Source organism: Seriola aureovittata, chromosome 7 (genome assembly GCF_021018895.1).
Source record: "Seriola aureovittata isolate HTS-2021-v1 ecotype China chromosome 7, ASM2101889v1, whole genome shotgun sequence".
Classification (NCBI taxonomy): domain Eukaryota; kingdom Metazoa; phylum Chordata; class Actinopteri; order Carangiformes; family Carangidae; genus Seriola; species Seriola aureovittata.
In genome coordinates this window covers 8845315-8955637 of record NC_079370.1, presented here as the reverse complement: position 1 = coordinate 8955637, position 110323 = coordinate 8845315, and the positions used below count along the sequence as shown (strand labels likewise).

The 110323-nt window shown below is 37.7% G+C and overlaps 7 protein-coding genes across 13 annotated transcripts; 2 read left to right on the top strand and 5 right to left on the bottom strand.

Annotated features, from left to right (window-relative positions):
* The first annotated feature begins 2451 nt into the window (after nt 1-2451).
* Nucleotides 2452-16263, top strand: LOC130171757 (glycoprotein endo-alpha-1,2-mannosidase-like protein). The gene is made up of 4 exons (XM_056379879.1): nt 2452-3753; nt 5998-6107; nt 12851-12927; nt 14034-16263. Exons 1-4 carry the CDS (start codon nt 3243-3245, stop codon nt 14668-14670), a joined length of 1335 nt encoding a protein of 444 aa, XP_056235854.1. The 5' UTR covers nt 2452-3242; the 3' UTR covers nt 14671-16263.
* A 171-nt stretch (nt 16264-16434) lies between these two features.
* yrdc (yrdC N(6)-threonylcarbamoyltransferase domain containing) lies at nt 16435-20220 on the bottom strand. Its single transcript, XM_056379883.1, has 6 exons — nt 19957-20220; nt 19405-19600; nt 18419-18533; nt 18187-18306; nt 17936-18066; nt 16435-17293 (listed from the first exon to the last, which is right to left on the bottom strand). The coding sequence occupies exons 1-6, from the start codon at nt 20126-20128 to the stop codon at nt 17227-17229; spliced, it is 801 nt and encodes a 266-aa protein (XP_056235858.1). The 5' UTR covers nt 20129-20220; the 3' UTR covers nt 16435-17226.
* A 14560-nt stretch (nt 20221-34780) lies between these two features.
* mtf1 (metal-regulatory transcription factor 1) lies at nt 34781-50235 on the bottom strand. The gene is made up of 11 exons (XM_056381369.1): nt 50164-50235; nt 47998-48529; nt 44561-44799; nt 43042-43173; nt 42533-42606; nt 41559-41692; nt 40981-41058; nt 40653-40755; nt 39906-40573; nt 39415-39484; nt 34781-38391 (listed from the first exon to the last, which is right to left on the bottom strand). The coding sequence occupies exons 2-11, from the start codon at nt 48463-48465 to the stop codon at nt 37910-37912; spliced, it is 2448 nt and encodes an 815-aa protein (XP_056237344.1). The 5' UTR covers nt 48466-48529; nt 50164-50235; the 3' UTR covers nt 34781-37909.
* Nucleotides 50236-50513: 278 nt separating this feature from the next.
* Nucleotides 50514-70434, bottom strand: inpp5b (inositol polyphosphate-5-phosphatase B). 5 transcript variants are annotated; one of them, XM_056381406.1, is made up of 23 exons: nt 70161-70434; nt 69344-69424; nt 68925-69022; nt 68745-68774; nt 68517-68627; nt 67333-67476; nt 62258-62348; nt 60708-60878; nt 58685-58786; nt 58305-58419; nt 56995-57111; nt 56083-56270; nt 55702-55813; nt 55491-55600; nt 54217-54352; nt 53819-53929; nt 53402-53567; nt 52885-53120; nt 52600-52707; nt 51987-52071; nt 51593-51720; nt 51372-51483; nt 50514-50956 (listed from the first exon to the last, which is right to left on the bottom strand). In XM_056381406.1, exons 1-23 carry the CDS (start codon nt 70214-70216, stop codon nt 50847-50849), a joined length of 2718 nt encoding a protein of 905 aa, XP_056237381.1. In that variant the 5' UTR covers nt 70217-70434; the 3' UTR covers nt 50514-50846. The 5 variants fall into 5 exon arrangements, with proteins under 5 accessions (XP_056237381.1, XP_056237377.1, XP_056237378.1 ...); XM_056381402.1 differs by lacking the exon at nt 70161-70434 and having other exon boundaries at nt 69344-69483; XM_056381403.1 differs by lacking the exons at nt 68745-68774; nt 70161-70434 and having other exon boundaries at nt 69344-69483.
* Nucleotides 70435-71786: 1352 nt separating this feature from the next.
* On the bottom strand, nt 71787-83945 carry LOC130171625 (mucin-5AC-like). 3 transcript variants are annotated; one of them, XM_056379687.1, is made up of 10 exons: nt 83823-83945; nt 79545-79791; nt 77988-78085; nt 74793-76169; nt 74603-74658; nt 74408-74503; nt 73977-74133; nt 73681-73775; nt 73329-73430; nt 71787-72941 (listed from the first exon to the last, which is right to left on the bottom strand). In XM_056379687.1, the coding sequence occupies exons 3-10, from the start codon at nt 78016-78018 to the stop codon at nt 72702-72704; spliced, it is 2154 nt and encodes a 717-aa protein (XP_056235662.1). In that variant the 5' UTR covers nt 78019-78085; nt 79545-79791; nt 83823-83945; the 3' UTR covers nt 71787-72701. The 3 variants fall into 3 exon arrangements, with proteins under 3 accessions (XP_056235662.1, XP_056235664.1, XP_056235663.1); XM_056379689.1 differs by having other exon boundaries at nt 77988-78057; XM_056379688.1 differs by having other exon boundaries at nt 79698-79791.
* LOC130171627 (uncharacterized) lies at nt 83892-86823 on the top strand. The gene is made up of 8 exons (XM_056379690.1): nt 83892-84012; nt 84261-84371; nt 84485-84569; nt 84854-85038; nt 85123-85219; nt 85306-85453; nt 85719-85958; nt 86579-86823. Exons 2-8 carry the CDS (start codon nt 84297-84299, stop codon nt 86634-86636), a joined length of 888 nt encoding a protein of 295 aa, XP_056235665.1. The 5' UTR covers nt 83892-84012; nt 84261-84296; the 3' UTR covers nt 86637-86823.
* A 2478-nt stretch (nt 86824-89301) lies between these two features.
* Nucleotides 89302-96475, bottom strand: LOC130172903 (ribonuclease ZC3H12A). Its single transcript, XM_056381876.1, has 6 exons — nt 96366-96475; nt 94672-95125; nt 93901-94040; nt 91634-91868; nt 91361-91467; nt 89302-91197 (listed from the first exon to the last, which is right to left on the bottom strand). The coding sequence occupies exons 2-6, from the start codon at nt 95040-95042 to the stop codon at nt 90173-90175; spliced, it is 1878 nt and encodes a 625-aa protein (XP_056237851.1). The 5' UTR covers nt 95043-95125; nt 96366-96475; the 3' UTR covers nt 89302-90172.
* Between the last annotated feature and the right edge of the window lie 13848 nt (nt 96476-110323).

The window sequence follows — 110323 nt, the reverse complement described above, 5'->3', positions numbered from 1 at the left end:
CAAAGAAAGGTTTGTAATGGTAATCCAGATGAAACATGGAGGGGGAAGGGTTTTCTCTTTTTTTTTTTTCTTTCTTTGAACGCAGTAGAGCAACGGCTAAACTGAGTCAAACTGAGCTGATGAGTTAGAGCTATAGGAGAAAATGAAAGCAGACCAAAGTTTACGGTTAAAACACACACACACACACACACACACACACACACACACACACACACACACACACACACACACACAAACAAAACAAGGTGGCAGCGTGGAAACAAGCCAGGCTGGTCAAACGAATTCACGGATCAATAGTGATTGATCACATCATGTTAAGATGTTGACTGGTGTCCTTGTGGGATGATGGATGAATCAAAGACAGAGGAAAGTGATCCGCTAACCGAGCCCACAGTGAAATATCTAATACACTAATAAATCTGAAATAACAAAAAAAGCTAGATTTTTTTTATAGCCAACGCAAATTATTAATAATTACTTATAAACATGGTAGCATAAATTACTTAATGCAGAGGTAGGCTAATTCATTGTTAAAAAAAAAAAAAGCTAAAGTGTAATTGTAAAATACATATAGATACACACCGATTTAATTTGAAATTGATCTTAAGAATTAAGTAGTTTTTGTGAATGAGGTTGCAGCTCCACCTCTGTGCACCTACAAACCGCCTGATGGATGTTGCAGAGGTGACCTGTCGATTTCATCACAACTACGACGACGACCCCTTGTGGACCCGCAAAACTCTTGGTGTAGCCTATATGTGGTCGCAAACGTTACATAACTGACTTACAGTTAAATATACCCGATTATATAAATAAGAACAGCACAGATCAGAGAAGGATATGCCCCGTACCAGTGATTTCATTACATAAAAAAACTTGTAATCAGTTTGCTTATAAACAGGTTTCTTGGCCGGGGAAGGATTGTAATATAATCTACGACCAGCTGAAATGGCAGATATGCAAGATAAGACACGGGGGAAATTAAAATAAGTGTATGAGAAACGTTTTTTCTGTCAAGCTGAATACACCCGTAACGCAACATTTGAACTAATTTAAGCACGTATTAACTTCCTTGGTTTTTACCTTGTTTGGTTTATGGATAATTTTGACTTCATAATAGCTAATAATTATTATTTAAATTTGACTGGAAAACGACATTTTATTATGAGACACCGAGATGGGAGATGGTAAGACAACCCCTTTCCCTGTGGTATTAAAATTATTTACATGGACTGCAATAATATTATATAATACTATAATTTATTATCTATGACCTACTCCAAGACGTTGAAAAAATCCTTTGGAAAAACCTGACATACATTAATAAGTTTAACGAATAAATCTGATGGAAGAAAGAAAGAAGTTACAATGAATGACCTTGATCCTCAAACACAGCATCTACTTTACAATGGCGCAAAATGTTTTTCCATGGACTGACATTTTAGCTCCTCCCACTCTTTTCACTTTAATATTGTCAGAATTTCACTGTATAACTTTGGCAACTTCTAAATCTTTTCACAATCTTATTTAAAAAAAGAAATCGGTTGCTATTATGGCCTGCTTCATGTACCCACTTTCCTTCGGCTGACAGCACCCTCACAGTCAGTTTAACTGTAATGACAGGCTACAGGTTGTTGGACAAATGTCTGAAAAAAAGTCAGTTATTTTGGATTAGACAACAAATAACTTCAATCCCAGGTTGCATGGAGGTGTCTGCCCATCGGTCAGTGCTCAGACTAAACTGCTTAGTAGACAAGGGAAACAATCTAATGAAGTGTCAGCAAGTCAGATCATCTCCAGTGGAGGGGTCAGTACCTCCCAAGTGCTGCCATATTATCTTGGCCGGAAGCCAAGGCGTTTGGATCTCACTCAGCTGGACAAGGTGCAATAAGCTAATGGACTGCAAAGATGGCTGTCTTTACTGAACGCTCTATTACATTCACAATTTAGTCCAACAACTGTTTTCAACGTTTTTTTTCTTATTTTATGAGAGTGGAAACAAACAATAGCCTAAGATGTGGTTCTATTCACATGTTCTCCAATAAACCTCTTATTTAATTCAACGGTGGAAATATTGAATAGGCTTAAATTATAAAGTGCTCCTTATGAATATAATTAAAAAGTCGTAGAGAGAAATTCGCAATTGGCTGGTTTCCAGCACGGGAAAATGATAATAGGCCTATTAATAATAAATAATTTTCCCACAAGTTCCCCCGCTCTCTCCGTCCATTAAACTGCACGTTACTACATCTAGACATCTAGGATGCCATCATTTCCGGTAGCACCTGAAAGCAGCATGGTAAAGTTGCCGTATGTTCTATAAAATGACCACTAGATGTCAGTATATCTCTGAACTCACAGCATAGGGCAAACGTGAGAGTCAGGCGATCAAACACTGGAGTTTAAACTTTACAAAATATTCTGACACTTATTCTGTGCCTCCAGCGAAGAGATCAGACTCGGGCTCTGTGATTAGTCACGGTGATGTCGCTCATGACATAATGACAAGATTATAGGCCTAAAGCCTGGAATCTTGATCAATTATTCTTGCTGATCTGCAGCATTTCTGATTTTTTTTTTCCTTTCCTTACACGTTATATTTTTGTCTGCGCAAGTATCTGCATCCACAGGGAAAGCAGAGATCATAGGAGTCCCGCCTCTTTGAGATCCAAAATGCACTGTGTAAAGGACCAACCAACCAACCAACCAACCAACCAACCAACCACTGAGGCTGGAAAATCCCTCTGACATTACCGGAGAGCATCACACTGCATCTCGACGCCGGTCATCTGCTCAGTGTAAGGGGGATGGATCTTCTCCTGGGCGGGACAGGGTCAGACAGCTTGGAAGCGTTAAGAGAGTTCAGAGAGTTTACAGTGTGGAGAACCGTGTAAAGCGTCAACATCACCGGGATTAGTCGTTAGACTACTGGTAGGCTACAGCGTTGAGAACGAAATTTCCAGCAGTTCTTCCAGGAGCAGGAGGAGACGTGAACAGACAGACCTCACAACTCAGCAGAATGCAAAACATGAAGCTGCAGATTAAAGTTGTAAATCCCACAGCGAACTGCTTCAAGTAGTGTGCTGCGACTGGACTGGAATCATGTAGCGTCTGTGAAGAGCAGCTCGCAGATTGTGAGGTGAACTCTCGGTGCGGGGAAAACAGTAACGGACAAACAAGAGGTTTATTTGTGCTCCTCGTCCCGTTCAAGCAGTTTGCAGCTTCTGCCACTCCAGCCTAACATGGCCCGGCTACGAAGGAAAGCGTGCATAGCTCTGTTTCTTTTTACGTTGTTCATCTTTGGAACCTTGATGGGACTGAGGACCCTGAAGCCCAGTGACGGTTTCTCGGACCTGGCTCCGGGTTTAGTGCTCCTGCCGATGATAGCGGGGAAGATGGACCGGCGCTCCGTGTCCCGTGATGCCACCGCGTCCCCAGGTCAAGCCCGCCCAGCTGGCAGCAACACCAAAGTAGTCTTGTCCAACTCCGGCCCTGAGGGCACCATCTTTTATGATGTTCATATCTTTTACTACACCTGGTATGGCACCCCACATATGGACGGCAAGTACATTCACTGGGACCACATCTTGGTGCCACACTGGGACCCCAAAATTGCGTCCAGCTACCCGAGAGGGAGACACATGCCGCCTGAGGACATCGGCTCCAGTTTCTACCCCGAACTCAATCCGTACAGCTCCAGGGACCCGGACGTGTTGGAGTCCCATATGGAACAGATCGGAGCATCTGCAGCAGGTACAGTTCAGAGATGCATGGGGCAATCAAAATTTTCTTGGAGAGAGAAGAGCTGAGTGTTGTGTTTTTTTTCCTGCTCAGCAGCTGCACAGAAATCTTGCTTCTATAAGCGCAAAACTGCCTCCTTTTCGCTTGAGGGGCAGTAAACATTTTCAGCACCACACATCCACTGGACAGCTCCCCACTTGCTCAACTGAAAGTCCCCAAATATCTGCTGCTGCGCTTTCCCCCTGCAGCACAGAAGAAACTCCACAACTTTGGAAGCCTCAGTTAACTAGAGATCAACTTTTAGGTCAAAATTATCACAATTTCAAAACTTAGACAGGCAACTTTAGAGTGTGTTTCACTCAAGTGAACTTTTCCACACAGCATGTCCCCTAGAGCTGAGTAATACAGTTGAAATCAATATCAGGGTATATTTATTTTAAACCTGATCTTAATAACTCTTAACAAATGTTAAAAACTATAATAACTGTTTTAGAATCATTACTTAAATCACCAGAAATACTGTAGGCAAAACAATAACACAATATGGTCATATCATTAGGGTATGATATGTTTTGACTGAGAGTCAGTAAATGGTAATATTTTTGTAGTATTCAGATAAACAACAAGATGTTTGACAAACAGACTTAATAATAATAGTAAAAATAATACTAGAGCTTTAAAATCTCCAAGGGGAATGAATTCATCTTAATATAAAGACCATGTGTTAAGGTTAAGTTGGAGTGTGTGCTTTAGTTACAAGAAAGGGAAAAGAAGCAGTGTAAGGTGTTTAATTATCACTCAGCCCTAATCATCTCCATTCCAGGCTTAGATCTGTTTTTTGGGATGTCTCATGAAATATTAATAGGTACAGTATGTTGTTAGTCTTTTCAAAAACTTGTATGACTTTCGTAAAAAAACAGTAGTCTGGTGTCAAGTAACAGCCTTGTGTGTCCAGCCATCAGCAGCCAACACATGATAGGCCCTGATGTTTCTGTTCTGCGGCTCAGTAGGTTATTGTACACCATCCGGAATGATGACCCGACCATCCAACCCTCTGAAACCTCACCGCACTGACAGATGGATCACGGGTGGACAGACTCACAATGCTTCGTTAAAACACTCCATTTAATTAGGCAGCACAGCCAGCCCAAGTGTAAATTGTTCTTTTGGCTTGATGACTGATCCCCTAAAACTTCAGAGGCCCGTAAATAAACAAACAGCAGTGGCCATATTCTTTATACACACCAGACATAGTTGAGTATTGTAATCTAATAGTTCCCACAGCTCCGCAGCAAGCAGACATGAGTTTAATGAATTAGCTCTGAGTGCACATCCAATGTGCCGGATCCTCTCTGGTGCAACCACTGTGGCCAATATGACACCATTTCTCAGCCTGCATCAGAGCATGAACAAGCATTTCTCTACTGCAATTTATGAGCTGTCACAAACTCTACCTATGCAGAGAGATTGCCACTAAAACAAGACATAATAAATAGTCTTAAAATGACAGATGCTTATTCATCAATCGGGTGCAGGATATGGACGATGGGCAGATAGGCATTCAGATAAAACCTATCAATTCTCCTTTAGACAGCCACGGATGAATTACTGAACCGAAATACAAAAAGACAAAAATGACTACAAAGAGACGCAAAACAACCACAAAGTGATGCATAATGACCCTGATCAGAAGCAAAAAACGATTACAAAGAGACTGAAAATCTCCACAAAGAGATGCATAATGTAGTTTATAGTCATTAATAGTTGTTTTTCCTATGTAGTAGGGGTCAGGGGCCTTTTGCATATCTGTGTACAAGGGCATATTGTCTCATCATCCATCCAGCATCTTTCCACAAACCTTACCACCATCTGTCAGAGTCCTGTAAAATAAGAACAGTAATTACCCTAATGAATTATCAGGGTAGAAATTTTAGTGCTTTTTAATAAAAGCACAACTTAATTCAGTGGTCTCAAATGGGTCTGTAAAACTGTGTGAAGGGCTGCATGAAAATGTCACTGTAGATTAATGAAAGCAAAGGTTTTTCACCACCCTTTCCCCCCACAGGATTGTCAGCATTTCTTGCAATCAACATGAAATCCATACACCATTCCAACAATGCATAAGTTAACATTTTTAGAGGTTCATATGCATTTTGGACATAGGTTCACAGCAGATAATGGCACTCTCTGAGGTATTAGCCAATGCCTTTAGTCCTGAATACATGATCAGACTTGTGTGTTTCTGTGTGTCTCCAGGGGTTCTGGTCCTGTCCTGGTATCCTCCTGGTCTGGCTGATGACAACGGGGAACCTGCTGAGGATTTGGTACCAGCTGTACTGGATGCTGCATATAGACACAACCTGAAGGTAAAAAGGCATCAGCACATTGTGTGTGTGTGTGTGTGTGTGTGTGTGTGTGTGTGTGTGTGTGTTGTGTGTGTGTGTGTGTGTGTGTGTGTGTGTGTGTGTGTTTGCGTGTGTGTGAAAGACCTGACACAAAGCCAGGAAAGAGTCCATGGCTCCAAAACAGAGCAATGAATCAAATCTATTCTGAGGCATGATATTCAGCTCAGTTTTCACAGCATACACCAAGTAGTCCCAGGAAAATGATTGTTGATTTGTCCATTTTAAATCAACAACTGTTGATGGAGTTGTTGGTTTTCCACCAGGTGATATAGGCTTTGCAGTAGGCATTTAAAGCACATTCCCCTCTATTCTGTTGATTTAATTTGGTAAATTCCAGTGAACCAGCCCTTTTTGCAAGCAAGACCTGGACAAGACAACAGCATAAAAGGTTCCAGACAATAAATGTCCAAAAACTTAGTGGTAGTTTTGTTTTAGATTGAGTCCAGGCTATTGACTGTAATCAAAAGGGTTGAAGAATAGTAACCATTATTTTCAGGCTTGTGTGAAAAAGTGGGGGATGTCTGGTAATAGGTTATGTACAGTTAACCAACTGAAAGTATGCCTTTCACACACTACAAACTAGACTAAACTGCAGAAAGGCTACAACTGACACAGCCAATGCACTATATTGTATTTAAATAGCCTAATGTGTAAAACTTCCAGCTTGTAGAAGTCAAATGTCATTTCATGGAGAGATGCCCATTACTTTATTTCTGAATGGTTGCTAGAGGTTCAATGAGTAAATATGATTGTCTGTCTATTATCTTTCCATCCATTCACCTTACTAGTAGCACAGTGACACAATGCTATGGATTACTGATGCTTCACAGAGGTGAGCAGCGAGTTTAACACCGCTCAGGATAGTAATCTCAAACCAGCTATTGTGCTGTGATGAGTTATACTGTGATGCTGCAGTTTCCTTTTGCCACTGGAGAGTAAGATTGAGAGCTGCCGAAGCTCGACTTGTTTTGCCGTTTCTCCTGTAAGGCTGTCTCTGCTACTCAGGCATTTGACTCCGGATGTTTGCCACTGCAGTGACATCCCCAGCATTAGAGTGAAAAACAGGTCAAAGAGCTGCTTCTGCTGCTGGAGCAGTTGTTCAGTGAGGACTCAATGAGCTTGGGAGCACATCAGCAGGGTGGAGAGGTGGGGGAGTAGCAAAACCACATGACCATTTGCCAATTAGGTCGGAAAATGGTGCGATGGAGAAAATAACTGCCGCCCATGTTGGCCCCTCTGTCTCCTGTCACTATATTGTGGGCTTATTAAACTTTTACGGGAAACCCTTTCTTGTAATACGATACAATTCGTATCAGATGCTCAGATAGAGAGACAAAGTAAGATTATGACTCTGTCTTTGATGACATAGCTGTTTTTGATCGACATGGTGATCAGAGTTTGAGGTTCTTTTGTTAAGACTTCCGCTTTAAAATTTCTCTGAACTGAGAGTTGAAGAGAGATACATCATGTGTTCATGTGCTGATCAAAAGCTGCTCGGGGGGCATTCTTTCCGTATGACTGAATTAGAAATGTCAAATAAGAGAGACTGGCTTGTAAGAGTTTTCTTATGTCGAAGCAGGTACCATTAATAATGCACCAACGGCATTTGCACAACACACTACATATTTAAGTAAAGAAAAATCAGACAGATGACATGCTAGGGGGGCAGGTACAAGATAAAACCTTTACTGGTCCATGCTGAAAAGGAAAAACAAAGTACAAAGCATCAGCATTACTGTAAGGTTTTGTTAGAGTTATTATAATTTTTGGAGCTGAAACAAAAAGCTGGTGAATTGAGCAAAGAATAATCTGCAACTTCATTATCGATTGTGTCAATGAAAAAATGCCAAATATGCTCTTGTTCCGGCCTCTTAGATATAAGGAATTACTGTTTTTCTTCGTCATATATTATTGTAAATTGAATATTTTGGGGTTTTGGACTGTTGATGGAACAACACAAAATGTTTTAAGAGATCACTTGGGAAATTGCAATGGGTGATAATGAAAATAATATAGTTGCAGCCCTAATGATGTTCATCGGAAATAAAATAGTAAACTGAGGCCATAGCATTGAGAATTTTTTTGCTTTTTGAGTCCTTATTTACTTGACATAACATATTTGAGACATGATACAAAGTTTGTCAAATTGTGAAAAAGATCAGTACAGAATAAGCTTCATATATGCTAACATCAGCAGGTTACAAATGTAACTGTATTTATAGAAGCGCATTGAAGTATTGTATACGATTAAAATAACTCAAAACCTACACAGAAACAAGTTGTATTTACATGTTGCTAAAGTTATCATCAAGGTTAATTGTATATAAAGTAACAGAAAGGGTCTTCATTATTACACAGCTTGTTATCATTCCAGAGTTTGTATCCTGATGTGAAGATAAAGATAATTTACTTTCCAGCAGCAATGTGACACATATTGACCTCATCCTCTCCATAAACAAGTCTGATGAGAGGCAGTAGGTTTGTTAGGCATGCCTGTCAGATTTGATATCACATTTGTTTATTCTGCCGTTTGGCTGCAGGGAAAGATATAATGTATCTCCGTGAGGGCACGACAAGAACGATGGGATTAGATATGCAACGCTGAGCTGATGAGGTTTTACACATAATGCTGTCAGGATAGAAGCTAATAGACTGAATTTAATGCCGTGCTTTATTGTCATCAGTGACCCAGCTAGCATGACATTTTCATAAAAAGCGTGGAGGAAGCGTGTGTGTGAAAACAGACTGTGACATGCTTTGTATAAATCCACTGAACATTTTTAGTATATCATTGAAATAAGGAACTGCTCATCTTTGTGTTTTATAAAAGCATTTAGAAGATCACACTCAGAGAGCAGAGAAAGCTCTAGAATAAAATTGCATGCACAGCAGCATGTTGAGTGCAGGGTTTCTAAGCATCCTCTTCCAGTTCTCCTTGTTTTTGATGAACTCCTCCCACTCCCTCTGCACAGAAGGACATTTATCTTTGAAGTGCTTCTTCTTGCATAATTTCAGAAAAACGCTGACAAGGTAAAGAACTTTGGCTCTGATCATTTGGAACTACTAATGCTGATTTTTTTTTTTTTTTTTTTTTTTAAGCAACAACATTAGATAATGTCTTTGCTCTTTTCGACTGAAAGGCAGGCTAAAAGGAGGGAGGGAAGCCCAAGTGGAGAAGGACAACGACAGATGGTCCCACAGGAGCAGTGCCAGCAGCCAAAAATGTATCAGATCTGAATTCAGGAAACACACATATCTGTTTGTGGTAGCAAAGTGGCTACCAGCTAATCTGAAAGCCGCTTAAGAAAATATGTGAGCAGTTTTGCTTTGAAACATCAGGCCTGTGGAAAGTCTAGTGCACAAATTATACAGAGATAAGACAAAGAAAGAAAGCCCAGGGAAATTGAAGTCTCAGGAGAACTCTGCTTGTCTAAAACACACAAAACTTTTATTCTGTGAAAGAGGGAGAGGATACCTTTCTGTGTGTGCTTTGGTCTCCATCTGTTATCTCCACCCTTTCTTGTCCTGTGGTGATTTGTCTCCTAACTGAGGACGAGGACGACAAGGAGCCAAGCGCTCTGGTTGACAGAGCAATCAAAGGCAGCATATGAATTAGCCTTTACCATGGTTTTATGTACCTTCATGAGGCATGAATATGGCATTAACCTTTCCATGATTTATGGCCAGATTAAGCTATTAGAGGCCCCTGGACATACATTTGCTGATGGGTGTCTGGTGACCCCAGATGTATTGAGGAAAATCAGACTCTGAACACAATATGATTCAGAGCTGCAAATTTGTTTTTTATTATGGATTAATGGTTTTGAATGAAAAATGCCTGTTAGAAATCTAGGTGGAAATGTATTGAAATTTTGTGTTTTACAGTCCAAACATGATATTTTCAGTTTGATATATATATATATTCAGAGGGTTATGAAACATGTGGTCTGTGTTTAGTTATGAGAGAGATTTAAATCAAATTCACTTGTGCTCCAAGATCAAGATCCTCTTACTATTTCTCTGCAAGACATTATGACCTACAAGTTAACATTTAAGTTTTATATGTTGGGTAGGATTAGCTAGTTGCCCCTAATCACATCAGATTGGATAAGGACAGTTATGTATATATACCTGAGTTTAAGATGAGTCATTAAAAATATTTTAGAGCTTGTAACAGAACAAGTAACACAGGCAAACAAAATTAGAACAAAGAAAATCTAGATTTTGATACAGCGCTCCTACAGTTTACTGAAACCTAAGTGACATGCTTTTGTGCCTAGTACAGATGCAGGTGAATGGAAACTAGAACAGAGCTAAAAACAAATCCTGGCTATCCCACAACACACTGCTAAAAACACACTGATCCCTCTTTGTGTAACACCACAAAAGAAAGCGATGTACTTTTTCTTATTATATAAGTTGAGCAGCATTTCAGCAGCACCCACACACAGCTCGTGTATTGTGTATGGCTGTTGGGTTGGAGAGCAGATCACATGGAGCCTCCACAGCAGTGCTGCTGTTGCTCGACCTCAGCTTGAAGAGGAGCTGAAATAGTCCTTCTGCCCAGGGGAGGGTGGGGGCGGTTTGGTGGGGACAGGGTGGAGGGGTGGGGGTCGGAAGCTGGGTGCAGGAGGGAAGGGGCAGAGGGGAAGTGTGCATCATGGGTCCCATGACTCAGTTTGCCTCTGAACAATCTGCACCCTGAGGGGCTGTAAAAGTTGAATCTAGTAAGTAGGCCATGTAGTTGCATGTACACAGGGGAATATGGCCCATGGGTGCCCAATGATGGCATCAGCCACACTTTCTTGTTTCCAGATGCACCGAGTAGCTACATTCAGTCTTTTTGTGACCTTACATTGGGATGTGCGTTCAATGGCTTTGACCACAGAGTGAAACTGACAATCTCGAATAAAGAATTCCTCAGTTTTGTTGAAATTAATCTAATTGTTGTTAAGGTCTGGACCTCTATCTTTGTGACGGCTCACATCCCTTCTTTAGAGCTTTCTGCATGACATGGCACTAAATTCCAATCTGCTCAGCATAAATCATGCTGGGGTCGTTCCAGGCTCATGCTGTCAGTGTTTATGAGGTATTAAAATGCGTTGACTCTTGTCTCATTTACTTCTAAATTACCACAGAGTAATGGGCCAGTGTGTTTACAAAAATGAGCAGAGTTTTCTAGTAGCCTGCACTCTGCTGCAGTGAACAGGAGAGCATCACAGCCCCCCCCACATCTGTCGATGATTATTACGTGGCGTCATATCATCTAATACCCCACAGCTTTTTAAAATAGGTTCATGTTTGATCTCACTTTACTGGGCAAGAAGTCCAGAGAGTTATGGCTTCATAAACATTGATTTCAGACCGCCAGGATCTTCCTTCCTCTATCTTTTATTAAAATTGATATTTTGGAAGCAAAATGCATCTGACACCATCAAAATGTACATTTTCTTGCTCATAAAAGCACTTAGCATCTTCGTTACTGGCGTAAGTGATTCTGTTTTCTTGCTTCCAGCTGACAGTTTATCTATAGACAGTTTAAAACAATTTGCAAGGCTACAGTCTATTCCAAACATCACTTAATGCATCGGTACACTTATGGCCAATAAATTAGATTAGGTGGATTAAGTTAGAAGTTAGATTATAGTAAAATACTGTGTTGCCAACAGACCTTTTTCCACAGCTTCCAGTCACTAAACCATTTTAACTGATGATTGGTATGTAATTACAACAGCTAACAAAGATTAAATGCTGTGAACAAAAGCAGCTTTTTCATTAAGATCTTTTGCTAGATAATGGTTGTTTATTTTAAGTAAAAATACTGGACTAGATGCAGGCTTAACACTAGGTTTATATCTGGAATAAGTCATGAGTTATACACTGTAGGCTCAGTCAACCATGTGTCAGTTCAGCTGATGACATCTTGCATTCATTTAGTTGCTGTTGGCCTCCATCATCTTAAAAAGCCATTTTCCCTCACATTGTTCCCCATGGTTGTCCACTGCTGGAGAAGAAAAGTGTTTCCCTTTGATCATGCATTATTCAAAGTCAGTGAATTCTCTGGCCATGCCTTTAACTTTTTGTGTACATGTCACTTTAGGTCCCTTGTTCCTCTGCTGCTTTTGTTCATCATTTGCAAATACCCATTTTAGAGCCATTATCTGAGTGTTACAACAGTCTCTTGAGAGGTACCACTCTGGGTGAAAAACCTCTTCTACAGTGTGACAGAATTTGTCAGGAAACTGAAACAGAGGGAAAACATGGTTCTTTACACTCGCATGGATCTGGGTAAGATAGTGTGGTTGTACCAAGTCAGTGTTGCCCTCTTTTATTCAGAAGTTTTTAGAAGACTGTAAACGAATATAGTCCATAACATAGCAGTAGGTTAGAGAAAGCAGATGCCATGCTATGCTTTCGGGCCACACCATGTCAAAATGGTGCATGATTAACTTCTTTTGTTTTGCAGAATTGAAATGGTAGAACTACTTCTATTTTTTTTAACGGTATAATCATCTATAACAACCTTTGACTATAATATTCATTTTATTTTTCCCTGAGAAACTGACTGTTGATTCATGGTCAATACTTGCTAAGGTCATCTGTAAGTGCTGATTGTGGCACCTTTTTTTTTTTTTTTTTAATTAACAGGTAATAGGATGAATGGAAGCCAACAAGTCATGTGTCTTTTTGCATGTTTTTCCCAGGTTGCATTTCACATCCAACCATACAGAGGACGCAATGACCAGAGCGTGCATGACAACATCAAGTATATCATTGACAGGTAGGCACTCTGCACCTCTCCATCACTGTGTCAACTCAAATAGAAAGCCATTAAGATTTCATGCATAACTGAAAGAACAGTAGTCACAAAACTGAAATACTTTAAGTAAGAATTTCTGATTATATAAGGCCAGTTTCATGACTTATGAATGAGTTTTTGAAGCAAATGCTTTTTCCTCAACCTTTAGTAGTGGGGTTGCTCTGAAAAGGAGCAACTGTCAAGTACATACAAACTCAAAAGTCCACCCCTCAAAGATAATTCCCCCAAAAGATTTAAACAAGAAACAACAAGCAAATCTTAATATTTTGTCTCGATAGTGATGATAATAGCATGTGGCATGACTGGTCTGCCAGACACTTCCAGAGCAAGATTATATAATTATGTACTGTTCAATGCCAATTATATACTATTCCTCTCTATACTATTTTTACTAGGACACATCATTTGGTCATAATTTTCCCATGACCACGTTTGTTCATGACAGGGTATCCTGAAATGTTATATTTGCTGTGGACATTCATGGAACATGGTAGGATAAATCTTAATGTTTTTGGTGACCCTGTAAACATCCTTCCAAACCGCTTTAATGTATAGTTTCCACTTTTGTATTATTTAAAGTTTTTACACTCATCTTACTACACAATGTCTTGACAGCATCACATTAAATATATTCTTTATTGTAAGGTAGATATTAAGTGAAGCTGTGCCATTTCATTGAACGTTAATATTCTACATTTCTCGCATTATTTTATACACATTTCCTTGAAATTTTCCCAAGCAAATTTGGCATCTTCATGAACTTTTGGCTCTCCACCAGAATTTAAAATAAAGTTCTGTGGGTGTGAACAATATTTGACTGCAGGGCATGTGTTTGTAATGACTGACCCATGCTGGCCAATCGCCTCTTCAGGGGTCTAAGTGCCAAGATTCGTGCTCCCCAGAGGATAAACCCTTTCCATGTTCAATTGATTTTAATGACTCAAACTCCACCAAACTCAGAAACTAACTTTTCGATTAAAGCCTGCAAAATGATCATTTTCCTGTAAAGAACAGTGCAGCCTCTTGACTTGTTTCAGCACTAACTAACTGTATCGTTGTCTTTAAAGGTACGGTGACCATGGAGCCTTCTACAAGTTCACCTCAAGCACAGGGAAGAGTCTCCCACTGTTTTACATCTACGACTCCTACCTAACTCCCCCAGAGTCCTGGTCTGAATTTTTGACTCCCACCGGTTCCCACAGTGTGCGTGGCTCAGCTTATGACTCCATCTTCATTGCCCTGATCGTGGAGGAGCGCCACAAGCACGACATCCTTGCAGGTGGCTTTGATGGCATGTACACTTATTTTGCCTCCAATGGCTTCTCCTTCGGCTCTTCTCACCAGAATTGGAAGGCCATCAAAGCGTTTTGTGACGGCAACAATCTCCTCTTCATCCCCAGCGTGGGACCTGGTTACATCGACACCAGCATTCGGCCGTGGAACAACCACAACACGCGCAACCGAGTGAACGGCCGTTACTACGAGACGGCCCTGCAGGCGGCGCTCAATGTGAGGCCAGAGATTGTCACTATCACGTCCTTTAATGAATGGCACGAGGGGACGCAGATAGAGAGGGCAATGCCTAAAAAAACTGTGACACGTGTATACTTGGACTATCAGCCACATGGACCTGATCACTACTTGGAGCTGACCCGCCGCTGGGCAGAGGAATTCAACAAAGAGAAAGAGCAATGGCTTATGTGAGCTTTGCTCAAATGAACTTGAAACAGGATGCTCTAGTTGATGTTTGTGTACACATGAAAGAACAACAGAATAGGGAGTGAATGTAGAGACTGATCAGTATAGATGTGAGCGCATAAGGACTTTCTTTTACCTTTTAACTATACTGGATGTTAGAGTTGCTGCAAGTGTGTGTGTGCAAATTTGTGCTCACATGCTAATCTGAACAGGACATTCTTAATTGAACTTTCAGGTAAAGCCGCAATAAAGAGTCAGTCTGGGGAATTTTCTCCAACTTTTATTGACAGCCCAGACCTCTAAAATGCTCTGTAGGTCTGTCACTCATCACTGACTGCGACTTATTTCACAATTAGCTCAAACACTCCCACTATCAGAAAAACTACTGCCTGACATATTCATAAATACTACGTGTCACCATGTGAAGTCCTCATATATAACTCATTACAATAGCAATAGTGGCACTTTTATGGTTTTTCATTAAACAGAATGAGACACAAATGTTGATCTTCCCTTTGCTCAGGTTCAGAGAGCTCATTAATATGGTGATGACATAGTGTTTTTAAAACCAGTACATGAGGGTTAAGCAAGTGAAGCAAGTGAAGAGTGGTTTTATTGCAGATGTCATACAAAAATCTTCAACATGAGTCCTATAAAATTAAAGGAATAGTTCAGCATTTTGGGAAATATTGATGAGAAGATTGTTTAAATATGAAGCTACAGGCAGCAGCCGCTTGGCTTAGCTTAGCATAAAGCCAACAACTAGCCTGGTTTTGTTTAATGGTAATAACATCCACCCTTTAAACATTATATCTTGTTTGTTAAATCAATACAAAAACATAAATCTAGAAAGGACAAGTTGCAGTTTTACAAGGTGTTATGTGCTGGACTACTTCTTGGCCAAGTGCAGTGACTTTATGGAGTCTCTGCTAGTTACCTGACAAAACTTAAATCAACTTATCTCTCAGCACAAAAGCAAATACATTTATTTCCCAATATGTCAACCTATTGCTTTAAAAGTTTTATTTCAGTTTTCAGTTCTCTGTCTTATTTGTTTTATATATATTGTACAATATTTAATAAGGTTTCATATAATTTCAGATTGTTGTAATTCTGTCAAAAAGGCTGCACCACTGAAAACCATCTTGAAGAAACTCCAAGAAATGTATATTAGCTGGTGAGTAAAATTAAATGTCCTTTTGAATATTTGTAGCATGAAGATTACCACTGCTACTCTTCACTATGCTAACCAACAAAGGTGTTCAGTATTAGAGTAAGTCAGTCAGGCCATTGGAGGGCAGTTACACTAAATTTTGCCTTAAACTTATATTATTATTATATTATATTCAGACCTACTTGAATTAATCAGAATTTTGGTGTAATTACCTGTATGGAAAAAAAAGCCATGTTCATTGTGGGCACACATTACCTTCTTTCACTTAAGTTAAATCAATAGAATCAGAAGTTGAAAGTTTTGAGGCTGGGGCTCAATGTTTTGGATAAAAACCTATCACTTACTGGGGCACTCTGTTGTATGGATGTGTGTGTGATTTAGAGTTGATGAAATCCTGCTGTCTATTAAAAGTAAAAGTACTTTCAGACAGGCATCTTTGAGAATAATTTGTCTTTGGTTGATATTTTTTTATTTTTTAAACACAATCTGAGTCTTGATTTCACGTGCCATTAATAATCAACAATGAGTAATCCAGACACCTAAAAATACCGAAAGCATGTGTCAAATGGCCTCATATTCATAATGAAGAGCGATACTGAAAAAAAAAACACCTTTTATTGTGGCTGTGCCAAGCTTATACATTCCATCAAAACAAATTTACATCAGATCAGTATTTCATAGTATGCATCCACTTGGTCTGTGTGTGAACGAACATGACTCTTAAGTATTACAGTATCTTCTAACTTGTACATGTAGTTTAAGCTACAACATAAAACAGAGTTATTGTAACTGAAGCTGGGGACCAACTGTAGTAAGAGCCTCGCACAGTTCAAACTGACAAAATAAATACAGGGGATTCATAATTTAATAAAAACTGTTCTGAACTCATAAAAATTTCATGCGTAGTCAATGAACTCCTATCCTTTTATGTTATCAGAAAGATTTATTCAGGTCTTATATGGGGGGCCTATGACGCATAACCCTCATCAAAATAGTATGTCAAAATATTAACTGAAACCACTGTATTCTTAGTTAAACTGCTTTGAAAATTCAAAAAATGTTTTTTGTTTATAATTGCAAAAAAAAAAAAAAAACTTTTACAATTACAATACTCAGTTTAAAATCCCACATAATCCCAGGATAGTACACACAAAGTAAGGCAGAAAATATGTTCATCAAAAGAAAAAAGTAACATCAGACCTTAAAGCAGCAGCCAGAACAATACCAGTGGTTTAAGACCTGAATTGTTCATGATGTTTAGTCTTTCCTGAGAAACACTAAATTCTTCTGTGTGAACATCAAAAGGATTCATCTTTTCTGACCAAGCCCCAAGGTCAAAGCTATTTGTGCGTCTCAGCATGTGTTGTGGAGTGTGGAGAGCTCAAAGGTCATTTTCCCGAGTCCTCTGACAGTCCATATTTGCGCTCCAGCACATCAACCGTAGAAGAGAGGGCACTGAAAACAGAATTACAGTCATTTCTCAATTAATGTACCAAGTCTCCTTCAGGTTAAGTGTGGGAAGGTTGGCGGGAGGTGAAGTTCAGTCACAAAGTAGAGTTTAAACACAATACAATCAACTTGACTCCATATGGCATTTTATCACCATTGTCCCTCTTTGTGGTGACAGTTTGGTAAGATTGTGGAAGAGCATCGCAAATACGTCTGTGTGTAGTAGACTGCAGCAGTGTTTTAGTTCACTAATTAATGCAAAACACCCCTGATTACTTTCTGTGGTCAGTATTTAAATATTCTGTCTGCACAGGCTTGCTCACATTTTGTTTACTAGCTTCCAGGAGACTCATAATCATAGCAGGTGCTGCAGCTGGCTCATCCTCCCAGTGGTGGAGTATGTTGTCATGACACTGTTGCCTCAGTAGAAAGCACAGCAGTAAACCAAAACACTGGCAGGTGCACAATGCAGGTGGAGCTTTCTAAGAAATTAGCCTGTGCCCGATTTTGGTGCATATATTTTCTTCCAGAGTTGTTAAGTAAACAGGAACAGGTCACAAAATTATCATTATTATCATTTAAATAATTTTGAGATTTTTAACTGCAGGAGATGAAAGCCAACTGGTCCCAGTAACAGCATTAACTTACCAGCCTGGCCTGATGATGTTGTATTTACCAAATTGGGATAAGTCGACCACCGTTGAACCTGCACGGCTCTGGTCTCCTATTGGTCCGCCATCCACCACTACTGCTAGGTTAGGCCAGAGTTCTTGGAACTCCTTCAGAATAAAAAAAAAAAACAAAACAAACAGCAGCATTAAAGATAAAGAAGCAAGAAAAAAAAGAAAAAACATCATTCTTACATTAATTAAGATGCTGGGAAACATTTTTCCTCTTACATGTACTTTCACAGTGCTGGTGTATGAGCTGATGTTGGCGCTGGTAAGTGCCAGTGGCTCCCCACACATCTGGCAAAGGCGCCTCATGAAGGCATGGTCTGGGATACGTACACCTACAAGCTGAGGGACACAAGGACATGAAAACAACAGATTATTGACATTTATTAACAAATCACTTGGAATCATTTGGTGTTTTATTTTCAGTAATGTCTCCTAAAAGGAGTGAACTTACTGAGGTAAAGGGGTTGAGATCTGTGTTCAGCGTTTCAGACCTTTCAAACACCAGAGTGACGGGACCAGGCAGCAGGTCACCTAACAGCTCTTTCTTCACCTTCACCTTGCAGTACCTGACCACATGAACAAAAACAAGCCAAGTTGAGCTGTACTTTTAAAGTCAGTGATGCTGTAAATTGTGAGCTGTAAAATTCCACTTCAGATGGTATTACACTGTTCAAAGCATTGTCAGTCTAAAGATGTTCTATATTTAGCCTTGAGCTGAAATTATTAAATGATTAGTCAGTGTGTGGGTTTGTCAATGAAAAGAAAAGCAAACTGTTCTGATAACCAATAATCATTTTATATTTCTAGCAAAAATATCAAACATGCTACCTGTTCCAGCTTCTCATTTATGACGATTTGCTGCTTTTCTTTTTGTTATGTGATTAACTGGAAATCCTTGGGTTTTGGACTGAAACCACCACTTATAAACCAAGAAATTAACTGAAAAACAATCTTAATCACATTCATCAATAATGAAAGTAATTGTTAGCTGCAACCAAAATTCAGTCCAGAGTGATGATGCTCAGTTTTTTCCATCAGTCTGCCATGTGTCTTCTGATTTAGTGATGTATCTATCTAGCAAATTAAGTTATGAATAAAGGGGTATTTCTGTTATAGCAGGTGTGCTTGTTGCTTGAAATGTAAACCGTGTCTTGTTGGTGTGGAGATGTTATCTCTGCCTCTTATACGTGTGACTCCGCTGTGTATGAGTAACATATTGTGTGTGCAAAATAGTAGGTCTAGAAAGAAATCACACTTCTGAGGGACTGACACCAACACAAGTTACAGTTACAAGTTGCCACTGATGTTTTAAATTGCACAGAAGTCTGCATTAAAACTGTAACTCTTAGAAATATTACTGTTCACGCTCCGCCAAACAACAAAATGGGCCACGATCAGTGTTCCTCTCATTCTAATGGTAAAACAGCAGAAACTTACTTATAAATATCCTGGACTTCTCCTACACAGATGGCCAGTGGTTTGTGTCCATTTCGACCTTTGATGTTGTAGGTTTTTCTGATGGCTTCAGAGTTTTGGGCCAGACATGCCAGGCCGTAGATTGTGTCTGTGGGCACAGCAACAACATGGCCCTCCTTCAGGGCCTTCACCGTGCAACGCAGGATTTCAGCACCATCTGCAGTTCAAAAACAGGGAGGGTCAATGGGGCATCATCCACTGCAAAAGCTCCAATGACAACAAAACACAGGGCAAAAACATCTCAAGGAATGAGGGGCGCACATAGAGTAAAAGCTTTTCCTAAGCTGCAGGAACTGATGTTTTCACAATCACAGAAAGGATTTCACCTTTTAAAAACAAACCGGGGAAGGTCCATATCATTGACAACAGGAAAATCAGGAGTCTGATGCAACACACTGTGACGTTTACTGACACCTTATGTCAATCTGTCTTCAGCCGCTGAAACCTCTCGGAGACATTCACCTGTTTGGAAAACAAACAAGTCTACAGCAACCCACGTGTACTTCAGCTCACCTGTTTGGCCCTCCTGGTTAACAGTCGGCCCGTTGGAGGTCGGCGGCAGTAAACGCAGCACTTTGGTTTTGAGCTCTTTGCACATTTCTGCTCCGACTCGGCGAGCCGCGGCGGATCTGTGAGCTCCTCTTGATTTGAGTAATTCAACAGCGATGTTACAAACTGACTTCATAAAACCAAAGCTACAACCACGGACTTTTCGATTCACAGCCGAGGAGCATGTTGTCGCCAGATGACATCACAGAAAAGTCTTCCGGGTTACGCCCCCAAACTATGACGACACGTTTCTTAAAGGGCAATGTCAGGGAAATTTTACTTAAAATGAAGAAACACCATTAGATAAGAAACTTAATTACAAAAAAACCCCCAGACAAATTCATTTTACAATTTAACAAGTAGTCCATAAATGAATATATTTGAAACTGTCTCATAAAGAAAATTTGAAAAATAAATAAATTACGTGTCCCTGCATGAAGTACAATTCTTCTGCAGTTCCTCACGTTATATAATGAAAATGAAAATGTCAGCTTAGGGGGTATAATCTAATTTCATTGTCCTTCTTGTGCTAAGTGCAAATGTATGTTGACGTTTGTGAATTGTTCATTGTTGTTGTTTATTCAAAATCATATGATGGAATTTGACCTGTATGTGCACTTTCTTTTATTTGTAGAAATACTACACTAACTAGTCTAACTAACCACTCAGCTGTAACTACTACAACCTGACTCACTGCAAGCAAAAGATTAAATACTTTGAAATGGAACCTGCTGACTGCTTTTCCTGCTCTTCTCATATCCATCAAGTCAAGTCCAGTGTAATCCTAGAACAAATACATGTGGAAAATTATATTTCGATTTCTATGTTTACATGATCATTTGAATGAGATCCCCCAATGGGCTTCTATAATGAGTTTAATGTGTTTTAACCAGTAATGTGACAGAATTCAGTTGACAATCAACTCATGAATTATAGCCATGCTTATGCATATGGACAATAGGGAAGTGTCCCTACTTATATTTTCTGTCTCACTACACTATGAAGTTTTTTGACGTTTTTATGCGTGACTATACTATGATGTTTTTTTGACATTTTATGCATTACTATGCTATCACATTTTTATTACATTTTATGCATATGACGTGTTTATGCCCTACTATGAACTATGATGTTTTTTGACGTTTTTATGCCTTACTATACTATGACATTTTTATGATATTTTATACATTACTATACTATGACGATTTTGACATTTTATGCTTCACTATACTATGATTTTTTTTAACGTTTTTATGCCTTACTATACTATGACGTTTTTATGCCTTACTATATAATGATGTTTTTATGACATTTTATGCCTTACTATACTATGACGTCTTTGTGCCATTTTATTCCTTACTATACTATGACATTTTATGCCTTACTATACTATGACGTTTTTTTTTTTAATCTTATGCCATACTATACTGTGACGTTTTTTGATGTTTCTTTATGACATTTTATGCCTTATTAAACTATAATGTTTTTATGCCTTACTATAATATGACATTTTATGACTATGCTTCATCATTGTCATGGTCTCAGCCTGGAGGCTCCAGGGTTTTGTTTTTTTGGACTTTCTTGGACTTTCTTGGACTTTCTTGGACTTTCTTGGACTTTCTTGATTTAGTTTTCTGTGTTTTGGGTTTCTGTTCTTGGTTTTGGGTATTTTTAGTGTTTAGTTTAGTCTTCCCTGTCTTGTGCTCTGTTTCCCCGTGCACTTCCTGTTTTATTTTGTAATTTGTTTCCTTGTGTGTCTCAGTGTTTTGCTTCCTGTCTTGGTCCTGTTTTCTGTGTGGTGATTGTCTGCCCCGCCCTAATGTGTTTCACCTGTGTTCAATCACCCTTGCCTCCCTTGTCTATATAGTCTTTGTGCTCGCCTTTGTCTGTGTCGGTTCGTCTGTTGATTTCTAGGTTTGTCCTCATCGGTTCACGTCTCCTGTTCATGTCTGGTTGGTCGCAGAGCCGTCCGCGTCTGGTTGTCCTCAGTCTATTCATGTCTGCTTTACCCTCGGTCTGTTCATGTTGCCTGTTCCTGTTTCTTGGTTAAGTTCTTGTGTCTCCCTGCTGTTCCTTGTGGTTCCCTGTGCTTGTTTTTTTAAGTTCTTTTGTTTAATAAACCTGTCTGCACCGTCTCCCAAGTGTTGGCTGCATTTGGGTCCAGCTAAACCCTGATTACCCTGACAGTTGTGAAAACCATACTATGACGCTTTTATGCCTTACTATACTATGATGGTTTGATGACAATTTATGCCTTACTATATTATGACTTTTTTGTACCTTACTATACTAAGACATTTTTTTGACAATTTATGCCTTACTATAATATGACGTTGTTAAGACATTTTATACCTAATTATACTATGACGATTTTATGACATTTTATGCCTCACTATACTATGATGTTTTTATGCCATACTATACTATGATATTTTTTTGACGTTTCATGCCTTATTATAAAATGACGTTTTTTATGACTTACTATACTATGCTCTTTTTTGAAGTTTTTATGCCTTACAATACTATGATGTTTTTTGATATTTTTTATGCCTTACTATACTATGACGTTTTTATGACATTTTATGCCTTACTATAGGATGGCGTTTTTATAATATTTTATGACTTGCTATACTATGACGTTTTTGTGACATTTTATGCCTTACTATACTATGACGTTTTTATGCCATAGTATACTATGACGTTTTTTTGACATTTCATGCCTTACTATACTATGTCATTTTTATGACATTTTATGCCTTACTATACTTTGACGTTTTTTGACGTCTTTATGCCTTACTATACTATGATGTTTTTTTTTTACATTTTTATGCCTTACTATGCTATGACGTTTTTTTGGACATTTTATACCTAACTATGCTATGACGTTTTTGTGCCTTACTATACTATGACGTTTTTGTGACATTTTATGCCTAACTATACTATGATGTGTTTATGACATTTTATGCCTTACTATACTATAATGTTTTTACGTCTTACTATACTATGACATTTTTATGACCATTCATGCCTTATTATAATAAGACGTTTTTATGACATTTTTATGCCTTATACTGTGACATTTTTTAAAATATTTTTATGCCTTGCTATACTATGACGTTTTTCGATATTTTTATGCCTTGCTATACTATGACGTTTTTGTGACATTTTATGACTTACTATAGGATGACGTTTTTATGCCTTACTATAAAATGACGATTTTTTGAAGTTTTTATGCCTTACTATACTATGATGTTTTTATGCCTTACTATACTATGCTCTTTTTTGACATTTTTATGACTTACTATACTATGACGTTTTTATGACGTTTTTATGCCTTACTATACTATGATGTTTTTATGCCATACTATACTATGACGTTATTATGCCTTACTATACTATGACCTTTTTATGATATTTTATGCCTTACTATAGGATGACGTTTTTATGCCTTAATACACTATGACGTTTATTTTGACATTTCATGCCATACTATACTATGACGTTTTTAACATTTTATGCTTTGCTATACTATGACGTTTTTATTACATTTCATGCCATACTATACCATGACGTTTTCATTACATTTCATGCCATACTATACCATGACGTTTTCATTACATTTTATGCCTTACTATAGTATGACGTTTTTTACATTTTTATGCTTCATTATACTATGACGTTTTTTGACAATTCATGCCTTATTATAAATTGACATTTTTATGACATTTTTAAGCCTTACTATACTATGCTCTTTTTTGACATTTTTATGACTTACTATACTATGACATTTTTAGGACGTTTTTATGCCTTACTATACTATGACGTTATTATGCCATACTATACTATGACGTTTTTTTGACATTTTATGCCATAATATACAATGATGTTTTTATGCCATACAATACCGTGACGTTGTTATTACATTTTATGCCATACTATACTATGACGTTTTTTTGACATTTTATGCCTTACTATACTATGATGTTTTTATGACATTTTATGCCTTACTATACTATGATGTTTTTATGCCATACTATACCATGACGTTATTATGCCTTACTATACTATGACCTTTTTATGATATTTTATGCCTTACTACACTATGACTTTTTTTGATATATTTATGCCTTGCTATACTATGACGTTTTTGTGACATTTTATGCCTTACTATACTATGACGTTTTTTTGACATTTCATGCCATACTATACTATGACGTTTTTAACATTTTATGCTTTACTATACTATGACGTTTTTATTACCTTTCATGCCATACTATACCATGACGTTTTCATTACATTTTATGCCTTACTATACTATGACGTTTTTTACATTTTTATGCTTCATTATACTATGACATTTTTAGGACGTTTTTATGCCTTACTATACTATGACGTTATTATGCCATACTATACTATGACGTTTTTATGACGTTTTTATGCCTTACTATACTATGATGTTATTATGCCATACTATACTATGACGTTATTATGCCTTACTATACTATGTCGTTTTTTTTTACATTTTATGCCTTACTATACGATGACGTTTTCTGACGTTTTCATGCCTTACTATACTATGACCTTTTTTGACATTTTTATGACTTACTTTACTATGACGTTTTTATGCCATACTATACTATGACATTTTTTTGAAGATTCATGCCTTATTATAAAATGGCATTTTTATGACATTTTTATGCCTTACTATTCTATGCTCTTTTTTGACATTTTTATGACTTACTATACTATGACGTTTTTATGCCATACTATACTATGACGTAATTATGCCTTACTATACTATATCGTTTTTTTTGACATTTTATGCCTTACTATACTATGACGTTTTTGTGATATTTTATGTCATACTATACTATGACGTTTTTAATGACGTTTTTATGCCTTACTATACTATGATGTTTTTATGCCATACTATACTATGACTATATTATGACGTTTTTATGTCTTACTATACTATGTCGTCTTTTTTTTACATTTTATGCCTTACTATACTATGACCTTTTCTGACGTTTTCATGCCTTACTATACTATGACGTTTTTATGACATTTTATGACTTACTATACGATGACATTTTTATGACATTTTTATGCCTTACTATACTATGCTCTTTTTTGACATTTTTATGCCATACTATACGATGACGTTTTTATGACATCTAATGCTTTACTATACTATGACGTTTTTAACATTTAATGCTTTACTATACTATGACGTTTTTATTACATTTCATGCCATACTATACCATGACGTTTTCATTACATTTCATGCCATACTATACCATGACGTTTTCATTACATTTTATGCCTTACTATAGTATGACGTTTTTTACATTTTTATGCTTCATTATACTATGACGTTTTTTGACAATTCATGCCTTATTATAAATTGACATTTTTATGACATTTTTAAGCCTTACTATACTATGCTCTTTTTTGACATTTTTATGACTTACTATACTATGACATTTTTAGGACGTTTTTATGCCTTACTATACTATGACGTTATTATGCCATACTATACTATGACGTTTTTTTGACATTTTATGCCATAATATACAATGATGTTTTTATGCCATACAATACCGTGACGTTGTTATTACATTTTATGCCATACTATACTATGACGTTTTTTTGACATTTTATGCCTTACTATACTATGATGTTTTTATGACATTTTATGCCTTACTATACTATGATGTTTTTATGCCATACTATACCATGACGTTATTATGCCTTACTATACTATGACCTTTTTATGATATTTTATGCCTTACTATACTATGACTTTTTTCGATATATTTATGCCTTGCTATACTATGACGTTTTTGTGACATTTTATGCCTTACTATACTATGCCTTTTTTTTGACATTTCATGCCATACTATACTATGACGTTTTTAACATTTTATGCTTTACTATACTATGACGTTTTTATTACATTTCATGCCATACTATACCATGACGTTTTCATTACATTTTATGCCTTACTATACTATGACGTTTTTTACATTTTTATGCTTCATTATACTATGACATTTTTAGGACGTTTTTATGCCTTACTATACTATGACGTTATTATGCCATACTATACTATGACGTTTTTATGACGTTTTTATGCCTTACTATACTATGATGTTATTATGCCATACTATACTATGACGCTATTATGCCTTACTATAGTATGTCGTTTTTTTTTACATTTTATGCATTACTATACTATGACGTTTTCTGACGTTTTCATGCCTTACTATACTATGACCTTTTTTGACATTTTTATGACTTACTTTACTATGACGTTTTTATGCCATACTATACTATGACATTTTTTTGAAGATTCATGCCTTATTATAAAATGGCATTTTTATGACATTTTTATGCCTTACTATTCTATGCTCTTTTTTGACATTTTTATGACTTACTATACTATGACGTTTTTATGCCATACTATACTATGACGTAATTATGCCTTACTATACTATATCGTTTTTTTTGACATTTTATGCCTTACTATACTATGACGTTTTTGTGATATTTTATGTCATACTATACTATGACGTTTTTATGACGTTTTTATGCCTTACTATACTATGATGTTTTTATGCCATACTATACTATGACTATATTATGACGTTTTTATGTCTTACTATACTATGTTGTTTTTTTTTACATTTTATGCCTTACTATACTATGACCTTTTCTGACGTTTTCATGCCTTACTATACTATGACGTTTTTATGACATTTTATGACTTACTATACGATGACATTTTTATGACATTTTTATGCCTTACTATACTATGCTCTTTTTTGACATTTTATGACTTACTATACGATGACATTTTTATGACATTTTTATGCCTTACTATACTATGCTCTTTTTTGACATTTTTATGCCATACTATACTATGACGTTTTTTGACAATTCATGCCTTATTATAAATTGACATTTTTATGACATTTTTAAGCCTTACTATACTATGCTCTTTTTTGACATTTTTATGACTTACTATACTATGACATTTTTAGGACGTTTTTATGCCTTACTATACTATGACGTTATTATGCCATACTATACTATGACGTTTTTTTGACATTTTATGCCATAATATACAATGATGTTTTTATGCCATACAATACCGTGACGTTGTTATTACATTTTATGCCATACTATACTATGACGTTTTTTTGACATTTTATGGCTTACTATACTATGATGTTTTTATGACATTTTATGCCTTACTATACTATGATGTTTTTATGCCATACTATACCATGACGTTTTTATGCCTTACTATACTATGATGTTATTATGCCATACTATACTATGACGCTATTATGCCTTACTATAGTATGTCGTTTTTTTTTACATTTTATGCATTACTATACTATGACGTTTTCTGACGTTTTCATGCCTTACTATACTATGACCTTTTTTGACATTTTTATGACTTACTTTACTATGACGTTTTTATGCCATACTATACTATGACATTTTTTTGAAGATTCATGCCTTATTATAAAATGGCATTTTTATGACATTTTTATGCCTTACTATTCTATGCTCTTTTTTGACATTTTTATGACTTACTATACTATGACGTTTTTATGCCATACTATACTATGACGTAATTATGCCTTACTATACTATATCGTTTTTTTTGACATTTTATGCCTTACTATACTATGACGTTTTTGTGATATTTTATGTCATACTATACTATGACGTTTTTATGACGTTTTTATGCCTTACTATACTATGATGTTTTTATGCCATACTATACTATGACGTTTTTTGACAATTCATGCCTTATTATAAATTGACATTTTTATGACATTTTTAAGCCTTACTATATTATGCTCTTTTTTGACATTTTTATGACTTACTATACTATGACATTTTTAGGACGTTTTTATGCCTTACTATACTATGACGTTATTATGCCATACTATACTATGACGTTTTTTTGACATTTTATGCCATAATATACAATGATGTTTTTATGCCATACAATACCGTGACGTTGTTATCACATTTTATGCCATACTATACTATGACGTTTTTTTGACATTTTATGCCTTACTATACTATGATGTTTTTATGACATTTTATGCCTTACTATACTATGATGTTTTTATGCCATACTATACCATGACGTTTTTATGCCTTACTATACTATGATGTTATTATGCCTTACTATACTATGACCTTTTTATGATGTTTTTATGCCATACTATACTATGACGTTTCTATGTCTTACTATACTATGTCGTTTTTTTTTACATTTTATGCCTTACTATACTATGATGTTTTTATGCCATACAATACCATGACGTTGTTATTACATTTTATGCCATACTATACTATGACGTTTTTTTGACATTTTATACCTTACTATACTATGATGTATTTATGACATTTTATGCCATACTATACTATGACCTTTTTTGACATTTTTATGACTTACTATACTATGACCTTTTTATGACATTTTATGCCTTACTATACTATGATGTTTTTATGCCATACTATACTATGACGTTTTTTGATATTTTTATGCCTTGCTATACTATGACGTTTTTGTGACATTTTATGTCTTACTATAGGATGACGTTTTTATGCCTTAATACACTGACATTTTTTGGACATTTTATGCCTTACTATACGATGACGTTTTTAACATTTTATGATTTACTATACTATGACGTTTTTATTACATTTCATGCCATACTATACCATGACGTTTTCATTACATTTTATGCCTTACTATACTATGACGTTTTTTTGACATTTTATGCCTTACTATACTATGATGTATTTATGACATTTTTATGCCATACTATACTATGACGTTTTTATGCCTTACTATACTATGACCTTTTTTATGATATTTTATGCCTTACTATACTATGACGTAATTATGCCTTACTATACTATGTCGATTTTTTTTGACATTTTATGCCTTACTATACTATGACGTTTTCTGACATTTTCATGCCTTACTATACTATGACGTTATTATGCCTTACTATACTATGACCTTTTTATGACGTAATTATGCCTTACTATACTATGTCGTTTTTTTATGACATTTTATGCCTTACTATACTATGACGTTTTTATGACATTTTATGCCTTACTATACTATGCTCTTTTTTGACATTTTATGCCATACTATACTATGACGTTTTTATGACATCTAATGCTTTACTATACTATGACGTTTTTATGTCTTACTATACTATGTCGTTTTTTTTGACATTTTATGCCATACTATACTATGACGTTATTATGCCTTACTATACTATGACCTTTTTATGATATTTTTATGCCTTGCTATACTATGACGTTTTTGTGACATTTTATGCCTTACTATAGGATGACGTTTTTATGCCTTAATACACTATGACGTTTTTTTGACATTTTATGCCTTACTATACTATGACATTTTTTTGACAATTCATGCCCTATTATAATATGACGTTTTCATGACATTTTTATACCTTATTATACTATGACGTTTTGTGACATTTTATGCCTTACTATAGGATGACATTTTTATGCCTTAATACACTGACTTTTTTTTTGACATTTTTATGCTTACTATACTATGACGTTTTTAACATTTTATGCTTTACTATACTATGACGTTTTTTTGACATTTTATGCCTTACTATACTATGATGTTTTTATGACATTTTTATGCCATACTATACTATGACGTTATTATGCCTTACTATACTATGACCTTTTTTATGATATTTTATGCCTTACTATACTATGACGTAATTATGCCTTACTATACTATGTCGATTTTTTTTGACATTTTATGCCTTACTATACTATGACGTTTTCTGACATTTTCATGCCTTACTATACTATGACGTTATTATGCCTTACTATACTATGACCTTTTTATGACGTAATTATGCCTTACTATACTATGTCGTTTTTTTATGACATTTTATGACTTACTATACTATGACGTTTTTATAACATTTTTATGCCTTACTATACTATGCTCTTTTTTGACATTTTTATACCATACTATACTATGACGTTTTTATGACATGTAATGCTTTACTATACTATGACGTTTTTATGTCTTACTATACTATGTCGTTTTTTTTTACATTTTATGCCATACTATACTATGACGTTATTATGCCTTACAATACTATGACCTTTTTATGATATTTTTATGCCTTGCTTTACTATGACGTTTTTGTGACATTTTATGCCTTACTATAGGATGACGTTTTTATGCCTTAATACACTATGACATTTTTTTGACATTTTATGCCTTACTATACTATGACATTTTTTTGACAATTCATGCCCTATTATAATATGATGTTTTCATGACATTTTTATACCTTACTATACTATGACGTTTTTGTGACATTTTATGCCTTACTATAGGATGACATTTTTATGCCTTAATACACTGACTTTTTTTTTGACATTTTATGCCTAACTATACTATGACGTTTTTAACATTTTATGCTTTACTATACTATGACGTTTTTTTTTACATTTTATGCCTTACTATATGATGACGTTTTTATGCCTTACTATACTATGACGTTTTTATGACGTTTTTATGCCTTACTATACTATGATGTTTTTATGCCATACTATACTATGACGTTTTTAACATTTTATGCTTTACTATACTATGACGTTTTTTTGACATTTTATGACTTACTATACGATGACATTTTTATGACATTTTTATGCCATACTATACTATGACGTTTTTATGACATCTAATGCTTTACTATACTATGACGTTTTTATGTCTTACTATACTATGTCGTTTTTTTTTTACATTTTATGCCTTACTATACTATGACGTTTTCTGACGTTTTCATGCCTTACTATACTATGACGTTTTTATGACATTTTATGACTTACTATACTATGCTCTCTTTTGACATTTTTATGACTTACTATACTACGACGTTTTTATGATGATTCGTACCTTATTATAAAATGGCATTTTTATGACATTTTTATTCCTTATTATACAATGTTCTTTTTTGACATTTTTATGACTTACTATACTATGACGTTTTTATGACGTTTTTATGCCTTACTATTCTATGACGTTTTTATGACATTTTCTGACTTACTATACAATGACGTTTTTATGCCATACTATACTATGACATTTTTTTGAAGATTCATGCCTTATTATAAGATGGCATTTTTATGACACTTTTATGCCTTACTATACTATGCTCTTTTTTGACATTTTTATGCCATACTATACTATGACGTTATTATGCCTTACTATACTATGACCTTTTTATGATATTTTATGCTTTACTATACTATGATGTTTTTATGCCATACTATAATATGACGTTTTTATGACATCTAATGCTTTACTATACTATGACGTTTTTATGCCTTACTATACTATGACGTTTTTATGACATTTTATGACTTACTATACTATGACCTTTTTATGATATCTAATGCCATACTATACTATGACATTTTTTTTGACGATTCATGCCTTATTATAAAATGGCATTTTTACGACATTTTTATGCCTTACTATACTATGCTCTTTTTTGACATTTTTATGACTTACTATACTATGACATTTTTAGGACATTTTTATACCTTACTATACTATGATGTTTTTTGATATTTTTATGCCTTGCTATACTATGAAGTTTTTGTGACATTTTATGCCTTACTATAGGATGACGTTTTTATGCCTTAATACACTATGACATTTTTTTGACATTTTATGCCTTACTATACTATGACATTTTTTTGACAATTCATGCCCTATTATAATATGACGTTTTCATGACATTTTTATGCCTTGCTATACTATGACGTTTTTGTGACATTTTATGCCTTACTATACCATGACGTTTTTAACATTTTATGCTTTACTATACTATGGCGTTTTTATTACATTTCATGCCATACTATACCATGACGTTTTCATTACATTTCATGACTTAATATACTATGACGTTTTTTACATTTTTATGCTTCATTATTCTATGACGTTTTTTGACAATTCATACCTTATTATAAAATGACATTTTTATGACATTTTTTGCCTTACTATACTATGACGTTATAATTCCTTACTATACTATGACCTTTTTATGATATTTTATGCCTTACAATACTATGATGTTTTTATGCCATACTATACTATGACATTTTTTTGACGATTCATGCCTTATTATAAAATGGCATTTTTATGACATTTTTATGCCTTACTATACTATGATGTTTTTATGACGTTTTTATGCCTTACTATACTATGATGTTTTTATGCCATACTATACTATGACGTAATTATGCCTTACTATACTATGTCGATTTTTTTGGACATTTTATGCCTTACTATACTATGACGTTTTTTGACGTTTTTATGCCTTATCATACTATGACATTTTTATGACATTTTATGCCTTCCTGTACTATGACGTTTTTATGACATTATATGCCTCACTATGCAATGTTTTTATGCCCTTTTATACTGTGACGTTCTTTGACAATTCATGCCTTATTATAGTATGACTTTTTTGACAATTTATACCTTATTATAATATGACGTTTCTATAACATTTTATGCCTTACTATACTATGACCTTTTTTTTTTTTTTTTTTTTACATTTTTATGCGTAACTATAATATGACATTTTTATGAAATATTTTGACATTTTCATGCCATACCATACTAAGACGTTTTCATTACATTTTATGCCTTACTATACTATGACGTTTTTTTGACGTTTCCATGGCTTACTATACTATGAGCTTTTTATGATATTTTATGCTTTACTATACTATGACATTTTTTTGACAATTTATGCCTTACTATAGGATGACGTTTTTATGCCTTACTATACTATGACATTTTTTTCACATTTTTATGACTTACTATACTATGACGTTTTTATGACGTTTTTATGCCTTACTATACTATGATGTTTTTATGCCATACTATACTATGACGTTATTATGCCTTACTATACTATGACATTTTTATGATATTTTATGCCTTACTATACTATGACGTTTTTTGACGTTTTTATGCCTTATCATACTATGACATTTTTATGACATTTTATGCCTTCCTGTACTATGACGTTTTTATGACATTATATGCCTCACTATGCAATGTTTTTATGCCCTTTTATACTGTGACGTTCTTTGACAATTCATGCCTTATTATAGTATGACTTTTTTGACAATTTATACCTTATTATAATATGACGTTTCTATAACATTTTATGCCTTACTATACTATGACCTTTTTTTTTTTTTTTTTTTTACATTTTTATGCGTAACTATAATATGACATTTTTATGAAATATTTTGACATTTTCATGCCATACCATACTAAGACGTTTTCATTACATTTTATGCCTTCCTGTACTATGACATTCTTATTCCTTTCTATATACGATAACATTTTTATGACATTTCATTCCTTACTTATACTATGATGTTTTTATGCCTTAGTATACTATGTCATTTTCATGACATTTTATGCGTCATGACATTTTTATGACAATATTTGAGTTTACTCAAATATTGGTAGGGACAATTCTGAACACCCAAAATTTTCGTATGGATATGTTCTGGATATGTAATATCTCACATATGCTGTTGGGCTTCTATTAGTTCTGCAGTTCATGGTAAAAACGTATCACATTATATGTTTATCATCCATGAACAACTGACATGTTCTTTTTTTTTTTTTAATATATTTTTTTGTGGCTTTATTGGATAGCAGAGTAGAGAGAGACAGGAAATGGGGAGGCAGAGAAAAGGGCAATCCGATGCGGGATTCGAACCGGGGCCGACTGCAGTGAGGACTGTAGCCTCTACATATGGGGAGCCTACTCAACCCACTGCGCCACTCGACGCCACGAACTGACATATTTTTATTAGGCTATTGTAAAGTTTCATATTAGGCTACATGGTTTTGTTATACACATAAATGGACATTCGAGTGCTCCTTAAATTCTGTATGTGTTGTTTTGGAAATATGTAGCCTATGCATTTCAAGGTATTTAAGTAAGAACACTGACGCATGTTCTTCGTGACGTGACTGCCCTCATCATCACCTACTAATTAGGAAAATTGAAGTCACCTGTGGGCACCTGCTTAAAAACAAAGGCACACGACAACATGGAAATGACGATTCTACAGAACAAATATGTCTAGCGCCATGCCCGCTGACACAGGTAACACGTATGACATCTTCAATTTTCTTACATTTTCTGTGTTTTCTAAGTGTCTTTGTCAAACAGTTCTAGACTGCGCAGAAGATGCAGTAACTCGGCAGACTGATGATGGCGTTTCAACGGTCAAACAGGTCAGACATCGTAATCTTGAACTAATGATACCTGTCCAAATTAACTGGTGACAAACACGTTTTGTCCTCCAAAGGAGCTGGAGGAAGTTAATGACAGACTGATCACCCTGTCCGAGAGGATAACCCTGTGTAACAGAGTTATGACTGACTTGAAGGATCTGCGCAAAGTTCTAACGGTGAGTTGGGGTTTTTTTGGGGTTTTTTTTGGGCTTCTTGCAGATTTTGAAAGTTGACCTTGATTATGTTCTACAGAGGAAATCTCTCCAGGATGCGCCCTTACCATCCCACAAGTGATCAAAAGAGAACACATGCTTTTGTTTTTGTTTTCTTTCATGCTATTAAATGCATTTAAATCATAATAAACTGTCAAATTTTTAATTGAATTGGGGAGCTGTGGGAGAAAAGAAATCAGTGACAAGGATAAGGTTTTATTAGTATTATATTGCTCTCAATTCAGAAAGTTATTTATCATATTACTTTATACGAAACAAGCATAAGCAAACATTTTCACATAATACATTCTTTTAAAAAATACAAATCCTTAACAATTCCACACTCTTTGGGTGTCAAGACATTACTTTGGAAGCATATAGTTTCCTCTTTTCTTTTTTTCTTTTTAAATATTGGCCATTTGGAAAAATGTTGGCAATGGCAGAAATTCTGGATCTCAATTTCCAACAACACTCTGGCTATACATTTGTGAACAAACAATCTGCTTCCAAACAAATGCCACCATCAGTGATTTGCTGATGTTTACCGTTTCAGGTAAACTTCAGCTGTAAGTTCGACTTTCATTGGTGAAGATGAGCCAACAAATCATCCACATGTCAAATTTAAATATGTGAAAGGCTGAGATGACTACATAAATGGGGTGAGCCCAAATGAAACATGTACCCATAAAGTGTAAAAAGGAAAAGCTGCTTACATTTGACCAAAAATAATTCTTAAAACAGAATCATTCATTCACTAAGTACTCCTTCAAACAAATCCAGTTGGTTTTAAACCAGTTACCTCAGAGGCAAAACAGCATGTACAAGGGATAGCTGTGGTGCAACATTCATTGGAACAGTACTTGGACACACTACAAAGACCAGATTCACACCATTCCAAATGTGAAATATGAAATACAATAAACTGGAGTTCAAGAAGCATGCTCAATATGTATGCACTGGAAAGGCAACTTTCACCACTGGACTTCTGCATATAAGTTTGTAGCAGACTGTCATGGAGGGAGGAATAAATCATTTTTTTGTCTTGGAGTCAGTATTTAAACTTGTGAATGCCACTTAAAATTGCATAGTTGTGTTCATTGACAGTATGCATGTATAAGAGTATATATTGATGGCATGACCTTGACTCCTGGCAGTAATTTCACCAAGTGCCTTGAGACGGAAATGGTGAGTGAATTTTGCAATCCAATGGAGCAAAGTTAAGATTTAGACACTCCAAATATCAAATACTGCATATGTGGAATGGTTTTGAGCACAAAATATGACTGGAGCCTTTAACAACATATCCGCCTTCTTGGCACGTGTGAATCGTGGGAAAGCTCCACTCCATATATTTTTTGGAAATGCTGCATATCCATTTGTGACTTTACAAACATTACAGCTGGAAAACAATGCAGATCAAGCTTTTCTGTCTCAGTGATTTTGCCTCAGTGTGATCCCCTGCTGGAAATGATTGCTTGAGACTCAATGAAGTTGAATATGTCAACATGTCAATGGCAAGTCTGTTGCAGAGACTGTCAAGGCAAGGAAGGCTCATAACAGTTAATATTGTAAGGCCAAGTAGCTCTACACTCTAGTATACAGGGCAAAATGCCTTCGCTCTATCATCATTGCATTGTGTCCCATGTGAAACAATACTGTTAAATTATACTCTGAGCAAGGGGCTATGTGTTACATATATTTTGATACTATAGGGACTGTACAGAAGCCCAGCTGCTTATAGAACCACTCATCTAGACAGCAAAATTCAAACTATTCTGCATGAATGTGAATGGGGAAAGAATGCAAGGATAGAGGGTATACATTAGCTCCAAACTCTGAGAGTTAGTAATTCAAAAGTCTATACAAAAATACAAATTCTAGAATAATCTACAAGTTTCTCAAAGATGTTTACACTAAAATGTACTGTATATACACTGTCGCCAGGACACCATCTTTCAAATGCTACTTTACAGCAGTTGTATACAAAAAGTCTGTAGTGGTGCTGCACCTAGGCTAACAAGCAATCAGATTACTCACTTTACAAGTTAGTGTGCAATAAACAGGGGAGAGTGCAGCAAAACGTAGGGCTACTGCAAGTGTGGGGCATCTTATTAGGAAAACGCATGTCTGAGTAACAAATTAAGGGAACCAGGATCAGTTATGACTTGATGCATCCCTGAGAGGGCCACAACCCTATAAAACATGGGATGTTGACAGTAGTTCATTACTGTTTCATTGTGGACAATTTTTGCAAACAAGCAGATCCTAGAGGATAATTCACTGTGCAGTCTACTATAGGTGCCTCTTTACTCCAACTTGCTTTTAGCAAGACCCATTACGTTCTTAAAGGAAAGCAATTCAGTAACAAAAACAGCTCAACTTAAAAATACAAGTGATTGGAATAAATTAATAGATTTTTCTGCTATCTTGAAGATAATAGTATTACCAGTATAATGACAGAATCAAGCATTTAAATAAATTAACATGTACAATTTTAAATTAGTTTAAGTTAGGCAACTTATTGATGTATTGACTTAATTTCACTTAAAGAGACAGGCAAATCTGATCACAGGTTCTTCTCTCAATTAGTAAATAACTGTCAAAAGAAGTAGAAAAGAATCATCACATTTTCTGGACTACACTAGTCTTCCTAAAAAACAAAAATACTGAGGAAGTCACTTTATATTGTGAGACAGCCATATGAGGGGCTATGTAGCCAACCCCTCCAAATTCCTGCTGGGAGCAATGCTTGATAAAATTATAGTGAATTCCTCTAATATACAGTGCATTCTGATCAGCTGCATATCAGCTTTAAGCATTTGTTGTTAGGACCTGTAGTACAGTACAAGGATATACAGACAAGCTTTGTTTTCCTGCTCAGGTGTGTGACCTTCAAGCCAGGAAAATGGAACTCTTACGTTATCAGTGCTTGGACACTCACTTATTTCATTCAGATCAGAGTGGATATCAAAGGTTATTATATACAGTTTGATTATGTTTTTAACAAAGGACCTACTGCCTTTTCCCTGTGTAAATTAGCATTAGCATTAACATTGCTAAATGTCAATATGCAAACTAATCCTGTTTCTAAAAACTCAACTACTGCAATGAGTCTCAACAGAGAAAGTATTCATAGATTGTGTATATATGTTGCACAATGCCATACAGAACAGAATGCACTGCAGATACAGGGGTTCAAAGCACACAATATATAGGGAGAAAGACGAGGCGTCACTGAGGAGAGTGACTTGAGATGTAGGTGGAATCAATGCCTGTGGATGAGTGGGTGCAACAGACAAACACATGGTGCCAGAAGGCAGCTCTTCTAAGGATTGCCATCAGTGGCCATGTTAAAGTCATCTGCAACCAGCAGCAACGCCTCAATGTTGGCAGCTGTCTCAGGGCTCTGCAGGGAGAGGAAGTCTGAGACGTCCATATTGGCTAACCCGTCAGAAGAGGGAGGGTTGGTTGAGGCAGTGCTGCTAACTATAGTGGAGAAAGTCTGAGCTGAGGAGGAGGAGGAAGAGGGGGCCTCCAGGCTCACCTCACCCACCTTGGAGGAAGACTCAGGGAGACAGCATGAGGAAGATGAGGTGGCTGGATGGTGGGGGGGGTCTGGGGGCTTTGATAGTGGGGGAGGAGGGGGCTCTGATGGTTGCTGCTGTGCTGGGGCAGGAACGACGGAGGAGGCACTCTTTGAACTCTTGTCTTTAGCAGACTCCCTGCAGGCACACTGGCACTGGCAGGATTCCTCCTGTTTGATGATGATGACTGGCAGGCTGAGGCCGATCTGTTGGACTGAGTTACCTGAAACAGACCAAAAAAATTAATTCACAGAAAAAAAGTAAAAAAAAAAAAACAAAGTCTGCAAGTTGATGTTATTTGCTTTCCAAATGTCCTGCAGGGGAAAATATTTAGGATAAAAAAGTTAGAGACCAATGCAGAGGTTGAGAAATTATTAACTGCTTAGTGGAAGGAGGACTTCTTCAGTTGTTGGCTGACAGTTAACACCACATGTACAGATACAGATCAACAAATAAAACATCTCGGTACAGAATGTGATGAGGGGTTAATAAGGATAATATCAAAGTTGAAACAAGAAGTTGTTTAACTGATTACATGATCATGAGAAAAGAAAAGAGCAACCATTTTGTTATTCTTATTCATCAAGCAAAAATGTCAAATTTCTGCTTCTCAAATGTGAGGTTTTCCTCTTTTTTATAGAGACTGTTTTGGACTGTTGGTCCACCTTTGAAAGACAACTCTTTGGGTGTGGAAATTTTTCTGACATGTTACAAACTAAACAATTAATCAAATATATTTGATTCATTTATCAATACTGAAAACCAATCACTACACAGCCCTATTTTGATCATGACCCTAACACTGTGGAGGGACATGCAGTACTTGATGTGTTTAAACTGGTCAGTCATCCTGATCTTCTGCTATCTGCCCAACAATACTTGTTCTCTTCTTATAGTTCCTGAATGTTTTGAATGTTATTGGTCCTGTTCTGTTACTTTTTAGTTTTTTGTTATTAAATATTATGATGGGATACTGTTTAATTGTTCTAGCAAGGTGCATTAACTGAGAGTCAGAAAATTTGAATTGCGTTTGTTTAATGAAAGCATTGTGACAGTATCTTAGAAGAGCTCTCTGGAGACCAATCTACTATAATATAACAATAACAATATAACAATACTATCTAATTAATCCTATTAAATATAAGTACTCGATTGGATGGCAAAACACATTCATGATTTCATCACAGTCTTTTGGCCAAAGTCCATTAAATGAAGAAACATAAAAATTCACTACACACTGACTTACCAGCATTTCCTCCTACTGGTATGGCTGTAGTGAAGAAAACCTTTTCCACTTTTGGAGCTCCTTGATGTGACTGAACAAACAATGAACACCACAGTTCAAGCAGGATAAAATATGCCGGGAAACACAACAGTATTCATGAGGTTATTCATAAGAATTCCCTACTGTATCGAAGGGATCTGGTTGGTATTCCTTAGCTACACTTAATGTAAATAAGTGACACCATTTCTAAAAGCTATAGCTTTCCCCACTGTTCTACTTTACATGATAATTTGTTAACAGTTTATGCATTATTACTGAAGTGCATGGAACGGTTTTATTTGCTAATCCTCTCACATGAACAAATTTAGGATTAGAACACAAGAAATCCCTAATTTCCTCTGCAATGCATATGGCACTGTGTGTTTTAAACTGAAAATACATAACAAAATCAAGACTAGTACAAATCAAGTCACCATTTCTTTGTACAAATATTGTGTGGGAGCATTACTCACTGCCTGCTCTGGGTTCTGCTGGCTGCTGGCAGCACTGCTGAGGATCCACTGAAGGTTCTGGTCAGCCATGACCAAGCTGGGCTGCAGCAGGTTCTGGGTGGGTGCTATGGTGATGGTCGCAGGGGTGGGAGCCAGACCAGGGCCAGAGTTGGGGACAGGGTTGTTGGCCAAAGGCACAGGTTGAGCCACAGCTGCCAGAGCATCTGTTGTGGTGGCTGCAACCACAGACACAGCAGCAGTGCCTGTTTCTGTGGTGGTCAGTGCTGGAGCCACTGGAAGAGGAGCAGAGATGGGTGGTGGTAGAGGAGTGGTCTGGGTGGCACTGTCAGGCTGCAGGAATGTGGGTGGCAGTGTCACATAGTGCTGGGAGGGGGCATGGTTTGATGCTTGGACAGAAGCCTGAGCAGGCACATCGGAGATCTGCTGGGGACCGGTTAGTTGCATGAAAGAGGGAGGCTGGGCAGAGCTGACAGTAGCAGAGACAGAGGCAGAGGTGGAGGCCTGAGAGGAAGAGCTCTGATTGAGCTGGGAAGAAGCCTCCATGACTGCAGTTGTGTGGGAACAGGAAGATGAGGAGGTAGGATTGATAGAGAAAGAGATGAGAGATGAAGCATCAGTCACTCCTGGTTGGGTAGAGGTCTCTAGGCTGAAGGGTTCAGCAAGGCTCTCTGAGGAAGGAAGTAAAAACTCCTTCAGAACAAGGACCTTTGACACAATTTAAGCTGACAGGCTTTGAAATGTTCTTACCGTTGTGATGGGCATCATCTTGGCTGACACTATTTTCAGGACTCTGGAACATGAGCTCAAAGATTTTCACTGGGGTCACATTATTGAGGTCCAGATTTTGAGCCTGTAATAACATTAAAATTAACAAAAGATTTAATGAATACATCAAGTAACCTTACTAAGTATTACAACAGCTAGAAACTCTCGTTTAGCTCTCAATTCTTATTACAGTGGAAACAGAAAGACAACTGAGCTTAGATGTCAAAAAAATCTTTATTGACTATGACAGCTCCCCTACATCTTCAATCCAATGTCTGCTTGACAACACTGAGGCAAAGGCCAGACTTACATTATGGATGTTCTCTCGTAGCTCTGAGTCTGTAGAGATGAGGCTCAAGTCACTGAGGCACAGCGAGTGATTTGCATCCTGTAATTAAGAGATGAATGGGTTAATTAAACTTGCCACTGCTATGGGGTGAAGTAGGGATCAGTAGGATCACTTACTGTATGTTAATATAAAAAAATAGGTTTTAAAATGAACAGTTGGGCACAAAGAGTAAACAAATAAATAATGACATAATGACAATTAATGATTATGCTTTTGAGGAAGATGAGTCATTTGATCTAAAGCTTCTTTTTCATAATAAATCATAAAGATTCACCATGGTTAATGCAGTGTAGTGTGAACCTCTCTAACTTAAAGACATCTGTACATGTCCACAATATGCAGGTGTGCAGCTTTTGTTTTTGGTTAAAATGATCTCTGTATTATGCGAGTGAGAGAATTTAAAAAAAAAATTGTAAGTGTAAAAAGTGTAAAAAAAATTCACAAGTTTTTAATAAAGTAAATAATATGAGGACGACAGTTTCATATTGCTCTCAAGTTGTACATGGAGAACACCGAGAAGTTGCTGTGCTGTGACTCACTTCAGAGAGCGGGTGGGTAAGGGTGACGCTGAAGGCCTGTCCTTTGTCGTGGCCCCGGATGTGACTTTTCAGACTGTACTGGCTGCTAAAAGTCTTCTCACAGCCGTCACTAGGACAGTTGAATGGCTTCTCCCCTACAGAGACAGAGAGGGAAGAATACAGACAGAGACTGAAGGTTAAGAGCTACTCTTTACTGTCAGCTAAGATAAAAGTTGCTACTTTATTTTTGAGTTTGGAGGAAACCAGTAACTATCGCCATGTCAGTCAGACAATGCCCATTATTGCTTTGATTTTAATATTTTATTTTATTGATTTATAGCAAGTGCACAACTGGAATCACAGGCAGCTTGAGCGCACGTTCTAATGTTTCACTTTTGTTTTGAGCTGAAAGGAGGTTTTATTGGATACATAGCATTAAAAGCAAAGGTCATTTCTCCTTCACTTGAACAGAACCAAGTTTAGGAACTTGATAGGTTGGTCTGATGCTTTATTACATTCTTTCATCTGCAGTTTGGGAGAATCACCCATATAAAAAACTACATATAAAAGGAAACACATGTTAGAAACCACCTGAACAGGAGTAGCTGGCACTTTGCTGAGACTGCCCCCACCCCCTGAACAAGCACACAATCATTTGAGGAAAGAACTTGGCCTCAGCTGTCTAACTGGGAACTGCCAATTGGGGAAGATATTTGTCCAATCAATACAAAAAGTGCACATCAACAAACACTTTTTAATTGCTGCTCTTTTAACTACATTTCTACGCAGACTTTCTAAAAGAAGACATAGTAAATAAAAAAACAAAATGTTTTTGGCTGCTGGAAAAATCTATTTGGTTAGGCTACTCAAATTAACTCTGTGTGGGAGGCACTGATAATAATTTAAATGCAAAGCATAGCTGAAAAGCAAACATGTCCTTGTTCAAGCTACGCTAGATAAATCAAGGTTACATAAAACAAACCACTAATATGTACCTGTGTGAGTCCGTACATGTGTTTTTAGGTGATGACTTGCAGCAAAAGCTTTGCCACAGCCGTCATGGTCACACCTGAAGACAAAGACAGAAACAAAATAATGACAATAATGCTTGAGACCAGATGCAAATGGACAGTGATAATTTTTCAAGACAGTGGATTTAATAATTTATATACAGTACAGCCATGTCTCTGCTAGAACAGTGAGTACCCTTGACTCATCATATACATATAGCTAACTACATATTTTTAAAGCAGATGGGAAACTAATGGGAATATCAGCACTATTTTGGGCTTCTGTCTAACCAGTGAAGCTCCCACAGTAAAAGGCACTGTGAGCAAAAATGTTTTACTATGAAAAAATAATTGCATTCTTGTGATACAAGCAAACATTATTCCACACTAAAAGAGCTGCCTGTGAGCATCTATTAACATATTATTAACATCAATGCTCCTTCACTTTCTACTTGGGAATGGGTTAATCCTGTTGTGGTAATGGTAATGCTCACCGGAATGGCTTCTCCCCAGTGTGTGTGCGAATATGCTTCCTCAGGTCGCTGAGTGTGGTAAAGTACTTTGTGCATCCCTCCGATTCACAGTTGAATGTCTTGCCTGTGTGAAGTCTCTGGTGTGCTTTTAGTCTGCACAGGAAATCAAGTTTGTTTCATTAAACCACAATGGGAGACATGCAAAGAGAAAGAAACTAAGCACAACTGCTTTAAACAGCGTGTGTTGATTGCTGCTGCACTTAATTTAAGAATGTCTACATGGATGGAGACAGAATGTAATCATACAGGGATAACAGCTGATTAAAGTATGCACAGTTTCTCAGTGGTGGTTGTATAAGAGAATCTGGGTGGAGGCAAGAGTAAACGGTTATCAAAAAGACAATCCACCCATGTTTGGCATTGGTTTCCTATCCTGAGTAACAGCCTCTGACAAGCAGTTGTTGCCAGTGGCACAGCTCCACCAAGCCCCAGACATGTTGTCATAGCAACTGAACCAATATGGACCAGAAGGCTCTGATGTGAACTGGTTGTGATCACAGCAAAATCTAAATAATGAAAATGCTATGGACAAAGAACATGTCTGGTACTTGTCAAAACAGTCACCTAATGGAATGATCATTATTATTTTCTTATGTTTGATCTTAAATGTATTTTAGTGAAAAAAGCTCACAGGGAGTTATAACTCTGTTCATTTGTTAACCTGCCATACTCCATCAAGGTGTCAAGACATCAGCTGTGTCACCTCTTGTTCTCCCTGACTGTAACTGGCCTTGTGTAGTCAAAAATATGTTTTTTATACTTATATACTTATATTTTATACTTATATAACTTATATATTCTGAATTTTCAACAGTACAGTTACTCATTACATGCAGCATCAATCGCAGCCATTTCAGCCAGCAGACTGTTAAAACGAACACACACAATGTCTTTAAAGTTACAGTTAAGTCGTCAAGAGGTGCAGAAAATTACAACATAACAAAACTACAGGATTTAAACAATCCTTTGTTACTGGTGCAATGTTCCCACGTTGTGTGTGGATTAATGGGGAATTTTTTTATGTAGGGTAATTGGGCCAGCAGTTAAGGAAAGAACTTGAAAGAACATGGCACCCTGAGATAACAATGTTCTGCTTTTTCTTGGTTCTGTTCCTTTTACAGACCCTTTCTATTGTTTTACTTTTACTTACTGTGTATTTTTGCACATATGACCAAATTAATTTCCTCATTTCAATTACAAAGTTGAATTTGAGATTTGCAGGGTACAAAGGATATTACTTAAATACTAACTGTGATCAGTAGAAAATTAACTGCTCCCACATAGAACAACTCTAAATAAAACAGATGAAAAGATAATTATGCATAGACATTTCTGTGTTGTGACAACACTTGTTGGGCCATCCACTTTATGGAAGGACCATGATAATGATCTGAACTTACTTTATAATGCCCACAGCTCCATAAATACAGTACCATGAGGACACACACACACAACACAACAAAGCTGCATGTAGGCTCACCTGTATAGCGTGTTGAAGGCTTTCTCACAGCCTTGCACATCACACTCAAACGGCTTCTCCTTGGTGTGAACGCGGACATGGATCTTCAGACTGTAAGAAGTGAGGAAGGCCTTTCCACAGCCCTGCTGATTACACACAAACGTGTACTCGCCCCGGTGAGTCTTCTGGTGTGTCCGCAGGTTTCCCGCCGTACTGTACGTTCTTGTACAGCCCTCAAACATGCACTGGTAGCGCTTCACCTGACAGAGGAAGGAGAGGATGGGAAGGTCATTATCTCAACATTGTAAACTGAATCCAACAATACTGTATGAAATTACACTGAAGCTAAGTAAAAAGATAACATTACTCATAAACATAAACTTAATAGTCTCTACCCTGTATTTTGAAAAGGAAAAATAATTTGTTGATTCAGCTCAGCAATAACCAGCCTTGCCATTGGATGAAATGACAGTCTGAGTCAGTGTGACCTTTCAGAGGCAACTTCAACTCAATGACTCAGCGACCCGTCAGCACATGAAGAGAGTGAGCACAAAGGACAGTGATGATGCCTAACCCCCCAATGCAATTCATCCCGTCCATTTCTGTTTCACAGCACCGATCGCCATTGCAGTGTGGCAGTCTCATGCTCTTTTCTCACACAAAGCCCCAGGGCAATGTGGATAAAAGCAGTCTATTCTTCTTTGAAAAATGCTACCCTGTACTGAACACAATGCAAGAAGGAGAAAGCTTGTGGCTGGCCACCTTGACAGGAGAATCGCCTTTTCAGCTAACGATATTCCTGTAACTTACTGCCCTGATCCTCTTAGAGATGTAAAATAATAGTAGTAGTAATAATAATAACAATACTAATAATAATTGTAATAATAATAATAATAATAATGATTTAAAACTGATTTCCCAAGATCTCAAGATTTCTCAAGATAAAAGACTGCATGTTTACCCCTTACTGCATTAGACTGGGTAATTCATTTTAATAAGAATGTCATTTTTACACAAAGTATTAAATAGGCTTCTAATATCTGTTTATGAAACCTTCTGGATATTTGTTTAAAATAGTTTTGGCCAAACTTGAGGCATCATTTACCTAAAATAAAGACAACTGAATAGTTTTTACAACAGGCCTGGTGCTAAATTCAAACAGCAAAATAAAAAACCTAAAAACCCCAAAAGAACTAAAGTTGTAAAGAACAGTTAAACTCCCCTGATTGTAAATAAAAACAGTTACTAAGCACTAATGCATCTAGAAACGTTTTTTTCACAGCATTAAAGACAACATTCCTCATGGTGCACGCAGTGATGCCTTTGTCAGCAGGAAAAATAACTGATGCATCAGTGAAAACCCCACATTGTTCACGCATCCCAGCAGTCTCAATGCTTCATTTCACAACACATGATGAGACACATTAAGTAACATCTGCTGTAAAAAGAAAAAATAACTTTCTTAGCTGTTGAATATACAGTGAATGTGACAAAAAGCTGATTAAACTTTCTTTCAGCCTTACAGACAAACACTAATCTGAGTGAAGGGTAGTCTAAAGCCATTCACCTAGATTTTAAGTATGTGGGAGAGATCATTTGTTAAGCAAACATCCATGCAAAGCCACAGTGCGAAGCCTGCTTAAGCTTGTAGCACAGTACTGTATTCATCTCCCACATCTCCCCCTTTGTGATTCTTCCTCACCACCACTGAGTTTGAGTACTGTATACTTCCAGCCCCCACATGGATAGTGGAAAATACCATTACATTACAAATTAAATGGCTATGTGAGAGTATCGTTACATTTTTTTCCGACACCTGTTGAACAGGAGGATGGAACTTTCCATTTGTTGTTCACAGGAAATGGCCACTCCTGGTGTTCTATACTCCTCTCACGTTTTTCCAAGGCAGGGCTGCCAATAGTTTTTTCTTTGTAGTACACACTAGATTGAATTCACACAGCATCATTATTTTTACCGCATCACAGTGCGCTCATATTCAGCAGCACGACATTATATCATTTCAGTTTAATTTTGTTACAGGTGTCTTTCATTTTCTAATGTGTGCACTTCTGTTTAAGGATAGTGAAGCAGGGTTTAGTTTATCTCCCCCTTGGAAATTCATTCTGTGCCCAAGTCAATCATCATAACAAATTATGTCATAATATCATAACAATGACGAAGACAACAATCTAGGCAAATTTAACATTACCAACAAACAATGCAAGCACTATGATGGTGATCAAGACAATCCAACATTACCTCCATATTAAACAAATACAGTGCTAGGTGTTAAGCAGTAACAAAAACAACTAACCTCCACACATACACATTATCACATCTCATATTTTATTTGTTTAGAGATGCTATGCTGTTGGGTTAAAAATACTTACAGGCACAATACTTTATAAAGACTGTATCTTGTACCTTCCACCTCATGTTAACAAAACGTTTTCACTAAAAAGGGGATGTGATACATCACCACGAATTGTTTGTCCTTTTCTTATGACTCAGAACCCTGAGAACAGTGTTGCACCATTTAGCTGTTGGTGTTTATCAGTTACAGACATGTTAAAGTGCTCCAAACTTAAAAAAAGAAGCAGTAGATATGTGTGTGTTCATGTACCAAGAAATTTGTTGACTGGGGACTAAGTTGTTCCCTGCAGTCCTTCAGCACTCTGCCTTGCATTTGGCAAGATCCGTTGCTTTACCAGTGCACACTTCCTGTCAGATGGTTTTCTTGCACACTTCCACTAATTAGGCTGGGATAGGTGTCAAAATATGGCTAATTTGCCACAGGAATGTAAAGGAGACGTGGTTTGTGAGTGTGCAACAGTCTAACACTGGGTGCAAACACTGTGGAAGAAAGCAGGGTAACACCACCTTTGTGGTTATAATGTCTATGCCAAATGACCAAAACAATGTGAAGCTGCTGGGAAATACCTTCAAGCACATTAATGCATGTCCAATGCCCTTTAAATTTCACCAAGCATGCGTGTGTGTATGTGCATGCGCATGTGCAAACTTGCTATGCGTGTGCATTATGCACGTTTATTTTAACATTTTGTGTCTCAGTTTGTCAGACATGTTAGAAAAATCTTTAAACCATTTACTGTTCCATTCAGCAATGAGTTGAAATAACTAGATAAGTTTCCACAAACCAAACCAAGCAATTACTTCAACAATATCCAAACAAAACCAGTCATTACTTCAGCAGTAATAATTGACCACATTCTCCTGAAATGCTGCCCATCTGTGTGCAGTACCTTGTGTGTGAAAATGAATTTATGCAATATACAATGCTACTGAATATTCAAGGAAGCTGTTTATTGAAATCAGTGTGCACCTGTGTTCATACTGAGCATTCAAAGAATAAAGTATCTTTTCATTGGCACATTTCATTAGCATGTAGCAGCTGCATATCGTTTACATTCGGAGGAGATGCACTTATTTAGGCTTACCTCTCTCTGCTTGGTTTCTGGGCACTCAGAGTGCAGGGTCAGCGTGGCCCCCTCTATGTTGCGTGGCATGGGAGTGGAACCTGGATTTATTGTGAACTGGATCTGGTCTGCAGAAATGGTGTGGTGCACATAACCTTGTGACATGGCATCAGGGTCGGCCATAAAGGCCAGAGAGCCCTCCTCCTCATCTCCATCACCTTCCCCCTCAGTTAAGAAGGTGACTCCATCTTCATCCCCTCCACAGTGACCCTCTTCTTCGCCCTCCTCATCCAGCCGGATGGGGTCCCGCTCAATGAGCACTGTGGTGCGGTCATACACCCGACCAGAAGATGATGAAGGCTCAGGAATCAGGTCATCATCTTTGTCAAAGTGGATCTTGTCTTCTTCTTCTTCGTCATCCCGCTCCAGGTGATCCACCTCCACCTCAAAGTACATTGGCGCCTCCGTATGAGGGCCATTCTCACTCATGGTCCCTGGTGCCTCTCCTTCCTTGGCAAGGAGGACTGCACACTCACACTGTTAACGTTACAGCCTGAAAAATATATGAACAAAATTACTTTTTTGTCATAACTTTTCTTTCCTACTGAGAAAAGACACAGGATATACACAGATTAAAATGAAACAGGTTTAAATAATCTAAAATTAGAGAATTTTAAGAATTAAAATTAAATTGCAATTAATAATAATAATAATAATAATAAAAAAAATACAATGAATAATAAAATTAACAAAATTAAAGTTCAATTAGAATGCATTGCAAGATATGAATATATCATTTCATTAAAAAATTCATAAAAGGCAAAAATTAAATTTAAAATAACTAGAGTGTTGGAACACACTTTAGGTCTTGGGAGGTTGTTTCAGATAATGTATAAAAACTGAATGTTGCTTCCCCATTTTTTGTTTGACTGAGAGAAGTAAGAAAAACGGTCCTAAATGATGTGATAGGACTGGACATCTTTTAACATAGCATCAGGGGAGTGACTACTTATTCAAAATAAAGAGCCATGTTGCTCAGTTAAAGGAGCTCAACTTGGACATTAAAGGAAAATTTAAACTCCCCTCTGTGCTCAAAAAAGTATTTTAGTCATTCTTACTTTTATTGAATGTTTGACCTTTACTGTGCAGAATGATGCATGTTATGTTCAGAGCTTGAAACTGCAAGACTGGTTTCAAATTATTCTACTGAAAGTGGAAAATTTTCTCAGTGCTCACCTAAAGCTGAGTTTAAGGTATGTACCTGCAGGCATGATTTGTGTCATCACAACAAGGTTAGAAGCCAGCAAAATCGAAATAAAGTTAATAATTTTCAGTGATTTAAAAGGTAACGCTGCCTCTTAAAAATTAGAGGAAACTAACACATCGAGATCTAGAAGTTTCTAATTTCAATGACCGCAGTCACGAGACAGCAGGGTCTAAACTCAGCTAACAAACTGACATGTTTGATGATCTCCAGCCGATTAAAACTCCTCAGGCAGGCATGCTTAGATGAAACGTTATGAATAACTTATGAAAGATGTCATATTCACACGACAATGTCAGGTAACTTTTCTACACACGACACAGCTGGCTAACGTTTACAATGCTGCGCGTTCATAAACAGAGTGGCCTGATAAACACGCAGTAATTGCCAAGTTTTACCCGTTTGACTGACAATACAGTAATATTAACCCAATTTAATGAAACATTTCTGTTAGCTGGCTGTGTAACAATCCTCTGGTTGGTTACTGACCTGATGGTATTTCACAGCGTACAGCTTGATCACATCGTTAGTACCCTCAGATATTCATTGCTAGCTAGCTGATACAAATAGATACCAAACCGTTCGTACTTCGTGTTTTAAATAACAAGTCTATAGTTAGTCGCATTTTTAACGTTATGCAACTTGATAACAGAGCCATAACAGCCAGCTTTTTTTTTTATATATTTAGCCTGAGCCCCGGCTACGTTAGCTAAAGGAACGTTAGGTAGCTGGCTAAGTCATCTAGCAAAAATTTAGCTCATACGTTAGCTAAGCTAGGGAGCTAGCTCGCTAGTAACGTTGGCGAGTTTACTGTCGACAGCTGATATTACCCATCTTCTCTGGGCTAACAAGGGCTAACAAGCTCCGTGGTTACAAGGGATAAACTGGCATGTTAAGAGGAAATGACATTAAAATACATTTACCTGTTTTGAAATTTAAGCCTTATCTCTGTGCTTAAGATGTTTGGCACTTCCTATCCCCTTCCTAGGATAGCCTACGTCACACACTCGCAGCCATTCGTGATGTATTATGGGAAATTAAAAATCATTAATAAAGCTAAAGTAAAACATGAAAACTTTATTCTTTCTAAAGATATAACAACTTTTTAACTTCCTATGTGGCAAATGGGATTAGATGAGGAGGGCATCCACACAGACACATGATGAGAAAACTAAACATTAATTTAGTGTTTATTTCTTTGCTTGTGATTGATAACATGGACTGAAAATGAAATAATTTGGGGGTGGTGGGGAAATCACCAGTGACACACAACTTGTTTCCAACAGTTTTATATATAAAACAATATGCAATTGAGATCAGAAACATCAAAATACAAACTATTTTTTTTAAATAAAATATACATACATTAAAAATTATTAGGTCTCTACAGATGCTCAGCGAAATACAATAAACTCTGTTCATTGACAGATCACAAACATTGCTTTAGAACATACTAATATCAGATAAGAACTGCCACTTTAAGTAATACTATATCGATACAAAGACCCACATAAGAATATAAGAAATAATTGCTGTTCAAATACTGGACTGTACATTTTTTAGTGTTCAGCTTCAGCATGAAGGACAAGAGGAAGAAGTCCTCCATCTAGGAGGAGCCTTGGATGAGGAAGTGCTGAAAGAACTCCTGAGTCTTCCTCTTTTCTGCAAGATCCTGCTTCGTAGGTGATCTCAGGAGCAAAGAGGCAAAAATGGTGGCTACACAGAAAAACAATAAATTATTCATATTGCATAGAATAACAAAGAGTTCCTTTTCTTAGGTCTTAATGTTGTACTATCTTTATTAGCAGTTTAATTTTTTGTATGTTTCAAGGTATGACAAGGTGAGCTATTCAATATAATGAACAAAGGATTCTAGATGTTGCAATAATTCCTGTTCCAATAATTTATTCTGTATTTAAACTTTATTTACACAGGCCAGGTTGGGCGAGCATTCGCTCTTACAGAACCAGCACAGAACGAAAAGATTACTGAAAACAGACCAACAGACTTGGCTCTATTCCTTACTTTCTCTTCACTCACTCAACATGCTGACTGAAGCACAAAGCAACAGCTAATAATAACAAGTACACAAATGAAAGACACTTAAGAGCAACCTGCTTCCTTTTCTTACCCAAGATGTTGACATCTAATCGATTGCTAGCAGAATTCTTCAACAGCTCACGGAGAAAGGCAGCTAAATAGTTGAACACATTTTGATGGCACTGAGGTAGCATGGAAATAACCTGCAGGCAAAATGTTAATGTTACATCAAAAAAGCAAGAGATTGGCTTTTATAATTTAACAAATCTTGGAATAGATTGATCATGATTAACTGCTGGCTGCCTCACTCACTTTCTCACACTGACTGGCATTGGAGCAGCTTTCTAGGCACTGCTGGTAAAAGGAGTAGGGAACCACAGGTTCTGGGAGGGCATCAAGGAAGAGGAGCAAGGCCTCTGCCACTGAGTGGTTACTTCCCGCTGCAGGTCAATAGAGTTAAAGACATAATCCTGGGGAGCTGGATGTGATAATTCCTACAGTGTTCATCCACTAAAAAGCCTCCAAGTTTAAAGTCAACTCTGTGACCTCCATCATTGATTCATTTCAAACCCAGTGTACTAGGGTACAATGCCAAAACAACAAATAATATCTTTGGACTACACGCTGTTACTTTTTCTAATTTTCAATGAAATTAAATAATATTTTTTCTACTAAAGGTTATGATGGGAATTGTTTTCAAGGATACGAAGAGAATCTGGCATGCCAGTGTCAAGGCAATCCCTTATTTCTGCAAATTCACTCCGGAGCCCTGGTTGCTGAAATATGTCTTCCTGCAAATAGAAGACAACGCATATTGAATCTTTCAGTTCTCAAAGAGAGCAGTAATTTCAAGCATTTAAATTACAAACAGGTTCACTTGGGCTGAAGAAAATGTTCTTATGCTTTGAGGCGTAGTGGAGCTGCAATGAACTTTTGATTTAATAAAAATTCCCATGTTTAAACTACCTGAATCAAGTCCTTTATAAATCAAGATTAATTCCCCTCACCAAATCAATGCAGAGGGTCTACAAAGCTACTTGGCTGGCAGGCACAAGTACTGAGTCATACCATTGTCTTTGTAGCCTCAAGAAAAATGTGAAACTTTTTTGCTTAATTCCTGTGTCATGCAGCAACTTTCACTTATTTGTCCTTATAGGAAAGACTCATAAACTTGGCAGGTGGTCAGGAGTTACATAACTCACTTTAAGAATATGAACCTGCCAACAAGAAAACTGCCAAACATTAACTAAATAGGATTATAATGTTTTTTTATTTTATTACGGCACCAAAACAGAAGCATCACCATCAGATTCTCTGACCTGTTTTATTGCATTACGGAACAAGTGATCCACCATCATCCAGAGTTCTTTAGGAATGTCTAGAGGCTTTTCAGTGTTTGCTGCATTCTCATCTCCAGACATCTCCGCCTGATGTTGAGCACACACAGAGCAAAGAGAAGAAATTTAGTGAAAATGGACAAGACTGTGTTTAATAGAAAATCTGCAAAGTTTTAAAAGAAATATGCTGTAGCCTGTAAGACAATCTTGAATGCGGAAGAGGTATTTTAAGGATGCTGTCCCTGCTCTTCATTTGTGAGCACTAACCAGTTTATGAAGAGTCTCTTGCGGCATGTCCTGGATGGGCTCCCTCAGGTGACACAATGAATAGATGGAGGTGCCATAGCAGCTGGGCAGGTAGTTTCCTGTCACAGAGATGAAATAGTCCTTGCCACGCTCCAAGTGGAGCACCAGGATGTCTTCGATCTGTTGCTTGCCAGAGTTAAGTTCAGGTGCTGTCGAGCGGTTTACAAAAACCTCAAGCTCAATGTCCACAGAAGCACCTAGATGTTGGGGACAGATGCACATAGGGGTGACTCAACTGACTCACAAATTATAATAAATTTGAGGATTTATAAATCAACAAGACATCCATAATCTGCAAAGAAATTTCATCGTGCAAGACAAAAGCCAATTCAAGTGTCAATGAAAATCTCTCATTCTAAGCAATTTAACTTCAGCTTATGGTGTACTTAACAATTTGTAAAATCTAAAGGCAGGACTTTGATGCTTTATTAAGATGAAATCTGTGGCTCCTGGATGAAACTGTGACCATGCTACTCACCCTGAGCAATGAAGCCTTTGGGGGGGTTGGCCGTGAGCCAGGGCTTGCAGTATGTGGGCTCGTTTGGCTTCTGGATAAACTCAAACTGACATGGGACCTGGCCATCATTAAAGAGGCTCAATGTCTCTGCTTGGTGCTGCATGAACTTCACATCCTTAAAGTGGAACTGGAAGAGGAGGAAAGGATTCATGACAAGATGAAAAAAAAAATCTTCTCTATGGCATGTAATTGTATCCTTTAATTATCTGCATCAGGCCCAAGGCCCAAGATCAATATACAGCTCCATTAGTGGTGGTTTACTTACTGAATTCATCAACGCAACATAATGAGATGGCAATGTAATGTACAATGTGTATGAGAGAGGCATTACAGATCCCATTACAATATAACAGGACTGAAAGTGACAGGAAAATTTACCTCACGCTCGGACAAGGATACAGACGGAATACACTCATTCTCCATTTTGTCAATATTGCGAACAATCTCTTCAAAGGTCTTCTTATAAGCCTCAGCATTTAGTCTCTTGATCTGTATGAACATATAGGAGGAAGTCAGAGATAAGGAAACAATAAAGCATACACATGTATTATATAACCAATAAATAATACTGCAGTGACCCAGTCTTTAAAAAAAGAAAAAAAGAAAAACAAAAGACGTGAGCAGACAAAGTCAAATCTTCATGTACTTTTCACTGACTTCTCATCATAGTCCCATCCATTTTCAAACTTTCATGCAGGTGTCTAACCAAAATAAACCAAATGAAAAAGAAAAAAAAAATTAAAGATGAAGTCTGTTAAAAATGCTGATGCACTTACCCCAGTGACAAGCAGGGAACTGACTGGTTTGTGGTCACTGGTCTTCAGAGCCATGTGACTCTGATAATGTTCTTGCACTACATTTTTCCCTCTCCACAGGATACGGTCACACCACGCAGGAACGCGACATTTTTCACTGGATGCAGAAGTAATAACAAATGTTTATTCTCAAGTATGTTCGTTATGTCTTTTATTATACAAAGTATTAAAGGCAAATTGCATCTCTATTTCAGTGTATTTGTACATATTTTACAAAAGTTAATGATATGATCCCTGAAGGGAAATTCTCTTATCAGGAAGTGTGACAGCAGAAAATACCACACAACATGTCACCTGTGATCTAGGGCCACAGTAACTGCGAGGCATGTTTATTAATAATGTTAATTAACAGCACAAAAACCTGGCTAGCTTTACTGATTTGCTCCATCAAAGCAAATTAAATTTGTTGTAGTTTTCTAATAGAATTTAAGAATCCCGTTCACATGCTTACCAGGTAAAACAGGTTTTTAAAAAAAGTTTAAAACACTGCTACAGAGCAGAGTCCAAATAATGAATGAACATGTCCCCTTTGCGTTATATATGCATTTACGTCACAGTATTGGTTTCCCTCCCTGAACTCCACATTTCTCTCATAATGCTACTGTGGTATACTCTCATGGCTATCTTTTTGTGAATACTTCAAGAAAACATCTGTTTAGCAAAGTTGTTGAACTTAGCAGAACATATATGTATGTATGTATGTGTATATATATATATATATATGTATGTATGTGTATATATATACATATATATATACATATATATATATATATATATATATATATATATATATATATATATATATATATATACACACACACACACACACACACACACACACACACACACACACACACACACACACACACACACACACACACACACACACACACACACACACACACACACACAAAAAGGTGTTTCCCCATTCAAAGGCCGGCCACTTTGTAAATGGGGAGAATTTTGTTTGTTTGTATCGTAGAAAGCTTCCATAAAGCAATAAACAATGGAGGACAAAGATGGAAATATCTAAACAGTGAAACATTTCTGGGATGAACTGAATTGCTATGCGTGTTGCAAAAAAAATGTGGTAGTTTCATTATTGGAGTACAAGACGCTTCTTTCTACATTTATGCTTATTTCAATTATGAGTGTAATTGAATCACCGAAGAATGATTTCTTGACTGAATATGTTCCTTTCTGCTATTCACAGTCAGGCCTTTATATGAGATTACCTCGTATCCCACATGTCAGAGCCGGTGTCATATTTGTAGGTGGGCTGGAAATCAATCTCACCCTCCACAAAGCCAACAAACACAGCCTTCTCGTCAATCTGCCTCTTGAGCTGAGGACCATATGCAGAAGGTAAGTATCACCACTTCGTAACCACGAAACATGAACAAAGACTATTTAAATAGTGAGAAGGGGGACCATTCATGACACTACCTGATCATAACTGTGCAGTGTTTCAAAGTCCTTCTTGCTGATTAGCTCCTTCACATTGTCAACGTCAAGGTCACTGATTCTGTAGTTGAGATCTCCAATCCATAAAACCACACTAATGAAGGAAGCACAGAGAAAACAGAGGAACAGACAATGAATGAGAATTTGAAACACACAGCAACTACAACTATAACACACTAATCCTGAATGTAAAATGGCTGGATTTGAAGAAAGCTTTGCAGGATTTTATTTTAGTTAGGATAGCTAAGTGTTTTCATTGGTGTAATGGTATAATACCAATACCAATAGTTCATAAATCCATTTGAATCGCACTGTGACTCTTCTCTATATATGTGTGTGTATATATATATTAATGGTTCGTACTCATGCTTCATGATAATGAGAGGAGGCTGGGTGGGATCAAGCTGTCGGAATTGTAGACGGCTGCAAATATCCTTGTAGTCTTGATTACGTCTCTCATATTCTTCAATGTGGGCAGCTAGGTGAGAGTTGACCACACAGATATCAGAGTTGTGGAAGCGAAAACGGATTGCCACAGCCCCCTTGTTTCCCTGTGAATCAGTGAGAGATTGAAAGAGGAGAGAGAAATTCAGTTAGAATAATGTAACAAGTGAAAAAAAGATTCAGAAAAAAAAAAAAGGTTGATTTAGATTATATGCAGTTATATGTGCTCGTCTGCTTGACAGTAATCCAATATTATGCAAAGACATTGACACTTGGAATGTCTCAGTTGGTTCTTGGTTCAGAACATAAACCAGTCAAAGGAAAGTAAAGGATTGAGTCCTCAGTGGTCACCAGCCAGCCATCTGCTCCAAACTATTACTCTATCACTATATACTCTATATGAGACAAGAATAACTTGTTCTGCAACAGTGACGAATAAGATTGGAGTTGCTGGATGTAGTGCTCAATAGATGAATAAGCTCTCTAGCGAACAATCCAAAGGAGGAACCAGAAAGGGTTAGAGGTACAACACTGGTTGGGCTTCTTTTGCATTTTTCTGTGTATTTCACAGTTTGTGTTGCATTCATTTACTGGTGGCAGTCCATCTGAATTTTCAGCATCACAGCAATAACGTTCAGCATAATATCGCCTTATTTAGTGCTATTTTCCTGCAGTTTTTATTTAAATGAAACAACACTGTCATTGTGGGAGCCCAAATGTTTTTTTCTGCTTTCTGCTTGTGTTTGTAATGTAATATCTTAACATGATACCAGTAAACCTACATGATAAACCAGTGTATGAAAGAATAAGTCCTGCAGAATCAGTCCTTACCATCCTTCCCATGATGCCAGTGCCCACAGTCTCAGCCTCCACATCAGAGATGAACTCTGCATGCTCCTTCTTCACATAGAAGAGCAGCATGATGCCCACCAGACGCACCAACTTCACCTTTAGCAGAGGACAAATAAACAACACATCGGTTTATACAGTAAATGGGAAGATCACAAGATCTCACAAAATAATGTAGCATGCCAATTTGCTGAATATTTTGGGGTGAAACAGAGACTGAACAGCGACACTGCCAACTACCGCTGAAGATGAAGATGGTTGGGCTTCATTCTGTTACAAATTTAAACTCATTTTTCATTTCGCAATTAACACCATAATTAAAAGTACAGGCAAGCTGTCTATTTTGTAAATGTTACACATTACAACTATTTCATTCTCTTCCAACTGTGTGTGTCACATGACTATTTTGGTCCTATCTTGATCGACTGATCACATCCATGTTAAAATATAATATAATAACCCTGAGATTGCACATTGCCGCGGACACATTTCAGTCAGCAGCATGCTATAGACTCAAAGGTGCTTTAATGCAGATTTTTGCTGCTTATATCAGCATCATAATTGTTTTTCAACTGCAACAATGTGGAACAATAACAATATGTACAGTTGAATTTGAATAGTCGCACCCACTGTCTTATCTAAAGGAAAACAGAGGGAGAAAAGAACATCCCAGAATTATGAAGTAGATGTGCATGGGAAAATCAAAATAGTTCGATAAGCCTAACTGTCAGTCCTACAAGAACATTTATTTTTCAGGTTGCTGAGCCGTAAAGTGCCAGTTACAGAGCAGCCAAGTTTGCTGTAGTCAGAGCACTCACACTAGATGAGGAAATGACATGTCATTATACTAGCTCCGTGACATCCTGTAAGCCCAAAGATGACTAAAAGAAAGCAGCCAAGCCAAGAAAAACGGAACCTAATAATCTAAAGTCAGCACACAGAAAAAGCAAGTAGATGAAAGTGAATAAGGGGAAGAGGAAAAGACCAAAAAGTAAGGCCTGACTAAGCTCATCAAACTTCCAGTGATATAATCCATGTAATGTGATGGTAGAGTGTTATGTAGACTATAAGTACGCTGGCCATAGAAAGAAAGTGCACAAGGTTCCTCACACTTAACTGTTAAATAAACATTTCAAACACAATCAGTTTCGTGAAAATATACTTCATATATTTAAGTGTAGCGATGAATCTGCTATTAGCTTCCATGTTAAAAAAAAAAGCTCACCATGTGAAGACAGAATACAGTGGACTGGACAATAAAATTCACAGGTCCAGAAAAAAGGTTTCCTTACTAAGGCATACTTGGCATCTGGATGCAAGGCCTTGGACACAGCCTTTGTCCACTCCAGCTCTTTGGGGGTGTCATTGAAGAAGAAAGCCTCTTTGCTGAGGTCGAGCTCCTGGAAACTACAAGGGAGGACAAACTTCTGGTAAAAACTTCTTGTTTGATTCACACTTTTTCCACTCTTTGACACCAAAGTAGTAAAGTGAAACGTAGGCAGGATTAGTGGACACACAGTGCTGAATCTGTGGGTGGGCATGTTCTCCTACTTAAAACAGGATCAATGGTTGCATACATCTGTCAGAGGTTTGAGCAGTATATGTCTTTCTGTGTAATGGGATTAAGTGGAGAATTGCACAGCTATTCTCCAGCAGGGTGAATCTGACTTACCCCACGCAGTACATGTCAGGAGGGTCGGGAGTGCAGCTCAGCCAAGGACTGAGGCTCTCCTTTGGTGTCTGTCCATTCACATTGTACGTGCCAAGGAAAAAGCTGACACAGAATGAGGAGAGATGAGGAGAAGAATAGAGAGTTACAGTGTGTTTGAACATTTGCTGACTAGCAAAATCTGTGTCTTTTCTGTGATTTCCAGTTTACATCTGGGAGACTAAAATAGTGAAACAATGACCTCAATATATATGAAGCCGATGCCCTCCTGTTTTACTGCAGCACTTTCTCACTCATGTCCTGAAATTTCATTTTCTGAAGGTTGAAAGAGGACAACTGCTCTTTTTAAGCGATGTTCCTCTTCATTTGCACTCACACACTGTTAAACCTAGGAGTTATATACAGGGCAAAGAGCTAGCAGCGAGTAAAACGGTCTTATCTGCTGACCATGCCTTGCTGTAGGGCACTACAATTGTGAGAGATGGTGAGAGGGCCCTGCCCTTATCATTTACATCCCCACTGAGATTTATTCTGCAGGTCCAGAATGAAACCGGCTTCCGCCCATTCAATAGCCACCGCCCCCTCTGACCTTCAGGCAGCTGCCGCTCTGCTCATGCACAGGAACAGTACAGCTCTTTACTTTGTGCTGACAGCCATCACACTGTACAACAGAGTGCCCCAATGGCCTCCACCTCAGCTGCCTAGAAAGATTCTGAAGCTGTCTTTATACAAAAAAAAGTGCTGCTTTTTTCTTAATCGGCACATCAGCATGGCTATTCAGTACATTCTCAGTCTGTAGTGTAATATGATATGAAAGCAGACAATTCACGTGTCCCAACACTATTTAACCTTTTCTGTATATCTGCTGTTTCTGATACAGGCAATAATTTATAGACCTATCAGCAGACCCAACAAGTAGGTCATTTGCAAATGTATGTTCAAAATATTCATTAGGTTTTTGACTAAACAAATTCTGCACAGGCTTTTGTATATCTTTGTCTTTATTTGTATATCTTACAATACCTATTTATTTCTTCTCAGGGTTATACAGGGACAGGAGATTTCCCAGCATGCTTGGAGCAAAAGGTAAGGAAACACCTCAGGGCGGTTGTGAGTCAGTCACATGACTAACACAACACACATTCAGTCTCACACCTCACAGACAGTTCCCAATTAACCTAAGCTCCATTGCTGGTCTGTGGGAGACAAGCACAGCTCCCAAGGGGAAGCCTGTGGCAACACACAAACTCCACACAGAAAGGAGCTGGGCTTAGACTGTAACATAGGAACTTTTTGACATATACTGTATATATATAGAGAGCTACCAACAGGAGGCAGTGTGGTTAATAACTATAACTATGATGGTGAAATCAGCAAAACAAAAGAAAAAAATAACCTTAATAAAAATTTCAAGGACATTAATACCCCCAATCAATAAGAAATGGTGCATTTCTAGACAGCCCCTGAGAAAGTGGTGCTTATTTTAGCAAACAGCTAAGTACAGAGAAATACAAACCCACAGATGTTGACTCATTCTTTTTACATAACATTTCTAGGATCCAAACTGCACTTGCAGTTAGTGTGCTCATACTGTTTCAGCGCAAACCGTCAAATCTTAAGCTATTTCAGTACAGCTTGACCCAACTGTATACGATTGAAAATCTAGACAACAAAATTAAAATCTAAATAAAGAAATAAATGGATAAATAAATAGCTTGACACGCCTCCTATATTCAGTTTTAGAATATTAGAATATGTTTCAGGCTGAGAAAAATGATGAGTGAAGGATCATATCACACTTCTATAGATTCAATAGTGTATGAAAGCACCTATAGCCCCACCCAAGTATCAGGGGAAATTAAAAATTGATATCAAGGAAGCATTGATTTGCTACGTTGATATTGATGTGATATTGTAATATATTAATATCACCTAGATCTACCTCTATTGCCCGGGCATGTACACAATGTACATTTACAAATGTACACAGCAATGCAGACACAATAAGAAGTTGAGAGTTACATACCTGAAGTTCTCCAGGTAAGTGTAAATGTCCTCATTCTTCAGGAGCTCACACTTGATAAGGTTGTCACGCAGGTTGAACTGCGGCATGGCCAGTATCTGAGCTTTGTTAGACGGGGTGTGGCTGGACGAGCGCACCAGGTCATTCCGGTCGTCTCGACTTGAGATGCCCTGACTGCACACCAGGAGAGAGAGAAAATAACAGTTGGGTGTTGGGATGAGTGGAGACAGACCAAGATAGAAACCAGATCATTTTGTCATGCTGGTGTGATTTCATAGGGGACAAGTATCAGGATGATCATAAACTGCATGTTTGGTCTGGGTTGTTTAGATTTTTTTCATTCAGCTACCAATGTCTGGTTGCCACTTGGCATCCAGGATACGCTCTGACCTAATTGCAATTGCAATACCTCTCCTAAAAGCTAGATATAAAATTATAGCATAGCAGAGACATTACACTCTACTCCAGACTAACAGTGTAATATACAGTAGATCATAAACCCAGGCTTTGTGGTGAAGCTCTATTTCCATGTTGTCAATATGGAATGAGACTGAGGGGAGAGGAAGAAATGTAATATGCCTGGGCCCTGTAATCTTCCAGGAATATACTGTAACGAAACCCCACCTTAGAATATACAAATAGGCATTCATTCCAAGAGTGGCAGCAGTGGCTTACAGGTTAAACAACTGAACTGCACAAATTTGCATTTTAGACCTTAACAACTTTAAATAAATTAAACACTGATCATCAACCTGCTGCCAGGCACGTAGACAGTACCTGTTGTAAACCTGATGGAAAGAAGTACTTAAATAACAGTAATTCTGCTTTTTATTCTTTTAAACTTCAAAACTATTTTTCCTGATGAAGCAATATTTAGTTTGTGGATAAGTTAAACATGGTCTATACTGTAAGACATCACTAAGCTGAAGGAAGAAATGTCTGTTGGACACATTATTTTGAAATGGTTATAGTCATGATGACATGTTGGTCGTAACAGTAACCGTTGAGTTACAAAAGCAGGCCATTCAAGTGAAGCAAATTTGATCTCACACTTTCCTGCATTTGAAATACCATTAAGTGAATTTCTTAACTTGGTGCAAGTATGCAGAATAGGGTGCTATTGTCATGGCTGCCTTGTTTGATAAATTTCTTAGTCCCTTGAGGACTCGGGTGGTGAAGGCTGATTCAAAAAAAAAATCCCTGGATATTTTACAACATTGCTGTGTGTTTGCAGTGCATCAGTAAGGCATTGCTGACTAAACAGTAAATGTTTTAGGTTTTACTCAGATTAGTCTTCAAAATGGTTACTTTGATACTTTTACTTGAGTAATATTAAAAGGTACCCCTATGGAGTTTTGGTAGCACTATCGAGCAACGCGTTTGTGAACAGGTCCCTGCTGTATTTGTTCATAAATACACAGGTGATGAGATACACGTTCTTGCCAATGGTTTCCCACTTTTCCAGTGATCTACAGGTGGTGGTAATCCACCAAGAAATGACAGAACTTCCACTTTAGCAGCAGAATATTCTAACTTCAATAAAAAGGCTTTACCTCTCCGGGCTAGAACACACTTTGGACTTCTGTGTGCCACCGTTGGAACCTTTCTCCCTTTCTATACTTCCCTTTTTGTCGGATGATTTCTCTGTTTGGAAAGAGCATGAGAGAAAAGGAGGATTAATAAAAAAAAGTCTGTTTAGTTTACTTGTTTACAATGATAAAGCACAGAGCATAAAGGGAAACCGTGGCATTATAGCACAGCTCTCCACAATGCCTGAAAAACACCTGCACTTTTTTAATGAAAAATTAACATTTTGTTTGTAAGTTGTCATTTAAAACTTCATGTCACTGTGTACTGCCAGCTACTGGGAGTCCTTCCAATCAACATTATCTTAAAATCTGCCCTTAGTATTGACAGCCTAGCTCAACTCTAATGAGAAAGTACCTAGCCCTGAGCAAACCCATATTTCAGTCTTTTAATAACTAATATGGATAATAAATTAAAGCTAATTATGACAGAGTATAAAACAAAAACGCACAGTAACACACAAGTCAATCATAAAAGTGCCAAATCAGGGCTCAGTTGTTGTGGTCAATCGACTGAGGCTATCTTTTGCAGTTGGTTACAGTTACTGCATCCCAAGTAGCTGGCTTTAATAGGCGAGTGTGAAGTATGAGACAGCATGGCCCCTGTCTTCTGCAGCTTGGCAGGGAACACAGCTGGCTCCTCTGAAAGGGAAAGCCAGGTTCTTTGAGCAGGAAATTAAACTCTATAAAGTTATGGCAGGCTACATTAAGAGTGCACCTGACCAACAGCACTACTTTAGTACCCAAAAGGTACAAAACATTCTAGTCTTTTTAGGTGGTAGCTCATGGGGTTTCTGTAATTTATTTGTTTTCTGATGCGTTTGTGTGCAACACAATAATCCCATGGCATCCTATCCACATTACCTTACTGGGCAGGGATATCAACAGTGCTAGTAGAATAGAATAGAAATAGAATAGAAAGCCTTTATTGTCATTGTATTCAAAATACAATGAAATTAGGAGTGTTACTCCTGATTGATGCATGTAAGTTAAAAAGAAGACATTGCATGCAATAGAACACATGCACACAACATATCACACAGTTAAAAAAAAAAAAAACAACCCAGCATAAAGACAAATAAAAAACAATAAATCTATAACTACTAACTACTTTGCTAAACTACTATAACATTAAACAACCACTTTCAAAACAAGGTCACCGAAGGGAATAAAGCAGAGAGGTAATAAAACCCCAAATTAAAGTCAAAGCAAGTCTGATCTAAACGGACAAAGCTTGTTCAATCCAAACAGCATAATTTTCAAAAGGTATGATTTTCCTTATAGCTGTGTCTAACCCAGCACTAAACTGTGAGTGAAAAAGCTTTTATCACTGTTTCCACAGCTGGAGGTCAACATCATTAGCTAAACTAACAAAGGAAATTTCTCAGCAAAACAAGTTGTGACCTGTGTACTAAATTCTGAGAAAAAGCGAGTGTGTCAGACATGGTTACGGTATTTGAATGAAACAAGAACCAAAAAAAGATTAGGCTAGATATGCTGAACTATGAGCACCATTTAAAAAAAATCCCCATGAGGATCTATTGACGTGATGCTGATGTTTGTGTGAACAGGAAAAGATGGCCCTTTGTGTGACAGAGAAAACTTCCAGCAAACTGTGAAATGACTTTAGAAGAGTTTACTTTAGAAATGCTACAGTTAAGAAGGTGAAAATCTCATTGTGAACACAAAGAAAAAGCACATCACTGTGAAATTGACTCAAGAGTTTTCTGAGTTAGCATATGAATAAAAAAGGAAACCATGAGTATTAATAGCCCTAACCTCTAAACTGCAAGGGCTGAAATGATAAACCATAACCCATTGGAGATGGGTTATTTCCTGTTTAACAGTTTGCATCAATAACCTTATAATATGCCAAATTTACAGTGTTGGTTCTAAGCTTTGAAGACCAGGTGGCTCAAAGGTGATATACAACATGAGATCATACAAGATTTGTTAAGTTTTTCCCAGTGAACTTAACTGTATCTGGAAAATGCAGAACAACAGTAATGAAACAGTATAAAGTGTATAATACTGAGATTCTTGTCATAAAAATAGAGTGAAATTGCAAAACACGAATCTGCAGCTTGATTTAAATGCACAAAGTAGTTATAATCACAAAAACCAAACAAATTTCTTTTGCAACTATTTTGATAACTGAATAAATATTAAGACAATATTTATGCAAAAAAAAGCATTCTCTGCTTCCAACTACGAAAACTGCTGCTTTTCTTTGACTTTGGTGATAATAACCTTGATATGTTAAGATTTTGAGCTTCTGCTGAGACAAAACAAGCAATTTAAGGACATCACTGTGGACTTAAGGGACTTGTTAATCAATTGATTAATCAATGAAAATTATGAAATGAAAATAAAAATGATGAATTGATGAAAATAATCATTGATTGCTGCCCTACATGCTACAATATGTCAGTCTTGCTGAAAAGTGCAGCAGATAGCTTTTTGGCATTGCTTTTTTTTCCCACATTAAAGCTGCCCTCTAATGTTGAGAATTTCAATCTGCCAGAGTGAGGCCCTTAGTCCACTAGGGTCCTGTGTGTGAGTAGTTTAGTTATTACACTGCATATTTTACGTTCCTGCACATGCTTTAGTAATGAGCTTAACTAAACTTTCAACCCCTAAGGAGGGAGTTGCATGTCTGACTAGCTGCAATTTACACCAATGCCTTTTTTATCTGCGGTTGATCGTTATTCTGCATAAATGGCAAGTTGTTCAGGTCTCAAACTCTTCCGTTTTAAAACCGTCACAGCTTTTTAACCACAACTGCACAAAGTTCAAAGTTGCACAACTTCCTTTCATGATCTTCAACCATAAGTAGTTACCTGCAGAGGAACCTGTTTTGTGATTTTTCTAAATTCTCTATTGTAGATCTACAGTTGTAAATTAAAAGAAACAAACTCTTCTTGCCTTAAGAAAACGCTTGGATCGCACTGGCACTGAAGGAAAAGAGAAGGTCTTTCTCACAGGTGAAGGCAAAACAGACAGTCAGCACCTTTATCTCATAGAGAGGCGTCGCAGGAAAGTTTACAGACAACTGATTTGAAGCCAACCGGCCAAGTTAGCCAAGAGGATGATGCGCAAGCGACAGAGGGTATTTGGAAACAGGCAATAGCCAAAGTAGCAGAACATAAACAGTGTCTCAATGTATGATACAATTCTGTGTCAGTGTAAAACGTTACTCCAACACCAACCACAACAGGTGAGTCATTTTCTGTCATAGCGACCACTAACATGAATATTATTATTAAGCAGAGACCGACGTTAGCCTTAAACTGCGTTTCAACTGTCTAACTCTATCAGCTAACATTAAAGACAGCTTGATAATGTGGCAACAGCAGATAACATTGGTGATACTTCTGTTAATCCTTATCATTACTCCGCCTAACGAAAGCTGGCCCTCTAGCAAATCCGGCTAAAGTTAGCCTCTTTGAAATAAGAACTACTACTACTCGCTAGCATTAGCTAGTAAGCTAGCTAGTTTGACGGGGCAGAATCAATGCCACGGATCTATGCGATGGAGTTTTCTTTTCGGCACCTCAATATAATCAACAAATGTAAGGAATATTTTTCATACCAGAGTCTCTCATCACCTTAGACATCTCCCTGCACCGCTCCCACGCATTCTGTGCAGAAGAGCAATGTCCAGTCTGTGTTAGACCTGCCCATGCTAGCGTTATTGTAGGAGGAGTTTACCTTCCGCTACTGCAGAGATAGGAAGCTGACAAAATAACAACCTGCAACTACTATGCACAAAGGGCAACCGGGAAATTCTACCGCACATCACATTAGTATTGCGTTGGGAATTAAGCTCATGCATTTCAACAAGACAAATAAATTATGAAATAAGTCTGGCACTAAAAGGAAAAAAAAACATGACCTGCAGTGTCCCATAAACAAACAATTAAACCACTTTGTAAGGGTCATACTCATGAAATATGTGGTGTAGTTTGCATATGAACATTCACTCACTTTATACAGTGTATGTTTACAGCTTGGCTCCCAGCATGCACGAACATAATGCGTGAAATCTGTATTTCAAATTACACAAACATTTATGTTTACATGATAAGCATGCAAATTGTACATTTGATGGCACAACCTTCAGAGATTAGACATGGATTCTTGTTGCTGTTTTTTTTTTTATAAGGGAGCCTATTCTGTGTATACTATTTAATTTCTTAAGAAGTAGGTGGTACATTAATTAAAAAAAAAAAAAAAAACTCCATTGTTTGGCCCATATATATATATATATATATATATATATATATATATATATATTTGATTGTTAACTCCTTTTTCTGAACCAAGACCCCATAAGACCTGGCATCCAAATGTTCCACAGTCCAAGCTCAACACAAAAGAGGGGAGCCATGTTTTTGTTTAAGCTCAAAAAAAGGTACTGAGGGGAACAAACTCCCCCTCAGTACCAGATCAGCTTGGACATTTTAAAAAAGCTTTTAAGCTTTGTTTCTATTCTCCATGTTTGACCATTCTCTGAAATTGTTTTATGGTAAAGCATCTAATGTGCCCCTGTTAAGCACCTTATAAGGTGCATCAGAAGTAAAGTTTAATTGTTTACATACTTCATAATGTTAGTAGGTCTGCTAGGCCTATTACCCTGATATTGTGCATGCTGGCTCACTGTCATGGCGGACTGAGACATTTGAATGGAATGGAGCCATAATTAAAGTTATTAGTTGGTGTCTTTTCTGCTATGACATTTCAAACTGTCAGCCTGTTATGTGTAAATTTCTTACAGCTCATACACAGGCTGTGACGATTGCATTCCAAGGAAGTGACACTTGCAAAACTGGTAATTTTATGATGCAACCCTCTGATGTAGACTTTTATCTGTGTGAGGTTATCTACTGGCAGAAAAAGAGCAAAAGCGCTGTAGAGATAAAGAACATTGCTGTTCTGTCAACCCATTGCATGAATGCTGGTCGACCTGTTCCAAATAAATGAAGCTTATTGGACACAAATGCCAGCTGTGAACTCCTACAAACAGAAATTAGATGACAAACCTGTTTTCCGTTGCTGATTGAGTTTACTGAGTGTTGTGCTGAGGGGTGCAAGGGCCTGTTTGACAACTCCCTGGCCTTTAGTGGTTTTGTGGTACTTGTTGATCCACTGAAACTTGGGTACCTGTGTGGGAGACTTGCAAACATCTGAAGAAAGATAGACAGAGAGAGCAAGATAATTAAAGTAGGCTAAGTTAGGATAAACAACAGCAATTTTAAGATTCATGGTGTAAGAAAGAATCGACTCCACTAGTAGAAAAAGGAGCATTCTTAAGCAACATCTTTCTATTTCTTGCTCTTACACATGGATCTTGTCCATACAATGAACTGTTCTCCTAGTTTGTAAGACCACCTCCACACTTAGACTTCTTTAAATAGAAGGAATCTCACTTATACTTGCTTACCTTTATCATTTCTCACACTCTTCCTATTGACAACAACTGGCACCAGGTCATCTAATCTTTCCATCACTAGTATCCCTCACCAGATTAAAAGCCTCTGTGGCTTGTCTTACGAGTACCGCAAAAAAATATAATGAAAACAACATAGTAGTCTCCGTACATGCTCACGTGGAGCTTCCACTGTGAAAAATAGTGAGCCAGTGGCAAAAGTGATACATCCCTAACAAAGCAGACTGTCTGTCAACCCGGCAGCTGGCCTCTTCCATCCAGATGAACAGGAGACAAAAAGTAAAATGCAGTTCAAGAGAAGTGATCACGAAGAAGTCCTTTTAAAACTGTTTTCATCCTGTCCTTTTGCTGGCTGTTAAAGAAACAAACTAAACACAGAGTACACCATTCAAGCTCCACCCCTTCTCTCTCTGTACCCATCCCTTTTACGTCATGCACACTAGTGACAGCCAGTTGAAGGGACAGCAACAATTTGTAGTTGTAAAATTGGTGTGAGCCAATCAGCCAACAGAATCTAACAAATGCATTTGGGTTTTTATTTCTGTTTTTTAAAAATTCCTTTTTCAGTAATCTAATGTCAAAATGAAAGAATACATTTTTTTTTTTTGTTTGTTCGTTCGAGACAATGTATCCTCAAGGCAACTGAAGACTGGCTGAGCTGGTTTCCTAGATACTTCACACATTGATTTTTCAAAGGCTGTGAGAACCTTGAATAAAAAGCAATGACTGCTGGGTGTTATGTAAGCGTGTCACCAATGTCTCTGAGGGCTGACCTACCACTCCAGGCCCTGTTGACCTCGCTGAGAAAGAGCCGCGAATGAGACCCAAAAGGAAGTCTGAGCTCTAACGCTTCTTCCTGGTAGCTTATTCTCACCCTGGTATCAGCCCCTAGAATCAGATGAGGAACACAGAAAAAAAATGATGTTATTTATTTATCTTTTGTTTGTTTTACTTTCTTATGTACTGCTGCTTAATATTAAAATATATGTAATAAGGGCAACTCACCCACAACTGCAAGTTCCTCTGGTGAGGAAACTACAAAAAGTGCAGCATGAGGAGTATGTCAGGGTATTTCAGAGAAGTTAGTGTCATACCATTATTAACAGGAAACAACTGTTATTTTGGTGCCCTGAACCTTACTGCCAGTCTACTTTTGATTATGTTAAACATATGAAAGCTGCTCACCCTCCACAACAGCAAAGTCAAGGGAGACGGGTATGATGTCCTCCAGTGACACATCATCAGCAGTAATGGCCATCCTTCGATGAGTATAAATAAAGAGTCTAAAAAACAGACATTTTAATGATGATTAAAATTAAAATATGTTATTATTATTCCTATTTTTAAATGACATTTGATTCATTTTAATCAAAAATTTGAATCAACTGTGTATTTCATCAAAGGGGAAAAGAGGACTGGTCATTTACATACTGTATGGTTACTGTGTCAGACAATTTGATGCATCTCTGTGGTCATTTTCAATGCCAATGTGTGGTGTTGCTATGGACTGCATAATGTTGTCAAACCCACTCCTTACAAAATTATATTGTGAGCATGTGAATACGAGTATTTTGTTCAATAATGAACTTTGTGTTAAAACTCACGCATGTTCTTCTGAAGACTCAACCAATCCCAGCAATCTGCTCTCTGTAATCTTATCAAAGAGGACATCACATTGGACAGCATGATTACAACTTGGTTAAGGGTATAGTGGGAATATGTTCATGAATTTCTTTCACACTTTGCCAGGAAATATCACCTTGCTCTCATTTCAACTATTTTTTTCTTATTAAATTTTTTTTGGCTACAATGGGAACAACACTGAAACTGTTTAATATTAATTGCACTATATTTCAAAGGGAAATATTGGAGTTTTTACTCAACTTCTATCTAATAGCTGTTTGTATTTTACATACAAACCATATAATTAGCTTACAAAATATGATACATTGATGTAGATGAAACTACATAAATGAAAAAAGTAAAAGTTTTCCCAATGATACACTTTGACCTTAGCAACATTATAAATACTTAACTGGAGTATTCTTCTCCCAACACTGCCGAGAAGCAACTAAGCTGGTGACACAGAGTTGCCATCTTGTGGAAGAAAGGTCTTACTACAAAAGTTGGACCATATCCTTAAGAAGTCACACCCGACAAAACCTGCTCTGCTTCTATTGCTGAGAACTATAGGCTACGTCTTAAATGTTGTTTTGTTTTAAATCACAATATAAGTAACATAGTTATTTTTATTCAGAGAGATGTCGACCATGTAGCAGATCTTTAATCTTACAGGCCTCTCTGCGGACTCTGATATTCTTCAGCGGAGTCGTGTTAGTTAAACTTAGTTGGAGTCTGGTAATATTACATTTTAAACACCGATGATCCATAAACAAGCGCATGCGAGTCGCAAAGGATACTATGATGCAGTTTTCTTCCCTCTCCAAAGTTTCTTGGATTGCGACGGACTGATCCATGGTGAAGGCAGATTCCTGCTTGACAGTTTCTGCCCCACGCTTTTCTTGTTCAAAAATACCCGGAGGAATTTCGAGTAGCCTATTTATTTCTCTCTCAAGAGAAAGCCAAGTGAACAGCAGGAGGAGAGACGCTCGAGGAGCCCCCTGTAATCCGACATTATTCCCTTTCGATCCAGATGTTTCTCTCCCGTTCCTCCGCTGCTGGCCCAGCCCGGCCCGGTCTGCCACGCACTGATTCAGAATCGCTCTGTGCCCCCGGTGTGACGTCACATCTGGGCTGTCATCAACTCACTTTGGTTTGGATTAGGCCTCAGGTCAATGATCCAAAGAGGATTATGTCCTACAATAGGCCCGAATCCGTACGTTCACAAAGTTATATCAAAGCTTTCCATGAGTACTGATGAGCCATCAGGTCAATAGGCCTAAAACGGTCTTTTGTTAGAGGGGAAACCCACCATTAATACATTTATTCAACGTAAAATAATAGGGCTGTGTTGGATTTATGTGTCAGATTTGTTGTTCAGTACTTCCCAGTTGTATATTTTCATTTTATGTATTTTATTTCATTTTTTAAAATCATTTTTATATCATTTTTTAATAAATATTTTGAGGCTGAAATTGATATTTGGGATTTAAAAAAAATCTGATAACAATAAATCAGCCAGTTAGCCTATTTAAAAAACAAACAAATAATAAACATAAAATAATATTATTACTTATTAATGGGTTACTTATTACTACTCGTTGGCAGACATATACAATCTGCAATAAGTTAATATCAATTGGTTATTGTACAGGAGTTCAGCTGCCATGCAGGCAGACATTTACTGTTAAAGGGACAGAATATCCAATTTTCTGCATTCCTCTTGGCCTCAACCTTGCTCTTATAGCAGTTGTATTTGGCCATGAGATTTGTTCACATCAGCCGTCTGGTAGTGGTGGAAGAGTCAGATCATTTACTTAATTAAAAGTAGCAATACCACAACGTTTAAATATGACTACTCAGTTATAGGCTAACTAAAAGTCCTGCATTCATTTTCATACTTGAGTAAAAGTAGAGAAAGTAAAAGTACAGATTCTACAAAAAATATATCTCATGTGACTGATGATCATATGGCCATATGTGACATTACTAGACTGTCAATTCTTTATAACCATAATAACTAACTGTACCTCTACCAATCAAGGTGGAGTAAAAAGTACAATAATCCCCAGTGAACTGTAGCAAATAGATAAAAAAATAGATAGATAGATAGATAGATAGATAGATAGATAGACAGATAGATAGATAGAATGGAAATACGCGAGTAAAATACATCAAAATTTTACTTTACTTGAGTAAAGGTAGCCATAGAAATTCTATAAAAAAATGTGAGGAATCACTTAATTAAAGCTTAAGGTTAAAGAAAAGTGGGCTACACCAAAATAGGCTGGACATCATACACTATAATAAAAATAATCCTATTAGTATTATTGTGGGCCTTTTGCAACTATGAGACCCGAGATATGCCATCACCTTTCACCCCACTCTATGGCAAAGATTGAACTAAACAAATTAGGAGTCATCAAGCATATTTTATTAGATTTATTTCTTTAGGCACTATCATCATATTTTACAGGACACAAAACTAGAATAAACTGACACCATTCTGATTTCATTTAACATGTACATGACACCTTATACCAAAAATATAATTTGTAAACCACAAAGATATATAATTCACAATTCACAAAAATATTAGACAAAAAGTAGACAAAGTACAGAATCACACATTTTAATATGATTAAATCTACAGAGATGCTTCAGCAAACATTTGTGTTTCATAAAGTGCATACAGAGTCATAGCTGCGTTACTCTCACAATGGTTTAAAGAGATGATAATTTAGGGGGAGGTTTTGGTAATAAAACATTTATCCACATTAACAGATGTTGTTGTGTTGAGGCTCACGCACTCAACCAGAATTAAAATTTGTGTACAGTCTGTTCAAAGTGGGAAGGCACAAACAAAGACTGCTGAATTCATTCAGTGTTATGGGTAAGGTCATGGCTAAAACAAATTACAAGGTGTTTAACAAATTCAATATCATTTCTTAAACCTTCACTGAGAATAAAGTTTGGTTTGGTTTATTTTGTCAATTATGAAGACAAGAAACTTGCATTTTCTGAATTGCTGAAGTTGATGTATTTTTTAATCTAGAAATACTGTTTAAAGCCACTTTTCATTGGTCTTGAAACAGAGATAAAATGTAATTGGGAAGCTTTAATTAAACAAGAAATAATATCAACATTGTAGCTGAGGCTTTACATAATTCCATACATATATACATTACCACCACATATGAATATCACTGAGATAAATGAGTGTAAATTAAGTAGTGTTAACCTCTGCACAGCTAAGCTTTATTTCCGGAGGGAGTGGAAGTTACACGAAGCTCTGGTTACCTAATGACCCACACAGCACTGAGCGAGCTCATACTCAACCAATCACAGCATTAAAGTGATGGCAAGAAGGCAAAGTAAGCAAGCAACCAATTCTGTGTGAATATAAGGACCTCTTGTGGCGAAAGAGGGGACATTCAACTGTAGGCAAGACGTCACAGTGGCGTTGCAGCACTCTAGATAACATGGAGGTTTTGTATCAGCCTCGCATGAGGTTTGGCCTGAACAGTTACCGATGCAACCTGCTGTCCACTTCAACTTGGAGTCTTCGGTCTCCTTTTTAAGCTGCAAAGGCAATAGTTGAGTGAGAAAGAACAGTAGAGGACCTATGAGAGGTTAAAAGTCTAATCATGAGACTAAGATATTTAAATGTTGCTTAAAACCCTCTGGAGTCTGTCTATTCATCTGTGAATTCACTGAGAACTTTCATTTCTAGTGACATAACTTGGGGAGAGTTTAAACAAAGACAAAAATGAATGCATTGAAAGTCATCAAATATTAATTAATATGAAGCTGGACTCCAGGGGGTTAAACATTTTAATGAATCTTACATTTAGGAATTCAGTATGTAGTGTTGCTAGAATTGTATTATAGCAACATTTATGTGTTGGTGACACTTGTGTTAAGATGTTGAATTTGGAGAATCTTGTCATTATTTTTTGCAGTTCTTACCTGACAGTGTTGCTCAGAGGACTTGCATATTTGGAGCGCTGCATCTTTAAAAGCTGTGTAGCAAGTTGCGCCAACACATACACCTTGATGACATTTGTTTTCCTTAAAAGAAAAGAAAAAAAACAACATAGGAGAGAGGATGGTACTAATCCAACACCAGATCTGGCTTCCAGTGTTTGACCAACTGTTTAAAAAAAAAAAAAAAAAAATCTTGTTTTATACGCTATTAAAATTTTAAATAATTTTCAGGCAGTTAAACACTGGGAATAGTTTAAAAGTCAACAATATATACAAATATTCATATCCATTACCACAGCAGCACACGCTCACACATGCAGCCTTTTGTCCTTACATTGTTTGCTGGACTGGTGGCAGTCGTTGTACTGACTGGTGTGGTTGTTGTTGTCATTGCTGTTGTTGTTATTCTTGCTGAGGTGGTTGCACTTACTAAAATCACGCAAAGAAAAGAGTGAAAATTGCAAACTACAGACTAAAGGAACTTGCTTGTAAAAACATGCAGTCACAACTCATAAGATGAAATAGAACATAACCATTTGTAAGGACAGTATGAGGATGATATAAAAGATCAGACGATTATGAGAGTCATGAAACAGGAAGATGTGAGATGTGAAAGATGCATCTGTTTACCTGTGGTTGTCATCATCATTGATTCAAAAGTGGCATTGAGGCAGCCAGTAGAATTGCAGCAGGCCACAGCGCAGTCTATCTGAGTGTTGTTGACGCACTTATCAGCACAAGGGGTGCTGCAGCTAGCATTGTAGGACATGTCCACCTGCCTTATCAGCTGATACAATGCAGAATCAGACAATAGTAGACATGTTTTAATTTGCTTTGCCTTTCCTTTTTTTCTATAAATATCACTGACCATCAGAATAACATCTAACGTATTGACTTACCACTCCATCTTTTGAATGCTCAGTTGCTTCTTTGGATTACTAACACAGTTAATTTGCCGTACATTTTAGGACACTTTATCATAATTTCTCAAGACCATAATGCATCACATACTTTAGTTAGATGGTTCAAAGGGTTTTTGTCAGTGTCATTTGCCTCCCTACCTGACAGTAGGCACTAGCAGCACATTTGGTGGCACTCTGATTGGTGTACATTGTGTAGCAGTCTGAGTAGTTACAGACGAATGAGGGGCAGTAAATCTGTGTTTGAGAGAGAAGACGGGTACATGATGAAGAATAGAGACTAAATGGAAATATGCAAATACACCAATACACCCTTCTCTAATAAGGTGGACTTGCCATACTCCCTGAGGCAGGATTTGATGTTGTGGTTCCATTCATAACAGGCTTGCCACCTGTGGCAAAAAAAATGGATAGGATAAGCAAGGATAAAGAAAAATCTGAGAATTAGCAATAGTCTTTTGTTTACATGGGAAAACAGACTGGAATGTTCACTGAAACATCTTAATATTTTGTAAAAAACATGTACCAGTGGAGTTAGATGGCTGGGTGGTGGACATCATTGAGGTTGGAGTCATGGAGGAGGATGAACTGGTCCCAACTGAGGCCGTCATTGAGGTGCTGGACTGGGTCATGGCTGTAGAGGAGGCAGAGGTGGTTCCTGAATTAGTAGCACTGGCTGAATTAGAAGACATCATAGAAGTTGAAGATGCAGAATTTGCAGTGGTTGTTTTGCTGGTGGTTGTGGGGAGATGGGTGGTAGTGGATGGTGAGCCTCCAGAGGTGGTAGTGGAGGATGACTGGGTGGTTATGCTTGCCATGCCTCCGGAGGTGATTGTGGTTGTGTGGTGCTGGATGGTAGTGGATGGTGAGCCTCCAGAGGCGGTAGTGGAGGATAACTGGGTGGTGGTGATTGTTGTGCCTCCGGAGGTGATTGTGTTTGTGGGGGGCTGGGTGGTAGTGGATGCTGAGCCTCCAGAGGCGGTAGTGGAGGATAACTGGGTGGTGGTGAGTGTTGTGCCTCCGGAGGTGATTGTGTTTGTGGGGGGCTGGGTGGTAGTGGATGCTGAGCCTCCAGAGGCGGTAGTGGAGGATGACTTGGTGGTAGTGAAGACTGGTGTGCCTCCGGAGGTGATTGTAGTTGTGGGGGGCTGGGTGGTAGTGGATGCTGAGTCTCCAGAGGTAGTAGTGGTTGTGGGGGCCTGGGTGGTAATGGATGTAGAGCCTCCAGAGGCAGTAGTGGAGGATAACTGGGTGGTGGTGATTGTTGTGCCTCCGAAGGTGAATGTGTTTGTGGGGGTCTGGGTGGTAATGGATGGTGAGCTTCCAGAGGCGGTAGTGGAGGATGGCTGGGTGGTGGTGATTGTTGTGCCTCCGGAGGTGAATGTGTTTGTGGGGGGCTGGGTGGTAATGGATGGTGAGCTTCCAGAGGTGGTAGTGGAGGATGACTGGGTTGTGGTAATTCCTGTACCTCCAGTGGTGGTGGAGGTGGTAGACTGGGTGGTAGTTGCTGTGCTGCTGGTGGTCATCATGGTGGACTGGGTGGCGGTTGGGGGCTGGGTAGTGATGGTGGTGGAGGCGGTAGACTGGGTGGTAGTTGCTGTGCTGCTGGTGGTCATCATAGTGGACTGGGTGGCGGTTGGGGGCTGGGTAGTGATGGTAGTGGAGATTGTTGTTGGTGTGGGGGTGGTAGAGGATGATGGTTGGTTGGTTGTTGTGCTTCCAGAGGTGGTGGTGGTGGTTGGGGATTGGGTGTTAGTGGTTGCTGTGGTTGCAGTGGTTGCTGTGGTTGCAGCGGTTGTGGTTGTGGGGGACTGGTTTGTGGTGGTAGTAATGGGGACTTGTGATTGGCCTGACACTAATACTGCTAGCAGAAGTAGTCCAAATAGAATGAGGCGCAGGATACCTGTAGGAAAATATGTATTTTATTGTTTGGAAAATAAAATATATGAAATTATTAGCAGTTATTTAGCTCAGTTAAAACAAAACAAAACAAAACAAAACAAAACAAAACAAAACAAAACAAAACAAAACAAAACAAAACAAAACAAAACAAAACAAAACAAAACAAAACAAAACAAAACAAAACAAAACAAAACAAAACAACAAAAAGTATTGAATGGATTGCCATGAAACTTTATACAGATGTTTTCACTCATCCAATGACATATCTCAACATCTGCTTACAGGATTGCCACACAACCTTGTACAAAGAAATTGTCAGTGTGTTGGTTTTGAGCTAAGTGGAAAGTTAATAGAAAACTTTTAACTATGCTAGCGGCGGGACTCGAGAGATGAGAATGTCTATCAGTCTGTCATCATTTTGATCCAGACAGCATTGCCATTACATTTTGTACACACATTTTGTACACATATTCATGCATCATATTAACTTTGGTGATATGTTGCCTTTAGCACCAGAACAGGGATTTCTGGCACAACTTTAACTACTTAAGAGGCGTGGAAGATGGAAAAAAAAGTCTTTAGAGGCCAAAATTCCAGCTACACTTAACTACAGTACAAAGGACAGCTTCAATGCAAGATCAACACGTTTTGGCTTGAGGACTTCATCAGGGTCTTTATGTTATACTGAATACTCATTAGCAAATTTTAGCATGCCAAACATGATAAACCAAGTCCTAAGAAATAGCATTGTCTGTGTGTCAGCATGTCAGCATGCTGATGTTAGCACTTAGCCTGTGCCTTTACAGCCTCACAGGGTGTTTAGTGTGGCTGTAGACATTTGTTCCCCACTGTGTCAATATAAGGAAAATAACAAAATTAAATTCAAGACACTGAGGTTTTGGCATGGATAATATTATCTAAGTATGCATACTTGTATCTACAAGCTTTGCACCAATTTGCTGTATGCTTGCTGCGACGCAACCATGCCAACACGCATGTGTCATCTTTTTTATTCACTAGAGAGCGACAGTATGACAACTTTGCTTTTGGGACAGTGGCAATGGAGTCCCAGAGTTTCTGTGGCTCTGCCTGCTTTTATTTCCTGACAAAAACCTGTTTCGTAATGAGGACTATGTTACATTATCTAATACATTATGTCCATAAAAGACATTTTACACTTAACAGTACTGTATATTGAATCAATGCAAGATGCTTTGGATAGAACACATCAACCACAAGACATGTCACTTGGAAGAAGAAGTTTTCAGGTTTTGACCACCTAACAGCCATGTGGCCTGTCAAAGTGTCTTTCAAAGAGACCTGCACTGCAGCTACATGCAAGTCGCTGCAAGATGATGACAATATCCTGACTATGCAAATATTCCTGTATTTTGACAGTCATTCTTATTTTCAGACATTGTAATTTTACTATTGTTAATTCTGTCTAATCTGTACATGTGGCATCTATTGCATGTCTGTTCATCCTAGAAGAGGGATCACTCCCCTGTTGCTCTATTATTACTTCTTCCTCTTTTCTTCTTGTTCAAAGTTTTTCTTTTTCTTTTCTTTTTTCAAATTTTGGGTCTAAGGTTAGAGGGTCTTGAATGTTGTACAGATCATAAAGCCCTTTGACACAAATTTGTGGGTCATTTTTGGGGTTTTGGGTTCTGGGATCTTGGGTCATTTAAATAAAACTGACTTAATCTGACAGACAAGGTTGGTTGAAATAACAAACTGACTGTTTCTACAATGCACCTCTGAGAATGAACGCGCATGCGACCACTGACAGTGATTTTAAATAAAGCAAACACACTCATACCTGTGTCTTTTGTGAGAGTGGTGGAGGCCATTATCACATTGGCAGAAAGGGAGTGAGCTCTTTGTCCAGCCTGTAATTAAATCACGTCTGTCAAAATCCTGGTAAAGGAAAGGATAAAACATACAATGAACATGAATGGACAGCTGCAGGATGTTCAGCAATTAATGTCAACAAGGTCTGTTGTGTAGACATAATGACAAATCTCTGCTAGCAGAACAAACTGAGCAAAAACAAACTTAATTTGTGTGTTGACAAAAGATTTTTATGATGAATAGTAATATGGGCACAATTCAAACTGTTTACCCATGTTCATACGTCCCTGAATTACAGCCGTGCTCATTCCTTATAACCCACCTGGGCAGTTCTTTTGATCTGTGGGAGCTAAGTCATCATGTGCTCTCCTCTCTTTACAATCCTCTAATTGTTCTGGTGAAACTGATCTCATAATTGTTTGGCTGAGTCACAATACAAGAAACTGATAAATGTGAGATTTAAAGCTGCACTTCAGCTTTTTTCCCCCTCACACTTTTACACACAGTCTCTCACCTCAGTGGCGCCTTGAAGAAAACATTTTAAGTTCAAGCATGATAAACAATTTTTGGTAATGTCACCCCCGCATCAGGTCATTGCTGCTAAGAATGGTTTTGTTTAGTGACACTCAATTATGTCATAAGTATCTCTGTTTGCAATGGTCTATCAGTGAAGACAATTAAAATATGTTTGTTCCTGGATCAGTCCCCTTGGGAGAACTGCTAAGCGGCACGGCTTGTTTTTCCCTGCTCCCTTGGATCCCAGCACGGCCTCCTAAGGGCTCTACACCCTGGAAACTGAGTGACAACACAGCCCCTCTGGCTAGTCAAAATACTGAGTTTAACTGGAAAACGTGAAGTTCAGATTTCTCACTGATATTCAGTTTTATGTATAGTGTGTGTTCAGGTGCTGAATCTTCACACTCTCATGTGGTCCCCCTGACATAAACTTACGATTTGCCTTTTCATTGTGTTGTATAAGGGAAGCATGCAAAGTTGACTCCAAAGTCTACTTAAAATAACAAAAGGAGCTCTCAACAATATCACCTTCTGTGAATATTCAGCAATTTCAGAGACTTTTTTTCTGACTGAAAATGTTTTGTGAGTAATTTTAAAATCAGTCATTTTTTGGCTATGACACAATTCATTTCTTAGTTTCGAGACAAAAAAAAGTTATCTGAAAAGGAAAAGCTAAGGTAAATGATATTTGAAAAATAGAGGAAATGCTTTGCATTCGTTCAAATTTATCAAAATAATTGTTAGTAATTGACTTGCTCATTATATGACATATTAATAATTCATATGTAAAATAACGTTTGTAGCAGAAATGTCAAAACATAACAGATACCAGACGCAGCAGATTCTCTACTGTATCATTCACTGGCTAATAAAGGTGATACACTTGTTGGTCAGCATCACCCTGCAAGTCCCTGTGCACAACTATCGAAGCCCTCTTTAGCTGAACTTAAATTGTACTCACAAAATTCATCATTTAAAATCAATACTGTTTCTATGAAAGTCCACTCACCTGTGGTGCACTCTGCAGGGTTTTTTTTTGTCAGCTGTGGTTGAAGTGAATGAGCTCTCTCTTTCTGTGGTGTTCCCTTTCTCTGTGGCTCTCTCTCACCTCCCCCCTTCACTTCCTGCTGACAGTAGTAACGTAATAAGTGGAAACTCTCACCTGCACAGCTATACTAGTGTGAGAGGAGGAGACTAATGGCTTCTTGTTGCTGGGTGGGTCTAAAGATGCCCCAGAAGTGAAGAGGTAATGATTCCTGGAAAAAAAAAAAGTTGGGTATTTTGATATTGATCAGGTTAGATTAGAGAAAATGGAGAGCATAATTATCCCATTGTGACTGGTTTTGAATTGTGATGTTGACCTGAATCTGGTCAACCCATTACATAATTAAATGCTTAATTTAAACATGCATGTTCAACGCCAAAAAAAGCGAATATTTATGCAAAACTGTGCCACATTAATGGATACTTTAATTACCCTTCCTACCCTCAGCTATCAAAATATATTCTAATACCATTTTACACTGTGTCAATTTATAAAAGAAGATTAAATTACGATATGTTGCAGTGTTAGGTTTCTTTGATGAAGGTTGAATAAAAGTGTGCACCCAGCAATTAAAGATTTACAAAAATAACTCAGTGGATTAAGCCTTTGCTAGTCTATAAGAGCACAGGTGAGTTTTTAGTGCCCTGTGGGCTGATTGTATAGGGAACCTCTTGGTTTCTATTCAACACAATGTGAAATCAGACCCCCGCTCTCTGCCAGCCATAAAGACCCCACAGACTACAATTACCTCTTTGTGGCCTAAAGAACGAAGAATTCTTGGGCACAATACAAAAAGCACTTGCACAATTCAGGTGAAAGAAATTTCTTCCTTTCCTCAATGCAGCTGCATGAAACACATGTAATGTGTCTACAGTGTGTATAGGTAATTCAAAGTATTGTGTTTACACTGCTAAAGGGACATCTCTAAAGGCAGGATATGAGCTGTATTGCTACATGCTGTACTACAGTACTGTATTACATTATAGCAAAGAGCTGCAGTTGTTCCTCTTATCCATACCAGCTGCCATGAGTTCCCTTGTTAGAAGAGTGCTCCACAAAACCACCAACTAAACCTCAGTGGGTGAAGCAGGTCCATGTGGAACGAATGATTGTCTGCAACTGAAAATGGCTGTTTTAATACAAAGATGGACTTGTGTTACACAATAACTAGGTGTTTAACTGAGTGAAATGGAATGCTGTAACAAAATTGTATTGTCATAACACCCTGACTTTGAGAAAAGTGTGTTTCCCTATTTTTTTATTTATTCTAATTATTATAATTTTCTAAATTAATGTTAATTTTTTTAGGGTATGAGGTCCTATGTCAGGAATTGTATTATTCTGTAAAATAACGTAGAAGAGTGCTCCACTGATTTAGCACTGCGCTCCTATAATATTGTAAGACTCACAATTGACAGTTTAAAAAAAGGGATCAGAATTCATGCAACAGATCCAGAGATGTCATCTTGTTTTTATTCCACACATTCTTCTTCTTTGTCAGAACCTGGTGCCTAATTTTCCATGGTGCAACTCAACTGCTGAGCAGAGATGAGGATGGGTATTTTGCCCATAGGCCACTGAAGGTCTTTATTTTCAGTTTTTAGTTTTTTTTTTTTTTTCTGGCAAACAGTAGAATTTTTAGTAAATACAGGCCACTTCTTGATGAGTTGTTGTCAATCCAAGATACAATATTTTCTCAAAGGAAATTCATACTCGAAAACATCTCTAAGGGTTCAAGAGATATTCTCCCAAAATATGGTAATCCTTTTACATGAGCAGAAATGTGGGGATGAATAACATCTATGTGCCAATATAATCTCTAACATTGCTGTTGGTTGTTAATTTTACCAATAACTCTTTCGATGTATGTCTTTCAGAAATGTGAGCCGATCCTACACTGTGCTGGTCATCATGACTTCATCAATACTCTTTATTGTCCCAGGGGGGGAAATTCTTTTCACTGTTTCACATATCCTTTTAAACAGATTTACTTGCATCTGGTTATATACTTAGTTTAATCAACTGTAAAAAGTATAAAGTACACTGTGTGCACATACATCATACAGGAAACCATTGTCCCACCCCAGTATCCTTGTGTATACAAAAACGAAGCATAAATGTCACCGCATGATTTTACTACACAGATATCTCCATGAAAATATCACAATCATTTGCATTTCAAAAAAATAGACTTTACACCATGACAGTACTGTCTGACGACAAAAAGCCACAAACTTATTCAAATGATAGACTGTAATGAAACTAGATAACAAAGACATCATGGCTATTGTCTGAAGGTGGACGCTGACCGTTACTGTTTGGTTGTTTGTTTGCATGAATGTGCAAAAATACATGTGTAAGGAAATGACACAGGATGAGAGGGGAGTGTTTTTTTCTGACTCTCTGAATGCAGACTACTTACACAACACACTAAACCGTGTAAGGACTAAATTTATACGCCTTTTCACACAGCAATAATCTGTACGCTCACATTTCACTTGAATGTCCAGCTTAACTCTGAAACCATACACTCTTGTATTGTATATCAGTTGAATAATCAACTAGATAAACATGCTGCCACTTTTCACGCTTGATGTCCAAAGAGTGAGTACGATGGTTTTGTCTGAACAAACAGCTCCTCACTGCTGTTTCTGACCAGCGGCCTCCACAGAAAAGTAGTATACTTACACTCATCTCTGTACAAACTGAGCCAAGTAGGTCTGTTTGACCTTTGAAGATGTATATTCACATCAGTAAAACCTTGTTTGCCATTTCATAATTGTAAAATACAGTTTGCTATTGTTCCTCAGAGCTTTCTAGGATTGAGGAAGTTGCTGATATGTAAAACCACAGCAAACGCCAAATGATGGAAAGATTTGCATTTCCTGGATATACTGATAATAGGGCACAGTGTCCATAAATATAATAATATAATAATAAACATTACGTCATATATGGTGCATTCTGTGCATAGTAGGACAGTGACACGCATAGGTTTTTTTGGTTCATGCTCCAGCACTTTGGAAAACAATTATACATTATCAAACTGCCAACTCTAATTTGAAAGTGAACAAACTGTAGTCTCGTAGCTTTTTCAAACAGAGGCAAAATTATGTTGGACAGAATTTAATTTTAATTTGGCAGTAAATCCTTTGTAAGCAATAACTAGTCAAATTCTATAAGTGACAGACATCAGAAGACACTGCCAGGCTCATGCAACTGCCCTCACTTTCTGCTGTTAAACTTTAAATCCAAAAAAACAAACAAAAAACAAAAAACAAAAAAAAAACCAATTGGATTACCAATTTGGCAAAATAGGAAATTACCCCGCAGCTCCAGACTGTCAAAATCATTGTCCAGCTGCAAATCCCCTGTTCTACCACATCCCATTCTATTGGATTCAGATCTGGTGACACGGCAGGCCACTGAAGTACACTGAACTCACTGTCATGCCCGTGAAAGCAGTCTGGCCATTCTCCTCTGACCGCTCTCATCAACAAAGTGCTTCTGTCCACAGAACTGCCGCTCACTGGATCTTTTTTTTTTTATTGTTGTTTTTTGCACCATTCTGAGTAAAAACTCTAGAGACTGTTGTGTGTGACAATCACAGGAGATCAGCAGTTTCAGAAACACTCAAATGAACCAGTCAGGTACCAACAATCACACCAAGGTCAAAGTCACTGAGATCACCTTTTTGCCCCATTGTCATGTTTTAACATGAACCATGACCATGACCTGCACCTGCATGATTTTATGTATTGCACTGCTGCTACATGATTGGCTGATTGGATAATAGTATGAATAAGCAGGTTAAAAGGTGTCCCTAATAAAGTGTAAAGAGAGCCTATGTATGATGTTGTCACACTTGAAATTTAAATAAAGTGTTCAGTTTAATCAGGTGTTAGGTTTGGACAAAGTTGAGTGTTAGCACTTTAACCTCATATTCAGGGTTCCATTTCAAAACAAATACAGCTTTTGTGGGTGTCCATTCTAAAGAATAAAAGCAAAACACATCTGTTTAACGCTTCCTGAGCTCTTACAACTGAATGTGTCAAAAGATAGACACAACAGATGGATGCTGACACCGAATCCTCCTTCTTCCAAAAGGGTTAACGGTTGCACTGCATGTGGAGTCTTATTCACATTGTTAATAGTTACGGCTCAGTAGACCAAATTAAGCAGCCTGGATGCAACTGGACTGTGTAGCTGCATGACTAAGAAGATTAGAAAAGATTTACCTACCCAGCAGTCGTCAGCAGCGCTGTTCACGCAGACTTGGTGCGCAGCAACAGGTCAGTGAGCTCTGTGCACCACATTAGCACTCTCCATGGACTAGGACAGAGGCCCATTGACCAGAAATGGGAGTCATCATTTTCTTATGACCTCACATGGGCTTGTTTCCTCCTAATCTACAATTCAGCTACTGGCAAAGGTCAGTGTCCGACTCTATCTGTACATTTCTGAAAGTAAGTTTTAATCAGTGTTTATGTGTGTTCATTTGTGGATGAGGTCAGAGCATGGCAGCACTCACCCACAGGTGGCATAGCCTATTTACCGTAGCAGCCTACACCTGATCCTTTGGACTCGTTCGACCACAGTTCAGCAAAACGACTTTCATGAATACACTTAAATGTCAAGATCCAAAATCATTTCAGCCATGAACTGTCATTCATTCTACAGTCAGAGTACCACCATGTGGGGTGAACATGCTTCAACATGACGGCTTATATCCTGTGGACTGTGATTACATGGACAGTCAAGGGGATACTGTGCACCTGCAGGTTCCTTTGGGTGAGCTTATGTTCTCGGAAATTTGAAATTTGGATCTCTCATTGATAGCAATCTTTGGTAAAGATTGATATTTATAGTGAATATACAATAAGTCATGTTTATTCACCTTCCAGATATGCCCATACAATGCAATCAAATTCTTGCCGAGGGAACAGCACATCACAGAGGACACAAGCCGTCAGCTGAAACAGCTTGTGGGTAAGGATTGCCAAAAAAATCTGCAATAAAAATTGGCAAATAAAATCTTTACTTTCAATTAAAAAGACTTCATTTGACTCGGTTGATTCTATTCAGAGCTGCTGGTGCATTTTAGCAAATGAAAATGAACTGTTTAGGAATAGAAGTCTGTTTGTCCTGTCTATCCGGGTCAAATGTAGACTAACAAGTAATCTTTCATCCTACTGTAAATCTACTTTACATGTGCTCAGCACACATGCAAATAGAGATATGATGTGATGACCTCACTTGACTTTGTTTGTCAGGTTTTGAAAGTAAAGGGATTGCAGCCATACCAGGGAGCCCTGACCGTACAGCTGCCCTTCATAAAAGACTGACCAAAACCGAAAGGGAGATCCTGTCACTTAAGACTAGGATTGTATGTGAGAGAGCATCATGGGAAAGGAGGTTTGCAGAGCTGCAAAGAAAACAGGAGGAGCTACGTCATCAGGTGTGTTTGTGAATGTGTGTGTGTGAGTGTGGTTGAGGTTGTGTTTATGACTTCATTAATGATGACTTGGTTCTGTCTCCTCAGCTGGCCTCTGAGGCTGGAGTGTTGGTGAAAGTGGGCAGTTGTGATGACCGGAGAGAGTCAGGAGTGGACAATGGAGATGTGTTTGAGGAGTGCTCAAGTAAATGACAATAATATTCCTACGTTTTCATATGTGCAAGCCTTTGAATTTAACAATGATCCTGAGTGCTATTTTCTAATGAACAGGTGGTCTCTCAAGACAGATGTACCCAAACAGAGGGTCTGAGGTGTCATCAAGAGGTGACACCTGTGCCAGCAGTTTGTCAGGCAGCCAGTTCTCCTCATCTTCAGCACTGAGCTCAAGAACTGCCTCCTCCTCATCTTCAGCCACTAGGTACAGCATGTGTGTATGGCAAATATGAGGCTACAACCAGCAGCTGGTTGACTTAACTTAGCACAAAGACAGGAAACAGGGGGTATAAGCCAGAGTGGCTCTGTCCAAAGGGACACCACCACGCTGGTTTAGACATTTAGTAAAAGAAAAATCACCCTATATATATGATGTATCACAGATGTTCCTAAAGCTGACAATTAATGTAGAATTGTCCATATCATCCCAATCTTTGTTGTACCACTGACTGAACTGTCTGATCATTCAGTGTGAGATCATGGAGGACATCCTACGGGCCTCAGCGGGTTTTTATCCCCCACTCACCCATGGACCTGCAGATAGGTCACCGGGTCAGGATCATGCTGCCATCTGGACGGATCAGTACAGGAACAATTCGTTTCCTGGGCCACCTGCAGGGGGAGGCAGATCTCCACCTTGGGGTGGAGCTGCAGACACCCGATCATGGATTGCATGATGGCAGCCACAGGGGACACAGCTACTTTGAATGGTAACTGATCTCATTTCTTTACCGTGTGATCAAAAGCAACATGTGGCTTCTCAGTGTGTCTCAGGATGAGCAACCTGACATTTACAGCTGTAGTGGGATTCCAGTCACTGCGGCTTTACTGGGATAATTTTAACTCAAATGCTTCATAGAAACCTTACAAATCTCTTTTAAATGTGTGCTTTGGAAGTTGCTATTGTTCCAATTATAAATCACAACAGATTTATGCAGTACACTAAAACATTAACTTTTGGCCTCTGCAATCCAGCTGATATTACAGTATGATTCCTAAAGCATGAGTTAAATACATAAAATTGCATGCTAGGGTTTCTGTGAATATAGACACAACACTACTGTCCTTAGGTATTTAACAGTCAAACAACGCCTCTAGACATACTTGAGCAAATGTGCACTTGAGTCACAGAGTTGAATATGCAAATAAGGCTGCGGTCAATTTGGGAAGCTCAAATTATAGCATGAAGTGTGAATTTCAGATGTGAGATGTGAACTCATTTGCCTACAGCAATAACTTTTGTGGGTGGAAACTTTTTTATTTTTTTATTTTCTTGTTTTCAGTTTATTTATTCAGTTTCAATTTTTAATTTAATTTCTGTCCTTTGCAGCAAGCCTGGATATGGTGCCTTTGTACCATTCCACAAACTCCTGATGGCCTGGGAATGACAAACATACATGTATCATGCTGCCCATGTAAAAGAGAACTAACTGAATGAAGAACAACACCCACAGTCATGGATCTGATACCTTATTGTAATTAGGTGCATTTTTGTATCATGCATAAAAATATGTCTGTGTCCTGCATGTGACAAAATGTCAATTTAATTGATATTCAAAATAAAAATATAACTTCAACAAACATAGTTCAAAAGCACTTTATGAAGCCTGGGCACAGTAAAGTTAAGAGTTGCAGAATGTTATTGCTGTTCTTTCTTTGAGCAAGGTCAAGTTTAAGTCTACCCACAAAACAAGCAAAAAAAGTATCTTATAGTCTAACAGTGAAAAGCAGAATTTCAAGCACAACATCAGGCTTGGTTGAAAAAACAAACTTAAAGGGCGGTATTAAAAACATGCAGAGCACTGTGAACAAAAACATTTTTCTTCTTGCTCTGAGTGACACTCAAATATTAGCCAAAAGGGATTTTCACTCCAAGTAAATATGAGAATGACTCTAAGCACATCTGTCAAACATAGCACAATACGATCTGACTTGCCCTGACACTGACAATTCCACTCCGTGATAATGTGAATGAATTGCTCAAGATTGGCAAGTGTCATTGACAAATTACTGTGACAATGCACAGTAGCCTCATGTTTCCTGACAAGCTGAGGAAATCTGGAAGTGTTGATCAGTTGCTGTATATTCAGTGAAAACTTGAACTGAATTACTTCTATTTTTCTTTTACAAACCAATTAAAACATAGTGTGAGAAAACATACAGCACTTATATGAAAATCATGTAAATCGTGTCAATATTTATATTTAGTCAACTGTAATTCTCCACTCTTGCTGGTATGTTTGCCTAGATTACACAAGTGCTAGTCTGGCTCCTGCCAGATATCATGTGTGCATATTCGACATTTTTGACAAATAGTTAAAACAACAGTTAAAAGGAGAAAATGGTCTTAAAACATAGACTTAGACAACAAATAATGAACATGTTGGGTTTAAAAGATCTATAGGGACATATCACAACATAGTCAAAGAAGTGGAGTCAGCTTGAGATAGGTGTCTTTTTTAGCAGTCTCAGTTCAGTCCAGCATTAATGTTGGTTGAGTTGCAGATGTATTGTTTTCATTTCACTCAAAGTAAGAATGAATATACAACCAAACTAGCAGCTCTGCTACGCTAAATGCTTGCCTCAGCATGCTAACATGCTCACACCGATAATCCTAGCATGTTTATGTTTAGCGGGTATAACGTTTACCTTATTCAGTGTGTTAGTTTAGTGTGTTAGCATGCCATCATTTGCTAATTAGCTCTTGACAGTCCCTACTCTTCATAGCAGCTCTAGAGGAAACATCAGGGGACCAACAAAGTAAGCTGGATTCATTATGAGGGAATTTCTGGGCAATTCATCCAGTAGTTAGTGAGATATTTCAGTCTGGACCAAAGTGGTGGACTAACATCTTTAGTTGTAAAGACTCTGACATAAATTCAAGTTCAATTAAAAGATCTTTAAAAAAAATAGAAAAAAAAAAAAAAAAGATTAATAAGTAACAGTAGAGAGCCAGAATCTTTGTTCGCTTGAGCATGCATACATACACACATATACACACACACACTGGCTGACCTTTCCCCTCAGCTACTAAAGCAAAATGAGTGTCTGATTTGTTCAAGCCTACAACCTGAGCTGCAGAGTACAAAAATTCTTTGTTTTAAAGAAAAACCCTTAGGCTAGTTAAAAAAAATGGTTGTAGTAGACGAGTCTGTGCATGGGGAAACTGGTCAGACGTTTTACAACAGCAAGCTTTTTCCAGTTTTTATTAAAATGTAAGCAGTTCTAGTCCTGTAAATAATCTTATATGGTACAAAGGTAAGTGGTAAATTGCCCAAGGGAACGAAAAAAAGTTTAGGTCAACAAATACTGAGAACTCATGTAAATTCCACAGAAAACAGGCCTTTTTCATGGATTAAGACATTGGTTAACTTACAGCTTCCTATAGCAATGGAAGTAAAGAAGCCATGAAAGTTAATGGAAACAACAGTTGCCTTAACTTTTGTTTTGTTACTTACAGGCCCTATGTCTGTACAATGACAGTGTTAGTGTAGGAAGCAGTGCTGTTTATTGATATCAGAATGATGAAAAAAAGGCAAATAACAAAGGAAAACGGACTGGTTGGTCAGGGGTTCACATTATAGAGGACCAGAAAGTATTTGTGAACAATATTTGACTGGCATTCCAATCCAATCCAATCCAGCTTTATTTATAAAGCACTTTAAAAAACAACCAGAAGTTACCAAAGTGCTGTACATGATAAAAATGATAAACACAAGATAAATTAAAAGACATAAAACATCAATAAAAACAGATATATAATAAGAGCATTGTAGAAAAGAACACCACGAGTGTTCTTTAAATTTAGTTCAACAATGAGATTTCATCCTTGCTGATAAAATCCCCAATTGTTAATTCGTTCTGAAATATGTTAATTTAAAAAACAGCTGGAAAAACTGACGCATTCTAAAACTTTTGACCGAAAGTGTATTTGTGAAATTCAGTAGAAGATTTAGGCAATATGTTATGATGTAAGCACGGGTGAGTCCCAATACTAGGTTTTTTTTTCTTTTTCTGATGAACTGTGGAAGTAACTTCAACTGGGACACATAATATCTGACACATCTTTTATTTGCAGTGGCATGTGTTTTTTCTTACACATGCTTACATTTAAGGTTTATCTTAACAGTATACATTTACAGTAGGTGATCTGATTAAGTGTAAGAGAACATAAATCTGTGTTCATGAGAACATAAATTCCATACTTTCATTGTTTGCTTTACAACATATTCAATCACACAGTATGCATGTAGTGGCATGCAGAATGTTCCATGAAATTGATACTGATTTACAGGAAAAAGGTGATGATGAACCAACAAACTCCTTTTACTAGTGTCAAAGGCTTTTCCTCAGTTTCAATGGGATTTACTGTAAATACTATTTGAGAGTCAGAATACTTTGCTGAATACATTGAGTGGCCACAATATGTTGAAATATATACTTTAGCTATACCTCACAGAGATAATGTGGAACAGCAGGCTGTTCTGGAGAACTACAGCGTAAGTAAAAGAACAAGTAATACTTATACAGCAATTTCATATTGCATAAGAACTTAAAATAGATCACATTTGATACAATATGCATCAACAGTCAAAACTCTAGAAGCTCTGTCATAACTACTTTAGTCTAGAGGCCCTTTTCATCCCAAACTTGGATGACAAGGTCACATTTGACTACAGTGTCATACAAATGCATATAACTGAGAACAGATTATCTAAACTGTTCATGAACAGGAGCGAAAAGTTCCCTTTCATAATGAAACATCAGACAGAATAAAACCTCTTCAGCAATTAGCTTTAACATCATTCAACTATAGACACTAGACGCTTCTCGAGAAAGTCTCTGTTTGCTATGACATACCTTTGGGATATAACTGAGGTCAACACAAGTATCATATTAGTTCTGACTGAAGGGAAGAAAGTCATCAGAATATCCCTCTCTGAGCCTTCAGGTTGAGGATCTTTGCAGCCAGTTTCTCTGCATCCATCAAATGTGGGAACATTTCCATGACTGTATCCACCTCATGTGGGTTGAAGATGGCTTGCAGTTTCTTGCGGAGTTCCAACCTTTGTGGGTCAAACGTAGCAGAGGATGGCGGTTGTTGGCCCCAGGGATGGTACTCATGGCCTTTGTAAGAGCAGCAAGAGTTATGTGAGTGTGAGGAATGGACTGAAGAGGAGAGACTACACAATGTCGTGGCTTGGGGCTGCCCCTGAAAGGGATCTGACCAGTAATGTTGTTGATAATGGGGGCCTCCACTATATTGGAGAGGGCTGGGGAGGCTGCGTTGTTGTGGCACACTTGTTGGGAACATTTGAGGAGGATAGTTGGGCTTACCCATAGAGTCCATGTTTCCATGATGTTGTTGGTGAGCTGTTGAGGACACTGCATGGGAACAGCAACTACAGGAGTGGCTGGCGTTATTTTTCCCTAAATGCACTGAGTTGTGTCTAGGTCCAGCGAGTGCACTTTGCTGCTGGGACCTGAGCCTGTGGGAGTTGCTGCGGCAATGCGAACGATCAGAGTACTGGCTCTCAAAAGAGCCGAGACCGGAGTCGAGGTACTCGTGAGAGATGTTGGCATAGTAATGATTCTGCACCAATTGCAGCCCAGGCCAATCTTTCTGGCCTCCTGTTCCAGAACAGGGCATATGATTCAAACTGTTTCCAGGATCCTCCGAGTACACCAGTTTGTTTCCACTAACATGACTGGGATTTGAAGAATTTTTTCTGTCTCCAATGAACTCTGAGTCTCGAGGATGTGAACAGGTATTATGAGCAGGCCCAGTATCAGACTGAAGCTGTTTGGGTGATAATCTGGCATTTCTGTCTTCTTTTACTATAGAAATCTGGGCTTTCTCCCTCAGTTCATCAGCCAAGGACAGGTAGGACTTGTTGGCTCTCTCTGGATGGTAAAATTTACATTTGATGCCGTAGGTGCACTTTTTGTCTGAGAAAAACAAAAATGGATACAAACACAAAGAAGTTAGGGGTCATCTCATTGGGGAACCGCATTTCCTTTGTGGCCAAAAAGCATGGAAAGTCTAACAAAGCATTGGCAGTATAAAAATATGTTGTTTCTCTTCCTGATTTACATGCTATTAGTATTTTACCATATGGACAGAGCTGTCTCTTTTGCTCTGTAGGCAGAGGCGTTTTCCTAAGGAAGTTGTCCAGACTGGGGCCATGGCGACCCAGAGGATCATCAGGGGGCATGAACCTGGAAAAAACAAAACAGAAATAACTCATTGTTGATTTCGTCATTTACTTGTGACAAATCAGATGGGTGCAGCCTAATTATGTTTCCCTCATGCAATAATGTTCCCTCAGGAACCACATTAAATCTTATTCATGGTAGGAAAATGTGAAACAGACAAACTGCTTACTTGTCATTCACAAAGGAGTACATGAGGAGCCTCTCCTCGATGCATTTCTTCCACTCAGGTCTTTCGCCCTGGAGGTCACGGTAGGTGTCATTGGACACGATCACGCCGTCCGAGTCGTACGCCAACTTGACAATAAAGCGGTCGTCATAGCAAACCACCCGCTTACCCCCAACTCGACGCGATGGAGTGAAGACCACTATTTTACGTTTTTCAAGCTCCATCAGTATGTGTTGATCTGAAAGTGCAAACAATCATGTCAGATTGCAATGTTACCTTTTTATGCTGTATTTAACAGTGGTTATGTCATAATCAAAATTATATATAAAGTGCGCAGCTTTGTTATGTAACATGACTAACATTTATCATTATCCTCAACCGCACATTCAAGCAACAAAAAACACAAAGATTGAAAAGAAAAAAAGCAATTACCATTTAACAAAGCTCCAGTGATTAATCACAGAAAACAGCACCAAAGACGGTTTTACATCACCTGTGCCAACATCATAACACTCTCTATATCTCTATGTAAAAGATATCATATTGCTTTACCTGCGAGACGAGTTAATGAAAACATAATACACACATTGTCAGAGCTTATTACACAAATTAAAATTGAAATTAAATCAACCATCCAAGAGGCCAGGTCACATGAAAGCCAGTAATGTGCGTGACAGTTTTATTCATAGACAATACACTCAAACACTCAAAGGCACTTTTCTGACTAAGTACTTTGTGTTTTTCAGGGTGATTTCACTTAACCCTTTGCTGTAGATGATTATCAGACCTTAACTACACACTAAACTAGGTGTGGAAGTTTAAAACACAGCTGTACTTCCTGATGGGGCTTTCCCAGGACTGACTGCAGATGGCAGATTTTTACTTCCTTGTTCACAGACTGAAAATAGATCCCCTGGATTGCTCCACCCAGGCTGCAGAGTTACTAAATCCTGACAGCCACATAGTGCTGATGCATCAGTTTCAAAAGGATGATCCACTCCTCATTTCATAGTTGTTGTTTTTGGAATTATCAGAGGTTGGGTAAGCAGGACTGGAAAAGATGCATAACGATTGAACAAAAGGCAGCTTGTCTACTCACTGAGATGGTACAGTGTAGTCATGATATTAAACTGCATTGCTCAAATACACCAAAACTGGTTGGTGACTCAGCTATCAGAAATGTAGAGCCCTGTACTGTATACTACTGCCAGAGTACACATCACACTGCACAACATATGGAAACTTTTACATGAAATCATTTTAATGTGTTGTGTGTTGTGCATTGCTTCATACTGAAACATGATCTCTGTTTCATAATCTTCAGTGTGACACACTTAAGTTCTGCCTCTGACAACACTGAAACATTATACTCTACAGGCATAGTCATACCTACAGCTACTGTGTTGGAAGAGATTTAAGTGGAAGTCACATTCACATTTCTTAGTAAATGGGAAGCTGTAGAGGAAGAAGTCTCAGTGACTTAACTGAACAGGCGGGGGCAAAGAAGAACAAAAAACAAAAAACAAAAAACAAAACAAACAAACCGCTGATTCCTGGTTAATTAAAGAAAGACTTTGACATTTTGGGAAATGCACTTTTTTTTCTTTTCTAGTGGACAGTTAAATAAGAAGATTGATACCACTCTCATAAGTGATGTGTACACCATGGATCCAAGCACCAGCTGGTTAACTTAGCTTAGCTTAGCATAAACTGAAAACAGAAAGAGACAACTAGGTTGGCTCTGTGGTAAAAAAGAATGCCCACCAAGAAACAGAAAAAGATTGCAGGGATTAAACAATTGAGATATAATTTGTTAATTAGGCTACTTGTTAATTAGACTTTAAAAGTGGTGATCTGCACATTTTTTTGGCTAGCCCTTTCCTCTTCCAGTCTCTGTGCTAATCTAAGCTAACCGGATGCTTTCTGTAGCTTTATTTAATTGACAAATATGACTAGGACATTGACCAAGTGTATTTATGAAAATGTCAAACTATTCATTTAACATTAGAGTTTAGTAAATACAACAATATATGAGATGCTAAAATCAGACTGCATAGTACTCAGAAGTGAGTATTTCCTTCATCTGTGGAAATCCAGTCAGAGAGACTAGACTGCTTCTTTGTTGGCTGTTAATGAGAGTCACATCAAAATCGCTCGTCACTCATGATTTATGCAGAACTACAAATTAATTTAATGTCAGCTATGCGAGGTTTAGCCAATGGGATTGTTTCTGCATTGACTGATAAATGTTTTATGTCTCATATCATCACCTGTTATGGGGGCATCAGGTCTGGCCTGCTCTTTGCGCCAAGTGGGAACAAACACAGTGATGGTATTATGACCTCTGTCCAGGAAAAAATTCACTGCCAGCTGGATGCCGCGGCAGGAGAAGACTTCCTTGTTGCCATGACTGGAAAAGACACAGCGAGAGAACATGAATACAAATAATTTGACTGTTAATATATAATATATATATATATATATATATATATATATATATATATATATATATATATATATAAAATATGAAAAGCAACTGTTAAAATTCAGTTGATCTGTATAAACACCATGTGCCTTTGAATGTTAACGCAGACAGAAACCTTCCTCCCAGCTACTATTCACTGTGAATATTATGTTTCACTTCAATTCTATTGCGAGGCAGAGATTTTTAGGTGTGTCTAAAATTTGCATATTGTAGCAGTGTCCATTAAAGAACATGCACAGGCAGGATGGTGAACGCCCTTCTAAAAAAAAAAGTTAAGATGGAGGAAAATGTTTTTCAGGGTCAGAGTTGAATGACAACTTGGCAACAACTGAGGGTTGTTTGAAAGATCTTATGTTAAAGGTATTTTACTGTCACCAGGTAGACAGCACGACCTATGGTTATTGCTGAATGCAATAAATCTTTGTCTACACCTATTGGAAAAGCTCTGTAGTTAGCAAAACATACCAGCTATTAAAATGATGAATTATGATTTAAGTTACTGATCTATGACCCCATTAAAAAAATACCCAGATAAAACATTTGGTATCAGGATTACCTCATGGCAACATTACTGCCGTCAATAACAACAGGCCTCAATTCTGAGTCTGTGTTCTTTCGGTCCCCCAGTTGTGGTGTGATTCTAGGTCCGAGGGTCCAACTGGGAGGCAGCAGAGGGTCTTTTTGGCCTGCGCTCCTGTCATGGCTGTCAGAGCTGGACATGCAGGGCGCAGAGCTTGTCCTACTATTAACCAGCTCTCCAAGCACAGAGTTGGTGTCTGAGCAGAGCCCCAGCTTCCTCAGGGCAGCCTTCACCTCTGCGGAGGAGTAACCCAGTTTCCTGAAGAAATCCACTCTGAGCTGGAACTCCTCGCTGTCTGGTTCCAGCAGGCCTGAAGCTGAGCTCTGGCTGGGAAGTACCTGATTCATCCTGAAGCATCTGGGCCCCTTTTCAGCAGCATAGAAGACGTATTAAATCCTCTTTGGGATGGATTTTTTCAGTCATGTATTGACTGAAAAAAGAGACATGAAATTACACAATTAAACATTTTTACATCCTGTTTTCCCATTTTTGTTTCTTTTCAAGTAGCATCGAGACTTTAAAAATCATCTTATTCCACACTGTTAAACATATCCATATATTCTGAAGTGACTTGTTGCTGAAGCTGTATGATGTTCAAGTAAAATATGACTCCACATTTTCTTTTTTTTCTTTTTTTTTTATAGCTGCACCGAAATGTCTTGTGCATCATGATACAGATTCCCCCAAAACTCAGCCTGACATATTTGACATCCTTGGAAACTCTGATATCTCTGCTAGGATTTAAAATTTGTCTGACAGCACAAGTTTGCAGTAACCTCTCCATCGAATGCTTGTTAAGACATTGATTTTCATAAAGTAACAGTACATATTTCTGAGCTAGACTGACTTTAGAGCCACAAAGATTTGTCAATTAATAGATTTGGTTGATCAACACAGAATTAATAATCATGCATCTTTATAATTGATTAATTGTTTTAGTCATTTTTCAGCAATATTACCAAAAATCTGGAAGACGCTCATGCCATAATTTGATTTTATAGATCTTGCATTACATTACATTACTGGGATGGACATTTTTTTCTGATGTTTTATAGACTAAACAAAAATCATTCCATCAAGAAGAATAACCAAAAATGAAAATAACAGTTATTTGCTGCTTTAATTGCCTTCATTTTAAGGACTTTCATGCATTTTATTTACCCATAGGCTACTCTCTATTCCTTCTTAATATGATCTTGTATTTTGCCATTTTCCATGTTATTATGTATATTTTTTTATTATGTGGTGTACGTGGTAAAGCTACAAATGGGCATCCAATCAGTTTTGTTGGATATTGTAATTATCGCGATGTTCTTTGTTATATTTGATGGCCCACCACACAGGCCTGTGTCTCTGATATACTGTAAGGTCTGATCGGCTACTCAGCCTTTCAGCCTCTGTTAAGTTAAATAAAGAGCTGAACATAATCAGGAAGACACGCTGCGCTGCTTCAGGCAATGTATGTGCAATATGTTACCTGTATGAAGATATAAGTACGTAACAAACACTCTGAACATATCTTAGACTTGTACCTGACACAGGTGACAAATAGCTACAAGTTTCCAACGGGACGTGTCTCAGGCTAACCGGCAGGCAGGTAAGGTTTCAGCCAATTCCTACGTTTCTCGTCAACAAATGTCACGGCAGACTAAGGCGAAGCGTCAGCTTACCTTCACTGTTTGTCCCTCTGTCCTTGTGTTCCACTTGTCAGCAGAAGTCACTTCTAACTCTTGTTAATGTGTCGGAGTACAGTAACTTTGACATAGTTCCGACTTCGTAGCGCCTCCCTCCTTGAAAAAAAAAAAAAGCTCCAGAGGGAGGCATGCAGAGCCATGAAAAATTTGCATATATCAAGAGATAAGATAAGGTGTTCCTTTTCCTTTTCCCTATCAGTCACTCACATTGTAGTGCAGGAGTGTTTTTGTCTTTGTTTTTTGTTTTTGTGTGTTTTACATATTCTTTGTTGTTGATGCTGTCCCTTTGAGGATTTTACAGAGTGACAATGAAATGAATGAAATAAATAAATTCTTCATTTGCTGTAAGGTAAAGCCATTAAATGTACAGCATAGTTACTGTAGCATTTAAAAATAATTCAAAGGTAGATAATGAAAAAAAAGGATTAAATTAAGAAAGATAGAAATTTGTAATTATTAGTGTGTGTAATTAGGATTACATTAGGTTAAAAAGGGGAAGTAAAATGTTTGTAAAGCCATGTCTGTGTGGCCTGCATGCAGCAGCCTAAGGGTTGTCATTTGTCATCTTTCTTTCTTCTGTTTTTTAAATTCTGCACAACAACAGATTTTGAAGTATCTTCATCAGTTTCTTCCTGGTTGTTTTTTTTTAAGGATCTGGATAATTTGTCAACGAGAAAAATTATTTTGATTATTCCATGAGAATTCGTGATGAACCATGGATTTCCTGCTATAAACTTAATTTTCTGATAATTATAAAAAAAATAAATAAAAAAAATAAAAAAAATAAAACATATGGGACAAGCTGCCCCCTTGTGGTTTGGGAGTAAAATAACAAAAATCCAACACTTCTGTTTTTGTTAGTATTGTGTTTTTTGTTGATGTGTTTTGGATGTGATACAAAGACAATAAAATTAATGTTATGTCATGTTTCCATTATACATAGGCTACCGTACAATTCTGAGGTACTGGGACATTACTTGAGTATTATTATTTCATGCTACTTTATACTTTAACCCCACTCCATTTCAGAGGGAAATATTGTACTTCTTACTCCACTGTGTTTGACACCGTCACAAGTTACTTTGCAGTTTCATATATCATATAAAAAACACATCAGTGAATAAACTATGATGTGTTTTCATAGATTGCTCTACTTAAAATAAACTGAAGCAATAAGATATATAATAATGCACCTCTTTGAAAGGCACCAGTTTGCATAATTTTTTACTTTTCATACTTCAAGTACATTATGCTAACGATATTTATAGCCTATTTTCACTGATGTAGGGCTTTTACTTGTAATCGGGTATGTTTACATTGTGCTATTACTAATTCAAGGATCTGAGAACTTCTTCTACAGTTGATTTGAAACTTAACCCATATATGATATAAAACATATAATATTTCCTTATCTGGTGTAATAACAAAGCTTTATGATCATTTCTGCATTTTGTCACCGTTCTTATAAGGCCAGTTTGTGGCAAAGTAAAGGGTTACGACTTTGATACTTCTCCACATACTGGTTTTGAGCGAGACCAGAAGGAAAGAAGACCATAAACAATAAGAAGCCAATGTTTTTGCTTTTGCTATTCCTTTCATTGACTACCGTTTGTCAGAAAAACCAAAGTAAAGAAAAGGCAACCTTTAACTGGAGTAATCCATCTTGCGCCAATGGTGTCAGAGTGACAGTAACAATACTTAAGAATTAATAATCTACCAGAACATTACATTGCACCCCAAATTGGGCTGGTATATGCAAGATAATTGTGAAATGACATTTAAACGCTGTCTATTTTTCCAGTAAACAGACAATATTCTTAAGGAGCGCATGTTCTTCCATCTTTACCTATTTTTATAGTGTATAAACAGACACATTTTGACTACTGTTTAAATGGACAGCCCATGTCTGTTGTGCTAGAATGTAGCCACTAGATGTCACCCTTGCTTCATTATCCCTCACTCTGCTCTGCTCTCCCTGTGGAGATTATGGAAGATGTTGGTCTGCAGGCGGCTGTGGCTTTACCAAGCTGGTGGTTAAGATGTGGAGTTCTGTGTAGTGTGTGTTTGTGTGTGTACTTTTGTAAACAACCCTTTGTGTACAGGGTTAATGGCACGGTCGGTTTGGGATCACACTGCGTGGAGCTGGTTAATGGCATATACAGAGTTGAGTTCCGGAGAGTGGAGAAAGTAATCAGGCCCCGTTGCCAGGCGGTTGCCTCCTCTGAGGGCCCACACCACTGGTCCCAGGTGTCTGCAAGGCCTGATATTACTGCAGGGCAATGAGCTGCAGCCAGCAACGATGAGTTGGGGCGTACACACACACACACACACACACACACATACAAAAACACACATTCAAGCTCAGACCGAAAGACATAAAGATACAGAAAGCATTTAAATTTACACCTCTGTACAAATGAGTTATCCATGACTTAACTGTATATGTGGGAGTTTCCAAGTTCATTAGGAATAAATATCAGTTGCATCACACACAATCGGCATGAAGGACATTTGAATTCAATCTGTAAAAGCTCCATTTAGACTACAGCAGTCTGTGGTTGAGTGCATTGTTTTGTAATTTATGGATAGGTTATATTGGAAAGCAGTAGGCTATTGGCATCCAGGAAGCCATTGTTCAGTAATGCAAATCTTGAACCTCACTGAGAATCCAAGTGCTCAAGATTGGATGAGATTAGTGCAGATTGGGTATTGTGAACATCAAACGCTTATTTCCTCAACACCTTGAGGGAGGCATTGCCCTGCTCAAAGGCATATCTTTTCCTCCAGGCAGGTGTAGTTTGGCAAGGCTTGTTAAACCTGAGACAGTTGATCAAATATTCAGCCAGGCTCATTGTGCTGCTGAGAGCTTTTGGATGTGGTTGGGATAGTGCCGTGCTGATAAAACCTGCTTTGTAGTGCCTCAGTCCTGGCCTCCTTTTGCTATTCCTTTCATTGACTGCCCGGGTCGGCCGTTTGTCAGAAAAATTAATTTTTGTATGATTTCTTTAAAAAGAACCAAAGTAAAGAAAAGGCAGCCTTTAACTGGAGTAATCCATCTTGCGCCAATGGTGTCAGAGTGATTCACGATTTCCAATTTAGCCCTGGTTTGAATCTAAAGTAAATCAGGCAGGACGGCTCCACCCTTTGTGCAGCCAGACGACAAACCCTCAGTGACAAGAGCTTTCAAATGAACATATCCCCTACATTCATCTTGTTCATTTATTACTTCAGACACCCCGCTGCTTGTCCTACATAGATCAGCAAGCAAAGACCTCCTGGCAGTGTGAGTGAAGTGGAGGTAAGGTGTTAAAACTGGCAAGGTGGCTAAAGCGTTGATAGAAGATTGGACAAAAGAGAAGTAGAATGGAGAACGCCAAGGTTTTGAGTCTGTGTTTAATTAGATTTACTTTGATTAGTGACAACTGAATTCCCTGAGCAGGATGTGAGCACAGAATTACAATGCAGTGACTCCAGCCTACTGTTTGTGGATATCTGCACTCTGATATTTGCACTGGAAGCATTTGTATTTATATTTATATCATGTACACTCGTTTGTTTTGGTTTGTCTTAATTGGAGTAGTTTGTCAACCTTCTTACTGACTAGCAGTTAATTAACAGTTTGTATTTCTCACATCCTTAAAATGTTATTTACTCTCCCGGACATATGCAGCCTTCCTGTGTTGTCATGGTGCCAAATAAAGAGAACCTCACAATGGAAATTAAATGTGTTAATATATATGTATAATTAATATTTTTATTCTAACAAACAAAATAAATGTTCATGTGTAAGGTAAAAGGTGTTGCTTGTAGTGATGAAACCACAGAAAAGTATCACCCAATTCTGTATTTCCTGTCAGATCTATGGAGCGATTCAGCAACTTTTAAGTAATTGTTTTGATTTTTCAGCCTGGCACTTTACTATTTTTGTTCAGTTACTGCTCTTATCAACATCATTTTCTGATACAGCAGGCATCACAGCTTTTCCATCAAAAAATCTCTAAATAATCCACTGTATGCTACCTGACAGCACCAAATGGCAGACAGTCAAAGTTAGCTAACTATAGCTAACTATAGCGAACCAAAACAGAGGTAAAAGGAGAATAAATATTTCCCTTTATTCATTAGGTGGCCAAAAATATGACTCCAAGCGAATGATAATGTTTCTCAGAGTCTTCTGGATGTTTCCCACACCAACTTAAAATATCATAGTATGTCAGTGTTTTGGTTATAGCCTGTTTCCACTGCCCCAAAGTGGCCAAAAAATCTGTTAATGCAAGTACATGTGTATTGTTCAACCAAATAAAAAAAAAAAAGATTATCTCACTTACCTTTGTGGTATGTAGAAATGCTGATAAAAAACATGCATACACCTGCTTCTTTATTGTTGAAATAAATGTGGTCCAGCCCGCCATAGATCATTTAAAGATCATTGTGTATATATGCACTGGATCCCAGTGCAGCTCCAGCCCTTGCAGGTGTAACCTCAGCATGAAGCTGAGCCCAGGCCTCGTCCAAGAGCACCAACAATGTTCTGATTAATAGTTCCTGTCAGACCAGGTCATTTAGGCCTACCTGTTATTCTGCATATTACTCATATCTGCCCCAACAAAAGGCGGACACTCACAGCAGTACATGAGGATGTTCAGGTACACGGAAGCGTGTATATTACAAGTATACATGATCACGTATAGACCCACAGAGTCACCAGGACATACAAAGAGACACAAACAAACAACCGCCTCCAATGCCCAGGCTCATGTTTGGTAGCAACTCATGCTCATGCAGTCGGGCAACGCTCCAAGGTATTCATTACTATTGATGTCAGAATCCACAACAAGAAGTGATGGCTGAACCTCCTGCACTCTGTACTGTTTAAAGCCAAGCTCCTCTCCCACAGCTGTTGCTCTCTGTCTTCACTTAGGAGGGGAGACTGTGATGATTAATGCAATCTCTGCTGGGATCTCAGGGAAAGAACCTGGAGTTTCTGCTGAAGTGCTTCACTCATATTGTGGGTGATTCAGTCACACAATATCTACACTGTGGCGCAACGCTGTAACTGTATCAAAATTGAAAATCATAATGGTCTCGCATTCTGCCATGTGTGCCGCTGTGTAGCTTGAGAGAGATTAAGCAGATGTCTGTTTGCTCTGAGAATTGTCTAGAATGAGCTGCTGTTTTTCGGTTTCGGCTACCAATTCAAGTTTCTTAACTTGCACCAGACTCTGTCAATGAAGTAGGTTATGGCCTGGTGAAGCTAAGCATAAAAAATCACATCAATGAGATTGGTTTATCATTGTATTAAATTATGGTTTATGGCAAAGTAAATAAGGGCGTTTGTAGGAATGTTATTATAGAGGATTCTCCTTTCTACTGAATACAGAAGGTAACACAGTTTCATGGTGTGACAGCTACTCTCTGTTCTAACATTCAGTGGTTGATTACTTTGATGTCTGTTCCCCCTCAGGGCTCCTGTTCTTTGCTGACGGTGCTCAGTATTGTGGTTTACCTTGTCTACTGATAACACAGACTTGATTCGGCTCGGTGGTGGTGCTGAACGCTTGAGATACTGCTCATCAGCTCTACTCAATGCTTGTCTCATGACAGCCTGCAGGGTTTGGTGAGGGAGGCTTTTGTAACTTTGTTGTTAATTAAAAGATTCTAATCACTTCTAATTTCTTCTAATATCATGATATACAGCAAAATATATGTTTGTTTATGGATTTTGTTTTATGTACTACCAAAGTTATCTATACTAATAAAAGTAAGTGATTTGGGAATGGTCAAAATCAAAGAGGCAGAGGCTGAGTGATTGTGACTTTCACTCCCGAGTATGGGTTAAAAACACTGGATCCTACATTTCCCACAATGCAACCAAGAGCATCATTTCATTTGATCCACCTTGTCGAGTAAAACCATGCCTTCCAAACTCCATACCACCAGCTTGTAACACAGACTTTATATTACAAAAGTTGTTGTCTGAAATCCTAACCGAAGATAACCCCGATGACATCACTGAGACACAAGACACACAAGAAGCAACATAATTCAAATTTTATACAATAAATTACCAAGTTGAAAAGAAATTCTGGGATAATGAATACCAACCATGCATTAAATTTCCTTAATTTACTCAGTACTAACAAAACCTAATTGTGTCTGCTGCCCTCTAGTGGCCTAAAAGGTGCACAACACATAACTAGAGACAAGACTTGAATAGCTGGAGAACTTAAAACTTTGGTAAACAAAGAATGATTCAAGACTTCAGCACCAACACCTGCTTAAAACCATAGATGGATGACAATTTAAAGAATAAACCTGATTAAATAAATAGGAAAAATAATGAAAGCAGATGCTTCCAAATACAGTAAGACACAAGGGGTCAATGAATGTTTTTTATTAAAAATCACAATAATGTCCATCTTATGTTATGACTGTTGCAGTCAGCGGATCTCTTAGACAGCACTTTATGGCCATCATTAAGTTAAATTAAAACCTTTTGTTAGCCCATGGTGACCCAACAGTAAATGTTGGGTTTTCCTTTCACTTTTCTTCTATTCTCCTGCACGTTTACATATGACTTAAATGTGACAGCCTCAAATAAAGGCATGAATTCCGTCTATAAATCTGATAATTATATACACGTTGCCTGACTCTATACTCCCTCCTCCACTGTGACTCGACCTTTTGATTATTATACAACACTGATGAGGAAAATCCACTCTTAGTGGTAAAAAGCTCACGCGTGCTTGAGAGGTGTTGGAGAAGGAAACAACAGCCATCAGTTTCAGCTGGGGGGTGATTTTTCTTTTTTCTTTTTCTTCTGTGCCAGTTTATACCCACAGGGTCATGGTGGGGTGTTGACAGCTCTTGTGCTCCATTCTGTATGTGTGGGCATTAGTTTGCTGTCAGTAGTGCTACCATGGGGCGACTGTTGCTGTTAGATTTCTGATTCACACCCAATGGGAGTGGGCTCTCAGGAGCCAAGCTGCCAACTGGCTGGGATAATGTACATGCAGCCTTGTGCCCTCACTTGGTCCTCTCTGCCTGAACTGAATCTGAATCTCTGCTTTCCTTCTGGCCTTTGTGTATTCACTTGCTAGGGCTGCAGCTAAAGATTTTCATTATAAATTAATATGCTATTGTTTTCTTGATTCATTGATTAGTCATTTGGTCTATAAAACATCCAATAAACATAACATAAAACAGTCAGTCTTTGTCTCAGTTTATTAATCGATTATCAAAATAATAATTCAATGAAATTAATCACTTACTCTTGCTATTTATTTTTTCAGTGGTTTTATTTTTTATTGTTTTTAGTGTTTTGTGGAATAGTTATTAGTTATCATTATAGTTATTAAAGATTTTTGTCAATTATTGTTTATTTTTCATTTTCAGTTTTGTTTTCTGCTTAACATTACTTTTGTCTCTCTCACTGTCTTTTTTGTAATGTCAGTCTTATTATTAATTCTTGTGATTAGAGATTCAAAAGACATAATGTCCATCATTAATTTCAACCATTTTGCAAAATCTGGCTCTGACTACAGTGATAGAGAAAAATCTTTGCAGCGCTATGAAATTGTCCTGTTTTGTGTAGCACTTTGGGCTGCAAAGGCAACACACAAATAAAGGTATTATTATTATTATTATTATTATTATTATTATTATTATTATTATCTCACTTCATCCTTATTGCAATGTAATCTCTTCTGATACCAATCTATAGTACCATTTGGTCAAACTGCTTCTGCAGTGTCTGAGAAAACAATGGTTTCAGCACTGGTTCTCATGTAGATTCCTACAGATTAATAACAAAATGTGTGAAGGACAGGCTGACATTGAGTAAGGTAAGGTGAGGTATGAGTCAGACCTCCTGGATGGATTAATGGGCTGATGGCTTGGTGGGAATCTATAAAAGAGCTTGAAGTGGTGAATTTGATCATATAGAATATTGAGAATCTGGAAGTTGTAGTGTTCAATGAGGACGAATTATCCCTCTTGTGATGATTAATGAAGTTCTTTGGATATGACAGCTGACTCCGTAATAGCTCCATTAGGAACGCCCCCAAAAGACTGATATCGTACCTCACCCACCCTGTGGACCACTATCATGCTTTCTACAATGTCTGCTTTGGGGGCCATACTGTGTGATTTTGATGAGCTTTAAATCACTTACATTTCCACTGAGGGAAATGCTTAATCCACTACGAGAGAATGATGTTTCTTTTTTTTTTCTTCCACTGGTTTATTTTCCAACAGTTTATAGAGCTTTTAACCCCACACCCAGGCTTTGTTTTCCTCTCCTCACTGATGTGTAAAAATGTAATTCTTCCTTATCATGACCCAAACATGCAGCCATTCATCCAGCGGCTGCCAGTTTTTATTTGCTCGGCTTCAGTTCACTTGTCAGCCTCATGCCATGAATACCTGGAATGGCATTTTGAGTGGTTAAACACAGGTAGTAATTCACAGTTTTTTTCTCTAATGAAAATTATAACCATACCATAGTGTGCACATTGTTGTTTTTAGCTCCAGGGCTTAATAGGGTGATCATTTCTTGTCATTTCATTGCCAAGAACTTTAATAGAATTTCTGGATAATTGCAAAATGCTAATGGAAATCAAAGCTTTTGGAATGTAAAATTGCAGAAAACAAATACTATAAAGGGGGATGAATCACAAATAGTAATTGTATTCCTGGTATATATCAGCAATACTAAGTGAATTGCGCATTAGTGTCTTTCTGTACAAGAAGAATTTATGACCGAGAAGACAAAGAGGGAGTAAATCACATGCACATCAAGATAATGGCAAGAAAACATAAAAAATTATTTGAAGTGATGATATGATTCTCAGTAAAGCAGAGTCAACAATAAGCATCCATGTAGGCGGTCCAGATTTGCCAGCCATAAGCAGTCTCAATCTTGTGTATAGAGGGACTTTGAGGGAGAAATAGGGAACGTTTCAATTACAGTATACATGGAAAGGGCATCTCTGCAGCAGGATTGATATGTCATTCTAACAATGTCCAATTAAAAAGGGAGAATGCTTCCATTATTCTTTTATTAGAATACCCGTGCCTGAAACTGCATCGAACGACATGCACCTCCCGGTTAAAGGTGAGAGTCCATCAGGCGTGAAATGAGTACAGCACACATAAAATAATTCATATTTCCCCATGGGCACCATAATTTAGTTTTGCAATTATACTGATTGTGTATGTGTGTGTGTGTGTGTGTGTGTGTGTGTGTGTGTGTGTGTTTGTGTTTTCATGCCAATGAAACATGCAAAATAGTACTTTTATGATTGGTTCTATTTTCATGACGCAAGTTTATCATATTGCTGTTTCTAAATATCAATGGGGAACTGGACTGGTAAGCTTTAAGGTTCAGACAAGTGAGCTCAAGTGTTAATTGTTGGGATAAATAATCACTATACAACAACAACATTTTTTTTGCAGCTCAGATTTCACCACCACAGACAGAATTTAATAGCTAATTTTCCTTTCTTTACACAAAAAAAGATTTTTATTAGGACCCTCTCCTGCGCTCTGCAAATTAGCCAACTTCACAAAGGTGATTGTGAGCAGTGCTTACATGCAGGTCGCGAACTGCATTATCAAGTTTCACAAATTCTCAAGTTGCAGAAAAAAAAGGGATTCCTGCATCCTCACGTTCGCTGATGCATAGGAAACGTTTCAAAATGAACAAAAGGGGAAATAATTTTGAAAATTTGGTAAAGGCAACAGAATAATATGTACTCTTCAATATTATACAGAAAATGGTATTAGTTGAAAATTAATTGGTAACTACTTTGATGAATTGAATTCAATAATCTTTTTGAGTCATTTTTAAAAAAAACGAAAATATGACAAAATTGTCTGGTCGCAACATCCCTCATTTTCTGTTTCTCAGTTTTATTCACTCAAAATCATGCTGGGTTGTTTCTGTAAACACATTGTTGTGTTGTTTATGTTGGATCAAAGGGGTTGTAAGGGGTCCATTACACTGGGTACTAGGGTGACCAGATCCCAACAAAGCAAATGTGGGGCAAAGAGTATTTGTATATGGGACAATGTGGGACACGTGGCCACTGCTGAGCTGCACAGTGTGGTAAACGCTAGTTATTTCAGCTGCTGTTACCCTCTCTGTCTGGAAATGATCTTTGGGTTTCAGAAGGAATGCATCCATAGATTGGCACATCACTTTTTGAGCCACATATTTCTTGTGAAACTCACATGTACTGTGTGACTTCATGTCTCTCCCTTGTGTGAAATTGAAAAATTATTCTGAGAATCGCTTCACCCAGATATAAGTAGTTTCCCAGTCTTTGTTATAGCTGCATTTCCTTTTCTTTGTGGTTGTCTCCATCACATTCTGCTGAAATCCGCATAGCTTTTCTTTGTGGTGACTTGCAATTTTCCCCGTTGGGCGTAGCCTAAGCAGTATAGAAGTGAAAGGTCGTCTCTGCTTCCTTCGTAGCCATGTGATATAAGCCAGATTTTAGAAAAGCATCTGTCCTGCAGTGCTGACTTTTGAAAACTAGAGCCAATCAAAATGCGGGACATCATCTCAGTATGTGGGACCCGGGACAAGGGATACAAATGTTGTGCAGTCCTGCATAAAGCAGGACACCTGGTCACCCTATTCCCTATGGATAATCCCTTGGATAATTTTGATCAGGCTGCATCTTCACACTCGTCCATTGTCAAACTTTCTGGATCCATCTCTTGCTGTCTGGTTCATACGAATACTTTACCTATAGTTTTAATAAGTTATAGTAACAGCATGATCTTAAACTTGTTTCACTATAAATATACAATCTGTGATCATGGGTGGGGGTTGGTGGTTTGTGACATTTATTAACTAGCTAACTAGCTAGCAATTTTTTTTTACTAGATTCTAGCTAGCTAACTCTAACTATTGCTATAACGTTAGCTGATCACACTATCAGTTGTCTTTTTGAATTCTGCAATTTAATGTGTGGTGGTCTCCTGGCTTTATATTTCCCACTGCACATTTTTATCTTAAGATTTTAGGTAACATTAGGGCTAGGCTAATGTGACATACCGGTTACTATAGTTACATTGCAACACTTATTGAGTGATGTGTAAGTCACATGTGAGGACCAGCATGGTTGCATAAGTGCAGAGACCATTCAACCGTTTGCATTCATGCTTAATAACTTGTTTTGGCAAAAAATTGTACAATTGTCATTAAGTGCACATTTACAGTGGCATCTTGCATATTTTTGTATGTGTTTCTATGATCATGGGAAAATATTATAAAGTGCACAATAATAATGATTGTTATACAGTATACCTTTGTTATTCGTGTTCTTGTTCTTACTCTTATTCTCATTCTTGTCAAATATTAAAGTAGTGAGGTAATGAGACAGGAAATAACCCAGTATATGGGTAATTTTTAACCCAGCAAGAGAGTTAATTTCACTCACCAGGTTGGGTCAAATGAATAATTCAGCATTCTGGGTTAAATTGTAAACCCAGCACATGTTCCATCCCATAGTTTCCCAGCAGTGGGGTTAAGATTGGGTATTTTTTTCAAGCCAGCAGGTTTTTGAGTGTGTTTATAATTGGGGCGGCTGTGGCTCCGGAGGTAGAGCAGGTTGTCCACTAATCAGAAGGTTTGATTCCCAGCTCCTCCAGTCTGCATGTGAAAATGCCCTTGTTATTTCCTTGGGCAAAATACTAAACCAATGTATCATCGGTGTGTATGTGATAGCATTGGATGCATACAAAAAAAGCACTGCATGAATGTCTGAGTGAACTGGTGAATGTGGCAGATAGTGTAAAGCACTTTGATTGGTCAATACAAGCAGAAAAGTGTAGTCAATTTACCATTATACACTGAATAGGTTTTGGACTCTTGGTTAGATAAAAAGAAATTTGAAGACGTCATGTTACAGTGTGTGAAACTGGGATGGACATTTTTCAGTTTTCTGTTGTTTTATAGACTAAATGGTCAATAGATCAAAAGACGAGATAAAATAATCATTACCTGCTCTAATATTTACATATAATATAAAATTATATTTTATAAATGACAAAATATTTTAAAATTGTAATATGTAAAATATCAAACAAACACAAGCAGCAGTTACTGTATGAAAGAGAAAATAAATGGCAGCTCTATCACTCACTGCTACTTTCAGAACTGCAGATCTGTAAATGCTGGTGCTGCATCTCTGCAACTGGATGATATTAAGCAAGACTAATATGTTGTACGTCAATGACATTCTGTGTCCTTGTTGACTTTAGTTGAAGGCTCTTTTTCTATTCACACGGAGAGAAAAGGGTCATTAGTTTACATGAAAATGAACTTTGCTTGAGTATAATGGCGTATAACTGGCATGGCATGAAAGGAGCACTTATGCAAAGAGAAAAGGCCTTTACCACGACCCAGTTCAAACTTTGCGGGAGGTGAAAAATCTTCATGGCATCTCTTCTTCTTGAATACAGTGGAAATGATGGAATACATTAATGCCAATGGAGCACTATGATCCAACACATAAATCAATGGCAATGAATATTTGTCCGACAAATCTAAAAGAGATGGGCAAAGCTTTCTGTTAGTTCCCCTGTGACAAGACTGGGGAATAGCTCAAGTGCTTAACAATACAGTGAAAAAAAAAATGCAGGCTGATTGAATCTGTGCACTCCCACTCCACCAGCTACCTCCTCCAGCTACTACACTGGACCTAATTATCCCATATGAGCAGCAGCCTGGGGATAAGCTGCATCTGAATACTCCAAACTGTCTGTTAAAACTCACAATTTATACCCGTGTAACACTGGTTATCAGCATTTTCTCCTGCTTCAAGCTCCCCTTCCCGTTTCTGAGGAGCATAATTGTTTTGATATGCTCATCACGTACGGCATGAAATGTTGATTCCACCTTAATTATTTTCCCCAGGGGTCATCGCTGTGACTTCTGCAAAGTAAATAAAGCAGCACTGCATCCACACAGGCGAGTCTCACTGTGTTAGTTACCCACCGGGCTATTTTAAGTCGAGCCCAAATGAATGCCTCGTTCGCCATAATTAAACAAGCCACCATGACACATTTCAACAATTAACATTTAATCACTTGGATCTCCTTAAATCAAAATCTCATTGGTTGACGTTTATAACTCAGTCATCTCTTTGGCTGAGGCGAAGGGTCAGTCTCATCAAATGAAATTTGCAATAAATCATGTGAGGTAATTGAGAGTGTGCGAGGGGCCAGTCTCATCCGGTGACCAAATATGTCATCTGAGTAGGGCGGGATTGGCTGCTGGGAAGTCAGGTATAGCTTGAAAGCCATTCGGTCTAAAGTGTTATTTTACTTCATTATCCTCATGTGAAATACCACTTAAGTTTCATTGTGCAACTTTAGTGATATTTGAGTAATTCCCTCCCTAATACAAGGACTGTTGTACATGATTTCATCAAACAAGACCAGGTGATTCCCACAAAATCTCTCATCTCCTGTTTCAAGCATACATCTTATTTCACTTGTCCAACTGAATCCCCCTTAACAAAATCGGCAGTGTCATGATGCCTTTAGTGAATGATGAAAGCAAAGAGAAACCATAGTTCATATTGACGTTCCCATCTGCATATGTCTTCTTCATTCTTTTCACTTGTGAACAAATTCAACTTGAAGTCAAACTCAGGACATTTTTGTGTGCAGAAACCCAATTACACTTCATTTACTCGAGACAGCCCGGCACACTGCACTCCACATTTCAAAGGAAATCTCTGCTGGCTGTGTCATAACTTAAGCATTTTAGCAAATTTGAGATGATTCACTTCTCCCTGTTTTGACTTCCAAGAGCAATGAAAGATAAATACAATGATATTAACGTTATAGTTCACGGGAAGCTACTGTAGCTCGGAATGAATGAGTCATTCAGTTTCAATAGCAAACATGAAGTGATC

Excerpts from the sequence above, each read along its gene's own strand:
- inpp5b (XM_056381406.1), bottom strand. The coding sequence starts at position 70,216 with ATGGATCAGTCCGTCGCAATCCAAGAAACTTTGGAGAGGGAAGAAAAC. Across the intron at positions 67,477-68,516 it reads GGTCAACAGGGCCTGGAGTG|ATGTTTGCAAGTCTCCCACA; the intron begins GTAGGTCAGCCC and ends ATCTTTCTTCAG. Across the intron at positions 53,930-54,216 it reads GTTCCCTGCTTGTCACTGGG|ATCAAGAGACTAAATGCTGA; the intron begins GTAAGTGCATCA and ends ATGTTCATACAG.
- LOC130171757 (XM_056379879.1), top strand. The coding sequence starts at position 3,243 with ATGGCCCGGCTACGAAGGAAAGCGTGCATAGCTCTGTTTCTTTTTACG. Across the intron at positions 6,108-12,850 it reads CATATAGACACAACCTGAAG|GTTGCATTTCACATCCAACC; the intron begins GTAAAAAGGCAT and ends TGTTTTTCCCAG. Across the intron at positions 12,928-14,033 it reads ATCAAGTATATCATTGACAG|GTACGGTGACCATGGAGCCT; the intron begins GTAGGCACTCTG and ends TTGTCTTTAAAG.
- LOC130171627 (XM_056379690.1), top strand. The coding sequence starts at position 84,297 with ATGACGGCTTATATCCTGTGGACTGTGATTACATGGACAGTCAAGGGG. Across the intron at positions 84,570-84,853 it reads TCAGCTGAAACAGCTTGTGG|GTTTTGAAAGTAAAGGGATT; the intron begins GTAAGGATTGCC and ends TTTGTTTGTCAG. Across the intron at positions 85,039-85,122 it reads AGGAGGAGCTACGTCATCAG|CTGGCCTCTGAGGCTGGAGT; the intron begins GTGTGTTTGTGA and ends CTGTCTCCTCAG.
- yrdc (XM_056379883.1), bottom strand. The coding sequence starts at position 20,128 with ATGAAGTCAGTTTGTAACATCGCTGTTGAATTACTCAAATCAAGAGGA. Across the intron at positions 19,601-19,956 it reads TAACCAGGAGGGCCAAACAG|ATGGTGCTGAAATCCTGCGT; the intron begins GTGAGCTGAAGT and ends TTTGAACTGCAG. Across the intron at positions 18,067-18,186 it reads CCAGCACTGTGAAAGTACAT|GAGTTCCAAGAACTCTGGCC; the intron begins GTAAGAGGAAAA and ends TTTATTCTGAAG.
- LOC130171625 (XM_056379687.1), bottom strand. The coding sequence starts at position 78,018 with ATGGCCTCCACCACTCTCACAAAAGACACAG. Across the intron at positions 73,431-73,680 it reads CCACCAGTCCAGCAAACAAT|GAAAACAAATGTCATCAAGG; the intron begins GTAAGGACAAAA and ends TTTTCTTTTAAG. Across the intron at positions 72,942-73,328 it reads CCTCTGAGCAACACTGTCAG|CTTAAAAAGGAGACCGAAGA; the intron begins GTAAGAACTGCA and ends TTGCCTTTGCAG.
- LOC130172903 (XM_056381876.1), bottom strand. The coding sequence starts at position 95,042 with ATGAATCAGGTACTTCCCAGCCAGAGCTCAGCTTCAGGCCTGCTGGAA. Across the intron at positions 91,869-93,900 it reads ACCTGATGCCCCCATAACAG|ATCAACACATACTGATGGAG; the intron begins GTGATGATATGA and ends TTGCACTTTCAG. Across the intron at positions 91,198-91,360 it reads GAGACAGCTCTGTCCATATG|ACAAAAAGTGCACCTACGGC; the intron begins GTAAAATACTAA and ends TGTTTTTCTCAG.
- mtf1 (XM_056381369.1), bottom strand. The coding sequence starts at position 48,465 with ATGAGTGAGAATGGCCCTCATACGGAGGCGCCAATGTACTTTGAGGTG. Across the intron at positions 44,800-47,997 it reads CAGAAACCAAGCAGAGAGAG|GTGAAGCGCTACCAGTGCAT; the intron begins GTAAGCCTAAAT and ends TTCCTCTGTCAG. Across the intron at positions 40,574-40,652 it reads AGATGATGCCCATCACAACG|AGAGCCTTGCTGAACCCTTC; the intron begins GTAAGAACATTT and ends TTCCTTCCTCAG.